Consider the following 138748-nt stretch of genomic DNA (forward strand, 5'->3'; position numbering starts at 1 on the left):
TTGCAATGTGATGTTGATGGATTTATGATATCTTGCGCTTGGCGGACATCATATGTTGTGTGGTTGAGACGCATCAAGCTGTGTTTGTACATGCGATCGGCTTTAATAAAGACATGGCCTTCTGAGTCCGAGGGTGCTGGGGTAGTTCCTGGGACAGCGGTGGAATTATCAGTATGATCTGAAAGACTATTTTCTGCAGTTAGTATCTCCTTGATTTTTGGCATGAAAAAGTGCTGAAGCTTGGGTAAAAAGTCCTGTGACTCAGAATTAGCACCATGTTGCATTCAAGCTGTCGCAACACTTTATAGTACATACTTTTACAGCAGGATCCTCTAAGTTCCTCTGAAGGAACAGCAGAATGTTTTCTGGGTAATTCTGAGATTTACTGATGTGGAAATGAGCTTCAGGCGATGTCGCAACTTCTTCCTCATTCACTACACTGTGTAATGATTCCTCGTCACAAATGTGGTGTATACGGGCCTGATGCCGTTCGATGCGAGTGATTTGTTCCACATATTCTTTCCGGTCTGTTCGATGATACCTTGCTTTTGAGGTGCGGTGCTCCAGCTCACCCTATAATCCACAAGGAGTTAAGTACAATATCGATAAGTAGGACATATTTACTCACCAGTTCAGTGCTATATGAGTCAGTTGTGCCGAAGTTGCATATTGATGTTGAATAGTCCCCAAGAGTGTGTAGCTTGTAGGTTTGCAGATTGAAAGTCTTCAGTCGCCGAGTTGTCTGATGACTTGATGTCGGTGCCTCTGCCTCACCAACATGGCTTCGTGACTGCTGGCGCTGGCGACATTCTACTTCCTGCCGTACCTCTCAAGTCTCGAAGGCCTTACAAGTGTCTTTCTGGAATTGATGAAGCTGTTTTCCAAGTTTAACAGTGATGGCATCAAGGCTGAGAAGGGTTTCGTCTGTGTGCATGCGAAGCTTTGCAAGAGTGTGCCAATGGGTGCAGGTAAAAAGTAAAGTTAAAACATCTTCATTGTATGGCTCTGGGAGGAGGCCTTCAAATGCAGGGATGGTGCACTGATGGAACAGATGTGAATCATAAAAACGGGTAAGAAGAATATGAAGTGTTACCTGAAGAAGGTCTTCAAAGTTACAAGCTGCCATATTCTTCATTTCAGAAGCATTCGAGCCAAATTTTCGGATAGTATCACGGCCAAAGGTCGGAGTGAGTCTATAGCTTGAGTATTACAACAGTCAGACAACTATACTATGATTATTAATGAAACATACCGACTATCAAGTTCATGCACCAATGTGTCACCTGTGTGAGCAGCACTGAGGATGCATATCAGGTGAGTGAACAACGCTTTCCAGACACCAAGTTCAAATTCATGCATGAGATCTACGACCAGCATGATGAATAGATTGAAACCGAGGCATCTGAGTCTCTCTGAAAACACATTCTGTGAGATCATAGTCAATATGTATGCGGGACTCAATAGCAATGTAAATGTATTATGGAGGTTGGCACCAAGGAGTGCTCCTTCAGTAAGTTTTCAACGATGTTGCTACAAACACCATGACCATGATCGTAAATGTGTGAACAGCAGATGGTGACTTTATTTTGCCACATGTTGTCATCCATACATGCAAGCGTCTGGCATTGTTTTATGTTGAGTGACATGCCCAGATTCTGAACACGAGATTTTGGGATAAGGCATTGGGGGCATGGACACCCGCCCATAGTTTGTATCATAGCTAGCAGTGCCCTTATAATGAGACAACTTAGTCAATTAACGCTCTACATTGTATTTTAACTTACTTCTCTGGATAGTCAGCAGAATAGGTGAAGATCTGGGGGTAAAAGTGGTGTTCAATCCCATCACAACAACGTATAACAATTCCATGTTTACATGCTTCTACAAACTCATCATCCAACATGATCTTCCATTGTTCATGAAACAATTCTCTGTGGCAATGTGCCATAAAGTCAGCACCAGGGCCTTTACCAAAGTGCTTTATAGCGAAATCCTTGAAGCTATCTGGAAGCTTCAAGACGATGTATACATGAGTATGACAAAGACCAGAGAGTGTATGGTACATACATGGTTGAGGTAAGCGACATGATTGCATAGATGACAAGAAGGCTTACACCTTCTATACTTCAACTCATTCCCAAAAAACATATAACAGGGCCAGAGTTTTGAATTACCAAAGGAGGTCAGATGAGTTGAGTCCGACCAAAACATGAGAGCAACAATGACCCGCTCTAGCTCACACCCAGGCTCAGGTTGGGACTCTTGGAGTTCGTGATGTACCTGAAAGGCCTCAGAGGTATACAGTTCCCCATGAATGTGGATGGGTTGATTTGAAGGTCCACCATTCCAAAGCAATTTGTATGGCTGATAGTGGAACAGTTCATCATGTTTTTGATTTTCGAGTTTTTTGTGAATGACAGAGACCAGTGATTGGTGAAAGAAATCCACGGTTAGGTAGTTGTGAATGGCAGGGTTATCTGCATGTTTATGAACAGGTATCTTGATATTAATCGGAGTTTTCTTCCACCCAGCACCCTCCAATGGCATAGCATGCCCTGCATCTTCAGCACTAGATCCAAGTTTATCATTGATTAAGTTCCACTGCGTAGCAGACACATCCTCTGACCGAAACTAAGTGTTACCAATGATCCGCAATAGTTCCCTGAAGCTTTGTTGGGACTTCTGGAGACCACTGTTCCAAAACCAGTCACCCAGGAGAAATGAAGATTCATTTGGATATGGATAGAAAGGGTTCATGTCTCCCCTACCAGTCTGCTGCATTACACGAGGATAGGTGCTGAGATCCCAACTGACTTGGTCTGACAGTGTGAGAGTGAGGTTCTCCAAAGTTGTGATCTCTTCTGGGTCATGAGTCGGCAGTTGATTGCCATAATATCGACATGAAAGTCCGAAAGCATTAGGAAGTGTGAGAAAGAAGCGAAGGGTGCATGACAGCAGTGAATGTGCATCCAAGGTGGATGTGAGATCTGTGGTGATTGACAGAGTTGACTTGGCCATGGGTGTGGGCGACAGTTGAGGAAGAATGTCTCAAAATTGTGCAGGAAGATGGCAATTGAGGCATCTGGGGCGACACTGACCAAGTGACTCTAAATTGTCAACTGCATGTGAAGATTCTGAAGGACCACACCCATCCCAAAAGACCATACTGGTACTCAAGTCAATCATAAGATTGTTAACATTCACTATGACACTCACATTGTGTTCGATAGTATCTGCAGCTGCGACTGCAACAACTGCAAGGTCTAATCTTGACCACGAATTACATTCCCAGGCCACTCCATTGACAGCAAGCTGTTCAGAACTAATGGGCAAAGTCTGACTTGGAATTGCAGTATCCAAATCATACGAGGATGGAAGGAAATTCGGAGCTAGCTCGTTATGTTCATCTTCTCTACATGGCCTTTTCCTTGCAGTCCACACCTCCTTTGCCTTTGCTAGCGCATTCGAAAGGTATTTCTTCCTCTTTTTACATGTCCGCTGATGATTTGCATATGCATTGAGGTAGGTGAAGCTTCTTCTGCACTTGCAAATGGTCGAATATTCTGCTGGGGTCGCATGGGAGGAGGATGTCAATGATTCGTCCATTTTCAGGTCCGAGTCAATGGAAACACTTAGTCCAATGGGTAGGTAGTATTAGGCTTTAGCCCGCTTGAACTTCTTGATTGGACACTTAAGCGTTTACTGGTATTAATATTGATCCAAAATATTAAGTTCACAGAACATGCACGGAATTTTGAAACAAAATGGCGCACATGTATTAAAATAGTGTTGAAAATCGAACCATGAGGATTTGGATAGCCTTGACAACGGGTGTCATTGACAAGTCGCCCAACCAGTAACCAGAACCCGCTTAGTGTTACAATAACATGTAACCGAGAACCCCTCCTACGGAGGTCATCATGACCTTAGCCCCTATCCCACCATATGCACCGTCTTGGAAGACTTACCGACTCAACGGAGACTCGTAGAGACGCCTAGAACGGCCTGGATGCCGTTAGATGACCTAGACCAGCCTAGGCTACATCTGATCGGACCTAGATGGTCCTCGACCCGGATCATGAGGAAGCTCTGCCTCATGGTCAGAAGACAAGCCGCATGCCTTAGCATGCGCAGTTAGACTCAAAGGCATGCTGCGCCTTGAGGACAGATAAGAGAGGCATGGTAAGCCTCATGCATAGATAATCGACCGCATGGCATCAGATAAGATGCCCTTGTATAGACACACTTACATCTACCTACCGAACGTAGTATTGGTCTGTGCACACGGACGACAGTATATAGAGCAGACTAGAATCATGTATATTCCCTACTTGATTCTACTAGGTTTTATCCAGAACTTCCTCTGAAAGACAGTCCCAGTCCTTCAGTCTAAGCCGCACCTTAAGGAAAGCCGACGCTACCTTAAGTGGAACCCCCGAACCTCTCATTCGAGAGAAGATCCCCGTCTCTCCAATAGCGAGCCCGCTATCAGATTAGGCAATCCGCCTAGGGAGAGCCCGAACTATCCTAGTCTGTATCAAAAGAATCAAGTCTCACATTCCCGGCCCTGCTCATCACGCACCGCCGTTGAATCGATACCGACCGCACCGCTGAGACAAGCGTAGACCTCTACTCTCGTGACCAAACCGCCGAGACCGGCGTAAAGCTATCCACAAATTGTCAAGACAGACGTACGAAGCTTTGAATCCTTAAGCCCATCACTGTCCCTTCGCACTACTCCCTCTACCATGAACGCACCGACACAGATCATGATGATCAGAAGAAATACCGACGCCGCCGCCAACCTTTCAGGAATGGAGACAAGACACCACCTGAAGCAACGACGATGCTTTTCTTGCCATCACGTTGGACACAAAGCCAACGACCACAAGTGCCCGATGAGGAGAAAGATTATCGAAGAAGAAACAGTCCACAAGACAGCGGCTGGTAAGGAGAAGACTGGACCGCTAATGATTAACAAGAATAGCGTATCCAAGAAGAAAGAACTACGGGTTGCCGCCACCCTAATGTCCATCACTAAGCCGCCCATTACGACCACCATGGTTATAGATTCGGGCGCATGCGACTCATTTATAAGCAGAGAACTCTGCAAGAGATATCGCATTAGAACGCACCTCCTTCAGAAACCAAAAAGGGTAATGAACGGAGACGGAACGAGAGGAGGCGACGTCAAAAGATTCTGCCGACTCATCGTAAAGATCGACGACCGAGTAATGCACGGACGATTCCTCGTAATGCCGCGCTTAGACGACATCTTACTCGGATTCACATGGCTGGCCGCTGTGAAGCCTTCCATAGACTGGAAGAAGGGCACGGTAACTATCCCTGCCACTGACAAGTCAAAAAGACTTGAGAGAATGATTGAGAGAGGTAGGAAGAGGAACGGGTTGAAGCCGCTCTTCCGTAAAGAAAAGAGGACGCGCAGCACGCGCCAAAGAAAGGAGGTAGGCACCCTGACGAAGAAGAAAGAAGAACTCCGAGATGAGTATAAACTAGATCTGACAGAAGCACCTGTCACGCAGAACCTCCGAAATGAGGCTAAACTACCAGAACCGGCTGATTCGCCGATGGAAGATCTCCGAAATGAGTCGAAACTAACTTCGGGAAGACGGAAATTCACTCCGACATTAACCCCGATCGAGGAACTCCACGAAATCCTTGAGTACGCACCGGCTACCAAGCCGTTGGAACCCCACGCCTCGACATCCCAGAACGTCGAGAAGAAGTCCACGAGACAGTCGGACTTAGTTGCCACCTCACCACCCGCAGATAAATATAGATTTTCTGCAGTACCTGCCCAGATCTTAGGAAAAGGCAGAGCCACTTTCGACGAGGAACCCCCTCGTGCAAAGATCCCTAGACCGGCCCCTGAACCGGAGAAAACTCAGAAGTACGTCTTTTCAGCAGAACCTGCTTCGGTTCTTGGAAAAGGTAGATCGGTAGTCACGGCAGAAGCGCCGTTACCGAAGAAACTCCGCCAAGAGTATAAACTAGCAGAAGAAGAACCGGCCGCTGATCAATGGATCAACCGGGCCGAGCCGATCGTTTCTTTCCCAGAACGATCGAGAACCGCACCAGTCACTCGCCCATTCCTCGTGCCCACACAAGCCGATAAGGAAATGATGGAAGACACTGACGATGAAGATAACGACGAGATAGTCGTTGATAACACCTCCGCGGCCCCTGCCATAGCAGAAGAACCCGCGACGACCCCGATGGAAGTAGGTCGGATGAAACAGCAGAACTACTTCCAGCGAACGATAAAACGTATCGCAAAATACTGTCCCCGCCAGGACGACCCTGTGGATGTTAGATTATTCCAGGGAGAGATTGCACCAGTCACGGATCAGTCTGATCCTGACTGCGGAAACCTTGATTTAGACTTCTAGATTTGATCGGTGATCAAACGGCCTACTTGGGGGGTGAAATTCTCATTTAAAACTCATTTTACTCTTAATTCCCCTCACCCTGGCCGCACCCTTATCTAGAAATATCGACAATCGCACGAGTCCGGCATGACTATAAACTGTACCTGAGTCCGGCATGACTATAAACTGTGCACGAGTCCGGCACGACTATAAACTGCGCAGAAGTCCGAAATGACTTGAAACTATCCTCGGTCCGGAAAGACCTTAAACTACCCCTTGTCCATCACGACTCTAAACTGAGAATAGAAGGACGAACCCGGAGATACGGACCCCTTCACCTTGAAGACAAGACTAATACACCGAGAAACTCCTGCAAGCCCCGGATGCCTTACCTTCGCCACTGTCCGGAAAGACGCTAAACTATCACGAGATGAACTCCGTGGAAACTCCTGCAAGCCCATGGAACCCTCTAGAACGCCGACCGAGAAATTCAACAAAAAGAACATCTCGAAACGACATACCCCAGATCTTGACAGAATTCGACTAAAACGAAAGATCAAGACACGCACGTCCGCAATGACGCAAAACTTCCGCTTCTGATAGTCCGGAATGACTCGAAACTATCACAGAACCGCACTGGCATGGTGACTTCCCCCTCTGCCAAGAGAACCATGAGGCACTCCACACCTTCATGATTGAACTTTGATAAAGAGATTAAAAGATAAGTTAACTGATCAAGCGGAGCTTAGAGCACTCTTGGAGGCCCATATAAACCCTCTACAATGATATACTCGCCAGAAACTCTCGCAACAATCATGCCTAACAACATCGAAGCCTCTGCCATCGTTCCCCTAAAGAACTCGGGATTTTCCAAAATCCTCGACCACCTCGAGAAAGGCGCCGTCGCCGAAACGGCCATTCTCTCCCCAGACCACTTCCTAGAGATCAGCGACATCCTAGGACAGTCAGATGTCAACATCGCCGCATCCGCATCCTTGGTGATAGACATCATCCGCACCACGCGACACCTAGAAATATCGGTGAACCGTGAAGACTTAGACCCAGCAACTAGAGCCCTCATAGTGCTGGAAGACCAGAAGAAAATCCGCGCAATGGCGCTCCACTTACTCCCCGACAACTTCAGCGACCTCGTAGACATCGCGAAGAAACGCGTTGGAGAAAAGTTAAGACCCTCGCGCCCTACCAAGAAAGCGCGAGTAGACCGCACCTGCATCTGTCGACGATGCGGAGGATACGGACACAATTTTAGAAAGTGTCCAGACGCCGTATGTTGCATCTGCAACGAGATCGGACCTGACCACCTGTCGGTCCATTGCCCTCAACTCGAAGAAGAATCACCCCTTCCAGAGTTTCGAGACGACGAGGAATACTACGAACTCCTCGTAGATTGGGAGAAGAACCACGTCGCGCTAGAAGAGTTAATCAAGCACCACCCCGCGCCGCGCTCACCCACTCCAATTGATACCCGCAGTCCCACTGCTACTCCAGACGAAGAAACCCGGGAGAGAGTTTTGTCGTAGTCGGCGACTTCGATCCAGAAACGGAGGTAATGTTACAATAACATGTAACCGAGAACCCCTCCTACGGAGGTCATCATGACCTTAGCCCCTATCCCACCATATGCACCGTCTTGGAAGACTTACCGACTCAACGGAGACTCGTAGAGACGCCTAGAACGGCCTGGATGCCGTTAGATGACCTAGACCAGCCTAGGCTACATCTGATCGGACCTAGATGGTCCTCGACCCGGATCATGAGGAAGCTCTGCCTCATGGTCAGAAGACAAGCCGCATGCCTTAGCATGCGCAGTTAGACTCAAAGGCATGCTGCGCCTTGAGGACAGATAAGAGAGGCATGGTAAGCCTCATGCATAGATAATCGACCGCATGGCATCAGATAAGATGCCCTTGTATAGACACACTTACATCTACCTACCGAACGTAGTATTGGTCTGTGCACACGGACGACAGTATATAGAGCAGACTAGAATCATGTATATTCCCTACTTGATTCTACTAGGTTTTATCCAGAACTTCCTCTGAAAGACAGTCCCAGTCCTTCAGTCTAAGCCGCACCTTAAGGAAAGCCGACGCTACCTTAAGTGGAACCCCCGAACCTCTCATTCGAGAGAAGATCCCCGTCTCTCCAATAGCGAGCCCGCTATCAGATTAGGCAATCCGCCTAGGGAGAGCCCGAACTATCCTAGTCCGTATCACTTAGAGCTTCAATTGGGAAATATGATGGTGCGCATGTGTAACTGTGCCAAAATGATGCCCTAATGGTTCACCAGATAATCCACTTCACAACTGTAGTACATAAAACTGGACCTAGTGAGCTAACAAATTAAATAGTATAAAAGATCACCAGCCTCAGGACGGTGTGAGACAAGCTTGATCAGCCCATATATGGCACCTGATGATCGTGTACAGTCCAGCATTGCAGCTGACGGACTTTGTGAGCATCAGCGAGCAAAGCTTGCCGCTCAAGTCAGCAATAGCACAAACATTGTGCTCAAACTAGGTGACAGTGAGACCAGAGAAACCCTGGTCGTATGGTATTGTGCGTTAGCTAGTAAAGGACTACATTGAATATCTCACCATTCTTTGGAACCAGGCCAGTCAATGACAATGGAGCACATGTGGTCCCTTCTGACCTTGTAGCATATCAAAAATCTCACCGATTCCGAGGACCTCACTGTCTATGTGCATTCATAGATGTCCACAATCCCAACGATCATCGTGAGGCAGCAATAGTGATGTTGAAACAGGGACCACGTACAGGAGAGTACATAGCCTGTTGTGCCTTGAGCGAGTGTGGATATATTGGTGAGTTACAGTGAAGCCTGTTTATTGATTGATTGATCACTTCCGAATGTAGTTTTCATTGAGCAAACATTCAATTCATGTGGGTTGCCTGTTAAGTGTTACTCAAGGCGAAGTAAGCTGCAGCTTCATATTCATGGTAGCTGTCAACAACACTAAATGTATCTCATCACAGGCCCTGACGAGGCCAGACCACTAGATATTGTGTTTTTTGATGGAGAAGGTATGTACAATGGAGCAACTTGCACGGTGTAACACTCGGACTAGCATTGGTCGCGTATCCTTCCTAAACCGTATGCGTCTCACACTTATATTCCCCGACCCTCCTTTTACCTTCCGAGAGTTCTGCGCACTCGTCTGAGTAATCCGAAGGTCATCCATCCCCTTCCGAGGTCTGTATACACGTCCGACCCTCCGTACTATGTTCTTTCTGTGTCTGTTTGACTTCGCTGGTGCGTTTTTACATTGGTTTATCTGTTATTAATCATAGGGGCACATACATCGAAAAGCTTGATTAGTATGTATAGCTACACACCTCGTGTGCTATTACATGCATATCTCTGTAGCGGCTCGCCTTGAGTCTTATTACATTTCGGATAGCTTATCTCGCTACTAGTTTCGCCTATGCAGATTCCGGACTTTCACGCTGTAGGATATAATCTGACTCGCCAGATACTCGCATGGCACTTCACTTTCCTGGCTACGAGTCATAGTTTGTAGAGTCACTTCGGATAGTCATACTTCGCGCAATCGATCTTTTTGTTCATTCGGAACGATTGTCTGGCCTGACCACTGCCATTTCATGTCTTGATATCTCTAGCTCTTCCGATAGACTTTGCCTAGTCGTACCTCGGTACATCTATTAAGTCTTATACTTCGACATATCTCGACACACTTCAACACATCCGCTGTATTTCTCTCTCGGAACTTTCGCTGTTCATCGGACGTCTATCGGACGCTTCGTACTGCCTCGGACCTTCTTTTCTCGACTTCGGACCATCTTCACTCGCATCGGACAAGTACTTCGGTACTTCGGACGCATCTTCGGAACTTGAGACACACTTTGGGTAACTCATCCTGTTCTTACCTTCGATCTTAACAAGATATCCCTTGCATTTATATCAAGAGATAATTCTATAGGCAGTCTCTTTGGGACGAGCATTACACTCGCACATTGAGTTCTAAGGTAATACATTTGTAGCGCCTACAACGAATCAACTCTTTACAACAGTAAGATAGATACTGACTTGTCGACGGTCCATAGACATCAAACTTGATTTCATTCAGAGACTCCAATGGAACAAAACTCACAACACACTCAACAGGCTTCTGAAATTAGATTCTTTCACCCAGCCAGGTCTCACAGAAGCTCAATTTCGCTGGTTTCTTACACAATGCAATGATTGTCAGCTTATCATGACAAGGCAGACATTTGAGCGTCACAATTGCGCAGGAGAGACTGGGCGAAGAGACCATGGAACAGAGGTCATTGATCTGACTTTAGATGATTAGTACTAGGTGGGAAATTATTTTACATGACTCAGATTGCATTTCATTTGAAAAAACAAGAGCACAAGTCCATAACAAAGACACTGGTGCAACATACACACAATACATACAATGTATGTGGTATCTATTGAAAAGAAAAATACATGCAGTATGATAGGGTCTCAGGAAGAATCCTCCACATCGTGCATTATACTTAATACATCACTATTGACATTATCAAAAGTTTTCCCTGCAGGCATCAGCCCAGACACATGAAATACACCACGTGAAACACCAACACTGGTGTCAGCTTTCCGAAGTCTGTGACTGGTGTGTAGTTCCATATGACTATAAAGTTCTTGTTCAATTAATATACGCTTCAAGCATCTCAAAATAAGTCTACTCTCTGCACGACACTCTGAACATTGAGCATTAATAAAGGCAATCATGAGATTGCTATCGCAACCTGTCTCCCAGAACGGAGGAAGACACAATATGTCCATCTTGTTGATTGTCGTTAGTCACATTATATAAAATCCACTACTAAAGCACATACAGATGATAGAGGCTGTTGTGTCACAGTTTCATGCAAGGCAGGAGGAGAAGGGTACACTGCATCAAGATCGCAGATAACATGGTCACACCATGTAGCACAGTTTAGGTAATTCAAGTTGTCAAGGACTGGCATAGTCATGGTGTATGTGATTCAACTTGAGCTTGAAGGTTAGAAGAGGTGGTGGTCAGGTTACTTCGTATATGTTAGCTTTGAAGCTCAAGTAGGTAGTAGCTCGGATTGTTCCAGGTCACTTGTCCGCACACATAGCTATCATAGTCCCTGTCTTCATCAAATCACTGCCAGTGCGCTTGTTAGATACAGCACGTCAAATAAAAAGATTTTGAGATGGACCACATTTTTGTCATCTATTTGAGTCTGCCAGAGTGCATCATTGGTGCACAAACTCATCATACCATGATCACATCAACATCATGGCCATTGGGTGATATGAGTCAGCGCAAAAACCCCACTGTTTAGTAAAGATTTGAGTTATGTATTGCCATATTACTCACTTGTTCAGTAATTGAATATGAATGACCGATTGATTCCATGTTTGCAAACCGATCTACTAACTCCAAATTCAGGAATTGATATGATTGGTTGGCTGACATATTTGCACAAATTGGATTAGCCAAGGCGCACGAATCAAGTGCACAAATTGGTTCAGATTCAGATCACTAGCTAGGGCCCAGGATGTGGCACCAAGTGTGCGAATTTGATCTAGGCCTTCAGGCAACAATTTGCCGATCAATATAGATGTGTCAACAGAATCATTGAAGCAAACCTTGATAATAATCTGCTACCCTCAGCAGGGCAGCACACCCTCAGTGCGGCAGTCCATTTGTATCCATACTATGGCACTTATTCAAGTTCAATGTTCTAGAGGCTGCTGGGCAAAATCTTAGCCTTTGAGATAACATACAACCGAACAACTTGAACATAGTTGGGTGGTTGGTTTACCTTAACACCAGCAGCGGTGCTGGCCCAGCTAGCGTGGGAATTGGTTCCGAATCACTTCTAGTATACAGAGGACCTGTCTGCGTGTCAGATCAATACCAGCATGGAAATTGGGTTCATGACTTATCTGCTGAGTCTAGCCACAGTTCTCTGGGTGCATGAATTGGATTAATACCAGTGTGCGAATTGGTTCTACTAATTTGAATCCAGTGTTTAGCGCTTAAAGTTCAATATGGATTCATGAAATTGTGTCCATGACACTGGAAGCCTCTAACACTGCCATGAGGTTAGAGTTTGCAGTTCTCTAGGTGCGTAAATTGGTTCAATACCAGCATGCAAATTGGTTTGTAGTACTAATTTGAATTCAGTGTTTTCGTGTCTGTCCCACTGGAAGCCTCAAACACTACTACCATGAGGTCAGATATTTACGCAACTCAATTGAATCTTATTATGATGAGCCCCTAATTCTCCACAGCTGGTAGCTGACTAGAACATACTCACGATTGTGTTTTGTACATCATACAACGATCACATAGTACGTCTTCTTGTTTATTGCACTTTGGTCACCCCATTTTGGACACCTCTTAGGTTGATTACTACCTATAGAGGTTTTCACCTAAGAGGTACTTTCCTGGTGGTCTACCCAATGTTCTGTGGTCTTTCCCTGTTGTTGTTAGGGACCAAAGACCATTGGGAATATGTTGTGGGAGTACCATATGATGATTTGGACCACTTGAATTCCCTATAACGTAGGGGTGTCTGGGGTCTTCAAATGACGATTTTTTGGCAAATTTCCCTACCTTTGTGGATTGCATTCGTGACCTGTGCCCTGCCTCCTAGACCCCCCCCATAAACCTAATGAATTTTTTTTATATAATTGAACAATATATCAAAATTGTATACTTTGTCCAGACAACCTACAGTCATCTCCAACACGCCAGGCACATAACCCACAACAGATTTCATTATATACCCACTGGACCCGCTCACATACTCTGGAAAACTGTCCTATGCCCAGTTCAGTTCCACCTAACACTACTGGTACATACACTTCAAACCACACACATGTTGGTTCATCACACCCACTCCTCGATGCTCACTCCGCTTGCATCTTGGTAGGGGACTCCTCCCTGTTTAACCATATTAGCTGCAGTACCTGATGGCCATTTACCTACCTTTGGACCCAGTAGCTTTACTACAACCTTTGTCTATAGTACTCCAGACTTTCACATAGAAAGATCAATAGGGACGGCATACCACAGCATTGTAAAAATGATAAGCAGGCGAGACCACAAGCTTAATGGGAAGAATCGTAGGTGTGATGTGCCTGCAATAGGGAAGACTGCAGGCTTAATGGGAAGGACCATAGGTCTAATATGCATGCTATAGGGAAGACCATAGGCTTAATGGGATGGACCATAGGTGTACTATTCATGCTATAGGGAAGACCACAGGCTCATTGGGAAGGACCATAGGTGTAAGATGCATGCTATAGGGAAGACCGCAAGCTTATTGGGACAGACCATATGTGTAATATGCATGCTATAGGGAAGACCACAGGCTCATTGGGAAGGACCATAGGTGTAAGATGCATGCTATAGGGAAGACCACAAGTGTATTGGGATGGACCATAGGTGTACTATTCATGCTATAGGGAAGACCGCAGGCTTAATGGGATGGACCATAGGTGTACTATTCATGCTATAGGGAAGACCACAGGCTCATTGGGACGGACCATAGGTGTAATATGCATGCTATAGGGAAGACCACAGGCTCATTGGGACAGACCATAGGTGTACTATTCATGCTATAGGGAAGACCACAGGCTTAATGGGATGGACCATAAGTGTACTATTCATGCAATAGGGAAGACTGCACCCTCCCCCCCTTCCCTTCAACAGACTATTCCAACTAGAATTACTCTATTTCTACTAGGAAGACACCATGTCCAATTCTTCCTGAAGAACAAGTATGTCACTCAGCTACTACCTTCATTTTCTCTCAATTAATGAATATATATGTAGATGTAGCTCAAAAGTACTCCATTGGTTGCTACTAGTGATGTCTCAGCTCCAAAATGCATTTTTCAGAAAATGAGCATAACATGCTGGATAAAATTCCTAAATGCATGAAAATATTTATGCACATAGATTGAGCCAAAATCTGGGAGGCATCTAAGGGGAATTATTACTGTTATGCATCATTGCAAGACTAATGATGCATAACAGTAATAATTCCCCTTAGATGCCTCCCAGATTTTGGCTCAATCTATGTGCATAAATATTTTCATGCATTTAGGAATTTTATCCAGCATGTTATGCTCATTTTCTGAAAAATGCAGTTTGGAGCTGAGACATCACTAATAGCTACTGTGTAATACATTATCACACATCTGTCAGCCAAAACCAAGTGACAACTACAACTTCTATATGCGCCAACATTTATTTGACAATTTAATAGGGGAGGAAGGCATAAAGTGATCATCAATGTCATCCATGTCATCCAATAACTCATTACTGTGATCATACCTGTACTCGTCCACTAGTGCAATGTCTTCAATAGCATCCATCAGTTCCTCGTCTCCGATCTCACCATATTCCAGGTCTCCCTCGCAATCACCTTCCTCCCCTTCCACACTCTTAACATCATCCTCATCATGAAAGGATGACTGCGCTTGATCACAAGCGGCCTGAAGCAATGCTTCATCAGAGCGTCCCCAGCTCTCACCAACTGGCCATGTGCAAGGAATACACTGAACCTTTTTCTTCCAGACTACACATATGTTGACGAGTTCATCCACACGAGACTGAAGGTGGAAAGATATGACTGCGTCTGTCACTGCAACGTCACTAACAACCATTGATAACATTGTAAGGACACACATACTTGCATTGTTCGAGGCACCTCTTATGGCCCCCCACTCCGCCAACATCCATTCTTGAATGACAGCCCTCTCATGCATCAGTCGAGCTTCCTCCTCCATGCACCAATCAACCTCAAGTTGCAAGCGGATACCATTTTGGACGGCATCATCTGATAGCCATGCTGGCGGCGCTATAGTGTCATCATCAAGCCCGACATCTTGCCAGATGTCGTCATCAACATCAAGCAGAAAGATGCCATCACGCGGGATGATGTGAGGCATAACAGCATAAGGAGGTGCTCAATGCTGGCGTATAAGAGATCGTAGTTGAGAACACAAACCATTGTACGTTGAAACTAATTTGAGGATGCCAGGCTCTCGCCGCTTGATTGACTGCTGAGTATTGGCATGAAGCTTGTGCTCAGCTGGAAGATTGTGAGACATGCACCAGTCCAGTCAAATCGTCAACGCACCATTGATTGTTGCTCTATACGATCTCTCAAGTCTCTCCAACTCAAACTTGCATTGACGAAGGCGGTTGCGAATACGAGTTTTGACTGCAAGGGCATTCAAGCAAACCATAAGATAAACATCCTTCTTCATCTTCTCCAGGTTGACCTTGTCCTCTGTTCCAAGCGCAGCTCGATGTCGTCGGAGAGAGTCAGCAGTTTTCACTCACTATGAGCGGATGTCTGCAAGCTGCAGGTTGAACTCAACAATGTCAGGAACGTGGCCACCATGGAGCTGCATCTTGAGCTCACGGATAGAAGCCTCCTGAGCTTCTAGGGTCTTTTCCAGTGCTAGGACGGTAGTAATCACCTCCACCACCTTGTTTCTAGATTGTCCTATGTAAGGTTCAGTTCAGGACTCTTAGAACATTTGGTTATTACAGACGTACGTGGTGCGGGTTTTGTCTGGTGATCAACCTGAGCCTTCCATTCTACACGAAGCATATGTTCGTCCACCTGTAAGTCATGTAGACTGTCCAGTGCACCGTTTTTCTTTGTTTGACAGTGGATCCAGCACTGATGGAGCCAATGTCCAAACCCTTGTAATGATTTTGAGTCCAGATGACAAATTTGTGTGTCGAGGATGAAAAGCCGCTGATTAAACTTCATAGCGAAGAGTAGGATACATAGAATGATACGAATAGATCATACATACCCCAGAAACACGCAAGGAGGGGATGAGAGGCTTGAGGAAACTCCACAGTCATTCGTATCCATCACCATCAGACAGTCCAAATCCTTCTCGCTTCCTGGGGTGGTACACGATCTGACAAGGCCACTGGTGACCATAGGCATGGAATACGGCAACAGCAAATGCAATGCGAGATAGAATAGAGTTGTCCATAAACTTCCACTTGCAACAGCTCCGTTCGAGCTGGCATCCAATGTCATATAGAAGCCCGATGGTCATCTGAGCAGGGAGATGTTTAAACAACCGGTCCAATAGAGCAAGTGCATAGTGTTGTTTTTCTCCTGCCGATGTGAGGTTCGCAACCCACAGTACACGATCGTGTCTACAAAGCAAGGCCATCAGGCCTATATCGGTAAAGAAGCGAGTACTTGCCTTCTCTCGCTTTTCGTCTGCAGCGATGAAAGAGTCTCCACACCCGTTCAAGACCGACACTGGTACACGCATGCCCTCTTCATAGCAATCTTCGTCTGGCTCTGCCCTGGAGGCCCTTGCTTGACGACTTTCTCCATGACACCTTTGAACAAAATCTTCCATTGCGTTCACATCGGCCGTCGGTAGAAAGAAAGACAATGTTGGGTTAGGAGGATCATTGCCAGTAGCACTGCGAGGATTTGTGGAACGTTTTTGTGTGAAGCCCGCGTCAATGCAAACAATAATATTTTGCCTGGAAATGGTCAACTGGTGCAGTAGAGTCATAATAAATGACGCACATGGAAGGAGAACCTCTCACTTTGTTTTGCCAATCGTTCCCTCCAAAACAGAGTGGGCACTGCAAATGAAGATACTCACTAGGCTGGTCCACACGAGAACTGTCCTTCCGGGCATCAGTAATGAGGGTAGAGATGTGATCCCGAGCCAACACAGTCAAGACCCGGTACCAGTGAAACACATTGCTGAAGCGACGCTGCAAGCTATTCTGAAAGAAGGTTAAGTATACAGGTGCACCCATGAGCAGGGAAATACTGACCTTCGATGTCAACTTGTACCTCATTCCGTCAAGAAAGGTCTCCAGAGCATTGAACCAAGCAGTTTGGTTGGGGGACTGATGAACGAAGAGGAGGCAAACAAACTCCAGAACTCGTAAGTCTACTGCCAGAGAGGGAACCATGGGTGCACATGGAAAAAGGCCATGATGAAGAAGCTGAAGCGGGGCGGGAAAACAAGGACAGGTGATGATGGTGATTTCTTCGAAAGCTGTAATGTACATCAGACCAAAGTTAGAAGACAAGAAAGACGATAACATACCGTCGAAAAGTACACATGCAACCTTGATACTACGAGTTCTGCACCCAGTCCCGCACTCTCCATCATTTGAATGGTGTTCTCCTGGTACGTTGGCATGGCGTAGCGATAAAGTCTCCTCGATATAAGATAGATAGGGCACTATCATGCGCGGAATGATGTTTTCTGACCATCTGCGCCATTGATTGGCCCTTTTCTGTGAGCTGGTGAGACGATGGGGAACAGGATGGTCAGAAAAATGCAGGGAGTCACTGAATGGAATGGTCGCTTCATCATCCTTGTGTTCTAGTTCTGTCCTAGACATGGACAATAAATGAGGTAAAATTTGCTGTGATAAATGTCGTCGTCCTGGCATAATCAAGACAGGAGGCGGGCCAGAAAGATAAAGGTTTAGCTTCTTAGTCTCGCAGGGGCATTTCCATTTCTTGACCATCCAAGGTTCACAAATAATAGTGCTCAATTGTTGTGTCGACGGAGGTGATGGTGAACTGAGGGTGGTTGCTCTACGACGTCGAGGCTTCGGACGGCAGACTGCCATGACGAAATTCCTTAAGACCCGAAGTCTTACAAGGAAGAGAAACAACAACACGAAGTCAATTGGAGAACCTCAAGTCACGGACGTGCAGTCCAGCAGAGTTCGATGGCAGTGATTAATTGTAGTGGACACTGGGTGGACCGACAGGCAGTTGAGGAGAGTTCAATGGAATAACTGGCGGTGGTGGTGGATACACTGGGAGTTGAAAGACAAAGCCTCAAGGCAAATGTCCATAATCGCATCAGAGCAAGTCCTTCGGGTCAGGAACCCTACATAGTCAGACATCTCATCATCTGCATTTCAATGTCATGATGTAATTATGTCAGTAACTGCGCTAGCCCAATAAGAGAATTTTGTTGTGCGACCGACTGAACCAGATATATGTTTTGATGGGACTTGCAAAATGAAAAAGGAGCTTGGAAACAGAGGATACATGAATGAGAGCAAACAGATGAGAGGACGAGAAGCCTACAAATGGAAGTCCATGCCATGGCCCTACAAAGTCGAGTAACGGAGTTTCCTACATTGCACAGGCACATCAAATCACACTGGAGGCAGTGTCGCTGATTATGTCACACAAATTCAACTAGCAGGGATACAGCAACATCAATCAAACATATAATGATGAGGTAACGAAACCGCAAAACATTGCTACAGGCAAAAGACAAAAACAGCGAAATTATGAGATTACGATTGCATGGGAAGCGAGTGGGGCACAATGGGAGGCCTGCCGAAATGATCAAAGAATGTTTAAACATAAAACATCGCCGCCGCGCACCTGACTTCCCAGGAGTATGTATCTGTGAAATTGTCCAAGGTCAGTGGTGTCGTAAGACAAGGCGGAACATCATCCCAATCACAAAGCAGTCTCCGGAAATTCTCAAGGTAAGGAAGACAGCCCATCAAGGTGTTGTTCCACAACCCATAGTTCTCCGACGGAAACGACTCCGACCACATCACCAAACCAGCCTCGCCCGGGAAGATGCTATGGAGGAGCTGCTTGCGACCAACGGCATCATTGTTCCAACATCCCCGTGCCAAGTAACCACCGAGATCCCTCAACTTGTACTGAAAGCCAAGTTCAAATAACTCCCAGGTGATCCTCTGGACCAGAAGCAAAGGAGGGGTGGCGAGACTAGCAATGGAGACTTGTTCACCCTGAAATTCAACAACTCCTTCTGGCGAAAATATATCACCCTGAGTTTCCAACAGGTCATCACCGAATAAGTCCCGCATTGCTTGCTTCCCCTTCTTGGTGGCTGTAAGACTCTTTCCGTCTGGCTCTTTCCCTTTGGAAGATTGTGGTTGGACAGAAGGGACACTACCGAGGAAATCGCGCCAGAGCTGAGGAGTTGGATAAGTGCGTGGAGGATCATGGTCAACTCGGCCAATCCACAGTGGACGAGCAGCGAGCCAGTTGGCAAGGTATAGTTGCAATTGTTCAGGCAACTTGGGACCGATGAGGAGAGCAGGTTCGGGGAATCTATACCCCCGATCAATAACGTAGGGTGTACGAACACGAGACTCGTCCTTAATGGCAGTTTTCATAGTGCCATCCCAATGCAGGTTCGGCAGTGGAAGGAAAGGAGTCTCGGGATCTTTCCACTTATCCCTAGATTCACCTGACTGTGTAGGGCGAGCTTCGATGAAGTCTGAAAATTGCGTGAGCATGCAACATATACAAAGGAAAAAGGGTACATACAAGGCCGGTGCCGTTGTTTGCCCTTCTGTTTAGGCGTCTTGCCAAGAGCAGATAATTTGGGACCAGAAGCAGGATTACTCGAGCTGGACAATGGTTGAGAGGATTTGTCAGACTCAGGATCTTGGTATGTTGTGCCTGCATATAGGTGGCGAATGTGTGTATGACGATTGTGACCACCTTGACCGCGGTAGATGACTTCAAATGGGCGGATTTTTCTGCCCTCTATGTACATGGCAATAATGATGTGGTCCAGGCGTGTGAGTAAGACCGGTTCAACGACCATCATTTTCGGGGGTATGTATGCGCTTGCATGGACATACCAAGCTGGGACACCAGCGCAGAATAACTTCTTGCAGATGTCGCTGCTCTGCACAACCCCCCCCATCCATCCTAAGTTGACCTCATGGCAAACACCGAAAGTGGTACGAGGTTGGGCAATGAGTACCCAGTCAATGTAAGAGTATATGTCAAGAAAGAGGCACTGAGCATCGGTGACAAAAATGAGGAGATCTCGAAAAGTAAGGGGGTGGGACTTCAACCGTGCGATGGCATGACGGAGGTACAAGAGGCGACTGTATATGATTTGACCTCTGTCCGGCTGATCCTTTCTGTAATCACGGACTCGTTGCTCAGCCAGTTTGAGAAGGGACTGCAAGCCATCGACCTTAGCAGAGCCAGCGTGCCTACAGAAAATGAATTCCCTGGAATGGACTTAAGGTCATCCCAGCTAGGGGTGAACCAGGCCCAATGTAGTGGATGTGGGAATGGAAATGCCTCCTTTCAAGGAATGCAAACAGCGTGACAAAAAGAGTCATTGTAGGACTGAGGCCACTGGAAGCAATCGATAATGCCGAAGCGACCATCTGCCCGGGCTTGTAGGTCTTCTTCTTCAAAGTGGTGAAACTCTGGAATGAAGTGCATGTTGGGCATCGTAATGACTAGATTTCCCTGCACAGCGACAGTGCAGGCATCGAAAGCTTGCAACCAACCTGTTGTAAACATAAGCATCAGTGCATGACAGAGATAAATTGACAAATACGTACTGTCTGAGAGCATTCAATTCAACTTAAACAATGTCAGAGCATTGGGCATGATGAATGCTACAAATCGTAAGTGGATGTCCGTAACAAAAGCGAAAGTTAACGTACCTTGTGTTGCGTTGTGGAATATGATTGTGAGAGTTTGTGTCACTGCTCACCATGACAGCAATGATACCATGCAAAGGACATGTGAAGGCAGATCAGCAGAAGTAGTTAAGAGAAAATATGTACGCTCACTGGTGAAAGACTGAAAGTCAAGATGTAAGAAGAGAAACACGACACACCGGGCAGAAAACGGATGCGAGGCACTCCCGCAGAAGGTCTTCAACCCTATCAGTGCAGCAACAAATGAGCAACCAGGGCGACCCTCCAGACACGCAGTCTAAGAGTGATAGATCAGCGACACAAAGTCAACTAATCAGGGTTTGAACGGCACAAAGCCAGTTCAGATGCCAAGAGAGGGCTGGGAGTCGGGAGTTGAGGCTGGAAGTTGAGGGCAACAATGATCTAGTGAGGCAGGATGAGAGAGAGAGAGAGGAAGGACGATGAGAAGAGAGAAGAGAGAAGAGGAACAATGAATGACGGTAGATAGAAATGTAAGGAATTGAATAGAAACGCAGTGGGAAAATCCCCAATGAAATTCTGACTGAATCTGGGTAGCAAGTGCAATTGTGGGAAAGTCCCAACTTTGTTCAACTCTTCATCACTGCCTCTATTGTCCTGCCTCCTCAACTTCCAGCCTCAACTCCAACTCCCGGCCCTCTCTTGCCATCTGAACTGGCTTCGTGCCATTCAAACTCTGATTAGTCGACTTTGTGTCGCTGATCTATCACTCTTAGACTGCGTTTCTGGAGGGTTGCCCTGGTTGCTCATTTGTTGCTGCACCGATAGGGTTAAAGACCTTCCGCGGGAGTGCCTCGCATCCGTTCTCTGCCTGGTGTGTTGTGCTTTTCTTCTTTCAGTTCTTCACTAGTGAGCACATTTCTTATCTACTTCTACTGATCTGCCCTCACATATCCTTTTTGTACACTCCACCGAGGATCGGAAAGAACTCAAGTCTGGATTGAGTGACTATCATCTTGCGGGTAAGTGCCATATCCTCAGAATACGGTAAAATCTTAATCATCTGTTTAAACAGGTCCTTTAACCTTGTCATTAATTTCTCGCATATTATGACGGTGCATTCAATCTGGTGTGTCATACTTCACTTCCAGTCTTTAATCGGTGAGTGTACACATTTGTCTCACATCTACTTCTAGTGATATACCCTCGCACCAAATCCTCAGAGATCATTATCGTCATCCATCCACATACCTGCATATTATGGCGGTCCATTCCATCCGCCTTTCCGTTTTTTATAGGTGAGTCTACCCTCACATGTCCCTTTCATACGCTGTCTGTTACTATTGGAAATAGCAGTCATCCCCCACAAATGGAGGTTCTACTGGCGTCTCTACTGCGTATCGAAGTCTGGATTCAGTTTCTTCACCACTTGTGCATTATATCGTACCTTCGCACTATCTTATTTACCTTCTGTTCCTGGCCTTTATACTGCCATAACTCATAACTCGATGTCTCGTACACCGCACATCGTCTCTCAACTCTATTCCAACCGTTGTTTTGGCTCTGTTATATTACTGTGACACATCCCTAAGTAAGGGCCCACATTTACTAGCTTTATTTGGGGGTGACACCCCGATACGCTAGTAAGTTCCATTCCAGATAATTATTCAATCAACGCAATAACTATTTCCATAGAGTCTGGTCGCTGTATATAATGTGATATGATATTCAGACACCATCAAAATTTCCAGCCCCTCCTATATTCACTCTAACATTCTCAACTTTTTCACGCTTTTCGTATCTTTACCTGACTTCGTGTCGGTGAAATAAAACTGTTGAGGCAACTTCATGTTCTTCAACTTATCTTCCTCATATCTTCGTGATCGTTGGAAGCAGTCTCAAATGCCTCTTGTTACCCGTTCAGGGCATCGGACTAAAGCCCCACCACCGCCTGACTATGTTCGCACTTATGCGTCCAAGGACCAAAAGGCTGCCAAATCTGATGCCGATGACAACCAGGTAATGTGTTACCTATTGTTCGCACTGCAACCACTGCTGATTGCTAAAGGCCTCTACACGTACTATGCGAAAGCAAACTCGCTCTCGTGCTGGCCCGGAGTCTGTCATGAATACCCAAACCCAAGACCGTGTAAGCTTATAGTTGTCATTTTATTATCTACTAAATCAACATCAGCTGCATCCTCGACCCAAGGCTCGCCCTCTTCCAAGGTCTGAACGTTCTGATCCCATGACATCATCTGCTGAAGAAGATATTTTCTTCTCTAACTTCAGCAAACGCTCATCACTTGGCAGGAAGAAGCGCAGTGACGTGAATGAAGGTCCCGAGGTCCAGTTGTCTGACACTGCTGACAGGTCCACAAATGGCACAGATGGCGATGTGCCATCAGGTAAGTTTTCTCTCGGTCTTTTACTCACTATCAACTCTCATTAAATTTTGTTGTCCAGCTGGTCTCGAGGAAGATGGTACTAGTAATGCTGCCAATGAGGATTCAGGTATGTGTGTTGCTCCCATGCAGGATGTATTTAAATGTTGACCTGCTGCAGCGATGAACCACAGAGAGCAGACTGCACATAAGTACTACTAAACATTCTGTAGTAAATAACTAATATGTTGCATGACAGTTCTATCCGACAGTGAATGTGGTGGTGCTACAGCAACAAATGAAGGGGAGAGATCCGATGGTGAATGCAGTGGTGCTGCAGCGACAGATGAAGGGGAGAGATCCGACGGTGAATGTGGTGGTGTTGCAGCGACAAACGAAGGGGAGAGAGATGCAGGTAAGTTTACACTCGCTCAACAACCGGAAACACGGTATGAATGGTTGCATTATCATGATTCATTAACCGTGGGTACTTTTATTACACACATTTTTCTTACTCGATTGATGATTTGAACTAGGGCGAGAAGAAACTGTTTCAAAATACTCTTCCCCTGGGTTTGATGGCCGAATTTCTTTCTACCAATTATGCCGATGCTATCCATCACAAAATTACCAGCAACCGTGTAGGCCCTCGAGTCCTCAATAGTGGACCAGGGCTCATCAATCTTAGGTACACCCTAGCATGTGCCATTGTTATAGTGTGTATAATATTTATTCTGTCGGTACTTAACTCAGGTGACCCTCAGCTGCAACATGCCTTTAGTGCAGACTGGAATTGGGCTAACATTTGAGCCTTCGATCCTTTTTACAGTTTAGATCTCACAGATGCCATGGAAACAGTGAATTTTTTCGAAGAGGTGAACTCAATGACATCCGAGCTAGTGGCTAGCTGGGATATCATTTTCCCACAAATCAGAGAGACTATAAACCTTGCAATGTAAGTCCAAATGCTGTACTGTGTTCATCGAGGTCTGATTGAAATTCTACCGCAGTTGCCATGTAGATCCTCACCTTATAATACATGTGTGATTACCATCTTTCATTCTATAGTTTAGTCACTGTGTACTAGTGAGGACAGGATGTTTGACTTGTACCTAATACTATGATTACTGATAGGTCCTATGCTTGTCTGTTTTGGACAAATCATTTGCACATTTTTTTCCTGCTCTCAACGTTTTTGTAAGGTTCATATGCCGGCTCATGCTTGTCAATAAGGTAAACTCCACTAGTAAGTAGCTTAGACTTGGATGTCTGCTCCTAAAGAGCTACTACTATAACACTCTGTCCAGCGCTACTACCCCTTTTGATGTAGCGACACATGGTGTTAGCTGACTAAAGTACAACAATGGTACCAAGTTGGCTGACTGGCACAACTTGCCTAGCTGGTTTGACAGTTGTCACCATACTACTAGTACCCTTGATGTCTCTCACTGGTCCTTTTACCAAACTCCCACAAATGTGTTCTGGGCTCCCAATGAACAAATCCAAACCTTGGATGTCGCCACCCTCCAACTTGAACTCTCTGATTACCTCCCCTCCATGTGTGCACGTCCCAAAATCAGCAAAATCCTTCAATACTTTCCTACTAGACAAAGTGCCAGACCAGAAAGTGCTTGAAGATCTTGAAGCCGTGGTAAAAGCAAGACTCAACCTCAACGATAATCAAGATGGTTTGAGCCTGGGTTAGGATTTCTCAGCTCACTTACCTATTCCATCCTGACTTCTTCCTGATCATCTCTTTTGGGGCAGTGTGCTGTCATTCTCGAGGCTCTTCAAAATCCTCAACCAAACACATTTGTAGGTTCCTTTCAACTGATAAGTGATTAATTTTGAACACCATACAAGGTAATCAATGATGTTACACCTGCAGAGTATGCTGTAACCTTAGCATTTATATTGGAAGAGCCAGATTGTGGCATCAGAGCAAAGTAAACCTTATTCGCAACTTAATCATACACACAAATCTTAATGCTGATCATATCGTTGACAGATTCAACTACTTCCAGGACATGCAAGAGCTTCAAATTATGGCCCCACTCCCTATCCACAAACAACCAACCACACATCTATTCAAGGCCATCACTAGATACACTGACACTATCCCTTACGACATACGACTCATTGATGTCACCCTTCATCTTAATCACCACATGCAAAATAAGGACTGCACAGAACAACGAGGATGATGATGAGGCCGAAATAGAGATTCCAAGGCCCATCATTAAATGGGTGGGGGAATGCAGATTGTCATCAGATGACAATAGTATGATTCGCAAGCTGAGACTGATGACTGATAGCTCTAGAGAGACTGAGTACGCATTGATGATATCATTGCGAGAACGGAGTCAGTGGCAACAGCCAAAAGACAATAGCCTTGCAAGTAAAGTCCTTCGCGCGAGTCCCACCATGGACTATGAAGACTTCATCCCTTGTCACATCAAGAGGTCATTGAGGTTTGGGCCAGTCATCATCCAGTCCCACGTCTGGATCGACATGTGCGAGGTCCGATACACTGTGTTTAAGTGTGGCGCAGACAGCCACTTCGACTTCAACAGCAAGAATGTACAGACATTCGCAGAAGGGGTACGTCCACATTTTTTCTATTTACTTTCGAAGATACTAACACTCTACAGACTATCTACCCCGAGATCAAGATGGGCGACATCGAACACATCCTAAGTGAGGCTGCCAAGAGTTTGAAAGAGTACATTATATCACTGATGGAGGGGATGGGGTTAGAGGAGCCTGCAATCCAGAGTGTGCGCGAGTCTCATCCTGTGTGAGACCCCATATGGGAGGCTGCTCTGAACCAGATCTCCACCACTGTCTATCTTACAGCCTACTGCCACTATGTGGATTGGCACCACCACAAATATGAAAAACGCAAGTTACCGGTCGCTCAGGCTACTACCAGCACTTCACTCTCATCCAACCCCACTACTTCATCCTCAACTAATCAGCCACACATGCCCTCCACCGGATTATCAATTGATGTCGAACCTGAATGTTCAGCGAAGAGAGCGAAGGTTGATGATGGGAAGGTTGACGACGGGAAGGTTGATGATGGGAAGGTTTCCAAGGCGAAGGTGAAGATGTCCAAGAAGGCGAAGGAAAGGGTGAATGATCTCTAGGCTTGAGCTGGAAGAACATGTGTCCATACATTCGAATTTCTCTGTTGACCATGCATATTTTAGCACTTCCAATGTTACCAATACCGTTCGTACAGTTTGCTTTCCGTGCATTTGTTCCATGTTCTGTGTATTTATAGGTTCTGCTGCATGGCATGTACTATCCAAAGTAACTTTAGACTTCAAGGACGTGTGACTTCGAAGACATCATATTTGGACATTTATTGTTTGCGCGATGGGCATGCTGTAGCTTCCCGCATAAGTTGAAAATTGTCATAGAAGTGAGTTAATATTGAGTCTTCGCATGCATCCTGCGTGACTTGGTACTAGAGACAACTTCAACCAAACCTGTACCAGTATTATTTATGGACAGTCTCAGACCTACACCATGAGACCTATGGTCCAGCTTTGTTTTAGAATCCAAGGCTCTATTACTGTAGCCATCATCTTAACCTTTTGCCTTGCTTTGATGGTGAAACTCTCTTGTGGCACCCAAGGGTGCCCACAGACATTGCAAGATCAGCGCGCTCTTACTTTGCACCGCAAAACTTGTGTGGAATATAAAAAATGGATAGTTGCTGCCTCTCAGAAATGGAAGGATCGTGCCCGTAATGCAATGGCCACAAAGGCAGTCAAAGACAAGGTATCTACTCTAGTAAGTTCTGTCTTGCTCAGGACTTCAGATTCAATACTCACAAAGCAATTTTGAGTGTTCCGTCACTTTGGAAGAGAGTTCTGCAAGTAATACTAAGTCGCAGGAGCAGGCATGACTTCCTGAATATCCAGCTGTTGAAGAGATCGCTCCCCTGCATTTTGCATCTGAGTCCTCTATGGATGTTGACGCAGATACTGGTACTACAGATGCCACCAATGCACCAGCAGGGAGCCATGATTTGAATATATCAACGATGATCGGTAATTCTGATAATTTCATTGATTTCTTGCACTGACCACTTTCATGCCAGATAACTCAATTTTGGGTGAATCACACGCTCTTCCCAGTGACATGAATGTGAACTTGGATTGTATTGGTGAGAAATAGATGAGAGTAGAAAGACATGCCACTGTAGTGGCAAGACCAAGCGTGCCCTTCCCGTACGTCGATGTTGTAGTCCCCTGCACATGGACAGCACCCACGGTGGCACAATGGTGCTGCACGAGCACCTGCACAATAAGGTCAGACTCGTATGGTCTCGTGTGCTTAATACCATTGTCTCTGATATCCCCGAACAAGAACGCAAGCTTGTGAAGCAACTTGATTGAAATGTTCTTGCGGTCCTCATCGGTCTTGAGGTCTTTTTGTGAGGACAGGAAGTTTGCAAGCACGACGAGGGCGGTAGAGCTGAGGCTGTTTTGCCACTCAGACAGCTGCTGGAGAGCCTAATAAAAATAAAACCATCAGATTTGAGTACTAGCGTCAGCAAGCACTTACCACAGCAATGACAGGCCCATCAGGAGTGACTGTGTGCGTGATACTTCCCTTGTAGACAACATCCCAGATTGACTGCAGAGTAGTGCAGAGGAGATCATCTTTGAGGGTCCAGACTTCATCTTGACTCCCAATGCAGTGAATGAGGGTGGGGATGACCTTTCCACTCCACTTTCCCGACACTTGACAGCCTTCAGGAAGATGTTTCATCCTGTAATTTGAGTGGGCGAGCACCACCATTGTCGATTCTGTTGCCTGGGAGGGCTTCGTGTTGGCATGAGAGGCTGTCTTTGCAGTGCTGGATTTCAGTCGCTTTGCCGCAGGGGCTTTGTGCGTGACAGCAACACCAGTCTACATGTCCCGCAATCAGTGAGATTTTGCCATCAGCAAACCAAAGCGTACCGCAGAAGTCAGCTGCACGGGCGCTGGTTGGAGTTCCTTCTTGACTACAGCCGTCAAGTCATCAGGACGCTCCACAATCTCAACATCGGATGAAAGGAAGAGCAATTCATCCGTTAGTTTCCGCTTCAGCGACTCGGCACAATAATATGGTGGAGTGCGGGATGAGGGAGGCTGGGCAAAAGGTGGAAAGTTGATGTCAGAATCATAATCAGCCACCGGGAGGACCTGTGCAGAAGGAGAAGACTCGAGATCCGAATCTGAATCATAGTTCACTAGGGGGAAGGGCTGCATAGAAGGGCGGGCCTTGACAAAATCTGTCCCATCGTCCTCGATGAAATCTGCCCCATCGTCCTTGGTAGAGTATGCTCCGTCATCCTCAATAAGATCTGCTCCATCGCCCTTGTCGAGATCTGTCTCATTGTCCTCGTCGATATCTGAATGCATGGTGATGTCCTCATTGTCATCTCAAATCGGCGCTTCGAGTTGCTTGGGTATGTTGTGATGGGCAACAATCAGTGGCACCACTACGCCAGACTCAGGAGCCTTGGCAACAATCTTGAGACACTGCGCAGTCTGCATCTCTAGTTAATATCTGGAATTGAACTATAGATATACTCACCATGGGGTCCTCTGTGTTCTTCACATGGCGAGAAAGGGCTGCTGAGCGTTCGTTCACTTCGTCGTCCGAATTGTCCTCAAACAAAGTTGAGAAACGAATTGCCGAGTCACCTCCAGCATCGGGAGTACTGATAGGTGTGAGTGGGGGTGCACTGGCATTAGCACTACTACTGATATTAGTGCTCCCTTTGGTGATAGGCCTAGAGTACTCAGAAGGTAATGCGGCAGTAGAAGGTTTTTTCTTGGGGATTGGCTTTGAACCCCAACCCGAGATACGCCCAGCAAGTTGATATTTTTCAGGAGCGAGTGAGCTGGTAGCATCCGCAAGATTGTGATAAAAGAGAGCCGTTTCAGTCAAATAGAGCTTCATCGTTAAGGTAACAAGTAAACAGACTTACACATCACCATCAGATTTCTGATGGTTCTCGACATCACGTGGCATCGTTGATTCGATAATACCAGCTCCTTCGATGATGTCTCTCACTGGTGTCTTCAATGCTTTCTTCTTCCCCTTGGCATTGGTTTTGCCCCTCCGTGATGCTGGCACCTCCAGCTCCTCATCGCTTGCAGGGTGTTCAATGTTGGCACCAGCTGCCGATTTACCTCCATGGCCGTCACCCTTGCCTTTGGCGCCAGAAGCCTTACCGGTGGTGAGTCCTGCACCTGCCTGCGCATCAGTCGTAGTTGAGGTGTCCGTGGTCTTCACAGCCTTCTTTATGGCCCGGGGTCGTGGGTGGGGACAACTCAGTTTAGGTGCATCAGCACGTGCAGCAGCTTGGTCTGTCCACATCTGTTCCTGATATGTAGCAATGCGCTGATATGATTCCTGCAAGGCTGTTTCACTTGCCTCCTTTGCCTTTTTTCACGCTGCTTGTCAGCAGCAATGTCTTTTTTGGTACGTTTCTTTGCTTGATCTCCACCAGTCAAAATGTGTCCTGGATGCTGAGTGGCATTCTTAGTACGTGTTGCCATAAGACATTATAACAATGGAGGGCTGGGGAGGCTGAAGAAAGTTGAGGGCGATGGGTGACGAGTTGAATGTGAGTTTTGTTACATTCTTGAAATTTTGCAGTCTAAGCTGACTCTGAATAATACATACATTGACCCTACTTTGTGTATTAACGTACTAGTCTTGCGACCGCAATTGACTAGTACAGCTGTCATAAATTTTGGGGGTACCAATGCTCATCAGCACCGCCGCTATTTCAGTGCAACATTCCTGTGAGATTTATCAATGTTCACCAATGCCTTCAAATTTCTGCTGGTATGAAATACTAGAATTTTACTGTGTTTGTATGTCACCCATCGAAACATTTTGTCGATAGGAGATTCACAAACATTTTTTTTATGTAGATGACATGTCACATTTGTGGTGTGATAACACAACAGCCACCAACGGTGCACATTTCTCTTCCATATTCATACAAATTCTCTGCCATATTCATACTTTCAACTTTCAACTAGTAGTGCCCAGGCTATAGTAGTACTACTACCTCAACCATGCCTGGTGCTCGCCCTGACCGCAAGCTCTTCCGGCTTCCATGCTCATATTGTGGGCACTGGTTCCAAAATCGCTCAGGCCTTACTCAACACATGGGCACAATCCATCCAAATCATAATGTTGCACCTGCTTCAGAACTGCCCACTCAGGATCATCCTCCCCCACCACACCAGCCATCATCTCCCCCTCAGATTGTCTCACCGCCCCCTCTAAGCTTTTCGCCACCCCCTCCAGATCTCTTGTTCCCGGCGCACCAATCGCCTGAGCCAATGGCTGTTGACAAGGATCCAAACAGCGCCCCAGAGGCAGAATTCACAGATGCAAGCGAGCATTACTATTGGATGTACCACTCACTCCTCAACAGTAGGCTCCTTTCAATTTGTACTCTTTACATTTTGACTCAGACTTGCTCTTAGGACGCCCATGCACAAGTGATGGTGTATTCCTGGTGCCTGGCATGCCCCCAACTCTTCTGCCACCAAAGTCTCCTAATGATTGGAGCCTGTATCGTAACGACATAGAATTTTCAATGGTGGAATTTGTATTCAAACAACGCCATACGTCCAACACGCATGCAGATTGCCTATTTGACTTGATGGCTGCAACACTGGTGAAACACAACGACACTCCTCCATTCGCTGATCACAAAGATTTGCACAAGGTCATCGACACAACGCAACTTGGTGATGTCCCCTGGCAATGTCTCTCTGTTCAATACACGGGGAATGCCCTGAGGATGATGTCCCATCATGGATGGATGACGAATATGAGGTCTGGTACAGGGACCCTCGCATAATGGCGCACAACATGCTAGCGAACCCTACCTACAAGGATGAAATTGACTATACACCATTTTGTGAGTATGATGCGTCAGATGACACACGTCGATGGAAAGACTTTATGTCTGGAGACTGGGCATGGCAACAGGCCGTATGTCTTTGATCTATTGTGATGACTCGCGGAGTGGCTAACATCACATCAGGACAAGATCTTAAAAGATCCAGACACGCACAGATCTGCGTTCGTCCCAATCATTCTTGGTAGTGACAAGACTACCGTCTCTGTGGGTACAGGTAACAACCAATACTATCCCCTGTATGCCTCGATCGGTAATGTGCACAACAACATACGCTGTGCTCACCGTGACGTTCTTGTTGTTATTGGTTTCCTTGCTATTCCCAAAAGTATGTGGGTTTATGTTTCAAATCTTATTCCTCCTTATTGACTTGTGCTACAGCTAGTAAGAACCATGCTAAAGAAGAGGCATTCCGGATGTTTCGCTGTCAGCTATTCCACCGCTCACTATCCGCAATTCTCACCAGCCTGAAGCCTGCGATGACCAAGTACGAGGTTCTGTGCTGCGGAGATGGCCATTTTCGACGTATCATATATGGCCTAGGGCCCTACATAGCAGACTATGAAGAACAAGTGGTGCTGTCCTGTATTGTTCGAAATTGGTGCCCAAAGTGAGTATTCAAACTTACAATCATTATTAACTTTTACTTACAATGCTCATACTAGATTCCTTGCAATTCGAACAAACCTCGATGCCGGTGGTATATACTGCTGTCGTGAGCATACAGATTTGATGGTACATGAAGTACATCCAGATGTATTGTGGGATGAATATGGTATTATTAGTGATCTCATTGTGAGTGGAACCAGCAGCTGTCGAATCACAAACTAAATTATTTTGTGTAGCCATTCATGAATGACTTCCCCCGGGCTGATATTCATGAATTGTTATCATTTGATCTCCTCCACCAGCTAATCAAAGGCGCTTTCAAGGACCACCTTGTGGACTGGGTGGTAAAGTACCTTAGGACTAAGCACAGGACCAAATGAGGAGACGAGATCATGAGTGACATAGATCGCAGGTATGTGACCTCACTTGTTAACTCAATGAGATCATCTAACAATAAGTCAGAATTGCTGCTGTAGCATCGTTCTCGGGCCTACGGAGATTTCCCGAAGGCTGTGGCTTCAAACAGTGGACAGGCGACGATTCTAAAGTGCTAATGAAAGTCTTTCTTCCGGCTATTGAAGGCCATGTGCCTCAAGATATGGTGCGCACATTTCGTGCACTCTTAGAATTTTGTTATCTCGTGCGGCGCAACATTATTACTGAAGACACCCTGAATCAAATTGAAGATGTGCTTGCTTGGTTTCACCGCTACCGCGAAATATTCAAAACCTCAGGCGTCGCTGATACCTTCTCGCTCCCCCGTCAGCACTCAATGGTCCATTACATAGACATGATCAGACTCTTCGGTGCCTCGAATGGATTATGTTCGTCAATCACGGAATCGAAGCACATTAAGGCGGTAAAGAATCCTTGGCGATGGTCCAGCAAGAACAATGCTCTCGGCCAGATGCTTTTGACTAATCAACGCCTCGACAAGCTTGCAGCATCTCGCGTGGACTTTGCTATGCAAGGAATGCTCGTTGGTTCTGCTTTATCAAGAGCTGTGGCTGTTCTCCATAAGCTTTTCTATATACAATTTTGTTTTCTCGCAAACTTAATGTCAATATACAGTTGCCGGGCAGGGAGATCAGGGAGGTGCCCCTGTTGTACCGCAACCAGATCAAGAGAACGACATTGAAGTTGTTGACAGTCCAACCATACTCGCTTTTGTTAAGCTCACAAAGACAACTTGTAAGTTGTACTGCCATGTTATCAATCTCGATACTCATCACAATATTATACAGAACAATCACAAGCACGGATGGTACCAGTGTTAGCAAAGGAAGTCGATGTGCCACATCTGCGATGCCTTATCCGCCACTTTCTGTTCTCTCAACTTTTCCCCAAGGATCCCCGCAACCCCGAAGACGTCCCAGCTGCTACCTGCCCTCGACATGAAGGCAAGCTTTGTGTCTTTAATTCTGCTGCCACAACATTCTATGCTCCCAGTGATCCGAGCGGCATCGGTGGCATGCGACGTGAGCATATCCGCACCTGTCCATATTGGAGGAACATTTATGCTCGCAATGATTGTGTGTTCATACACACTGATTCAGACCTTGAGGGGATGTGAGGGCTCGATGTTGGAAGAGTTGTATGTTTCTTTTCTTTCAAATTCAAAAAGAAAGTATATCCATGTGCTCTCATCCATTGGTTTGACAAGGTTAGTGACTGCACTGATGAAGACACTGGCATGTGGATGGTTCGTCCAAGTTTTCATGACGATGACTCCCAACACCTTGCTGTTATTCATATTGAGTCGATCTATCGTGCATCACACCTGATCCCTGTCTATGGTTCTGATTTCATCCCCCATTCTCTCAAGTTCTACCATTCTTATGATGATTTCCGGACATTTTATGTGAATAAATATGCTGACCATCACGCCTTCGAGATAGCATTTTGACTTATGTCTTAAGGCCATCAGGCCCTAACATGCGCCCGGAGTCTGCTCCGCCTGTTGGGCAGTATGGTACTGCACCACATGCAGCTCCTATTATACCAGTTCCACCACCGCAAGTAACCCCAGTTCCGTCCCATTCCCCTCCAAGAAGAATCATGACACCCTCACCACCAGAGTCCTCTAGCGGAGACCATTTACCCTGCGCAAATACGCACAATCTCTAGCCACTCAGCTGACATTCCCTGGGATAGTTGGATACTGCAAGCAGACCATCGTACATCCCAATCCCACCGCCACACAAACTTTATCAGCCCATGTCCTCATAAGCGCCCCCACCAAATGACACAGAGTTTCAGTTTGAAGTGCAACCCCAGTACAGTATCGACACGGTGTACAGTGGGTGTATCCTGGAGGTATACTGCCATCCGCCACTCTTGCAGCCCCCGCAGGCAGCCTGATGCCAAATGGTGTACTGATATCCATGTAAGCACATGTCAAAGTGATGCACCCACCATCCGCCATCCTGCATCTCATCAAACAGTGGCACCCTCCAGTTGTTGGGAACATTTGCATCCGCAAGTGCTCTACTGTAAGTAGACTCATCATTCATCATTCATTTTCTACAGCATTGATTTACATCACAGCACATGACACTAAAAAACAACATCTAACAAAACAACATGAACGGGTGAGTTTGCCGCTTTGCCACTCGCAAGATATCTCTCTCACCTTCCTTGAGTCTGCAACCTCTGAAGCTCTCGAGTTCAACCTGTGCCATGCACACGCTCGAGTGACTCTCGATTCCCGCAAGCAAAGAACCACCTCAACCTCTTCCAGAACCCCACCCGCACACTTCCAGCCACATCTTGCTCCACCACTACTTCGTCTATAACATCTGGCTGACTTGCCACGATTGGCCACCTTTGCCCTCACCCACAGTAAATTTGTAGCGCTTCTGGTGGCTGAAGATGGGTCAGTTTCTGCTGAACCCTTCAGCAACAATCTATGATATCCATGATGCACAGACTTACAGCATCAGTTGGGTGCATGATTGTAATTGAAAGGTTACAGATCAATAGTAAATGATATTGCAAGTACTGATGGCTGAGACTCGAGATTTGGTGTGTGCCGGCAACTGCTCTGTTTGGATAGCAACCATGCCATCAATAACGCGCACTCTCCAGCACCATACTCCCTGTTTCTCTCTGGACTGACGTGATCACACCCGACCAACATTACGCCCGACCAATGTTACACCCAACCAACGTTACACCCACAAGCTACTTGACATTTGATGTCGAGCCCCAGCCTGTCTTGCTCGACAGCGTCTCTATCAAACCGGACGACATCCTACCACTGCTCGATACTTTCTTCCATATCCTCATTTTCCATGGCAAAACCGTCACCCAACTTGAATGGAGGAAGGCAGGTTATTGGCGAGAGCAGGATGGATAGGAAAATTTCAAGGAGTTGTTGGAGAACCCTGTTATAAATGCTCAGGTGCGATAATTCCCTGTGCTTTCGACCTATTTTGACGGCTGTGTGTACAGGATTTGCTTGTTGATCACTTCCCTATACCATGATACATCGTACTATGCGACCATAAAATTTTGTACTTATTGACTTGCGAACAACTTAGCAGCAGCTTGTTACACTGTATGGTTACTTTTGTCACTTTCCCTACTTGCGTGCCTTTCTGCCCTTGCGAGTATGGTGGGCCAAATGGACAATAATTAAATCACGTGCACATGCAGTTTTCACGCGCACACAAGCAGGAAAAGATCACATGAAGGTAACATTGTATAAATTTTGACAGAGTCAAAGATAGCTAGCTAGCTATTAGTTGTATGTATACGAGTCCAGGTGAAATTGATTACGAGGTTATTGTAAACTGAGGAAAATGAATGAAAATTGACCATTGATCTATTTCCTGTCCCAAGGGTTGTGCTTTTGTTTGACGAGCATGTTAAATCCTAAACAGGACGACGAGAATCACAGGGCACTGCGAAATGCCTGTGGCAGACCTCGTGGAAGGCCGGAACCAAGATCCTTGTGTGTAGCATGAGAAATTGAGGTGGAAGCATGATTGATAGTCGAGGAAGTAGTGGCAGCAGCGGCTGGAGTGGATGCAGAGGATAGCAATTCAGTGGGAGCACCGAAGTTGCTAACATTGTATGGTTCGTAGTCATGTTCATCCAGCATGACACTGGTGCTTGCTTCTTCTGTCAGTAGCAGTGTGTTCGAAGCTGGTTCTTCAGCAGAGTGGGTGCCATCCTGTCCATTCTGCTCATTGTTGCTTGAGTTCTTCAGGGATGGTGTTAGTGCAGGAACGTCGAATCCAACTGTGACCGCTGTTGGTGTTTGCGTTAGCTTGCCACCAATGTTGCGACACAATTGATGACCTACATTCTACACCCTCTTTGCTATGACCTAAATCTAACTCAAACTTTGTTCCACTCCCTGCAGTTGCAACTTCAATGAAATTGGTGTGAAACGCAAAACAATAATATGGCTTGGCGCCAGACCATGTTCGTTTTTTGATATTGGAATCTGAGGGTAAGTCTTGAAAAAATTGTCAGTTGCTTGAACATGCAAAATCATTAACTGGTGCGAAACCTTTTCCCTTTAGGGGCAGTATCTCATCCATACCATCGCTTCCGCTGACTACATTCTCATCAATCAATTTCACTTGGACTCGTATACATACAACTAATAGCTAGCTAGCTATCTTTGACTCTGTCAAAAGTTATACAATGTTACCTTCATGTGATCTTTTCCTGCTTGCATGCGCGTGAAAACTGCGTGTGCACGTGATTTAATTATTGTCCATTTGGCCCACCATATTGCGAGAGCTTCTAAAATCACGCGCTTACTTGAGTAACTTGCTAAAACCAGGGGACAATTGAATAAGCTAAATTAAGTTTTTAATTTCGGGCACAAGTGACGGAAAAGTGAGGCAAGGAAAGTGTGAATTTACTGATGACTCGGAGCCTAGATCGATCATTATTTTCTCAAGCTATCCAAATGCATGTCTTAACAGATAGAAACATGTAATCCTCACCAAATATTTTTCATCCGTTGCCGAGATCAGCCAATGCTCTGGTTAGTGATGTGCACGGCTCGGCTTGAGGCCCTGGGCCGGCCCAAGCCGGGCCCAAATAAGCCGGGCCCAGCCCAGGCCTAAGTCACGGCCTGAGGAAGGCTTGGGCCTGGGCTTGAGTTTCGAAAAGCCTGAGCCGGCGGCCTAAGCCGTGGCTTTGGCATGTTCAGTGGCACTCACCGGAGGTACGTTTCCCGACTCTATTTTTGTCTTTCTAAGCTTCTGACTTCCATCACTTTATCAGCTTCAACTCAGATGGTCCTGCACTGTCCAACATATCCAGCAATTCACCCTCCTTCAAGGCCTTATCTCTTGTCTGTTGCTATGGAAAAGCCACGGTGAGCTGCCAGCACTATGTCCTGTGCTTTGCGAGTTTGACATAACTCACTCTACCAGGTTTCAGTTGCGCAAATCGATATTTTTAGTAAATTTAAAGCCTTTTGTGCTTCGCCTTCACAAGTGTCTGCGTGATTGCGCACCCAGTACTATCTTTCAATCGATTTATGTTGGTACGTGTCCCTCTAACATCCCTACCTGCTACCCACCCATGACAAACACAGATGCCGAGCACCGTGTTGCACGTCCCGTGCGCAAAACGAAACCTACAGCCACCCTTCTTCAGCATGCCGAGCAGGCAGCACTGCCATCCCAAACCAAGGCAATTAACGAGTTCCACGCTGCGGAGGCTGCTAAATGTGCTGCTGAACATACCTCCACTTCATCCACTACCGAAATCACGCAATCTCCACCCACCTCTCCCATACCATCAGCGCCGTCTGTGAAATGTGCGCTACGACACGATCTTCTGTTCCGGGAGCCTCAACCATCATCTCTCGTTGAGTTGGATTACCTGGACGACAATGACGAAGAAGCGGAAGCGGATGCAGAGACTGGTGATGTTGTGGATGGAGAAGAAGCTTGGGACATGATGCTTTTGGGTGATGATGCCGAGGACGTGTCGGATGTTGAGATGGACGTTTAGATACGTTGTATTCACGCTGTTGCTTGTTACTACTAGCCTACACTAATGAGCATCTGTTGGCTTCCAAAAGCCGCGGCCTGGTTGGGCCCAAGCCCCGGCTTTGGGCTGGCTTGGGCTCACGGCCTAGGCTCTGAATTTTTGTGAGCCTAAGCCCTTCGAAGCCGAGCCTAAGCCGGGCCGGAACATCTAGTGCTGCCGCGGTCCGGTTTGGTCCGGTTCATTGAGGGTTGAGCAAGAACCAAGAACCGAACCTAGGTCCGGTTCTAGTAGACTTGCCGAACCTTGGACTGGACCTTTGCGAACGGTTCAAAACGGTCAGGTTCGGTTTTTTTTCGGTCTGAACGCGAACCGAACACAAAAATTTTTACAGCTAGTGACAAAAAACATAGACAGTGTAGCTACTTGTCCAACGAAGCTGCATGGCCCTCAGCCTCTACTGCTGCAGAAAGGTGCCCATTCCTATATGCTCCCTTCAGCAATTGTAATGCAGTGAACGTGGAAGTCGCGAGTGCATTGCGTCGGATAGTCGAAGTGATGCCTCTGCTTGAGAATGCTTGTTCGGAGGGAACGGAGCTGCCTTGAATGGGTAGGTAGTCTCGCGCGATGCGCGCGAGTGTAGGGTATTGCAGTGAATGAAGCTATCAAGTAGATTTAGTAGCAAAAAAACAAGTCAAAGAGATAACTTACCCCCCACCAGGCCACAATGTCATCAGTCTCCTCTAGTGGCGAAGACAAGTACATGTCAAGCTCCTGCCGAGGATTGTGAGTAAGATGGTCTGATGTTTGACGTGTCCTAATAGCCTCGCGCATCCAATCATCACCATAGTGCTTGCGTACAGCTCTCGTCGGCGGAGCAGATTGCTCATTGGTAGCCGTTCGGCTCGGCGGTGTATAATAGTCATCAAACTACAAAATAAATGAAAGGGGGAAAACAACATAGACAAGTACTCACCACGGCCTCCAGACGAGCCCTGCCATCTGCAACATCTTCAAAATCCCACCGGCCTTCAACATACGCGAGCTTGTAGTTTGGATCAAGAACTTAAATTATATTAGATAAGAACGAGTCGTAAAAATTGATAGTACTCACCAAGGCAAATAAAATACACGTCTGATTGACTCGTTTTCTTGAAGTATTTGTCGACGTTCTTGAGTCCTGCCTTAATTGCATCAGCGATCGGAAGATATTGCGGGTCATCTGCCATGGATTTCCATCGATCAGCGAGGCACTCTAGTGTAGGGATCGTTTTCCATGCGGTCGGATGTTTTGCTGACGAGAACGATTGCTGAGCCGTGGCTGGTTCCTTGAGGACTCGGTGAATAAGCCCGAGGAGTCTCCAATCACTTCGATCGAGCTTGAAGTTGTCGTAAGTCTTGTTGCGAAGAGTTGGCACTTCATTGCTTTCGTCGGCAAGGTTGGTGAAACGATTTACAGCCTATTTAATTAAAATCAGGCCACTTTTAAACATTGAAAGAAAAACAAACACTCACTTGACGCAAGAGCAACATGCGGTCCAGGCATTTATATAGCGAGGCCCAGCGAGTCCGGATCCATTGCAACAACTCTAGTTCAGGTACGTTTTCCTCTTTGCAAGCCTTACGGAAAAATGTGCGAGCTTGAGGGGACTTTCGGATCTGGGGATCTCGATCAGCAAAAGAATCGTCTAACAAATATAGCACGTACCTGCTCGATGAGGGCAAGAGCTTTGCCGAGTGAATCCCCAGTGTCAAATAAGGTGTCGTCGTTGTCGTCGTTGCTGACATCCATGGAAGAAAGCTGTTTGTTTAAGGTGTCAAGATCAGCATCATTGCCGTTATCAAGCGCTTGACGAATTTTCTTCATCAGAGCGGCTTGAGGAGTCGGCGCGACGGCGTCAACAAAGTGGCGTGCAGCAAGGTTTAATATATGTTCCTGGCACCTGATGCGGCACGCATCAGGTGCCCACCGCGTACCCTCAGGATCGATGTCGTGTGCAACTGCTTTCATGGCGGTATCATTGTTGGTGGCATTGTCGGAGGTCATCCATCCAACCTACAACACACTGATTAGATTCAGCGCAGTAAAGTAGTAGACTAAACTTTACCTTATCTCGTAGTTCATATGTGTCAATGGTATCAATAATCAATCGAGCGGTATTCTGTCCACTATGGTTGCCCTCAATGTGTACAAAACTGAGTTGCTCGCGGCGTAACTCCCATTGCTGAGGTTTGTCATCCGGGCTCCAGATATAATGACCTGTGACGCTGAAGAAAGGGTCGCCGATGATTGAAGTCCACGAGTCAAAAGTCATGGAGACTTGACTGTCCACCTTTGCGAGACGTTCGCGAATAACATTTACTACAGCTACCGCACGGGCTTTGATGGTCTCTGTCACCTTGGTGCGGTGAGGGATGTCACTTTCAGCAAGGGCGGGGCGGACATAACGGAGCAAGTCGCGGAAGGCTGGTTTGTCGACAAGTTGCAATGCCTCGTCTTCAGTCACGATAAGCTCCATGATGTACTCGAGAAGTCCTGCCTTGGTAAACGTAGGTGCTTTGGTGACAAGAATGTTGTCAAGGGTGGATTGCCTTGAACTATCCATAAATCAGCACAACACAACACGAATCATGAAACACGATACTCACAGGCATTGACCTTCACCAATTGGAACCGCTCGAGGGTGCATGGTGATGCCCGCAGCGTGTTTTGTACAGTTGAAAATGGTTTTTGTTGCTAATATATATCAATAACAAAGACGTGAGAGACGAAAATGAGAACGTACCGACAGATATGCGTGCGGAGTGTGGATATTCCTCCCCGAAAAGTGTACTTGCTTTCGAGTGCACCAGCATCCCTATCAAACATTAGCAAGTAACCACACACGTAGTGCTAAATACGCACTTGCAAGGTTTGCATACCCATTCCTTGTCATTGCGAGTGAAGACAGTGCGAACATCAGCAGTGCGCTCACTCTTTGACAGAGTGGCTCGGATGTTTGAGTCTTGAGGTTCATCGTCAGGTTCGTCGTCAGGTTCGTCTTCAGCTGTCGGCGCATCGTCATCTTCGGGTGCGTCCTCATCTTCGACTGACTCAGAGTGGCCAGTGTGGCCAGTGCCAGGATCAGTGTCAGTATCCGTATCGGCACCAGCCGCGTGAAAGTCGTCATCATCAGATAACGGGGCTGAGAGCTGCAATGCGACCTTTTTGCTGACTAGCCGCTCGGTCGCACTAGATAATGCACGTTTGCGGGCTGTTGAGCTGTTTGAGGATGATGGGTGAGAGCAAGCGTTGTCGGCATCGCGGAGGCGAGCAGAAGGCTTGAATGTCCGAATGGAGCGACGAGCACCTGCAGTAACCGGTGCTGGTTTGCGCCCAGCCTTCAGCAGCACTGAGAAGGCGTCTGAGCCTGTGGGAGTGGTAGATAGTGTTGGCTGGGCAGAGGACGGAGTGCCAAGTGGGATAATATCATCAGGGTCATTGTAAAATACAATATCTTTGGCGTCCTTGAGGGAGCCGTCAGCATTGAGAGCACATCCGTCAGATTCGGACATGTCGAGAGGAAATGATACGACTCACCTGGTGGGGCTTGCTCCCTTTATGTGTGAAACAAGCAAACAGTAAATCTATATCAATGATATATCAATCAGTATATTGAGCTTATTGACAGTTGACATACCTCGAGCGTCTCCTGGAAACCGGGGGCAAGCAAAAAGTAGATCTATACCAATGTGATATACCAATCAATATATTGAGATTATTGACTGGCAGTTCACATACCTTGAGCATCTTCTGACAACCGGGGGTGCGGGATGCGAGCGTCCGATTCAAAGACAATGCGAATCTTGAGGATCCCCGAAGTCGACATGACCATGGGGGGAGAAGTCGAAGTCGAAGTCGAAGTCGAAGTGAGCATGGGTGTGCCTCGCCGATATCGCGAGGACAATTCAGTTCGGGGTTCAGAACGGTTCGGGAACGTCCGAACCTATGTGAGAACCGTTCAGAAAATAGTGGACCACGAACCTCATTTCGGTTCGGTCCGTCCAAAATATGGAACCATGGACCGAACCATGGACGGACCTGACCATTGGTCAGGTTCGAACCAAGGTTCGGGACCGGACCACGGCAGCACTAGGAACATCACTAGCTCTGGTCATATTACTTAATATTTCTGCTATGAGCTAGTGCGTGGTTCGATTGTGACAAAGTGACTGTCCCTTGTAAATCGTAGGTATAGAATGAGAGAAATATAGTCTAAGAGTTTGCGTTCTATAATGTAAAACATAATTTACTAAAATCGCCCTCAGCTTTACAATGGGATGTCGAGCTATGTACACCACGCCTAGATAGACGACGTTATGTAATCAACGTCAGGTCATAGCAAGCTACCTTCCATTCAGTGATGTGTGTTGGGATTTTGCGAACGCAAACCTCTTGTATCTTACTATCAAGTGTTCAGTTCTACAACGGACAGATCGAGCACACAATTGACCGTGGATTTTCGAATGAAGAATCCAAGTACAGAGCGTACGTACATGCACGTTCCGTCTCCTCCCTGTCTTTTGACTCGGTCCAGCTTCGAAAAGGTCTGTCAGGCGTTGCGGAGGAAGGCCAAGCGATATCAAGATATGAATATGGATGTTTATTTGGCCGCCAATCTAGATGCCGTGCACTGAAAGTCATCTAGCCTCGCTATGTCATGCAACCGGCTCGAATGGTGCCCCAGCGATGACAACCACACAGGCGCAGTTGGCTGAGACATCAAGGTTCTCCACAACGCTGCAGATCGCACGTCAGATGGTGCTATGGCAAGTCTCCTTTCAAGAGCGCAGTGGAGGAGCTTGATAGAGGGAACTTGTAAGTGATACTTGCTTCTGTTGGATACATTTTTCATCATCTTCTACAGGAATGTCTGCATTTCGGCAAACGGCTATCTGCGGGGCAAACCAGTCCCTTCGCAACATCTCATGCCCTGCGTCAAGGAACTCTGCCTCTTGGACAAAGAAAACCTCTCATTCTTTGCAAACTTCTGGTAACGTTGCGTCTGGCGCGCCATGAAGAACTACATCTCGCCATTTGGAATGTCCTTTTTCATCGTCAACTGCCCCAGCCTCCTATAAGACGCCTTTGTTTCTCGTCAGCTGCCAGTGACGTCGGGAGCCAGGACATCCCGGACGTTTTTTTGTACCCAACTTGAATGGCTTCTGAGTTACGTCGGTCCGTTTCTCCCTCATTATTTGTACTCCTTTCGACTCAAAACGATTGCGTTGCCCAGAAATATCAAGTCACCTAATTTCCTCGCTAGCAATAACACTGAGTGGTTTGAATAATCAACAGGCGACACTCACCAGCTCAGCGAGATGCAAATTTGCGACACATCAAAAAGACCAGACACCACATCGAGGAGTGCTGATGCTGGTGCCATCAGAGGGGTCGTGCATGACTGTTGTATCTTCACCTCTGCCGTTTATTTCACCTCTCTTCTTGTTGCCGGCCAGCGCAGAGCATATCCCCTCCCACGTCAAATTATTATCCTCATGACTGCACAGGCAAGAAATGCGTATCGACGATATCTCGTCTCAGCGGAAGCACTTGTTCTTATGCAATAGACCCCGTTATGCAAATCTGCAAAACTTTGTACAGCCACTCTTGCGATCGAAACGGGCACCAGATTTCATCACATATAGAGATCCCGAAGAGCTGAAATTTAAACGCGGACTCGTCCCAAAAGCTCACAATACCAGGAGCGTACACGAACCGGAATCGGATCGACTGAGCAAGTCGAGACTGCTGCGCAGAATGAAGACGGGTTTCTTACTAGTGACATGATACCATCGACTAGGCTTTCGCTGGAGTCGCTGCAAACATTTCATGCCATTTCGCTTCCTGCTGAAATCTGCAGGTCAATGCGGGACGGACGAAAGACGCTCAATCATAATGAAGAGCCACTAAGTTCATCTCCGTCGTCATATACCCAGAATGGTAAGTACTGCTTAGCGATTTTGTCATGCAGTACTTTCGGCACTGACAACCGACATTTCAGAAGTGGCGCCGGAACGTTAGTCATGGGAGAACCCTTTGAAACTCAGCACATACCTAGAATGGTAATCCCATGCATCATGCCATCGTCAATCAACCTAACGTACCTTGTATAAGTATATGGTCGTCAGTGGCACTGTGACTGGTAGTTGCCCCCCCACTGTTATTGCACCTACTCGCTCACTATGCAATACCCGGACGAAACTATTGATATTTCCCAATTAACGATGAAAGAATTTGTCGGTCATTCTCGACATTTGTTTACTCAGATGCAGGACGATCAGACGGAGGTTGATTTCATTCGCTTTGTGCTAGCCGCAAGGGTTGGGCCACTCGCAGATGAAGAGCTCGACCAATACCAAGTTCGTTTAAATTGCTTACAAGGCATTCCCACTCCTCCTGAGATCGATATTACTCGCGACCTCGACTCGGTCATTGGGGTATCGGACACGCTACCATATACCAGTACATTATCGATCTGGCCCCTTCCTCCATTCAGAGAAACATTGAAGAAAGACAATCATGTCAAGAGTCGTGCATATAATAGTCAGGTGAGAAACACAGTCAATGGTGGTTGTTATATATGCATTCTAACCAGAACCAGGGCGCAGAGATTGAAGTTCCGATGCACAAAATTCCCAACATGCCCTTGGGCAAAGTTCAGCAACGGCACGTTGTGAGAATTTTCTTCCCGCGGCTCTACAGTACAGAATGGCCGGTCGACCAATTGACTCAGGACAAATTAGCTCTCATATACGATCAATGCCTCCGTCCTACAATGTTGGAGGTTGTGCCCGAATCACGCGATAAATGGCCGACCACTTATGCAGCCGCATATGCACAATCCAGGAGTCGCACTGGTTCGCTCGCTTTCAGCAGTACAGACATTCCCTGGTATAGGTTAGAACAGGTTGCAACGACTCTGCTAGCCAAACTTGCGGATCTGGGACCTGGATTCAGGGACGCCTATTTTGGGCATGAGCTGAGAGGAACGAAAGGTGCTACCATCCACAACGGGAGGGATGAAGATGAGCGACGCCTGGCGATGGACGATTTATTTGAGCATGTCGATGTCGACAGCTTGGATCCTGAGCAATGGCACGTGGATGTTGCACTGACCATCGGCGTACCAGGCCACGTTGTCACATGGCGCGAATCTTCTCACCGCGAGCTCTTGAGTTATCTGATGCCTGCCGCATCCGCACAGAAGATCTCTCGCCTGATCAATAACAAGGATCGGTTTCATCTGGACCGCGCACTGCAGATCAAAGAATTTGCCGGCTTTCGTGCGACTACGACCCATTGTGCAGGCGCATCGGGTCCATCATATGTGCAGGCGTATTGCACCGAGAAGAATGTGACGTACTCCATGAATCCAGGGGTGTTCCGTCGACGTCAGGCCAAGGAGCTTCTGCAGAAGGAGACCGAAAACAAAATAATCAAAGATATGGACATCATGAGTAACATATTTTTTGAATGCGCTGGTGAAGGAGGAGTGGAAGGTCGCGATGGTTGCGCTCGCTTGGAAATTCGGGTTTCGTTGGCCAATGCCATGAACTCATTGTCCACCCTCCCCGAGGACCTCATTAAGCGCTGTGTCGTCGCTATTGAAAGAAGGGTGTGGTGGTAAGAACGCATCCGCATGGCATTAACTTGCGTCCCTCAGCTGATACGTCATTTTAGGCTTTTTGTCTATTATCGTCTGGCCGCAATTCGTCTAGTCCTCAAGAGCTTGCAAAAAGCGGATGGCAGAGTTCGTTCCATGGACTCTAATTTGGCACTAGGTGCGGTTTGCATCTACATGGCCAATGCTTGCTTCCACCGTCCTGCCGAGGGCTTTGGATGGGAAAACTTGATTGAGAATTGTTGTCAACGAGTTCTTGAGAATCCTGCTGACGACGAAGACGACGAAGACGCACCCACCGTACCCGTCCTGTATGACAACGGCGCATACTTTATGTGCGATATCGTGGTAAACAGCGATCCAACATTTCTTCGACTGCCAGTGCAACGCACCTTTGACGCAGAGTCCTTGGTTCGTATCTTTCACCAGACGTCCATGGATGAAATCCGCTCCTCGTTTGCATGGAGTGCAGTCCCACTCAGTGGGCGCCTCCCTAACCCAGAACGAACCAAAAATCGCAAACGAAAGACTCGTGATGTTGACGATGTCAGGGAACCGGATAATCAGCGCTTGCGCCTCGACACGGAGGTTCGGGGTATCCGATTCAAACGTCCTGTTCGCCTGGCTGGCAGAGACGTGGACCTGCATGTCCTAAACGGGGATGAAGTACGAGAACTCGACGGGGGAGGGAACCACGAGCAAGATGAACTCACAATCAACCAGCGCATCGCCAAAATATACGAGCAGTTCTTCCTGGATATCGTCGAGGAAGCGCCTAATCCAAAATCTGCACGAGATGGGTCATACCTCAGCATCCCCGCTCGCATGCGCAGCGAGCTAGCGCGGCCAGAGCTCCTGCAGACCGCAGACCTTCCGTTTACTAAAGCACAATACTGTGTCTGCACAGATGACCAATGGACGATGCACTTTGATCGTCTCTTTCCCGAAACTATCGAGAATGCTAAACGTCAGAACTTTGGGAGATGTACATACTACACCAAGTATGTGGCTTTTGCCAGAGTTATAACGAAGAAATCTTTGTCCAGAGCCCGACGTGTGCTCAAGGCCGAATTCGATAAGCTGGCATGGGTGCCGTACACCCGGACAGACCGTCTGTGGTCATCAGGAAAGATGCAGGGTGCCGCATGGGAGATGCTTCCTCGCGGGGCAAATAGAGGAGGGCCAGCGATTGCCATCAACCCGCTGCGCAGGAGGGAACTGGTCACCTTGCGCGTGTTTGATCAGCCCGGGAACGGCGACTCTGAGTCCGAGGGGGAGGAGTGAACTTTATCTATGGACGCTCATATTCGTTACATAGTCATACTTTTTTTTTGACTCGTATGGACCTTCATCGGTGAATCGGTGAAGATTTTAGAAGGGAACATATCACAATTCCCGCTACCGTCAGGGGGTGGGTCTCATAACTTGCTATCTTCACGTCCATATCCGGCACCGAAATACATGTTCTAAAATTCCCTTATACGGTATTTACTTGCACCTCGCCATCATTTCAGACCCACCACGTATTAAGTAATGTCCCCTCTCATGCATACTCATGTCAGAGCTTGCTTTCCCTACCACTATGCTCATTTTGGCTTGTGAGCCACTTATGAACGTAAGTGCACCAACGTATATATGCGGCACATATGTTTACTCATAACGACAGCAGAATTACATTCAGTGTTTCCCCGCTCCGAGAAGACTTACACGACGTCTGATGACGGGTGGGCACTGGCGGGTACTTACAAGGGAAAAAATGTCCATGGTGTGCAGGCGCGTGTTTCTCCCCAATGTTAAAACCTTGCCGTTGACCAAGGAGTCTTTCCATACGCCAACTACCCTGCGCGGTTTCTGCAGGTACATCCGGATCGACTTTCACTCACGCTATGGACATGCGTATTACTGTCCTGTCTCCCTTCTTAGGTTTTGACCCATCTTGAACAATGGAATTGGGACATGTGGGAAGAAGAGAATCATAAACTCGCCCGAGCTCAAGCTCAAGTATTTTCCTCCATTACGGAGCCCCTGCCCATCAGTTCTGGGGGATCTGAACTGAACAAGTTTATGGATGAGCTCGAGGCTCGGAACATACCTTCTGCATATCCTCTTGATACCCCACTTCCAACAACTCTCAGGCATTCAAGGCGGTGAACCGGACGTATAGCTCAGTCAACTCGTCTTTTCAGTCCATGGCGTCTTCACCGGCCATTGTTCTTACCGACTCTGCCATCATGCAGCAGCCTACTTCGTCCGCCAACTCGACGTCTATATTGAGTTCCGAGACGAGCGTTGCGTCTTTCGACACCGCCATATCCTCTGCAGCATCCCTCTCGCCTAATGAGAGCACGTCTACCTAATCCCCATATCTAATCTCTTCAGAACTCCCGTATACCTCTAATATCGAAGCATCTTTATCGCAATCTTCATCATTATCATCTCATCACAGCCCGTCTACGAACACGCTGGTGACAGCCTTGCCAACATTATCTATCCCTCCACCCGTCGGATCAGGTGGAGAGTCAATATACCGCACAATCATGACCCGACTAACTCTCCCAGAGGCAAATCATAGCCTGGATGCACGTTATGTGGAGGAGCAAACCTCTGGTGTGCGTGAAGTACTTAGGAGGCTCGGTGAGGATGTCGGCAGGTTGCAGAGCACCGTGAGTTACACTAGAGCTAATTTGAACGACCCATCTCATACATCTCTCAGTCGCATACAGGCACAAATGTATCAGCGCACAGCTCACGAGTGGGAAAGATAGCGACTTCGTTTCTCACGAGTAAAATGTCTTGCTGAAGAGGTTGGCTTCCATTTCCTGAAAATGATAATGATGGCTCATGATGTTTCAAGGTTACTCTTGAAAAGCGTCTTGGGATCGCACAACTCTGCCTGCTCCTGACAGTGCTTGTATTCATCGGCTTAACCAGAGGTGCACCATCCATAGAACCCCCTCAAGTCATTACTCGTTCTGCGAGAGAATGGGGCTGGCGCAACTTAAGCTTCGCTTAGCAGTAACGCTGACCGTGGCTCGAATAATATGCTGTTCCGAAATCGCAATCCTGAGATTCCTGTCGGCGAGAGGTCTGAACCTAAAAAGGGTCATCCTTTGGGGCTAGATTCTCCTGTAGACTTTCCGTCTCATCGAACACAACGGTCCTCCGATCATGTTGCTATTCCACGCCGACCTCCGCATTTTACTACCTTCGCAGATAAACGATCCACCCCGCGCGGCTCCACCGCCACAAAACGGTCCGGGCCTCCATTTACCAATTCTACACTCCGCACCCCCACCCGCCGCATACCTAATTCTATCTCCACGGAGATATCCACACTCCCCCGCGCCGCCCATATGGTGCAAGCAAACTCGCATTCATCAACAGGACTCATCATTCCCAAGTCTACCAAACGCTTGGCACGGACTGCTCACCTGTATGAAGTCAAAGGTTCGCTCAGTCGAAGGGAAACCCAGAACTCAAAGCCTGCAGAACGAGAAAATGATCTGGAAGACGTGTTCCGTGGTCCTTCTATGAAGACCCCTCTTCCCGCTTGACCTCACGGCAGCCAAAGGACTTGATATCAGAAGATACTACTGATCCTGATGCGTAGGTTGACACCGATGTTGAAGGAGGATCCAAATGTTCAGAATTTGCTGCACTCGAACTCTCACTTTGATATGGCGATTTTTTGATGGTCCTCTGAAAATTAAGACTATGTATTAACGGAAGGACTTTCAATTGCACATACCGTATATATCGTCATGCAATCGCCGCAGCTGAGCGCTGATGGCGTCACAGCCCGTACCAAGCCCGTACCGTGTGACTGTCGAACTCGTGATTTTGAATAGCCTTGTTTACGAATTGATCGAAAGTTCTTAGGCTGGGACCACCTGAGGCTCCCACGTTGTCAGGCCTGTTAGACGTACCACTGTGTCGGTGTGGCCGGTCTAAGTCGAGGCACTTTGAGTGATTCCCTGCCAGTACGAATAATTGTGAATATTTATGGCCCTTTAAGCTTACCTGGCGACAACCTGACACATCCGGACATAGTGCCGATGTTCCTGATCTATTCATAGATGCCGGCGGCTAGGAAAGTCCCGTGCTTATGTCAGATACTCCTTGCGTGTACATAGTGTACACCGTCCATTGTCAAATGCTTACATAACTACAGGGAGTGAAGTATAGAAGATGTATTAATCGTGGCCTGAGACCTCTAGGATATCCTGCAAGGTGCGAGACTCCTCTTCCGCCAATTGCTCATCATCTTCCTCCTCCTCCAGGTCTTCAAGCCCATCCTCATCCCCACTCAAAGTCCCTAAGGCCAACGACTCATCGACAGCAGCAGGACACAGTTTATGAGGCACCTGAACTGACGGAGAGGACGCGCTCTCTCCTGGACCGGTGTGCAGGGCCTGCCCAGGGAGCAGTGTCCCGGAAAACCCAGGTAGCCCCGCAATGTCTCGCAGCCGCTGGCAGTGATAATCCAGGAAGCGGCCGCGCGTGTTCCGGAGGATCTGTACTTGATGGGCCAAACCTGGGTGCAGCGTGTGCAATAGGATCTCGCATTCCTCCAGGTAATGTCTCTCGTCTTGCAGATACGTAGCCACACGCCTGATCTCTACATTCAGACGCTCGATTTCTTCCCTCGCGCGACACATCTTGAAATATAAGTCCATTGCATGGCGACCAGATGGAGTAGCCCACGGGCGTTGCGAAATATCCTCGCGTGCGTCACGGAGAAGCTCGAAATCTGCAAGGAACGCGTACTCGACAACATCTTCCCACTTCAGTGCTGGACGTGGTGAGGATAATGCATGAGCAGTGAGGTTATAGCGATCGAGAGCTGTACGGATGGCTGCAGACCGGACTTGGAGGGCCTTGCCGATGTGTTTTCGCATTTTATAGCCTAGTTACAATGCACATTGAGTATATATTTCAAACAAGAATCGACGACATACCTGTTCCTGCCCTATTCATCTTGGAGAGTTCGAAGATCCTGGCAACAATTAGTCCTTCGAGCGTGTCCAATGCCAGCTGGTACTTCCTGTTGGCGACGAGCCGTCCAGCGTTTTGCCACTCGATATCTTCGGGTTGCCAACGTTTGTCCACGCCAAGCTTCATCTCCAGGTCGTGGACGATTTTGAGGTCCTTCTCGTAATTCTCTAGTGCGTGACGGCGTGCTGTCTCGAGTCTTACTGTCATGCTAACGTCAGCCTGTCCAAAGGATGATCCTGGCGTGGTCAGAGACCATGCCGTCCCATCTAATTCCTTCCTAATACTAGAGATAAGTGTCGTTGCAGGGATCAAAGAAAATAGGTACGTACTTGCTTGCGGACAAGTTCACGAGCTTCTGCCAATATTCCATTTGAAGAGTTTCCTGCTCCGGCTCATGCGTACGACTTAGGAGATACGCACGTTCATTCTCGAGCCACGCCTCGAGTTCTGATTCGTCCGTGACACCGAGTTCCTGCATCAGGCGTGGAAGAACAGTCTGGCCATCATACAGAATGTCGAGCGCCTGTTTGTAGTTGTTGTATAGGAACGTAGCTACCAATGAACCCGTCAGACAAAACGTAATACAAGGCACCATGCAACTCACTCAAATTATGATATATTTCAAATTCGTCGTTGTGCTCGAAATAACCTAAGATTGCTTGACGACGGTGAAACACACTCGCATAACGAGTGGCAGGAGCGAGCGCGTTTGACTTTGAGAATGTCCGTTCACAACCCTCGAGGTCTTCTAAGCCGAGACCAGTGACATACGTTGTGAGGTGATCTAGTTGACATAAACGGCGGTGGGCATGACCATGAAAAGCTCCGACAAGCGATGTGTGATTCAGGGTACGAGCACGAGGACCAAGAGAGCTGCGAGAGAGTGTGGTCTTGAACCTACATCCAATGTCGTACCCCCCGCCAAGGTTGTGTCCGAATGTATCGAGTAGCCTTGAGACAACAGCGAGTGGATATTTTGCACTGGAATGTTGTTAGTCGCTAACCTTGAATACATTGCAATAAAGAATTGAACATACCGTTCACCACTCTGCACCATGTCTGCAATGATAAGTGTAAAGCCGTGTCGACACACTGCCATAAAGATCCCCGACTCATCAAAAACTCCCCACATCCGTTTCGTTTTGTCGTCCTTCATATTTTTCCATCGACCCGCACAAGGGTTATCATCCTATCAAAGCATTAGTCAGTAGAGTTGTAGTAGGTGAAGCTTACCTCGTCATCGTCGAACAAATCAACTTGAGGGTTTAATGCGTCTGCGAAAGAATCCACATACTCCCTGGTCAAGTAACGATAGTCTACGATGGCTTGAGACGTCGGGAGCTCTGATGACTGAGGATTGTTCCGTGATACTAAATCTTCGGCATGCTCCTCGTCGGGGACTCGCTTGAGGACTCGCTTGAGTGAATCGTTTCCATCCATTGCGTACAACAGACTAAATTTGAGTTGAGGTTCCGCATCCAAGGTATACAAACATGCAGGACATGCATGTTTGAGGTTCCAGTCGATAGCGCTTCGTCCTATTGCCTCCTGGACCAGTGAACGAACCTGCGTGCAAATGAGCAAGTAAAGATCCAAAGCGATCGACAATTGGCGTGACAGGTAGCTACGGAAACGTTTCTAGATAAATAATGAATCATTGTTGTATAGATAGTGTTAGATGACTCACGCCTTGCAAATCACAGAGAGTCTTCGTAAATGCTTGAATAGAGAAGTTCGGGCAGCGCTGGCGTGCGATACGATAAAACTCCAGGCAGTCAATGGTCATGCCGACTGAAGGATTAATCGGGGAACAGGGAATGACACCGTGGCGGACGAGTGCTGAAGCAAGATACATGTCGGATGAGAGAATTGAAAGGTGCACTTTCTCAGCGTCTGTAGAACTTTGTAATCGAAGCAAAGTAAATAAACATTCAATACTCACGATGTATATCAACAACTTCGATAAACACTTGGCCAGCATTGACGTCATCGGCATCAACATCTTTCTGCCTCTCAAAAAATCCCATTCCACGTTTCTCATCTCTCTCCAGACTCCATGTAAGGTACGCTGTAACTAGTGCTGGCATTTGGTAGTCAAACGCCTCGATCCGACGTTGTGTTCGATCGCGTCGTGACCGGTAGTCTTTACGACGAACTGACTGTCTACTATGGCTTCAAGGTACGCAGTGAGCCATCTTTTACCTTCAAATTGGACTTACGCATTCCAAAAATCACCAGCAATCCCACGGGTGAGTTCCTGCAGTTCTCCCCCTCCATGACTTATATCGAGTGGCTGGGTTCCATCGAGAACATCCCAGGCACCGTAGGAGTCGTCGTCGTCCACCTGGGCATTATCATCCGTGACATCGCCATGGTCACGCAGCGCCTCTAGGGCACGCCATTGATCAGCAGACATTTCTGAGGTAAGTCGTTGGAATCATATAATCATTAACGAGTAGCAATAGTCACTACGTACCTTGCAGTCGAGCCCTCCGCCGTTCTATAGCACTTGCTGCTCGTTCAGCAATTTTTCTTGGCCCGAGTACCTCCTGAGTAGGCCCAGAGCCCCGACGACGAGGATCGCGTGAGGATACAACATGTCGAATTTTTGTAGACGCTAGTCCAGTGCGATGGCGTGTGCGTGAACTACGGCTTGTCGTCATTTTCCGATGTTTTGATTCTCAATTATTCTCAATTTGTCAAGTGATTGATGCGCCATTCAACAGATTCACGTGATACGATACTGATCTCGCGTTTCTAGGCCGCCACTTACTTGTCAATTGAGCAAGTGTCATGCGTCACAGTTCGTCTGAAGATCCTGAGGCAGATGGTAAGATATATATACTGAATATTATGTATACATCTGACTGGTTGACACTGGCAGCGCCTCTCACACATTCCCACAAAGTCACGTCACTCGAAGTGCGTGAAACAAAGACTACCGTGACCACCGAGACTTCGGCACCTGGTGCTGCCAAGACACGGACAAGAACCAGCACCACGAAAATATCGAGGACTCGCACCACAGAAGTCAATCAAACATTCGCTTCCCCCTCCCAAAATACTCCCAGCTCTATTCGATCTCGAGTGGCACCATCTGCATGGTCCCGCACCCAAACCTCACCGTCATCCACTCGAACAACCATTTTGGCGGCCCCACACGCACCACTTTATGGCCCATCAATTCCCCACCCAAGCGCATTCAATTCGCCTCCAGAAGGGCATAACAGCAAGTTCTATGTCATTACTGTGGGGCAACAAGTCGGACTTTTCTTTCACTGGTATGTAGTTCATCAAAACGCATTTGCTCATATCTAATCTTGCGTTATCGTGCTTTCAGGAATGATGTCGCACAGCGGGTGAATCGTGTCAGTGGTAATATCCACTATAAATGTGATACGTTCCAGGAAGCCCTCGCGCAGTACACTCGCGCCTATGAAAATGGCGAGCTTCGTGCGATTCCGATGCCTGGTTCCCCATTCTGGCCCACCGAATCACAGACTATGTCCTCGGATGAAGAAGACATTTGGTCTCATATTGAGGATCTCTCAGAGCAGATGAGCAACGCGCATATTTGATACATTGTCCTGTCCTACATAGAATAACAGTGCTACTTAGTACCATGTATGTCGTATTAGGAGTTAGTATTAGTGGAAATATCAATAGGTTACTGGTTATTGATGATAACTAAGATGTATTGTGCGACGTGAAGATGTGTTGTGCGACGTCTGAATTAGGCATTACTACTAACCTTGCGGTGTTTCGGATTTACTCAAGATTTGCTCCAGTCACATTAACAAATGAATGAAATACCTTTTTCTTTCTTTCGGGCCTTGAAGTACATGATTCAGACCTTAGAAATGACTAGTTACTTGTGTGAACGAAGTAACATGAATTGAGTTTAAGTACACCAAATCATAAATCTCCTTTGAATTATAGATCAGTACTACATGTGACTTGCTGAAGTACCAGTACTGTAGTACATCATTGTCCGACTCGCTTGACATTTCTTTCTGCGCTACATTAATTATGGCGTAACTTCTTATCAAAATTACAGATCAAAGCAAGCTGATGGCCAGCCTACATTTACTATCACCGGCACCAAGGACAGATACAATATAAAATGTCTACTCGAAGCAGTCCCGGGCCACATCGTCATATACTATATCCGAGTGTGACTTCTCTGCAGCTTAACACGAACCTGACACAAGAGCCTCGTAAGGAAGTCACCTTCGATTTCGATGTATTTGGAGACCAGTAGCTTCCAGGCAATTGGGAGGGGACGTCGTATAGAATGAGGTTTCATTGTTGTCGTCAACTTATAAGATCGTCTATGCTAAGCCACATTATGCCAGTACTATTACAAATGAGATGTAGGTGTGCGCCTTATTCCCGAAGTGATATAAAAAAAAACGCTCCAGGACAGCTTGAATTAGCTGTATGTTTCATATGGTATACCTTACATATCCATTAGTTAAGGTAGCATTGCGGACGAGTGATAAACTCACCTGAAAAGCGGACTGGCATCGCCTATGTCCTTGAATTCGTATCTTCTATTGTCGCCAATGTTTTCTGCCAGACACCGCACTTCTTTCTTTCTGTTCAGCTGGTTGTAGTTCCACATAGCGAAGATACTCATTATGATTCTGTTAGAAGATCGTATTATTATGTTGCAGTTCGGAAGACTGATGAGACATACGAAAGTGAAATAAATCCCATGTTGGTGCCCTGTTCAATGTGGAAGCGTGGCGGGTCAACATAGATGAAGGAGGAACAGACACTGAGACAAGCATGAGCAGGCAAATAGTTTGTATTTATGTTAATACGACGTACCCTCCAAGGTTACTGATACCAATGGCCATTGCTAGTACAACTCCACGCTTTAAGTCGCCTCTCGCATTCGAGCCTGCCCACGCCAGAACAACTGCGAGGGTCAGATAATTCCCCGCAGCAGCAAGACAAACTCCAACGTATGACAGACCTGCTTGTACGGAGTTGACTATACACATCAGCTGGGACTCGCTTCAAGTCCGTGGAAGGGTACTCACTGAATAGCCTTGTTTCTAAGAAAGCCCCGGCAAACTATTAAGAGCAGCAGCGATGCTGAATACAAGCGAGGAGAACCAGAATGCAGATACAGCTGAGCGAGGAGAACCAGAATGCCGAAACATCCAGAATATTTGTACATGTTGATCCATATTGATTCATACCAGATTTGGTAGTCTTTGACCACTCGTCAACGTCCTTGATTGACACTTCACTTCTATGAATTGGTGGTTTGATATTGGTAAGCGTGATCATAATTAATGCGTGGTTTGTCCTTGATTGACGCTGCTAGGTCATTGATGATCTGGGAGATTCGTGCTTTCTGGTATAGGTAAGTGTTATTTACTTCTAATTAATGCGTGGTTTGTCCTTGATTGACGCTGCTACTAGGTCATTGATGATCTGGGAGATTCGTGCTTTGATTCGGGTCTGGTATAGGTAAGTGTCTACTTATAATTAATGCGTGGTTTGTCCTTGATTGACGCTTCTAGGTCATTGATGATCTGGGAGATTCGTGCTTTGATTCGGGTCTGGTATAGGTAAGTGTTTACTTCTAATTAATGCGTGGTTTGTCCTTGATTGACGCTGCTACTAGGTTATTGATGATCTGGGAGATTCGTGTTTTGATTCGGGTCTGGTATAGGTAAGTGTTTACTTCTAATTAATGCGTGGTTTGTCCTTGATTGACGCTGCTACTAGGTCATTGATGATCTGGGAGATCCGTGCTTTGATTCGGGTCTGGTATTGGTAAGCGTGATCATAATTAATGCATGGTTTGTCCTTGATCGACGCTTCTAGGTCATTGATGATCCGGGAGGTTTGTGCTTTGATATCGGTAAGTGTCATCATAATTGAATGCGTGGTTTGTCCTCGATTGACACTTCTAGATCATTGATGATCTGGGAGATTCGTGCTTTGACTCGAATATCCTGGTCTGGTGTAGGTATAGGTCCCAGGCGCCAGGTACATGTTGATGCAAACTCGAGTTCGCCACCTAAAAGCTACGAAACAGTCTCAATACACCGATCGCTGGAGTAGAGCTTCACTCTCCAGCTTATGCGCACATGCTTACATCTGACTCTTTAGGTTGAAACACGCTATGCACTTGATCGCGATGTGCACGCCACTGGTAAGTAGGTCTATTATCCATTTCGTATAATCAAAACTCAATGGTGAAATTGAAGGACACGTGACTAAGGCATCAGATGTCAAAATTTTTAACTTACATCATTTTATCAGCCGCGGGTCGCAATCCAGGTAAGCGCGTGTTGTTTTATTGTGTTTGGTTCATGTTAACATATTCTAGTGCCTTTGATAGGTCCAATCAATTCAAGCGACTCGCGTTATTTTACGGTATTTGGTTCACAACACGTCGCGTTGATTTAGTAGATTGTGCCATCACTTTCTGACTGGGAGTTAGAGAAGGAATCAGTGTTGGCTCCAGTCAGCACTGAAAAACTTCCACCTCCAGACCCACGCCTTCATCACCAACTATCTCACCACCGCAATTCTCCCGTGCATATACACAAACTACTTCAGGACAACAAAGATGATCCAGCATTTAAGGTGCGTGTTTGTATGGGCCTGCATACATCAACTAATCAGCTACTCTTACAAGCAATTCATCCCCAAACTCAAGGATCACGTATTGTGTTGCTTATGGGTGCAAGATAGTGATGGCCCCACTGAATTTTCTAGTGATGACAGAAACAACATTGTCATATGCAACAGTATTTTGTTCTCCGTCAATATGCTACGCATCAACTACACCTCGTACAATCTACAATGCGAGCAAGATCTGATTAACCCCCACAACCACACTGATATCATGCTATTGTCGGGTGATTCCAGATCCTGTTCGACCCATCCCTACTGGTATGCTCGAGTGCGGCACATATTCCATGTCAATGTACTTGACCTATGATCAGGTGGAGCGAACACACAGAAAACTCAAATGGAGATCTTATTTGTCAGATGGTTTGATCCAGTTCAACACCACCATTCTGGGATTAAAGCAGCTCGTCTCCCCAAAGTTGCCTTTGTACCTGAGATCAATGACTCTGCATTCAGCTTTGTTGATCCTGCCTCAGTAGTTTGTGGGGTACACCTGATCCTAGCATTTGCAGATGGAAGGGTCCAGTCTACACTGCAGCAAAAGTCTGTGGGATGCATACGGAGAGAGGATGACGAATGGACCTCATATTATGTTAACATGTAAGTCCTCATCCGAAATTCGATTTGCAATCTTGATTTTGTTCATAGTTTTGTTGATTGCGATATGTTCATTCGTTTTACTAGCACTGGTGTCTAGGGAATAGCATGGGTATCCTCAACCCACGTGGGTCGTGGGTGTGGGTACCTCTGGGGTGTGGGTGGGGGTCTGTACTTTGGGCACCCATACCCCTACCCACACCCTGGTGGTAGGTATGTAAGCAAACATGACTTATTTTGAAACTTAGTAACACACATTAGACATGAACCTTAAACTCTAAAACTAAGCTAATATTGGACATGAACCTTAAACTCTAAACCTAAACACAGCGCCCTTACAATCATCACAGCATGGATCCCACATTTTTCTCAGGCGCTGCCAAGCGTATTAAAAAACTCACGGACAAAGCTAAAGCTGTGCTAGACGAGAAGCAGGAAGGCTCAAACAAACGAAAGAATAATGAAAGTGCTGCTACTAGTACACATCCCAAGAAGGCCAAGTCAAACCAGGCAGTAGTTCATAATGAGGAAGAAGAAAGTGTGTTACATCATGATGCTATTGTCATCAGCGATGACGAGGGAGCGGGTATGAATACTGACGAGGACAAGGATGAAGTGAGTGCGGATGAGGAAGAGTGTGCGGAGGATGAACTCAGTAAGGCCGATTTCACTAGTCCAAGTAATACAAGCTCATATTAGCTAAAGAACAGTTAATGAAGGAATGGATCTCACCGATCTATGCTTTTTTTGACCCTACACCTGCTATAGAGTCTATTGATGGCCGTCGTGCACATTCCTTCAAATGTATGGGCAAGGGATGCAAGGTTACGATTCGACGCTTCCTCGACAAAAAAGATGCACGATCCACGGGAAATATGCGGAAACACGTCAAGTCCTGCTGGGGCGATGATGTATTGCAAGCTGCTGATGAAGCCAGGAATGCAGATGAAGTTCGGACCAAGATCGTCGCAGGATATCTGAAAGATGGATCAATTACAACCGCATTCGAACGTAAAGGCAAGGGGAAGGTCACTTACTCGCATCGTCAGCATACCCGGACCGAGACAAGGTAGGATCACAATGAGACGGAGAATTCTTGCGGCTGATATAGTTGCATTCAGAGCCGAACTTGTTCGTTGGGTTGCGGAAAGCCTACGGCCATTTGACATTGTCAAAGACAGGGGATTTCAGTCACTTATGAAGACAGGGAGACCGGAATACTACATACCATCTCCATCGACTGTCTCGTGCGATGTTAGATTGGTCTTTGCGAAGACAAGACAACGAATTGCTAAAATGATAAATGTATGTAGATCAGTTGGATGCAAGAGGAAGACTAATGAATCTTACCAGGAATACGAGGGCAAACTCAATTTTACGACGGACGGATGGTCGTCTCCAAACCACCGTGCCCTTGTAGCATTCTCGTCACATCTTGAACACAAAGGTGTGCCTCTAAGTTTACCGTTAGACATTATTGAGGTGCCGAAAGTAAGTACTCGACTCACTGAGTTAGAGAAGAACATCGTGCTAAGACACTATCAGTCCCACACGGGGGAGGAGCTTGCAGCGGCCTTCGAACAAGTGCTGAAAGATTATGGAGTAACAAGAAAGGTCAGCACACAATCCCTGCGTATACTCACAGGACTCACCAAATGATAGATCCTCGTCGTCACATGCGATAACGCGGCCAATAATACTGCCATGCTCGAAGAGATGGCAGTCATACTCCCTGACTTCGGTGGTACAGCAGCCCACACGAGGTGCTTCCTGCATATGGTCAATTTGGTAGCAAAATCTCTCCTTCGACAGTTTGATGAACCGAAGAGCCGTGATGACGACCACGAGAAGAGCGATGATGATGAGCCGAATGTTGACGGCCACAGTGAGAACGAGCAAATGGATTCTGACGTACTGCCTGGTGATGACGTTGATGGGTTTGTTGACGAAACTGAATTCTTGACGCATGACGCGCGCAAGAGCCTGCAACAGAATATTCGTCCAGTTAAGCTGGTACTTGTTAAGGTCTGTACATTAGAATAAATCGAAAACATACCTTAATAAACATATCACACAGCTTCGGAAGCTCACATTCAAGGTCATTCACTCCATGACAAAACTCCTGCCCGCATGGCACAACATCCTTCGAGAACAGGGAAGGCCAGTCACCAACATCCCACGCGATGTGGCTACACGCTGGAATTCCACGTTTGACATGCTTGCATATGTCTTGAAACACCGAAGAGCAGTTGATGCGATGACACAGCAAAGGGACTTGGGTTTGAGAGATCTCGAGTTGTCGGATCATGAATGGTTAATTGTAGACCAGCTGCGAAATGTTCTGAAGGTGCGTGGTGTTGGTGTGTAGTTGTTGTTCATTGTTTACTAATGCACCAAAATGGAATTCTAACTAGATTCTCAAAGACGCAACTATGTTTTTCTCGCGGTCAACACCCAATCTCCCTACCGTCATTCCAGCAATGGATTTAATTGACGAAAAACTCACACTGTATTCTAATAACGCCGACTATCAGCCCTCAATTCGTGCTGCCGTTGGACTTGCTAAAAAAACCTTGGATCGCTACTATCAACTCACGGACCATTCTGAAGTGTACCGCATTGCTATGGGTAAGTGCTCTGTTGCAGTTCAAGTAGTCTTGCTCACTATCATTCAGTGCTTCACCCCCGTCATAAACTCGCGTATTTCAAGAATGTGGGGTGGGAGGACGACTGGATTCAAACTGCCGAGACACTTGTGAGAGATGAGTTCAGGCGCTCGTACTTAGTCACGCCAGATGCCGACTCTGACGGTGACGATACGGACTTGATTGAATCTTCTCAACAAAGCGCCATGGTGAGTTATTTTGTGTAAGTTAACTTGTATACTAACTATAACAATAGGACAATATATTCGACAACATACCTGCACTCGCACCTCCAAAACCGACCGACCTTGGTGACGAACTCGACCGCTATCTGAATGCCGATGTGGAACATGTTGATGATCCCCTCATGTGGTGGCATGAGCACCACGCAACCTTTCCTCGACTCTCCCGCATGGCATTAGATTATCTGACTATTCCTGGTACGTGCCAACCTTTTTTTCAGTTAAATTGATATCTAAATTTTGACTAAAGCTACCTCGGTCGACGTTGAGCGGCTTTTCAGCCGTGGACGGCTCATTCTCTCCCATATCCGTTCCCGCTTGAATGTGCAATCGACTCGCGCGCTCTTATGTCTTGGCTATTGGAGCCACTTAAACCTTGTCAAGACCGAGGACGTAATGTCTGTAAGCATGCTCGCTGATGTGGAGGGTGAGGAGCTGGAGCTGGAGGATGGGTGGGATCGCATTATCATCAAGTAGCTACTACATTTGTGTGTATCTCGTAGTTTTTTGACAATTGACAGTACCCACCCATGGGTATACCCTCAGTGGGTGATACCCTGGGTGGGTTTGGCCTCATACCCACCAAAAAACCCACACCCACGACGTGGGTGTGGGTATATCGCGGGGTACGGGTGGGGGTTGCGCCACTCGTACCCTGGGGTTCACCCGTGCTATTCCCTACTGGTGTCGGTCATGGACCTTGGAGGGTCGAGCAGGATGAGATAGTTAGCAGGGAAGATGAGGAGAACAAAGTGAGAGAGGATGGTGGTGATGCGGGTGAGGAGAGTAATGACGAGGAGGAGACTGATGAGGAGGAGGAGACTGACGAGGGGGAGGAGACTGATGAGGGGGAGGAGACTGATGAGGGGGAGGAGACTGAAAAGGAGGAGGAGACTGATGAGGAGGAGGATAGCGAGGAGGATAGCGAGGAGGAGGAGGATCATATGGAGGGTCTTACTGACAAGGATACTGATGAGAATGTGAATTTTTGAGTCCTGACCGCGCAAATCTCAATGTTGATATCTTCCTTCTTTTCATTAGCACACTGATAAGCTATTTTCAAGTCATAGAGACAATATAATACCATTATTCTTATTGTTCAATGTTGCCACAGCACTGGGGCTCCCATCTGCTCGTGTTACAAGTATGACAAAATGATTTGCCTTTACAATCCTTAGATATGAAATGAGATAAGTCCAGTCTGGCAGTCTATGTTCTACAGTGTAAGAAGAAATTTGCTTGTATGTTTCCGGTGCACTGGAATGCTCACTAAATATTTTCATCTGTTGCTGAGACCAGCCAATGCTCTGGTCATATTATTTAATGTTCATGCTATTAGCTAGTGCGTGGTTCGATCATGACAAAATGACTGTCCCTTGCAAGTCATGGATATAGAATGAGAGAAGTGTAGTCTATGAGTTTGTGTTCTATAATGTAAAACATAATTTACTGGATGTGCTCTTAGCTTTACAATGCTATGTACACCTATGCCTTGATGACGACATTATGTAATCAACCTCAGGTCATAGCGAGCTACCCTCTATTCAGTGATGAAGGTAGTTAGGTGAAGGTAACGTGATGTCAAGGTGAATAACGATGCTCGGCATACTGTATTGAGTTCGGGGTTTGAAATGGGACAGATCTGCCAAAATGCCAACTACATAAGAAACTTGTCAGGTTTACAGATTTCACCCTGCCCCTCTCGTCAGAGGGCTTAGTAATCACTATCATAGCTTGAATATTGAATTGAATTTATATTTGGCCATCTACGCTCTGTGACAGTGTGACATAAGCTCAGGTAACTAGGTTCTTCGATGTCAACTACTAACAATGAAACGAAACGCAAACGTCCCGAATCAAGTTAGACGTCCGAACCTTGACCAATGACCACCCTTGTTCGGGTTTTGAGTCATCACCATCTAGACCAGCGGGAGAACCGAGATAACGAATGACAAATAAACATCATGATACCTGTACTATACTCTTCAGCGTAAAGGTTCAAATACGTGAACAAGATTGTCACGGTGCCAGTGGTAAGTGCAACAACTCCTGCTATTAGCGCAAGGAAACCAAATGCATAGTAGGCGCGAGATGCAAAGAGGCTAGACATGACGAAGTAAAGTTCCACGAACGCAGCCCCTACAGCTGAAACCAAGTGGATTTCAATTGCATCAAACACGTAATGCACGCACTCCTTGCCTTGACCCGATGTATGACCCGATCGAGGATAGCAGAGCAGAAATCCCAAATCAAAGGACGACGATCAAGAGCGTAGTGGCTGGGGTAGGTGAAAACTGGGTGAACTCCAAGGTCACCGACACACTTACAGAATGGAACGGCCCCTGGAGAACCGGCAATGAGAAGGAAAAAGTCCAACAAAAAGATCACTATGAATACCAGCCTAGTGAACGAGATCAGCCAATGGATAATCAGGACAATGCTGCAGACAAGGGGGCTCACATCGGGAGAATGGTGGCTGTAAGAAATGTATTCTTTCTTTTATCAACGCCACCAAGTGATGCATATTTCTACCCTCCGATCCTGATATCTCTCCACAAGCAACTGAGCGCTTCGGTATGAAGAGACAACTTACCCTCCAAAAAAGGTCCAGCATACCACCATCATGACCGTTGCAAGAGAACCCCGGTTTGAAAGTGAGAGGAAACCCAGCAATGCGAAGACTATTAAAAATTGTTTTTAGACAGTTAACGGAGGGATCCAAGATTTAAGGAGCTACCAAGGGTAACAGCGCACATGGCGCACAACTGAGCGCCATTTCCTACCATAACGGAGAACACCATTGGGTATCTGGGTGCACGGAAAACTTCTCGATGCACGAGTTTCCAACCCCAGTCTTCTTGAACATCCTCCTGCATTTCGTTTGCCGTCAGAACAACTACGTATAAAGTGTTAATCACTCACACTAAGATCAATGGCATTGTATCGTGAAATCTGCATGGACGTCAGCCTGGATTATGATAGTGAAGCTAACAATAATCACGTCTCTGGAAACAGTGCGCCATAGAATCATAGCTACAATGACGCAAAGTTAGTCAGATACTCGCCGGGACCAGCTCCTTCAAAACAAACTTACATTCCAAGTTATTCGGTAGGTATACCGTATGTTGTTGGTTTCGGCCCATTCTCGGATAGACCCAACTTTGGAACTTCAACATCACAGTCCAGCGCACTTTCATCTTCTTGAGACCCGCCGCGGCTGCAACAAAGATGTAAGCAAAAATAAATGATGCACGAAATTTTTTGCGCACCTAGATGGCCATACCAGAACTCCAACGACGCGGTAAATTCCAGGTGATGGCTCGTGATATCTGAGTGATGCATTGAGTTTGATGAACTTCAGTACAGATAGCTAGGCACGCCGCATACCTCAGAACAATCTCATAATGACTCGGATTGTTTAGGTAGGGTGCGAATATTCGAGAGACAGTGAGAAGAAGGAGGGAGCGAACATGCAAATGAGACAGAAGGTAGTCACGGTGAACCCCGGGCCCACGAGAGACCGTGCCATGTGACCGGGCCCACACTGACAAGTAACCAGCAAGTAACACAGGAAGCAGCGACTGAGTTCAGTGGCAATAGTCACGATCACTGTGACTAATCAGCGAGGAAATGATCAGTGCATAAAGATCATCTAGGACCAGATACTAGTAAGTGGTTTGAGTGTGAGCGTGAACGGTTCTTCTATTTAGACTCGTGACCAGTCCTAACCTATGAGGCAAGCCACCGATAGACGTGGCTTGCCTCATAGGTTAGGACTGGTCACGAGTCTATCTTCTATTATGTAGGGAGAATTAGTGAAACTTTGTGTGGCAGGCTCATCGCATCTTTACTAATGGATATTTAAGGCTTCGAATTCCAAGTGTCCGGCGTTCTACCTTCTAGCAGTGCAGATATTATCATAGGAGACTTTCAGTAGTAACATTGCGACGGACTCGTAATGTAACTGTACAAAAGATGTATCTGGTACTACAAGTAACCGACATATCCGCATAAATGAAACACTGTTTGAAGACTCGTTGATAAATTCTGGATACGCGTAATAAGTGACTAGCCTGAACAATATTTTACATAGCACATACTAGTGATCCATAAACCGCATCCGCTCGACAGCAGTAGCACGATCTTTCATAATAGCAAGTTGAGCGTCAGTCCGACATAGAGATCTCCTGTCAATGTCACGGACTGCAGTGACATCGGTGACACTATCATAAGGCGATGATGACAAACGTTGACTAAAGATATCCAGGAGGCATCGTGAGTCTCGTTCTGCCTTCATGTAGTCTACCTTTGATTCTTCACGCATAGAAACAGCGAGAGCTTCCCGCCTTTCAATTTCCGCAACCTCCCAACATGATGCGAAGTAGCACATTCGTTTGCGTTCACGAACCGCTTCCAGGTAGTGAAGAATATAGCGGCAAGTGTTCGCGCTGAGATTCTCTGTAAGGCTAGCATACCCATCCCTAGCCTAGAAATATAGCACATGTTATGATAACCATAATGTATGTAAAATATGGACTACCTTCTGGTCGATGGTTTCCGATGAATCTTGGTCGTTGACGGATCTACCTATCAACCCGTCAAGAAGAAGTCGGTCTTCAAAAGCGGGAGCCGGACGTGTGAAATCAGAAGTGTTCCTGTGTTCCTTCGCAGAGAGACGGCGGCTTGAAAATGGGGATCCAGCCCCGGTATAGGCGTTAGCAACATTGTATGCTCTGCCTGAACGCTTGGAATTGGGTGTCAAAGGGAAGGCGTCCTCATCTGCATCTGAGATAGTGCTGGCCACTGTAATAAGATGATCTATCTGAGTCTGGTTGATAGTGACATATCATGAAATCAATACCTGATCCTGTCATAAATGGGGGGGGAGAGCTTGGAGGAGAACTCGAATGGTGGCTGGGAGTGCAGGGCTCAGGATTGTAAGGATAGTAGGGGTGTTGAGGAGGTGTGGATGGTGGTACATGATTGCACGGAACTTCAGGTTCATCGTTGCAGGATAATATAGGGGTGAATTCGCTTGAATTCATCGTCAAACTTGAGCTCGAACTTTCAAAGGTGAAGGTGGCTGCTAGGGTAGATACGGTTTAAATGATAAGCGGTAAATAACCATCGGAGTTTGAAAGTAACCTTCGCTGACGGTGAGTATTTCTCCTTGAACACAGTAGCCTAGTGTGTTGAAGCTGAGCCTGAGTGTTCACATGTGCACACGTCAGAGCTCAGGCCAGTTGCCTGACTTGGATGAGGGAATAGATATTTCTGTGTGACACGTTGTCCGCAAGAAGGCACGTTGTAGTCATCGAAGAATCCATTGAAACCCAGCACATACCTAGATTGGTAAGTCCTGGTATGATCGATGCCGCATCAATTATAACTTCCTACATAGGTAATACGATCTTGTCTGCTAGTCACATGATAGTAGGGACTTGACACATCGAGGAACCTACTAGTTACTACCTGAGCTTATTATGTGAGCGTAGATGGCCAAATATAAAAAACATTGGGCTACAATTACTATACCGGCTATTTTTACCGATGCCACTATGCAATACCCGGATGAAACTATTGATATTTCCCAATTAACGATGAAAGAATTTGTCGGTCATTCTCGACATTTGTTTACTCAGATGCAGGACGATCAGACAGAGGTTGATTTCATTTGCTTTGTGCTAGCCGCAAGGGTTGGGCCACTCGCAGGTGAAGAGCTCGACCAATACCAAGTTCGTTTAAATTGCTTACAAGACATTCCCACTCCTCCTGAGTGATATTACTCGCGACCTCGACTTGGTCATTGGGGTATCGGACACGCGACCATATACCAGCACACTATCGATCTGGCCCCTTCCTCCATTCAAAGATACATTGAAGAAAAGACAATAATGTCAAGAGTCGTGCATATAATAGTCAGGTGAGAAACACAGTCAATGGTGGTTGTTACATGTGCATCCTAACCAGAACCAGGGCGCAGAGGTTGAAGTTCCGACGCATAAAATGCCCAACATGCCCTTGGGCAAAGTTCAACGTTCAACAACGGCACGTTGTGAGAATTGTCTTCCCGCGGCTCTTCAGTACAGAATGGCCGATCTGTCGCTGAGCTGTGTCTGCTACAGCAATGGGCTCGCCCCGCTGGAACCGATGGGAATTGTGTGGCTGAATGCATAGCCTATATGCCTGTGCGCAGCACTGATATAGCAATGGTAAGAACTCGAGGTGACGAACTGGGCGTACTGATGCGAAGAAAATTACGGCCGTGTCGCCGGTAGACAGAGGCAGTCAACAGGTTGAAAGGCCTTGAAACGATTCAAGCTGGCCAAAGAAAAGTATTCGGTCCATATGGTTATGAGACAGAGAGCATACCGACCTGACGCGTACCTAGTGCTACATCCTTCGACAAAACGGGATGCTCTATCTTGCCCATAGCTCGATTTTCGACACCGTGCGAGTTCAGGCTGCTTCAAGTTTACCATCTGGCGCGGCAGGCAAATGATATCATATAAAGCGAAGTTCGTCAAGAATTCACAAGCGCAGCTGATTATGTCAGTATTTCATAATATTAACTCAGCTAGTACCATCCACTGTTCAGTACTCAGTTCTATAACGGACAGATCGAGCGCACAATTGACCGTGGATTTGCCAATGAAGAGTCCAAGTACAGAGCGTACGTGCATCCGTGTTTCGTCTCCTCCCTGTCTTTCGACTCGTTTCAGCTTCGAAAAGGTCTGTCAGGCGTTGCGGAGGGAGGCCAAGCGATATCAAGATATGACCATGAATGTTTATTTGGCGCCGATCTGGATGCCGTCTGCAGATCGCACATCGTTGCTATGGAAAGTCTCGCTTTCAAGAGCGCAGTGGAGGAGCTTGATAGAGAGAACTCGTAAGTGATACTTGCTTCTGTTGAATTCATTTATTTATCGTCTTCTGTACGACAGTCCTCATCGTATGACCATCATGGAACCAACTCGGGAAGATGAGCGTGCATATCACCAAACGGCTGTTTGTGAGGCGAACTAATACCTTCACTTCATCTCATGCCCTGCGCTAAGCAACCCGCCTTTTGAAAGAAGAAAACCTCTCATTCTCAGCGAACTTCCGGCAACGTTTTGTTGGTGCGCCGTCAAGAACTACATCTCGTCCCTTGGATTGTCCTTCCTCATCGCCAATGTCGACACCTGGCACATCGTCAACTGCCCCAGCTTCCTATAAGACGCCTCTATTTTTCCTCGGGTGCCGGTGACATCCGGAGGTCGGAGATCCCAGACGCTTCTTGTACCCAACTTGAATGGCTTCTGAGTTGTGTTGGTTCGTTTCTCCCCCATTACTTGCGCTGCTTCTGACTTCCAAAAACGATTGCGTTGCCTAGCAATCCCAAGCCACGTGCTATCTTCGTTGGCGATAGCAATGAGTGGACTGAATGGACTGTCTATCAACAGGCGAATCTCACCAGGTCAGCGAGATTCACATTTCCGGCGCATCGGGAAGAACAGACACTGCGTGGAGGAGTGCTAATGCTGCTGTTCATCAGAGGGATCGTGAATGGCTGTCGTATCTTCATTCCTGCCGTTTCTTTTCCTTCTCCTTTTGGTCCCCGCTAGCGTGGTGCGCATATACTCTCACGTTAAATCATCATCTTCATAACTGCACAGGCAAGAAATGCCCATTCGCCTCAATAGAAGCGCTCATTCTTATGCAACAGACCCCATCTATTCTCGCAAATCCGATGCAAAATGGGCCCATTGCATTTCAGCACGCATGGAGATCCTGGAGCGCTCAGATATACACGCGGACTTGTGCTCGCCTCAGTAGCTTACAAAACTTGGAGCGTACACGTGCAGGATCTGGTAAGTATATCCCGTGGTCTTTCGCTTCCTGCTGAAATCCGTAGGTCAATGCGGAACAGGCGTGAAAGATGCTCAATCGTGATGAACCACTAGGTTCATTCCATCGTGAAGTCCCAACTTTTGTCAAAGCGAGATCGAAATAGGCGTACATTCAGGCTGGCGTAGTACTCCGACGTGTGTATTTCCAGAAAATCACAAGCGCCTGTGGGACCGTGCTTCTCTCGGGAAAATGAAAGAACCCTTTGAAACTAAACACATACCCAGAATGGTAGCTACTGTTTAAGCGGGTTTTCATGCAGTACTCTCGGTGCTGACGAACGACATTTTAGAATTGACTAGGCCGGAACGGTTCCGAATGTTAGAGTGATCGAAGAACCTTTGAAACTCAGCACATACCTAGAATGGTAACTACTGGTATGACGGGTGCATCCTGGCAGCTGCAAGGAAGTGCGCCCGAACAGTGGCCGAGGATGTAATATAAAGGTGGGCAGCATAAGAGAGCTTTGTGATATGTTGATCCAACACGCCCAAAATGCCCACCATTCCATACCCTCTTGCTCTCATTCAACTCTCGATTGCCGATTCGACGCTGCCATGGTCCAATCCAGTATGGCAGTCTCTCACGAACGTTCTTGGCGACCCGTGGACTTACAACCATGGTGGGGATAAGTCTGCTGCAGCAACTCATGTCCCTGAATGGACGGTGGGCAAGGCACAGGCAGTCGAAGCCTTCATAAACAATTGTAAATCGGCGCAGGATCCTGCTCTCCACTACGCCATCAAACGCAAAGATAATGATCACGAGGGTCGTTCTTCTTGGAATATCTGGGTGAAGACATCATGGGCTAAATGGAAAATCAACACATTGGTCGACAACATCTTGCAAGAAAACGGTTGCGAACCCCACGATGTTATGGCTCGACTGAACTGCAAGAGTGCAGATGATGTAAGTTATCTGCCAATCTATTCATCTCATAATATGATATAGTTATGTAGTTTCCGACGATGGAAGCTGCACAGATAAAGCACGTTGTTTCCATTAAATTGGCTGATGCTTTGTTCGGCGATGATGCTTTCACCGATGGATCTTTCCTTGTGGCGCCCATCATGACATTTGTCACCACATTGTTGGCATCGACGTGGAGTCGGTACAGGAAGGTTCTTAAAAGGCAGGCAACAAGTATCGATAAGAAGACCAGGGAAGTGGAAGAGGAATGGCGAGGTAAGCTGCGCAGGGTTAGTTGATTAGGGCGGGGGCTAATCGCAGCACAGTCATGACGGCCACGAATGCAAAACCGACGATAGCCAGCATCCGCACATACCTGAAGAAAGTGGAATCTTTGGTTACACTTCTTAGCCTGTTCAAGGACCAGGAGACGGTCGAGAACCTCGGTTCCCATCGTGAACAGGTCAATACAATGCTGGCCGCTGCCAAGAAAGATCCCACTAAAGCAGAATCGGTGGCACGTGAGTGGGCCAGTATCTGACTGACATGTGTGAAATGGCTCAAGGTGGTTTTTAGAGCTGCCAAAATCTCTTCGGGATGCGCTTGACAGGTTGGCCACCGAAGACGAAGTAAAGGAGCTCGAACTTTTCATTGAGACCACGTTAGCTGCGATGGTGCCGCTCGAAGGTGACAAGGTGGTGATAGACTTTGCAGAGAATATGGATGTTGGCGACTGGAAGAGTGGTGTAGAGGAATACGACAAGCATAGCGAGGATCAGCTTTGGGAGGACCTGGGCCTGCCCGAGAAGAGACTCCCTTTTTTCCAGACGAGATTGGATCCCGACGCCGTCATTGATCCGTGGAGCCAAGAAGGCCAGCAATGGCTCGATAATCCGGCAAATCCGGCCCAGAACCTGGTGCCTCGGTGGCATCAACTGGTTGGCATTCTGAGGCTGGTCGACAGGGCGTTGGATGATGAACCAGTGATGCTGATGGATGGCGTTGGGGTTGGGAAAACCATGCAGGCAGTTGGCTTAATCGCATGTCTTGCTCACTACAGAGAACATTACAGGAAGCACGGCAAGTTCCCTGGAAAATTTGGTATGTAATACGGTAGTCGGGACAGCTGTATGCACTGACGGTTACCCACAGCACAGCGATTCTGCAAGAAGACCGGCGGCAATATTCCAGACTTGCCCACCGTGATAATGAGTCCACCTAATTTACACCACCAATGGATGAGTGAAATACAACGGTATCTAAGGCGGGCGACGTTTGATGTTATTCCCTACACGGGAAAATATATGGCACGATCACAGTGGTGGACGGTGGCTTGGACTAAATGCCAGCAGCCTCCAATACGACGCATCATCTTGGTCACGACAAATGTAAGTGACTGTTGCGGGTGATTAACAGAATCCAAATTGACTACGACGTGGGGCAGGCAGCGCAAGACGATGCAGCGACAGTTTTCATTCAAGGCGACAGGGACAGCTACGGGCAGCCGATACATAGTCCTCGCTTTGAACGCACTAGCCCTAGTACCCTTTTCGGCCACGAATATATCACAAGTATCATCGACGAAGGCCACCTCTTACGTAACATCAACCTGGCACATACTGCAGCTCGAGCACTTCAAGGGAAATCACACTCAACTGTGATGATGACTGCAACGCCGGTCACCACAAAACCTGCGGTAAGCTGGCTTCGAACCTAACTCGACGCCATCGATCAACTGATGTTGCCTTTGATGGACACTAGGACCTTTGGAATATGGGCCTGCTGCTTAGCATTGAGCAATTCAAGGATACAACGCAGCTCAAGACCATGAACCGAGAGTTGACAGCTGCTCAGCGGAGGGATCGCAAGGCACAGAGGGAGGCGGGAGTTGAGGGATCAATCCTACGAGCTGTTTTTGTGGGCAATCACAACCCAGAGGCTGCCCAAGAAGAATACTTGCCTGTGATGAGAAAATGGATGGGGCGGATGCGGGAATGGTTCTCCCCTGCTGTCATTCTTCGCACCATAGACTCCACCGACAATGCAGGGAATAAGATCCTGGGCCTCCCTCCGTATCGCGACCACACCTTGAAGATCAAGCTACTCGACTGGGAGATGGAGAATCTGCGGAATATTGCACGCGGATACCTGGATGACTGTCCCATCGTAGGAATGAGCAAGGTGAAGCTAATTATTCCTGCCGCGCCATTAGGACGTCATCTAAACCGTGAACTCCATGTGCAGAACTTCTATGTTGAATTTAGGCGGTCCATCCTTCACCCGCATATGAACCCAACTGAGGAGCTGTTGTGGACAAAACCGAAATCCCTGGAGGAATGGGACATCAGCCCTAACACCAAAAGTATGAAGTTGGACGTGTTAGCTATGCTGATTAAGTACCATCTGGAGTCTGATGGTAGCCGGCCATTGATGATGGACGAAAGCGGTCGCCACCTGGTTCCTAATCCAGACTTTGCAGCTGGTAATATCAACCCAAACGAGCCAGACCGAATCATAGTATTTTCGGCTTTCGTCACCTCCAACCAGGCCATTGTAGATGTAAGTTCCATGGTCGACCACAGTAGCGTATTGACTCAATCCCCCCTTCCAGATCTTGGACCTTCATGGCATACATGCGCTGGAGCTTAATGGCCAGACCCCCATGAGGAAGCGCAAGGGCATTCTGGATAAGTTTCGGTCATCTGCGCGGCCTGACGGTGCACGGGTCATGATTTTGTCAGGCGTAGGCATGGTGGGGTTAAATCTGGCCTGCGCTAACATCATGGTAGTCATGGTGAGTGTGTTTTCATGGGTGCTTGTGTTTCAGATGTAACTGATCGTTATAACAGGATACCCTTTGGTCAGAGCAGGACGATCGCCAGTTGCGTGGGCGGATCTACCGTCACCCTCAGGCTAAAGAGGTGCACGTTTACCGAGCCATTGCTTTAAAGACTGCGGATGTCTTTTTAAATAATATTTCGTTCTCGAAGGGCGCAATGCACGAGGCATTTATTGGCGCTGACAAGGAATTCCGTAAGGCTTTACTATGACTACCTACTGAGCCTTGGCTGACGAGCATTTCCATTTCTGCAGGGTGCATGTTTGACGATGACGGCAGCGCCATGGGAGATTTGATCTCCGTTGGTGCATCAACGCCAAAGTTAGATGACTCCACTGACGGTGACGATGCTATGAATGTCAACCCCAAAACCACCGGAAGGAACAAAGCTGGCAAAAATAGGGCCCGTGCCAAACCCACCCCCAAGAACCCAGTATCTCCTACTAGACCAGCCACGCAGCGTAAGGGTAAGGGGAGCAAGGTAAAATCCATAGTAGTCGACGCTGGTGATGGGTTTGGGGGGACCTCACACAAGTGTCACAAGAACGTGGAGCTGCCGCCGCAACCCGTCACTACAAGCAAGGAGGCACCCTGTGCAACTAGCCAAGCCGTGGCGCCGCCCCAGTCGCAGTGTGGGACTCGATCATCGCACCTGTTGTCCGCATCCGAGGACAGCTCAGCAGTTTTGAAATTCGGGGACGATCGCGATGATTTATTATTCTCTAGTCCACCTCCTCAGTCCACCCAACCCTCCTCTCCCCCTACAGCTCCAGCTCACACTCCTACTGTTGCTTTTAGCACTGTGCCTCAGTCAGATCAACCTGCAAGCCGCCTACATTGTGTTGTTGAGAAGGACTTAGCCGATTGTAGCCATGAGATGGACTGGAATGATAGCGGCAGCTATAGCTGGATTGACAGTGGCGAGCACGGCAGCCGCTTAACTGTAGAGCACGATGAACAGCCGCCACGGCAAGATCACCGTCCCTGTACATCAGTTGATGACGTCTTCAACGAGAAGCATCCGGCACTGTACTCTGGGACTCCTGTGATGGCATCGGCTGTGAGGTCACCTTCCGCATTGGCGGAAGACAGCAGGAACCTGGGTGAGTCTGTGGACAATCAGCGCCCCCGCCCTCGCATACCAAAACCCGGCCCTTCATCAGGGAAGTGGAGCAGCGCTCATGTTGACGGACCCCAGCCGACTCGGGCCGGTCATTCTCGTGCACCACGCCAGACCTTCAACCCAGTTCAATTGAGCCCAGGTCCTGCCCACGCTGCCAGGTTTTCCTCCAACGACCGCGTGCAAGAACAGCGATCTCGCAGATAGATTATGTTGAAACGCCTGACCCACCCTTCCCGTCGCGCCATGTGTTGATATCGCGTCTATAATTGTCCGTTCTCTCAAATGATCATACCTTTACTATATGATACTTGAATACTGCCGACATTTGATCCCTCACCCATTGTCAAGTCCTTTAGTGTTGGTGCTCTCCATCAGGAAATCTATATCACGATACATTTACCTATTTTGCATATGCATTCACCTTATCTTATGTATTTAATCCGTGTTCACGTTTTGTTCTCCGTTTCAACGATTAACCAGTGCGACTCCTGGATTGTACATTATGCGGCTGCATAAGTGGTCGGCCATTTATCACGTGATTCAGGCACAACCTCGAGGTTTGGTTTGATTATTGGATTCGAAGGGCGTTTTTATTTCATTGGTAGTTGAGCCATCGAGGAACCTAGTTACCTGAGCTTATGTGAGCGTAGATGGCCAAATATAAAAATTCATATTCATATCCAATATTGTAGGACGCAGGCATCTTGTGCATCGGAACTTCAATATCTGCGCCCTGGTTTTGGTTAGGATGCATATATAACAACCACCATTGACTGTGTTTCTCACCTGACTATTATATGCACGACTCTTGACATGATTGTCTTTCTTCAATGTTTCTTTGAATGGAGGAAGGGGCCAGATCGATAATATGCTGGTATATGGTAGCGTGTCCGATACCCCAATGACCGAGTCGAGGTCGCGAGTAATATCGGTCTCAGGAAGAGTGGGAATGCCTTGTAAGCAATTTAGACGACTTTGGCACTGGTAGAGCTCTTCAAATCTGCGAGTGGCCCAACCCTTGCTGCTAGCACAAAGCGAATAAAATCAACCTGAGGCCGTCTGATCGTCCTGCATCTGAGTAAACAAATGTCGAGAATGACCGACGAATTCTTCCATCGTCAATTGGGAAATATCAATAGTTTCGTCCGGGTATTGCATAGTGAGCGAGTAAGTGCAATAACAGTGGGGGACAACTACCAGTCACAGTGCCACTGACGGGCCCATATACTTATACAACATTGAGTTGAAACAAATTTGGTTATTTCCGAACCGAATCGAGTTCACATCGAGTTTAACTCGCCTCGACGGCATGTTGAGTCTTGACACACTATGTAGTACTCGATTATTTGCTGACTATCGGCAATTCCCGAACACTGCCACATCTTTACTATTGGCTTTGCAATTCGACTCTAACAGTTCACATACGTAATATACATCCACATCTGGTAAGAAGTAAAATATATTATACCCCTGATTGATTATTTAACGCGTGCTGCAGATGAGTTCTGACGTATTCAGCTCTGGCGCTTCCATGGGTACGATGCCAAAACAAACCGTTGTAAGTACTTGATACGATAAATGAACTCTAACTAAGCTGAAAAATTCAACAGACTCAAGCGGATTATTATTGGGCACAGGTAAGTACTCTCATAGTAATGTTCATTATCTACTAATCTTGTAGTCTAATTCCGCGGCCACCGCGGCCACCACCCTCAGCGCTACCAATAGATGGCAGATCATGCCGCTTGTAAGGAGGGCAGCGCAAGGCATGTTAGCTGCTATGAAAAATATCTGGGCAGCAGCTGCAAGCTTGGTAGCGATGTTTAGAGTGGCCGCGGCCACCACCCTCAGCGCTACCAATAGATGGCAGATCATGCCGCTTGTAAGGAGGGCAGCGCAAGGCATGTTAGCTGCTATGATAAATATCTGGGCAGCAGCTGCAAGCTTGGTAACGATGTTTAGAGTGGCCGCGGCCGCCACCCTCAGCGCTACCAATAGATGGCAGATCATGCCGCTTGTAAGGAGGGCAGCGCAAGGCATGTTAGCTGCTGTGAGAAATATCTGGGCAGCAGCTGCAAACTTGGTAGCGATGTTTAGAAGGGTCAGTTGTGCTCTTTTTAAAACTTTTGTCTCAAACACTAAGCTTAGTATTATCTAGAGATGAGCGCTTGAGCGCTAAGATTTGATCTAACCGTTCTCAAATTCCGTTTACTCTTCATATACACAACCCATCTCATTTTCATTGCTCATCTCGCATTCGTTATATTATACCGATATAGGATTGGATGGATACATGATACAAGGATGCCCCCTCAGTCGACTCTTAGACGACAATTTGTGCTTACAGTAGCAACTCGGGAAGTACAATATTGGCACAGTCTTGTCCTTCGTTCGTCTATGCAAATAGATGGAGTCTCTCTTTCGCGTTCTTACTCTCGACCACGCGGTGTACAATTGACTGTGAGTAAAAGGGACACCTTCGAGGGTCGAGTACGGTCCATGCTGACGTCAATCCTGTGGAAGTATCAAAACCAACCCACGACGGGATTGTCTGAGGGTCATCATTGTGTAGGAACTGGTCAAGATTGGGAAAATGATATTGTGGCAGCGAAGCAGCAGCAGGGTAGTTTGATATTTACCCGATCTGCGGTCACTGCGGCAACCCAAAGCTTGGATATCCTGTGAAAGATACAAATCAAGGACTCTGCATCAAGGTGCGCTGCACTGGTAGTCGAAGAAAGGTTGGATGACTGTTAAGCACAATATCGCAGGTGAAGTATGTGCCGTCGTCATACAGGATGGGTACGGCGAGAATTGGTAGTGCTGAATCGATACATCACTAGTCAAGCACCCAACAACGATGACAGAGTAGTGAAAAAGTTTGTATACACACAACGAATGTTAGTCTTCAGTAATATAAGAGTACGATACTACCCCTGCTCTTAAACCATGCCAAGCCAATGGGCCTAAGATGCCCATCACAATGAGGAGGCAGCAAGCGCAAGTAATCAGGGCGGGTGTGGAGTGCGCAGTATCTATGAAGGCACTGGCAAGAAATCCAACACTGGACCATGTGATGCTTAAGTAAATCGTTTGAGTAAAAGTGAGGAATTGTAATTCAAAAGTTTACTCGCCTCATGATACAAAAAAATCTAGGTGCGCTGAACACCCCAATGACAACTGTTATCCCCTGATCCAGATAATATGCCTGGTTAAATGATAACGTCAGATATATAGCTGCAAAACACAGAACACAAAAACAAACTAACCGCAAATCTCAAAGTTTTCAATTTCTCTCCAAAGTGTTGCGCAAACATCCCTGAGAACATGCAGCCGACACAGAATATAATGGATCCCTTCAAAATAGACTCTGCTACCATTCCTGTACCTACACCTTGGACAGCAAGGAAACCGGCGTCAATGGCCATGATAACCCCTGCCTGTCACAGGTACATGAGTTCTCCCTCTATACCCTACCCTAGCAATATATGACTTACCAGAGTTATCTGTGCTGTATTCTGGGTGCTGAAGTCGTCAACAAAGTTCTTGATATCGAGGGAATTGATAAGGCCGTCAACATAGATTTGGTTGAGGCGTTCTCGAACCAACATAGGAAGGCATAACATAGCTAGTGTAGCTATGAGGCGAAAGGGCTCCCTCTTTATACGTCTGAGGCCCGTTGAATGGGACCGTAAGAGACGTGCTTCAGGTTGTCCATAATAGTTAAGATATTGGTGGTGACCTGTATCGTCTAATTAGCAACAATACCTGGTGAGAGGGATGACTAACATACGTAGCATGTGGTATAGTCTACCTGTTGGTAACGATATAAGTCTCCATGCCATCTTATTTTCAAAAGAAATTACTCGCCGAATAATGCGACAACTGGCTCTGTTATATTTTCATCAGAACCTGTAAGATCATCTGACTTCCGTCACGAGGACGCTATGAAGGGGCGACGTAAGACATACCTAGACTTGCCAGTCTGGTGATGATTTTCTCTGTTGCTTCCCTGTTAGAGAATATGGTAGCCGAAGTGGAATTTTCTAAAGTCATTGCATCTGCACTTCACTTAGATCATTCTATTCAACGCCAGAATGTAATACGATATACCTCCATGAAACCAATCTAGTTCAGCTCGCAGCTTTCTTACAAAGAAGCGATCCAGCTTGAAGTTGTGGGGAAAGAATTCTACATGCTTCCTGTCGAGCAGTTCGTTTGAATCAGTCCTTTATGTCAATATCAACAATCACTCACCAAAACTGGGCCTCGAGTTCAAGTCCTGAATAACAATGTAGTCAATGGATCATGACACTAAAATATAAGCGCACTTTTATGGTTCCATTCCCTAGCGAAATCACATTCTCTAAAAAGATGGGTGCCATCAAAAGGCTCTAGCCAGCCAATGATGCGTGCATCTGGCACCACCAGGTAGTACAGATAGACATCACCAGCTACATTCTGCGTCCTGGCCGGCTCAGCAACTATGATGTGATCACCCTTTACCTTACCTCTCGTTGACCTCACCCACGCCTCAAAGTTCTCCAACCGAACTTTTGGATAATCTCTTACATTCAACCCCGTGTATGTTTTCTATTGCGGTGAAATGAGGGTACTGGTATATTACCCTAATCGCCACTCACCCATGTCTGATTGTAATAATAAGTAGCTCCAGATGGGTGAATGTGCTCCTCCCATTCCCCATAGGAATTGTTCCTGTTAACGTTGGTTAGTGTGATTGTGATAGCCAGCGAGGAAGTGTATTGACCGATAGTCGTCAAATTGCATTTCCTGTACCAGGAAGTTGGGGGCTGGAGGTGACGCCCTGGTGAAATTAGCTGGTATTTAAAGTGAATGGTGATAGGTACACACCGTCTTTCCTTTTGGGCGTACCGTCCTAGCTGTGTCGGCCACGCAGGGGTACTGCGGTCAAAGGGAACCATGTTCTGCTCGAGTCGAATATGCATCAGTTGTAGTCTGAGAGTGCAAGTCATTCAACTTATCAAAACTGACATTGTTTTCAGGTGAGAAGAAATAATAGAATGATGAATTGGGATGAGTGTCAAGATAAAATCTTAGTACTTAGCAGTGAGGCAAGATTGCGTCTCCATTGCTTACCTAATATAATCCAGGAACGATGATCAGAGCGATTGGAAAGCATTTGGTGCAACTCTAAATCGAGAACATAGTACTATTACCATGACACGTATGAAGGAGACAAGCTTTAATACATAGTTGCTAATCTTGCCATGGTGCAAGCCTTGAATTCCGACCATTTGATAGCGTGAAGTGCCAGTTTTCGTGTGGTCCAAACATTAGTCGGAGTTTAAAAACATGCCGTTTGCGGCCAAGGACACTAACTCACATCTCAGTATTCGAGTTGAAACTGAGATGCTTGGATTCATCATGTGCGCCTAAGTCCGACAGGGGGAACAAGGGATTGCCGTACAATTTAGTTTGCCATTCCCACCCAGTATGGCAAGGTAGTTAGGTGAAGGTACGTGATGTCGAGGTGGAGGCACAGGGCTAAAAGCCAAATTAGGAATTTATGTTAAGCGCCCGCGCCTCGTTCGGAATTATGTAGCGTTCATTACTAGACACTTCCTATCACAGAAATCTGACGAATTGGCCTAGATGCGTCAAATAAAACAAGGTTACTTACGCTACTATGATACTAATCTACCGTGACTGACGACGGACGACGCTTTGACTCAATGCACTCTCAGGCTGACAACTCACAGCCCATCATCAGACTCGGATTCCCTGATTATGTCGCTCCCTTGAACCAGGATCACCGTGACGGTCACCCCGGGCTAGCTAGTAGCTCTGATGACCTATTTCCAGTGCCCTTTCCCAACATTCTCGATGCGTATGCGGATCATCGCGATCGTGATAGTCAACCGCCAGTGTCATCTTCCAGTGGCCTGTTTTCAGATATAACTGCTGCTGATGTCCAGCAGTCAGCGCCAGTTTTCAGTCACCCGCTTGCAGACAACTTCCTTCACTTGGGTGCTGACGATGATCGTCGTACTCCCATTTTGACTGGTGTTGGCGGGCCTTCGTCAGCGCCATTTTCCAACGACAACTTCTTTTACACGGCGGCCTTCGATCAACAGGCGGGTCATGGTGATGCCGACTACACTGGCAGCGGCTCACGGGCCCAGCCTTTCTATCTTCCTAGTGATCAACCAAGCGTGATCATGCCTCACACGGCCTTTGAGTTATCGCACCATCGTCCACCGCCTCTAGCTCATTTTCACAGACTTTCTGCGCCTATCCTGTCCACCGATGGATATTCTACGTTGCCTTCTGGCTCATATGATGTACAGTCCCTTGGAGAGCCGTTGTTATTCACGGACCCGTCATGGTCGCTTCCACCTCTCAACCAGCCTCCGCCTTTCAACCAACCACCGCCTCTCAACCAGCCTCCACCTCTCAACCAGCCTCCGCCTTTCAACCAACCACCGCCTCTCAACCAGCCTCCACCTCTCAACCAGCCTCCACCTCTCAACCAGCCTCCGCCTCTCAACCAGCCTCCGCCTCTCAACCAGCCTCCACCGGCTCGTCGCCTTGGAAAACCACGTGAGGCAAAATTCGTTCCATACCAGCTGCGGCCAAAACTCAAAGGTCAGGCGATAGCTGAGGTGAGCGCTCTTTTTTTCATAGACTGTCCATCACTAACGGACCACAGGGTATTACTTATACTAAGCTGTCCATGGCGCCCTCTCAGCACCCCGTCACCGAGTCCGGCCAATCCGCATCTGGGGTATCTAGCCCAGGACCGTGGTCATATGACGAAGAACATCCGATTCATAAGAAAATTGTAAAGCTCGCCAACGAAACGGTCATTAGATCCGCACTCAACACATGTTCGTTGTTGGAAGAGTCGGAAAGAAGAAAGGAACTTCAAGATGCATTATCGGCAGCCGCGGCTCGCTACTCAGACGAAGGTAATGCAGCCGCACCCACTTCCAAAAACCAAGACTGACATTTAAACTGTGCGTCAACAGCGTCAGGGATTACGTGGGCAGCGCTAAACAAGGGGACGCTGTACAAGGCATTCCCGCCGCCGTCCGGAAAGATCGCGGCCACGTGTAAGAGGATCGCCCGTACCAAGGTTCAAAGCGGGTATGATCTACGACCTCCGATTTGGTCGGATGACCTCGAACCTGAACACCAGAGGAGGATGGCGAGAGACCTCATCAGCCAGGATCCGTTTCCTCCGAAATGTATTTTCGGGAAGGATGAAAGGCTCAAATTGTGGTTTGCGTTCGAAAACAAGGTAGTTCTGGATGTCGTTCTGGACGCGATGCTGGAACTCGGCTGGCTGGCATACCTCGAAGACCTAGATAACTTGTTCTGCACGGCTGCCTGCGCTGTTTACTGCGCCTTGCAGGAGCGATCGAACGGGAGATTAGATCACATTGAATTTTCGGCTTCTGGTTTTAAATCTATGCACGACAAGCTGAGGCAGTACATCAAAGAGCACATCCTCTCCAACGCAGAGTTGTCGACGAGGTGGGCGACATTTAAGAAACGCACCTTTGATAGATTAACTAGCATCTACTTAGCATCTCATCGCTGATTTCCACGCTTCACTCAGAGCTTTCTATCTACGTTACTATTACCAGTAGTACGGTAATGTTTTATATATCTGAGTCCCAGCCACCTGAGGCTCCCTCGTTGTCAGGCCTGTTAGACGTACCACTGTGTCGGTGTGGCCGGTCTAAGTCGAGGCACTTTGAGTGATTCCCTGCCAGTACGAATAATTGTGAATATTTATGGCCCTTTAAGCTTACCTGGCGACAACCTGACACATCCGGACATAGTGCCGATGTTCCTGATCTATTCATAGATGCCGGCGGCTAGGAAAGTCCCGTGCTTATGTCAGATACTCCTGGGAGGGGCTTAGCGCTAATAGCTTGTAGTCCGTTGCTTACATAACAAGGCAGGGAAGACGAGGACAGACGAGGCAGGAAAGACGAGGACAGACAAGTCAGATGCAATGTATTAGATAAACATAGACTTTGAATAAACTACAACTAATCATCCTCCTCTAATGAGTCCTCATCATCCTCTGTACTGTCAATATATTCGGCACTTTTGGGAGCCGGCCTTCTGTTAGACACTGCTGACCGCACCCTCTTGGATGGTGGCGCCTTCTCTTTCGCAGAACGGCGTTTACGGGATACTCCAGCATCAGAGCGTTTCTTTCTGGGAGCTCTCACTGTCTCTCCAGCCTTACGGCGAGCGTCTAGATGCTGGGTGTGCTCCTGACGCTGGCGAGGAGTGAGCTTGACCCAGTGGCATGTGCCGTTTCGTAGGGCATCACGGAGCGATCGAATCTCGTCCACAGTACCGATTTTGTATGGGCTCGTGAAGGGCACACTCTCAGGCCAGCCTTTGATGTCGATACCGTGCTTCTCCTTGATAGATGTCTCGAAGTTCGTATACACCATACGTATATTATGGCCCTTCGTGATCGCATCTAACACACCGTTCCTCAGCCATCAAAAGACTCGGTTTAAATCATTATGAAACACTCACTGAAGCCTGACTCAAGCAAACGTTTAGACTGCCTCTGCATATTCTCCACCGAATCACGCTCATCGATGTCTAAAAGAGATGTCAGACCACCAGGACATGAAAAAGATTAAAAAATACTTTTGTTTTGATTGCACCCCCACAATTCCAGCTGCTTGGTGATGTAGTCAGGTTGCAGTGAGAGAACGTCCTCCCAGAAGTCCATCACATTGTCGGTTCCAAACCACGTGGCTTGGTTTGTGTCATAGACATGACCGCGTGTCGCAAACAAACACGCATACATTCCAGTGCGGAGGGCCAAAGCCTCAAGCTAATGCATGATCAGTAGGAGAAACGACACAAATAAACTGAGACTACCTCCTTGAAAACTTTGTCCAGGGTTACCTGCGCATCTTTTGAAGCAGCCGAGTTGGTAGCACGCACACTCAGGCGTTGTTGCGTGCGGTGTTCCTTGAGTTTCAAAATGTAATCTTTTTTCTCCTGTCGGGAGAGGTGCTTGATTGACGGATCGTCCTCGATAATGTTGCGTATATCCGCTAGTGTGTATTTTGCTCCCATCGGACGCCCTGCAGAGGAAGCGCTGAGGCAATGTTATCAATTGAAAAAGGAAACACACCTTCGTTCAACTCAAGAGCCTTCACATGGACAATTGCGTTGTGCAAGGTAGGCCCCCGCTTGTTCTTGTAGAGTGTCTCGCAACCCAGGAGTAGCTTTACCTTCTCTGTAGTGACACTATGCTCGTCCGCTAGCTTCTCGATCATCTCTGCATATGTTGTGGCAAGAGACTTCACAGCGTCATTCAATGCAGCTTCCTTCGATCGTCGTTGCTCCTGAGCAATTCTTCGTGACGCCTTCTGTGCCTCTGTGAGTTTGACACCCTGGCGAGTTGTGAGTACAGGTCGTCCGGGGTTCCGTGCAGCCCATGAGGAATTGTTGCCGGTGGCGACTGCTTCTGTTGTGATGCTATCAGTGTTCGAATCAAGCACTTGCCTCTGGGTCTGACCAACGTCAGATGGTCAAGAATCTGCGGATGATTCGGAATTGAATGTGGAGTTGTCGGGTGTCAGTACTTGCGTGTTAGGAGTTGGTGGTAGCTCCTCTCTACTATGGGCACTAGGGAGTTGCGGAAAACCGTCGGGTACCTGCCATGTAGATGTATCTTCGTACATGAGCTCAGAGAAAGGCGGGAGGTTGGCGTATAGAGCAGGATCCTCCCAGTCGATGTTCGCGTCCGAGTTCAAGAGGTCAGACAAACGTGTGATTGGTCGTGCTGAGTCGAAGGGAATAAGATTTTGATACGAGGAGCTGTGTTCCAAAGTCGAAGGTCCGTGATTTGGAGGATATAGGGTGTCCGTAAAAGCTGTTAAAAAAGGAGATTAAGTTCTTGTCACTACCGAAAAATCAGAGAACTTACCGGTTTGTTGAGCTCCAGAAAATGATCCATGGTCTGCAACGCGTTCAGAACAGCCGGTAGCAAAATAGTCAGGGTGGTAGCCATCAACGGAGGCGTCAGAGTGTTCGTTGCCAATGAAGTCGAACATGTGTGATGCTGGGATTTTTTTGGAAACTCAGTAGGATTTGAGAGGGTAGAAGTCATGTAAAAAATTAACTCATGGTGTAGCCTACCTAGGCATAGTTGAAAAGAGATATGTGTGCTGTGTGCAATGTGCACATGAGCATCTGAAAGAAAGGTTCAGCATAGCTTTCAGTGTCAGGGTCATTGTAAACAGCGACAATGCCAGTGAGTACTAGTTCACAAGAAATGGAACTTGGACAATTTGTGCAAGTCATGGGGCACAACCTCATGATGTGAGAACAAGACCCATAGAGCAGGTAAGAAAGTGAATTTATGGTTCAAGTTGACCACATTCTGCTTATGTAATCGGTGTCACTCTGTTATGCTGCCTCACCCAATGATTGATTTTTTGAGGCTCCATTTGACTTGCCTGGCTGTGAATAGAACTTGATACATAGGTTATTGACCAATCTGAATGTGATAGCAATGCTTATTTTGTCAGAAAAAATCATTATTCAGAGGCATGGTACCCCTTCCCCCCACCTACTCCACCAAGAGGCATGATTTTATGTCATTACTGATGTACAAAAGGATGTACCTAGTGTTTATTGATCATAAAAATGTATTGGAGATGGTTTGAGAGTGTTCTAAATCAATGTGGAATTTGATGTGTGTGTTGGCCTGATGCCCCCCCTCAAAGATTGATTTTTCTAGGCTTCATATGACAAGCCAAGACTTCAGGAATATTTTTCCTGGGGGCTCCTGATGCTTCTGAACACGATGGTGAAGCCCATTTGTTTAGGAAAAATCAGGTTGTGGAGATACAGATGGTTCTCCTTCCCCCTGTTACCTTATATATCTTGCTATGCGGAATTATGACCCAATACCAATACAAAAAATGATGGCCCAAGTGTTTTTAAGGCCTATAAATCGATTGGTGATGGTCCTGAGCTCTCTGGAATGCAGGGATCATGAGATATGCCAAATGTGCAAAAAAGTCAGTATTTTGACATTATCTCCACATCCGAACCACCATTTTCTTTAATTCCTGGCTCATATTGATCCTTGAATATCCCTCCAACATATGTACCAGCCCAAGAAGAGAAAAAAGTTTGAACTTTGAAACCTATTTCTGTTTTGACCATATAAATGTTCTATTACGTAATCAGTCTAGACCTTCGTCTATTCTAGGATCCTATTTATACCTTACTTCTTTCTCGAAATAGTTTGTTTACGCCTGTGTACCAAATTATAGAGTTTGACACCTGTGAGAGATTTTTAATGGGGGCTTTCGGCCCCCTGCTGCGGCACTAAAAATACTTTTAAGCATATTTAATGTTGATAACATTTTTAGACATGATACGATATATCTTATCTTCGATAAACCTTCGTACTCAGACACAATCTCCTCTCGATTTTGTGTGTCCTCCTCTATTTAACCAGCTAGAAAACTGATGAGAGTACATCACTCGAAATACCACCTCAGACTACCTAGTAGCCGGGGGTATTTTTTCTAGTTAATCTTTCTCAGTTACTTGTGCGCCCATACACGTCTTTACCCACTAACCTAACCTAATCCAAATACATGCCAGCTCTCAATTGATGACAATGTGCAGTGGAAACTCTTGATACAAATGCACCAGCTCTCAATTAATGAAAACACACAGTGCGCAAGCCGCGGAACGTGCAAATCATATTAGTGCAGATATAACGCCATATATATTTACACCAGTACTAGATGACATATGGACTGATATTGTGTACGTTTATATCATTGCGTATCTGTATATAATAGACACTGCAGGCAGTGAAATGTATAATATTAGGCATATATGATATTGTTTACACTCAGGGAGCAAGTCGGTGCAGTGCAATCGTCTGACTATGTTTTTGAATCAAAGTCACAGAAGTCATAGAAGTCGTAGAAGTCCAAACATGGACAAACAGTGACTGACTTACCATTCTTGGAATATTAGTGTCAACTTTTGACTATGTAGACATCAGACTAGTCATCCCCAGGACCACAAAGATTCCACCTGGTCGATCTAATACCATGGAACAAGCAGGTATGCTCCAATTCTTTGTCATCCTTGGAATGAAATTCATCTTTTTCAGATACATCATGCAATGTACTTCTCGACACTTCAGAACAAATTGCAATGCGAGACACTTTCCAGGAACCCGTCAAGCTTTCTAAGTTTCAGATTCATAGGAGAAAATGAGAAGAGAGGAGAGAAAGGCAACGTAAATTGTGTCTGGCAGAACAAAGGGCTATCTGTACATCCCACCAGCACATTTCATTCTATCTAACGTCCTCGATGGTGTTTGCTAAGTACCAGATGGGCACAAAAAATGGAATAAGCAGAGAACAGACCGAGATGCTCTTTTTGTTGTAGAACAACAGGAAACTGGTATGTCATATAGGCATATTTTATTCCGTCGGCTGCTGATACGATCATTTCAAAGGGTCTTTGAGGTCCGATATTCACAAAAAAAATACGAAAAGAGAAGAAAGCGAAAAGGAAAGCATTGGTCGCGAAAGAACAAGAAGCTAGTGTGTGTTATGAATTATTATATTCACTAGTTATAAGTAATGTATATAGAGACAATAGCAACACAAATGTTAGCACGCACGCACGCAAGCGCTGCTAGTAGAGAAAGAGGCCGCACTGCTTGAAATGCAAGATGCAGCGCACAGAGACGCGTTAATCACAGCAGAGAAGATTGCATTTTTGGAAGAGAGAATGGAAGATCTGCTTACAGTGCTGAAAGAATCACCTGGGGGATTGTGATGATGGTCTTGACAGCCAAAGATCTTCGCAGTACCGCAGCAGTGGATGATCTAAGTGGTGAACCAAAGAAGGTAGAGGGTGTCCTCCATGATCTGTAGTATACTTACTAGGAATATCATGATTTATCATCCCTAGTACGGTCAGCTCCTGAAGTGCTGGGAGGTCAGTAGCAAACAGCTGAGGGCATCTACCCTGGAAGGAATCAATAGAGACTCAAAGAAATTTTATACGACTCATATGAGGCTGAAGAAGGCTTCATAGCTTGGTCGAGTAGTGGTACCCAAGTTCTAACGAGAGCGGACATCCTCATGAACACTTGAGCCACAAGTCATAGCAGAAAGCTGCCTGCTTCCAGCCTCTGTTGTCGGCTTGCACATACATCCTGCACCATAAATCAGGTGTACCCACAGCAACCTCCCTCCATCGTTGGCATATCCGTGTTAACAGCATGGGGGCTCTGAGGTTTGATGGGGGCCACAATTTAGTTTCGGGGAGACAGTGGTTAAATATTTGGGATAGGACTTCTGTTGGCAGGCGCCAGAGAACCGATAGGAGTCCCTTGTGCAAATTCATCGACTGCATAATTTTCTCCTTCTTTTTGACGACTTGCTGATAGAGATGTTTGACGCTATCCATCACAGCCTCCAGATCTGAGATCTCGTCCAGAACTGCATCCAATTGCTGCCGGTGCTCAGCAATGATGCTGACAATGCTATCTATCACGGCCTCCAGGGCCGAGAGCTCGTATAGAACTGTATCCAATTGCTACTGGAGCTGAGCGATGATGTTGACAATGCTCTGGTGTTCGAGCTTGACAGTAGAGTGGTCTGTATTGGGGAATCTTGAGTATGGAGTTTCAAGGACTGGAATCTAGCTATCATCAGTAACATGACATGTGATATGTAGTGATGGACAGGTCCGGTTCGGTCCGGTTCTCTAGGAAATTCAGAGAACCGTGGACCGGACCATCGGTTCAGTTCTCTCAGTAAGCAGAACTGTGGACCGGACCATCGGTTCGGTCCAATAATGGTCCGGTTCCGGTTCAGCAAGGGTTTGAACCGAGAACCGGACCCAAAAAATGTCAAACTTCATATACATATCTTAAGTACAAACATTCCGTCCCATAGTCTTGTATGTAAGTTGATTTCTGTCTCGACTCGATGTTTCATATAACTCATGCATGTTTAGGGCCATTTGGCTCGCGTTCTCGGCCACTATTGCTATGTCCATTCGACTCTCGACAGCACCTCGAAAACTTGCTCTGAATAATCAGCCCGATTGTTTTTGCATTGCTATACTAGGTCTTGTACTGCTACGAGCATTGAGTAAATCTTCAACCCCCGCGAGCTTCCTAACATCTGCTTGTTCAAGTCAAGGAATTCGGGGAAGTATTTGTTTGAAATGTCTATTAAGGTGCGTGGTCTACTTAGCATCATCTATTCACTGCAAATGACATGTTTTAGTGCTGATGTCAGTGCCCAGTCAGGTCCGCATCCACTATGTAGGGAGTAGGTGAGGTTGACCTAGAGGTGGTGAGTCTTTCTACCCTTTTTGTCTCATTTGCTAACCCACTGAACGTTAGTATATCTAGTACGAATGCTGTCATTATACACCACAATTCCGCACTCGCTCACCCATCCCTCGAACATGACCTTCGCCTCCAATGATCCCAGTTACTGGCTGTATATCGATTTGGATATTTTTGTCAGCTATTTGACAGGTTTGTCCCATCAAGAGGTCTGGATCCAACATTGACTTGCCGTTTCGCAGTTGCCGCCAGCGTTGTGGTGGTATACAATTGGGGTGAGCAGGACAGTGTTCGAAAATTGCTGATTTTCTTGTCATCATCATCGACGATGAGCACAGCCGTGTTACATAATATGCACTCTGCACTGCGCCTGGCCCATGTAAGTCTGGAGATCGAAATTTTTGTACCATCCCTTATTACTTGACAATCGGTTCAAACCTGTTCGGACCTGTTCGAACCAGGTTCGAGAATTCTGCAAGTCCTCAAACCGTGGACTGGACCGACGGTTCGGTTCCCCCTATTGCCCGAACTTTGAACCAGACTTTGGTCAGGTTCGAAATGGTTCGGGTTCGAACCGTGGTTCAGGACCGGACCTGGCCATCACTAGTGATATGTTGAAATAGACCAAGGAGCAGACGTACAATCACTTGCGAGTGTCCGAGCTGGAATGGATGATTGTTATTCTTGGCTGACATGAATTCTAATCCAAGAAACTTGGCACTTACATTGGTTTGTAGTGCACCGATGATATCTGAAACAGAGCCAGAGATATTGAATTCTGAGTGGGGTGTCTGTATGTTGTTCGCAAAGGCGATAAGCAAAGCTGTAATAGGCTATAATATGAGGGAACCCAGCAAGTGAAACAAATGCTATAAGATTGAGTGGTACCTCCAACGCGAGCAGATTAGGAGAGGGCCATCAGTACAAGCGAGTACTATGAGATGTTGAATTTACTATATTACGTAATAATAACGAGACACGAGCGGAGGAATAAGTATTAGAGTTACGATATTTTTGTGCAATTCTTGTACTTAGGTCAAAATCATGGCCACTACGCCATTGCTTGCCTTCGCCACATGAGCTAAACCACAACTAGATGAGGAACTATCATGCATTGAAGGCCCGCTCTTTTTATCACAGGATCACACAGTACGTGTCCTTTGAAAGTTTGACTGTTCGTCAATCGGGATGTCAAAGGACTCGCAGAGCGTTTTGGTAGCGGGCGCAGTGGGAGTTTTCTGTAAACCTCATCAAGTCTTTGTTGCGGACCATTTCATCTCGTAAGTTCTGCCGTCTTTCTTATTCATGGCATATTTATCTTGTATAATGTGTCTTATGTCAATATCTACATACAGCGCTCGCTCTTGCTACGAAGACCTCTGCAATTTCGTCTGGTACAATCGTTGCATCAAAATCATCAACCCAAGTGTTGGAGCAATGCGCTATTGGGTTCCAGGCGAGGTTCGAGAAGCTCAGCCCAGACGCATAATGCCACCATCACTCAGACATCTTAAATTTCTTCTCCATTGCAGGCTCTGCCTTGTGGTCGGGTTATTTATGTAAGTATATCTGTCTATCTTTCCCTTCACCATCTTGTCTATCTGTCTTCTGTGATTAAAATTCATCTACATTAATATTGCTCGAGCAGCACGAAAATTCGTTCAAAAATAACTGTACTGATTGACTGTATTACTGCAGACTGGATATTGCACCATCAATCATGATATTAAAGCGAAAGCAGAAAGATGACTCACTGACATGACATCCCGCTCGGGCTACCGACTCAATTTTCACTCTGCCAGTCCTGACGTGCATCTATGCTAAGGCGAGCAGGTGAGTGATTGGATCCTGGTTGCACGCGACCTGCTCATACTCACCCCAGCAGCATCACAATACAAGAACTCGCAGCAATCTGATGTTCGTTCGCAATGGTAAAACTCTTTCGTACATGCACTAACAAACATAGATGTTGTCAAAGAGACAACAACAGCAAGGAGGGAGAGATACATTTATGTGTGAGATGATATGGAATATCTCAAATGACGTTTCTGAGGATGCGGAAACACTGAGTCTGTAGGACGACAGCCAGCTTTTATATCCTGCACACACTGTGACTTATGGGGACGATTCTCGATTTGGCAGAGTTGTGTGAGCTCTGCCGCATGAATTAAACCGTTTCTCGGTGAATCTCTTCGCAGCGCTTCACTCTTTGCAATTCGGATATTAAAATTTCTCTATTTGCTGCTGGACTATTTTATTCTGTGACCTGGCATCTACTACATACACAACGCATGTAACCTTCGTAACACCAGACAGCTCACTAATAACCAACCACTCGGTTCTTGTTCTTGATGATCAGGTATTCAATTAGTATCCACACACCTCAACAAACGGGTATAGAATCATAAATAGGCGTACACGTCTGCTATTTGAGACGCTCAAGGTAAACTGTCCCAGCAATCTACGGGACGATCCTTAATACTCACACTTCCCTGTTGTATGTACAAATCGTAGAAGGAAAAACTAAATTAAAAGAGGCATTGTTGACTAGAATCCTGATGAAGCTTTCACAGCGTTAGTAAATGAGAGAAAGTATGGGATTGACGTACAATCGGATACGAACTAGACAGCTGCAGCGTCTGCCTCTGAGTCCGACGTAAGGTAACCTGCACAGACGCAAGTACCTGCAGATATGTCTGGGTTGGGTTCGTCGCTAATGCCAGTAAGTCGCATGACTGTTGTTGCTAGAATACTACTCACTAAGTGACGAGATGAAGGCCTGGTAGTTACTATTTGGTCAGAATAATACGAGCGAATTGTTGATTACTACGCACAGAGGACATGGCTCCAAGAAACTCTCCACCCCTTATGAAAACGCCCCCGCTACCTTGGAAGTCACTACAGCTTGCAAATAATACCTGATATCTGATCGTCAAACAGACTTCGAGTTGAGGAGCGTATTTCACTTACCACATGAGCTTGGGGGTACTTTATGAGAGCTCGAGAGTTCGTAGCATGCTGTTTTAGGTGATCACTGGGTTGATACCGAGCAAATGATTAGACAGTCGCGAATGCATCAACCATCTTTGGACTGACGATGTATGGCAAATCTGTGCACGAGACAGATCAACAAAGAAACACAACATCGCAATATAACAGCTTCATACCGAGGACGGATCCAGAATAACATGACTAGTATTCATGATACAATCTGTTCACTTGAAATTGGCAACTAAAACTTACATCAAACGACGCCTGTCGATAAAAAAAAATTGAAGTTGGTTGACACATAAAGCCGCCCGCAAACTCACATTAAGGCAGCAGCCAGCGGGTGGGGGTTTGACCTGTGTAAAAGTTAGTATCAACCTCACAGTTCGCGTTCCCAGTACTTGCCATCACGTCGTATAAGTCCTGTTTGAGAATGAACATATATATAACCAAAGCAAACAAGTATACAGACGCACCTCGCTCACAATCTCACCAGCGCGTTCCCAGTCAATTGGATGGATAGCTTGTTTGCGGATCAGCACTTTTCAAAGTTGGAACTATCGTGATTGTTACCCTTCTCAAATCCATCTACACGGTGACCATCCACACGGCGATCATCCAAGTCGACGATTCGTCCTCCATGTCCAGAGTCTGGATACATCATCAATCGCTTGTTCAAATTACGGATGCGTGACTCACAGTGAAAGAATAAGCAATCTCCAGGCTGGGCGTCTTTCACTAACCATCGCAACGCGCTCAGGATGTTCCGTCTCGTTGGCATGTACTTCAGATTGTATAGCTCATCTGTGAGCACCATGATGTCCTCTTTCGCGTAATTCCAGAAGGCTGTTACATGGTCGTGTTGCTCAATACTGAGCGAATAAGATAAAATGGAAATGGACAGACATTTTAGAAATTCTGCAATGTTCCAAGCATCATTTACGCAGCCACGAAGCTCTCTATCCTGGCTTTGGTAGTTTATGCCGATCTACCCGAAGATAAGCTATGCAAAGACAAACTTGAAAGGACTCACGCATGATGCCTTCTTCTTCCTCGCACGTGGAGGCAACACTTTGATTGTCTGTGGAATCTCCATTTCAAGTTGATCACACAGGTCGTCGCGCAGCACTATACGGTGAGTGTATATGGTGTTTCGATAGCTCTGTACTCTCTTCTGACTGTTGCTGAAGAGATTGAGTCGATTGCGTCCGTGAGCGGTGAAGTCGCGAGGTCACAGGACCATGTTGTACTGGCCGAGCATCTGGCGTAGTCCTCCCGTTGTACTTAGAACCATAGGGAGGTACAGATGGAGGAAGGGCTGCATCTGTACTGGAGGACGTCGGGGAAGGATATTGGCGTACTAGCGCTCGACGCGTTTTGATAGCCGCTGGTCTGGTAACCGATGTGAACTTAAGACGACTTGATCACGTGAAGTTGAATGAGCTTACTTCGGAGATGGCGGTCGCCTCACAGAAACGACTGCAGGGATGGACGAAGTGTATGAACTCCTTGATCTGTCTAGCCTTTCGAAGCGAGTCAATACTAGGTAGGCACATCATGCATTGACGGTCACATTACTCCTTGTTTCGGCGACTGTTCAAGTCATTGGATTACGTTAGCGAGGACATAACGATCAGGAGGTAGCAAACATACGAAGTCAGCTTGGAAGGAGGGACAGACATACGCGCTTATCGACGAGGGTAATTTATGACTACTATTTACGCTTCAGAATGCGTGGGCAAGTAGCTAGTGAAACCCTTGAGAATCTACCCATGCGTTTTATTAGGGTAAGGATTATCAAGCTCCCGCCCTCATAGCGCTAGATGATTCTGTCAAATTGACTACAACACACTATCACTAGGTGATATATACCAGTCTCGGCAAGCTTCGTTTGACAGGTGCATCGCAAAAAAGACGGATAGGAGGAAGGCGAAGCGCTGACTTTGCAAAACGGTACGGAGGTTATACTATGGGGCTTGCGATGAAATAATCACTCTCGCGACCGAAGAGGCGCGATAAGATACAGAAGTAGCGTGACTTGTGCCAATCTGGCCAATCATCGCTGTGTAAATGTTAGATGAAGGACATGTGAACCGCATCCAGGCTTCGGGGAGACCAACCCCGGGTTCTTTGTTGATCGATGAGCACTGTCCTCAGCAATTGCCCAATCATTTCGTACTTACGAGCGGCTCATAACGGAGCGGTGTCAACAAGATCAAATACGCACGATCATGTTAACATATAAGGAGTGATTACAACCCAATCCAATTTCCGAGCGTTCAGATATAGAAAGGCAACGTTATATCCTGTGCAATATCAGTGGCTATAGTCTGGATAAGAATACGTCGACAAACGAGAGGATTCGAGCAGGAAAACTGAGGATGTTGTCGGGCGTCCGGTAAGATCTCACGGACGAACGCGCGTATTTGTTCGAATCTGTTTTGGAAAGTGAGAGCCTGCGTGCAAGCTGAACAAAGTTCAAATATTAGCTAGTTGGGCGAGCAATGGAAGTTTGACACGGACAGAAAACATGTACGAAAGCCTTCAAGGGAAGGTTAGAAGGAACTGATGTTTTGGTAGTGTTACGCACAAAGGTCATGAGTCCACCAATAGGTCGACCAGGCATTGCGATGCTTTCACTCTCTTCGAAATCCTCACAACCCGAGAAACAAACCTGTCCGATGTTGGCTCAGAAGCATGATCAACTCGCAGAAACCGATGCTCACAACTTGTGCCTGGGAGTGCTTCCTAATGCGAGCACCTGGCGTAACGCCATTGACGAACGTGCATTGTCTAGAGTCATACTATGGAGACGATCAGAAAAAATTACAGAGGAAACTGCTTCTCTCACAAGATAAGGCAAATCTTAACTATCATTCAGAATTTGGCAGCGATGAGTTGATCTAGAGCTCACCAAGCACCGTGCCGGAATGGCACGACTGGAGTCATTCAGTACTTGGAGTTACGGTATCAAGGATTCTGCTTACGTCGAAAAGCGCCTGTAAAGCTGAGTTATTTAGTGATTTCGCGTCATCGATCACTCTCCGTACCGTCAACCGTGAGCCAGCTGCCAGTGGCTTTACCTGCGTGCGTTCTATCAGCGACTTATTTGAAATACCATGTGAAATATGAGGTGTTCTTTGCGTCATGATACTGACCATGATTTCATGTATTTCCTAAAGAGCTAATCAGCGTTATCCTTTGATTAAGAGGGTAAACATCTGACATCGTCGTTAATCACACCCGACTCTTGATAGTCGACTGGACATACGACTTTGCGAACGTCAACCTAATCAGGCTTGGATCCTACATTCATCATAACCATCAACCTCGTCGCCATCTAGGTCGCGGACTTGGCCTCCATGCCCCGAAACTGTGTAAGCAACCGCGTGATTCAGAAGACCAACAACGCCATCAAATACAGTACGTACAATAAAAGAACATGGAATCACCGGCCCTTGAATAGGATGCCAGGCGGTGCATTTCAAGTAAGATATTTTGCCTAGTTGGTGGGGGGCGATAACCGTCATCAATTAATTGTACAATGTCTCTGGGATCGTATCCCCATTGATCTGAAAGGGAGTCGTAGAGTCATCGTTGAATTACCAACGACTGCACGTACTAATAAGGCATGGTAAGATATTATGGATGTCGTTGTTGCACCCTCTTAGTTCACAGCGTTGACCTTTGTAATTAATTCCAATCTTATACAGTTTCAGAGATATCGTTGATTTGCAAATCTACTATGTATCACTCACCAATGATGCACGCTTTCTCCCGGGCGATGGTGGACTAGGTTGTGTGTACATCGGGATATAAAAAGAAGCTTCCGACATGTGTTGGTTCAAATACGGTGCTCCAGAAGATCGAGGGCACCTCGAGAGCTGGCCCTCCAATGTGTTTTCTTCTTGTTGAATCCTCGGCAGCTCGCATGAAACAGACATCCATCGACGTTTGCATGTAATTATGTGGTCGCGGTGATCCTGACGAAGGTCACGCACAGCAGGGAAAGAATGAAGAACGGTTTCAACGATCTTGAGTAACACATGGCGGAATTGGAGCGAATCAAAAGAGTAACTGGACGATGCAGGATCAGTGATGGCTTCATTGCGAGCTTTATAACTTGATGCAAGCGCTCTATTTTGCTCTCACATCAAGATCGATAGATACGGAGCGTCGCACTCGTACGAGTTGGCTAACGGCGATGTGGGCGAAGAGCCTGTCGTTGCAAACAATACCAAGTACAAGGTGCGCGACTAGAACGATTGCTGCCATCATATTTGCGCGAGGGTCAGTGGTCCCCATAGTTAGGGTCCAGGGACTTGAAACGGACGCTTGTCGAATACTAAAGCCTTTGACAATGGTGGCATAACAGTGTGTCACACTCTCCTGTGAGGAATCTGAACCTCGATGAATCTGCGATGAAGAGTGCTGATGCAGACCGGACTTTCGAGAGCATGATGCCCGCTGAGACACTCGAAGCGCTGTTTGCAACAGAAAACGAAGAGGAAAAGACAACGGAGAACGTAGTGTACAGGCCCATCTCTTATTGTAATTCACGGTAAAAAAAAAAAAAAGTCCAAAGATGAACGGGCCGCTTGTACACAAATAGTAACCGTCACGAAGACAGTGAGATGTAAAAAAATTGGACGATTTCATGAATCGCCAACCCACTGCAGCCCTGTAAAGGAGGCTGCAACCCACTTTCGAAGCCAAAGGCTTTCCCCGCTATGGACCAATCCCAAGTGCGCTCCGCGCAACAAGGGTGGCATACGTGCGTTCGCCTCGCCACCGCTCCATCGAACTATCATCGTTGTTCCACAATTCCGACTATCCTCATCGTTCCACAACTTTGACTATCCTCGTCGTTTGCACAACTCGGACCATCATCATCGTTCATACGACTCGGACCATCTCCATCGTTCACAACTCAGACCATCCATCCACACGCGCACGATGTTCATCACTCCCATGACACGACATCAAAGTCACCTTCAGTAACCCTTGGGGCCTGTTACCGCCCTGCCATTGCTCGTAGTCTGGAACGCACTGGCTAGCAACTTTCCAATCGCCTACTTGTTCGTGTACTGGTCACGGTAAACCAAGGCAGCCACAGCTTCCACGAGCCCTTCACCCGTCATGAACATGACACTTCTAGATCTACCCGTCCAGTGCGTTGATCCTGTCGCCTGAAGAGTGGACATGACGCCGCGGCTATCCCATCACCACTGACCTCGAGACAAATCTCTATCGCCCCTCCCGTGGGAGAGGTGATGCAGCGGGCTGACAGTAATAAACTCAGCGAGGAGCCAAACCCATGACTAAAGGACAAAATAAGATGGGATCGACCAGCCGAATCTGCCAGTAGGGATCCTGAGTATTTCATGGTGCGGCGACCGGACATGGCTACGAGGGACAGACCAGTAGATTGGAGGACGAGTGAAAAAGCAGCAGCGCATTCGACAGATCTAGTCTTGGCCGGCTTCGAGCAAATAGCCTCCAATGTGAACCGAGGGCAGTCAGCCTGATCGCAGGAGATTCCAACAAGCGTACGAGCATGGGACTAGGCTTATCGCACGCAGGAACTCCTTAGCATGTCTCTGACATGTAGGGTAGGGGAGTCGATACTGCAGGGACTGTAGATACAACCGGATCCGTAACGCTCTAACCAAAGCAGTCGTTAGTAGCACTTTCCTGTACGTACCACATTCACAACCAAGTATAATCCAAACCATATTCCATATCGCAGATCGCCGCGAAGCCAGGCCGTTTGCTGCGCTGGTTGGCGCTTTTGAGCCTATGGTCATTTTCTCAATCCCAAGGACAAGAAAACAACACTGCTCTCGGCGGGCAAAACATGCGAAAAGACGCCGAGGTGAGAGTCAAAGACTCTGACCGCTGGAGGGAAACGTGCGTTGACTTGCCGAAGAATGTGAACCACGAGAGGCCAAGGTCAAGATGTAAGACGGGATTGTGGTTATTTCCAGAGCGACACTGGGTAGATCAATCTCTAGTGACAGAGATCTGTGCGTGACCCAGAGTGCACGCCGAGGCGCACATGGAAGACCACCGTCGAAAACCGGCCCAACCCCACTAACTAAAACACCGTCGCTGCTCAGTGTTTGTGGCCCACGCAAGTAGAAGTGTGTTCTCCCCCGCAGGTGGAACGATTAGGATTAAGGTCTATTCAAGAATAGACGTTGTGGCTGGAAGCGGCGAAGAGCTCAACGGTAGCATGGAGAACACAATGGTGTGAATGGACACCCGAAGCGGCTCAGGTGGTTGAAAAGCAGACAGCAGACGCAGGTATTGTCAAGCTTGGATGGGAGATTCGGACACGCCAGTGTTTTATTTATGTCTTTCATTTTATTTGGTTCCTAACAAATAAACAAATAAAAATTTTAGACTGCGGCGCACTAGTACTCAAGGAGACTAGTAGGTTTCGATCTTCGAATAAGATATGAAATCCACATGTCACAAATATGATTACACACCAATCAATCGGATCATGATGTTTCTTGTTGGGGAGTGTCGCCGGTAGACAGAGGCGGTCAATAGGTTGAAAGGCGTTGAAACGATTCAAGCTGGCCCAAGAAAAGTATTCGGTCCATATGGTTATGAGACAGAGCATACCGACCTGACGCGTACCTAGTGCTATATCCTTCGACACAACGGGATGCTCTATCTTGCCCACAGCTCGATTTTCGACACCGTGCGAGTTCAGGCTGCTTCGAGTTTACCATCTGGCGCGGCAGGCAAATGATATCATATAAAGCTTGAAGCTTTGAAGTTTGTCAAGAATTAACAAGCGCAGCTGATTATGTCAGTATTTCATGAAATTAACTCAGCTACCATCAACTGTTCAGTTCCACAACGGACAGATCGAGCACACAATTGACCGTGGATTTGCCAATGAAGAGTCCAAGTACAGAGCGTACGTTCATCATCTTCTACAGGAATGTCCGCATTTCGGCAAACGGCTATCTGCGGGGCAAACCAGTCCCTTCGCAACATCTCATGCCCTGCGTCAAGGAACTCTGCCTCTTAGACAAAGAAAACCTGTCATTTTTTGCAAACTTCTGGTAACGTTGCGTCTGGCGCGCCATAAAGAACTACATCTCGCCATTTGGAATGTCCTTTTTCATCGTCAAATGCCCCAGCCTCCTATAAGACGCCTTTGTTTCTCGTCAGCTGCCAGTGACGTCGGGAGCCAGGACATCCCGGACGTTTTTTTGTACCCAACTTGAATGGCTTCTGAGTTACGTCGGTCCGTTTCTCCTTCATTATTTGTACTCCTTTCGACTCAAAACGATTGTGTTGCCCAGAAATACCAAGTCACCTAATTTCCCCGCTAGCAATAACACTGAGTGGTTTGAATAATCAACAGGCGACACTCACCAGCCCAGCGAGATGCAAATTTGCGACACATCAAAAAGACCAGACACCACATCGAGGAGTGCTGATGCTGGTGCCATCAGAGGGGTCGCGCATGACTTCATTTCTCTTTTTGTTGCCGGCCAGCGCAGAGCATATCCACTCCCACGTCAAATTATTATCCTCATGACTGTACAGGCAAGAGATGCATATCGACGATATCTCGTCTCAGCGGAAGCACTCGTTCTTACGCAATAGACCCCCCCGTCATGCAAATCCGCAAAATTTTGTACAGACACTCTTGCGATCGAAACGGGCACCAGATTTCATTACATATAGAGATCCCGAAGAGCTGAAATTTAAACGCGGACTCGTCCTTGCCTACATCAACAGCTCACAATACCAGGAACGTACACGAACCGGAATCGGATCGACTGAGCAAGTCGAGACTGCTGCGCAGAATGAAGACGGGTCCCTTACTAGTGACATGATACCATCGACTAGGCTTTCGCTGGAGTCGCTGCAAACATTTCATTTCATGCTATTTCGCTTCCTGCTGAAATCTGCAGGTCAATGCGGGACGGACGTCGTAAAGACGCTCAATCGCAATGAAGAGCCACTAAGTTCATCTCCGTCGTCATATACCCAGGATGGTAAGTACTGCTTAAGCGATTTTGTCATGCAGTACTTTCGGCACTGACAACCGACATTTCAGACGTGGCGCCGGAATGTTAGTCACTTTGAAACTCAGCACATACCTAGAATGGTAATTCCATGCATCATGCCCATCAATCAACCTAACGTACCTTGTATAAGTATATGGGCGTCAGTGGCACTGTGACTGGTAGTTGTCCCCCCACTGTCATTGCACTTACTCGCTCACTATGCAATACCCAGATGAAATTATCGATATTTCCCAATTAACGATGAAAGAATTTGTCGGTCATTCTGGACATCAGATGCAGGACGATCAGACGGAGGTTGATTTCATTCGCTTTGTGCTAGCCGCAAGGGTTGGGCCACTCGCAGATGAAGAGCTCGACCAATACCAAGTTCGTCTAAATTGCTTACAAGGCATTCCCACTCCTCCTGAGATCGATATTACTCGCGACCTCGACTCGGTCATTGGGGTATCGGACACGCTACCATATACCAGCACACTATCGATCTGGCCCCTTCCTCCATTCAAAGAAACATTGAAGAAAGACAATCATGTCAAGAGTCGTGCGTATAATAGTCAGGTGAGAAACACAGTCAATGGTGGTTGTTATATATGCATCCTAACCAGAACCAGGGCGCAGAGATTGAAGTTCTGATGCACACAATTCCCAACATGCCCTTGGGCAACGTTCAGCAACGGCACGTTGTGAGAATTTTTTTCCCGCGGCTCTACAGTACAGAATGGCCGGTCGACCAATTGACCCAGGACAAATTAGCTCTCATATACGATCAATGCCTCCGTCCTACAATGTTGGAGGTTGTGCCCGAATCACGCGATAAATGGCCGACCACTTATGCACAATCCAGGAGTCGCACTGGTTCGCTCGCTTTCAGTAGTACAGACATTCCCTGGTATAGGTTAGAACAGGTTGCAACGACTCTGCTAGCCAAACTTGCGGATCTGGGACCTGGATTCAGGGACGCCTATTTTGGGCTGAGAGGAACGAAAGGTGCTACCATCCACAACGGGAGGGATGAAGATGAGCGACACCTGGCGATGGACGATTTATTTGAGCATGTCGATGTCGACAGCTTAGATCCTGAGCAATGGCACGTGGATGTTGCACTGACCATCGGCGTACCAGGGCACGTTGTCACATGGCGCGAATCTTCTCACCGCGAGCTCTTGAGCTATCTGATGTCTGCCACATCCACACAGCAGATCTCTCGCCTGATCAATAACAAGAACCGGTTTCATCTGGACCGCGCACTGCAGATCAAAGAATTTGCCGGCTTTCGTGCCACTACGACCCATTGTGCAGGTGCATTGGGTCCATCGTATGTGCAGGCGTATTGCACCGAGAAGAATGTGACGTACTCTATGAATCCAGGGGTGTTCCGTCGACATCAGGCCAAGGAGCTTCTGCAGGAGACCGAAAACAATATAATCAAAGATATGGACATCATGAGTAACATATTTTTTGAATGCGCTGGTGAAGGAGGAGTGGAAGGTCGCGATGGTTGCGCTCGCTTGGAAATTCGGGTTTCGTTGGCCAATGCCATGAACTCATTGTCCACCCTCCCCGAGGAGCTCATTAAGCGCTGTGTCGTCGCTATTGAAAGAAGAGTGTCGTGGTAAGAACGCATCCGCATGGCATTAACTTGCGTCCCTCAGCTGATACGTCATTTTAGGCTTTTTGTCTATTATCGTCTGGCCGCAATTCGTCTAGTCCTCAAGAGCTTGCAAAAAGCGGATGGCAGAGTTCGTTCCATGGACTCTAATTTGGCACTAGGTGCGGTTTGCATCTACATGGCCAATGCTTGCTTCCAACGTCCTGCCGAGGGCTTTGGATGGGAAAACTTGTTTGAGAATTGTTGTCAACGAGTTCTTGAAGATCCTGCTGACGACGAAGACGCACCTTGGTAAACAGTGATACTTCAGAATGAATTGGAGTTTTCTTACAATCTTTTGACATCAGATGCCATTATGCTGATGCATTGGAAATGCATTGTAACTCTGGGTTAACGACTAGTTATCATTGCAAATAGCCACCATGAAGTTGAGCTCAGACAGCGGACGACCACTATTTTGGAGGGATGCGGGACTTTGTTCAATGGTTTATCTACTAAGTAGCACAGTTGCGAGACATACACATGTTCTTCAGAGTTGAAACTTTTTGACATTAGATGCTATTATGCTGATGCTTGTATAATACTTTATCAACCTACGTAAATTTTGCCAAAAATAAGGGAGAAGGAAAAGAAACGACAGGAATGAAGATACGACAGCCATTCACGACCCCTCTGATGGCAGCAGCCTGATCAGCACTCCTCAACGCAGTATCTGTTCTTCCCAATGCGCCGGAAATGTGAATCTCGCTGACCTGGTGAGATTCGCATGTTGATCGACAGTCCATTCAGTCCACTCATTGCTATCGCCGACGAAGATAGCACGGGGCTTGGGATTGCTAGGCAACGCAATCGTTTTTGGAAGTCAGAAGCAGTGCAAGTAATGGGGGAGAAACGAACCAACACAACTCAGAAGCCATTCAAGTTGGGTACAAGAAGCGTCTGGGATCTCCGATCTCCCGACGTCACTGGCAGCCGAGGAAAAATAGAGGCGTCTTATAGGAGGCTGGGGCAGTTGACGATGTGCCAGGTGTCGACATTGACGATGGGGAAGGACAATCCAAGGGACGAGATGTAGTTCTTGAGCCGCACAACGTGGCCTGAGGTGGTCCCAGTCGTTTCAGAACTCGGGAAAAAAGATGCTGATAGCCCCAACGAGGCTTGAGGATTTTGATGGTACGATGATGTGCCCCTTTGCTTCGCTGGCTTAGCATGGTCCTTTGAATTCAAACGTCCTCTCGAATGGCCCTCGGTATACTTTTCAACCCATTCATGATTCCACCGTAAAACGTCTTCTTCCCCTGAGGCTTCCTTTCATGTCCCGAATGTTGCCAGTGAGGGGTTCGAGGGGTTTGGGTTGCAGGGTACTGGGACGGCTGAGAGGCCGAAATCCAAGTAATATCTCGCACACGCGATGCATGGCTTGCCCTGGAATATCTGTCCCTGGGCATTGCCTCCCCAAGGAAATCCCGAGTAGTACTGGGGGAACGTAAGAAGCTTGTGTCAATACGAATATCTCCCGGTCGAGGTCGCCCATAGTCGAGTTCAGACATTGCAATAGACAGCCGGGGTAAATGGCGCAACTAGCGGAAATGGAATATGAAGAAGCGCATAGAAGGCGACATAAGTTTTTATATAAGTGTGGTCGGCGTAGAACTGTACTAGGAGTGAACGTCGCGTTGTGACACGAGGCTCCTGCTAGAAAACAGACCGTGCCGCTCAGAGCACTAAAATGCATGCTCAGTCTTGCCGTCCATCACAGTCCGAGCACGCATTTCTCGCATGGTATTAGACTGATGGCAAGAGGAACGACTGTGACGAAAGTAGTCAGAAGACAGCAAAATTCACTTTTTAGCATTTGTATTTCAGTCATGCAGGCTGCAGCTTACGGTATTCGACAGGGGCTTTTCTTGTATCATGCTGACACCACTGGGGCCGGTGGAAAGCGACGATTAACAAGGCAATGATATAACCGGCGGGGGCAATGCATTGAGGTGCATTGAGGTGCCTCTCCCCACGAATCAGTTTGACGATAGCATAGCCGACAGCGGTGTAGGACAGCCGTAATAATCAGAGCATTCTGCCCATTAAATCCGGGATGGAGAACATGCATGCCGCGAATAGCTGTGGGCGTGACTGACGAGTCGGAGCCTGAGGACTTGGCAAAGCCTGCACAAGTCCCGTGAACTTGCGGCTTCAGCACCAAAATTGCCAAGCAGGAGCTGGCGGGTCGCCGACCTCGTGTATCCCCAGTGCACTAGGTAGAACCTTGGCACAAGTTTACGAGTAACTGCGATGCACTTGAAGCGCTTCAACTCTTGTCAGTCAACGGTAGGGAATGTGATCACGTGCACACCTGACGGAGCTTGAACGCTCAGCCCGAATCGAAACTTCAAGTTATGATAAGAGGAGTAACGACTCTAGAACTCGAGACGTTGGACCAGGGGTCCCAAGGCATAGACCAAGAGAAGAGACATAGACAAGAGGCAGTTGGTCCTTCGGCGATAGCCATAGCTTAGTCAGCGACACGCGCACATAGCCAAACTCTGTTCATAGTGTAGCACAACATCACGCATCATAGAGTCCTCCCCTCACTGCCTTCGTCCTAGTCCAACGTCTATGTTTCTAGAGACCGCCCCAAATTCTGACACTCTCGAAGATAAAATGACAAACTCGTGCATTCTCATCTTCTGAACACCGGTCAGGCAAGAGTCCATGGTTGATGGTAGACTCTACCGTGATCCGTCACTCATCTTGTAACCATAAATCGGCCAGCTCCCCGAACGCAATACAGAATGTAGTACTACCTGCTGTAGTGCGCCTCCTAACGAAAGCTCCTACTACCCAAAGACAGCCTAAAAGCTTCCAAGTAGTCAGACGAACGACGTGGTCGAACGACTTAGGGTCAGTCAACTGGCGGTCGATAGCGGCAAGCTTGTTACTGACGCTCGAGGAAAACACGGTTCTAACAGACCTAGATAGACTAGACGTCAAGCATCCAGCAATCCTGGGGCAGGCATTTCAAGAGCGAATCCGTCTACTGCCCTTCAAGCAGTCATCCGGCGAACAATCGCGTTCTTACAGGACTTCTTGCAGATTTGTTCGTGCTTTTGGCGTGCTCCTTTTCGTTGTGCGTTCGTGCTCTATTCTGCCTCGGATTCCCCTTCGCCTCACGCTTTGTCAGTGTCACTGATACGCCGCTTGGACTGTCATACTTATCATATCTTGACATGCTTGTAATCTAGTCGTCTGGTTCCAATGCAGTGACTTGGCATTACTTGCCTGCTGGTACTCAGTGTAAGGCTTCATAAGTGAGTCGTGGTTGAATAAAAATAGTAAACATGTGTAATCAAAGCATTTAGGCAGGGCTGCTAGTGCCCGGTTGCTTGCCCGGACTAGTTGTGATCTCCACCGGATTTTCACACCTACTCCATGGAGCCCACTATATTTATTTTCATCTAGATGCACCTTGTGGCCAAGTTAAGAACGCCCTTGTTTTATGACTCTTATCCGAGCATTTGCTGATTGAATTAAGAGCACGCGCTGCATAACCATGATGGAGCACATATACCCGATACGTCCGATTGTGTGTTTACCAATCTGGGGAAGGCCCCCCATATGTATAGGCACATTTGACCTTAAGGACGATCAACCTGAAGAAACAATTCCGAGCTAAGTTCTAGTGTCTCTATTTTAGCACTAACATACCTCGGCTTGTCTAGGTCTCGAACAGCCTTGAAAGCTTGACTAGTTGCGAAGTTGGCGGAACTTCAACCCACTAGACGCGGCAGCCGTGCTCTCGCCGGAAACCCCATCCTTGATTCCAATACTACGTTTCAAAACCAAGTAATATGACGAGTTACATATTTCGTGCAGGTCCTATTATGCCTACTAACAATACTTGGTCTTATCTCCTAAGAATTCTGATTCTACCAGCACAGATACGAACACGGACTCCCGGTGGACTAATTTGAGGTTCGACTCGTACTAGTAGGTGTGTGTGTGCCTAATAATCTGAACGGCCCCCCCCAGGGTGGGGGGGGGCAAAGCTCCTGCCAAATTAGGAAGGTTCGAAAGCGCCAGAAAGCGCCACCCCTGAAAGCTCCTTCCCAACTTGGAAGGTTCAGAAAGCATGCACGAAAGCTCCTTCCCAACTTGGAAGGTTCAGAAAGCATGCACGAAAGCTCCTTCCCAACTTGGAAGGTTCAGAAAGCATGCGTGAAAGCTCCTTCCCAACTTGGAAGGTTCAGAAAGCATGCACGAAAGCTCCTTCCAACATTTTATCAGGCCAGAAAGCACCGTGAAAGCACCATAAAAGCACCATCCTAAATTTTATCAGGCCAGAAAGCATGCGTAAAAGCTCCTTCCAAAATTTTATCAGGCCAGAAAGCACTGTAAAAGCACCATCCAAAATTTTATCAGGCCAGAAAGCACCTTGACTGTGGGAATAATTTCTGATGAAAATCAAAGTTCTAGCCATTATCAAGGACAGTCTATCCATGGTCTTATGACATCAATAGGTTAAGATCCTAGTGAGTTATAAGGAAAATACTCAAAAGTGGATGGTTCAAGAAAGCATCTTGACCGTGGGAACATTTTCCGATGAAAATCAAAGTTCTAGCCCTTGTCAAAGTTGCCATAGAGCTCTTTGTAGAGTGTTATACAGTTCCTAAACAGTGTTAAAGTCAGGTCATTTTCGACCCTATCTATAAAGCTCTCCAGTGCAAAACAGTTTTTCCTCATGATTCAGTGCTGAGATGCGAATGTGGAAGACATGAGACCTCACCCTTGCATAACTGCACATTGTATATATCCAGTGCTGAAGGATCATTCATCTGAGTGACTTGGGCTTCTCGCTCCTGTGTCTCCCACTGCTGTAGTAATGAGGGATTATTTAGATGCGCAGTCTTTCAAAGACTTGTGGCTATGTCTCTCTGGTACGGTATGATATGTGTGTCTGTTGTGAGTAGAGGTCTGAAGCGCATACTCGACTGCCGGGGCAGTCAGTACATGAAGCTATAATAGAAAAGTGGTAGTGGTTAGGAAGGGCGCGTTGATGTGGGAGTTGAGTCTCTAGTTCTTTCTTGATCTATGCAGATGGGGCAATTGGGGGTTTTGCTGCATTTGATACGATGGAGGTGGAGGTTTAGGGCGATGTGGCAGGTGCGGAAGTTGTTAAGACCGTGCACAAAGGGTAGGACTGATTCCAAGGGGCTTGGCTTCAGCTCGTGCGCTGCGCCCCTTACCCGAGTATGTGCCCTTAACTTCAGAATGAAGTCCGGAGAAAGTCCAGTGAAGTCCGAAGGACTTCCGGAGGAGCGTGGGAAACTTCGGAAGGACTTTCCGGACGAGTGCGAGAAACTTCCGGATGAGTGCGGGAAAGTTCCGGAGGAACTTCCGGAAATTACGATGGAGTTTCGTCCTGACAGGGATATGTGTAATGGCTACTCAGGACAAGTCCTGAGTAGAAGCAAACAGAGGAAAGGCTGCAAGGACAAAGTCCAAAGCAGAATAGGTCCGGAGGACCGCGGGAAAGTTTCGGAGGAACTTCCGGAAACTCGGAGGAATGGATGAGCAGAGGAGCGGAGGAGCGGAGCTCCGGCCTAGGGAATTCCTCCCTAGGCCTGAGATGGATAATGACTAAGTCGGAGGACTAGAACTGTTACGAGGACTTAGGGTGAAGGCTAGTGCGAGGACTAATATGTGTATGATATTCAGACTGAGGAAATACAGGAGTATCTACTGGGGTTTATATACTAGAGGCAAGTCTGTGCAGATCAGTAAGCAGAGGGGTAAGGCTATGTACGAGCATGTGGAAATGTATTAGAAAATAAGACGGATCATAGGAAATGAACTCGGAGATGAAATGAGGTACGGAAAATGAGGAAGTCTAACTCAAGAAGGAACATACAAAGGGATAAGGCACGGAAGATAGATGCGAGTCGGATCCGGATGTCCGGAGATGAATGTGTGATAGGTCCGGGTCCGGAACGCAAGGAAGATAGACGTGGGTCGGATCCGGATGTTCGGAAGTCCGGAGACAGGTGATTACCATAAGGGGATGGGCGCTGATTTAAGGTTTGGGTTCGGACATGACAGATAGGTCGGATCCGGAGATCCGGAGATGTGGATATCAGATCTGGCGTCCGGATATCAGATGCAGGAGTACAGGGATCCGGACGGATAGAGGATTGGGTCTGGAGACATGGACAGGAGGTCCGGAGGTCCGGATGAGGCGTGGGAACGTCGTCAGATGTTGGTCCGGAATGTGGGATATGACAGAAGTACATGAACAAGCTGATGAGTCATTTAGGGAGGTCTGCAACGAGTTTAAGGAAGGAGCGAGATAGGATGTTGGGGTTGAGAGCTGTGGTTTGTGCTTATCTTGGTGACTTTGACCATAGGCGTTCCCATCTAAGTTTGGTGTTCTTCGTGTGAGCTTGTTTGATGGCGGAAATACTGTCTGGGAGTTGGCCTGAGGTTAGATACTGGGGTAGGTCTTTGATGTTGCTGCTATTCTGTGGACCTTTTGCTGCTCTCTTGGCTTCCTCATCTGCTAACTCATTTCCCGCTACCTTGCTGTGTGCCACAATCCAGTGAATGGTCACTAGGACATGGCGGCCGCAATTGGCCTTCTTCTTGATGGAGTCCACTATTTTGTTAAAGTGCTTGATCAAATAATGGCCTGCTTTGGGAGTCGTACTCTCACTGAATCTTAGTACTGCCTGATTGTCTGCTGAGATAGACATTGGGAAGGTCACCTGTTATTCCGTGGCAAGCAGATGTGCTGCTAACGTGAGTCCCACCGCTTCAGCTTCATATACTGTGTGTTCCTCATCTGTTCCTAGATAGAATTGTAGTGTGCGTGGAGCCTTGCCAGTCCAAGGATCTTCAGGATCATAGACATACCCAGCATAAAGAAACATCGGCCACTGATCACCACGAACTGCAGTTTCACCGCTTTTGAGGCTCTGCTTGGTTCTGGGCAAGTGATTTGATGAGTAGGTAATTGAATGGTAAAAACACTTACTCTGCATTCGACCAGTCAAGGCCTGCCGGGCAGAGCAACACGCCAGTTGCTTCATGATTGAAGCCACGGTCAGATTTAATATTTCGGGCGAGAAGCGGAATAAGTGGCTGTCCTCTAGGAACAAGCCATTCGAGGATGGCAGATTTAAGAGTCTTGGTGTCGTCGCCTCGCGCACCAGACGCTCCTTTACCCATCTGCCAGAAGGTGATTGTGATGATGACATTACAGTATCAAAAACTTACCAGTTCTCCCACGTGAATGATGTCCTCTTCTTCGTCATTCGTCAGACGATCTAAAAGACCAGGGTAGGAATCTATTAATTCCACGAATACCCTGTGTTCCCAGCGAACACTAAAATTGAAAGAGATGTAAGGGGGTACTGACATTGAAACGTCAAAATTACACTCACTCTGCAGGATAATCTTCGATCGAAGAGTCTCGTAGTTCTTCGAGTCGGAGTATACCTGCGGTCAGAAGGGCAGGATAGTTGCACATTGCAAACACAGTACGGCCAAAATGTCGACCATGCAGAACAAGGGGGTTCAATGATGTCCTTGTTGAAGGAGAGTTAGAATGGTAGGATTATAATATGTCGAACACAACCTACACCTTTTTACGCGGGCCCGAATGGAGTGCCGAACCACTACGCTTGCGCAAAGGTTCAACAGACGGATGATTTTCATCATCACTCATACTCAAGTTTAGGAATCGGGAGGCTGAAATATCAGTGGCTACATGAGACGGTTTATATGCGATAGGATAGGAAGTAGCAGAAAATTTACCTTCCGTCCGCTGCAGATATCATAACGGCATTGAAAGCGCAGTTAGATCGTTATTCATTTCGGAACTAAAAAAAACCCGCTATCCTGGCACCGACGGTGGACGGGTGTGTTGCCTCAGATGACAGCATCGTACATTTATACATAAGTCAGGTTGGCACTGTTGCCACAATTATCAGCATCATGCATAGCAGCCCACCGACGCCGGACTCACCCTCTCGAAAAGGTTTGCAACAATGCTTCCATGTCGAAAAAAATGTCACGTTCAGGTGACTTCTTTAATGTGACATGCACTACCAAAAATTTGAACAGATGAATCTTGCAGGATTCAACTGTCCTCATCAAGTGAGCTGAGAGGCATCAACGACGCAAAAGACATACAAGTCGGCATCGATTGCAAGTGAGTGAGTTGATACAGATCAACTCAAAAAGATTTAGCATACAGGCAAATTTATCAGAACAGAAATCTGATCGATATGGGGACACAGACTACGGGTGAGATTTAATATTCTGATGGAGGAAATTTGTATTGAAAGGCACCTAGTCTCCAATGAACAAGGCATAAGTGAAGAATCTGAACTACGACTCGTCAAGGAACACTTAATGAACGCAGAAAACAATGCTGCTTACCTTTCAGATAGGGTGTAAATGTACAGAGATAGATGGCTGGAAGAATACTACCGGGCCAACAACCTCGAATACCACATGCCCTCTAACATCCATGTGACTCACCCCCCTCAAATTCCGTATGGTGCTCCCTCCCCCACCTTCTTTTCTAGCTGTGTGGACGGTGATGACGAGTATTAGAACTGGAAGAGAATGATGGCTTTGAGTTGAGCAGATATCATGTCCGAGTTTGAACCATCAAGTAAGAATTTAGGATAAGGGAACGTACCTATTTTATAACAAACGAGAATGTAAGGCTTGTCCGTATATCATGTAGTTGATTGGTTTCAAGTTAGATGTCCAAACATTAAGGTTGAAGACATTCTCGAAATTGAATCCCGTGAGTAGTATGCGGCATTAATCGTAACCTGATAGGAAGGTCAGGTGAAGGCTTAACGAAGGCGTATACTAATGATTTACCTGGTCACCGTTGGGCCCCAAGCATCGAAAGATCCATCCTGGAACTCTGGAAAATACCAAGGTTGTCCAGGTCAACAGCTGAATGCTGACTCGCACGTCAGAAGTAAGAGCTACCAATATAAATCACATACACCCATGATGGCTAACTATAATGGTTTGTGACAACCGGGCTCCAGACATCTGGGTTGGAACAGTCAAACCCTTGTGGATATAGGAACCTATACTTGAGAACAATAATTGTGTCACTGACAAGAGACCAAGTGTCTCATGAATGGACTTGCCCGTAGATATTCGCGGCACCCTACTACACGTCATAGAACTCAATATAACGGTCATCCGTAAATTATTCGACTTACCATTGATTAATGCCCATTCTTCTCCTGGGTCGTTAGCGTTCAAGCGACAACAATACTGGAGTTTAGCTCATGAAAGTATTATGCTTGCGTGGCTGGTTCCTGGGAGTATTCATTGTCTTTACATCACAATTGAGCTCAATTCAATCTAATGGGCGTACTAAATGTGAGGGCCACTTACCGATTTGGAGGCCACAACCTATCACATGCAAAGCTGCTATGATACAATGTAGTGTCCGCTGTGCTATGCCGCGAGGTTACGGGAGAATGTTACAGCCCGGATGAACTGAATTCCAGAGGTGCAGGAAGTTTGTGAGTTCATCATTGCGAGCCACTTCGAGGCCATCGTAAGGATCAGTCTGTGAGGCTTCATTGGCGTCAGGCTTTACATGACCAAGTTTATCACCTAACCTGGCAGGAGTGACACGGAGTCCGCGCAACGCAACCGCTCCGACGTTCCCATGTAAGGAACAACTCCTGAGTCGGGGAAAATCATTATTATGTTCTCAAGTCCTCCGCTTTATTAAAGACTTACAAAAATTTTAAACTCATAACCAGTCATTAAAGAACAGTTATCTCGATGCAGCTGTACTAGTAACTTCAACTAATGATAACTAACTATACGTCCAATGCTTCAGATGAAAAAGCTTCTCTCTATGCTTGAGACTCAAGAATTGGTATTTCAATAAATAATCGAACACAGAAAATAAGAAGTAACATGAAATGATTGTAATAATCAAGTATGTAGTAACGGTAACATATCGGTAATGTGAGATGGAGGTTGGAAAGAAATCCTCTGAAAGAAATGACGCAGATGATATAGTGAATGACAATTCAAACTCAACCGGAACTCAGCTCACTTAGTAATCGGGCATTTCCGGGCTGGGTCTGAATACGTAGTCATTCAATATATCAACTGTGCGGTGCTTGCCGTGGATGTCTCTTTTTCGACTTCGATCACAATGATGATCATATGGTTTCGTGTGACTATGTGTAGAGAGGTGTAGAGTAGTAGTACATACTATTAGTTCAATTTGAGACTTTGCCGGCTGCATCTATACCTAGTAGTACTACTATGTAGCAGTATGTGGGCAGTGCGAGGCTGCAGGACTTGGCAAATTTTAATGTACATATTGTCCAAAATCGTGGTGGGCGGGCGGGACGTGACAATTTATTTACCCGCGCCATCGGTCCACAATGCCCACAAAAGTTCATTGTGTGGGCCGTGCTAGTGCCATGCCAGTGCACGGTCCACAACACTTCACACCGTCAGAAAGTAGTATGTCCACAATTAGTCATTCACTATAAATTCTGATTATGCATATTCATAGGTCTTCTTTCTACTCTCTCTATCTACATCGATACTAGTATACAACATAGGATAGACCTTTGAATAGACTAAGTTCAAGTTATCGTCAGTATGCTATGTTTTGGCTTCCTTACAGGGCATTAATGCTTTAGAGTACAGGCAGGATCGTAACAATCATGATGTCTACTACTGCTACTAGTAGTAGTGCTAAACGTGCCGCACCAAGTGATAATGCACTTGAACCTGCTTCGAAGCGCATGTGAAGCAGAAATTATGAAGGTAAGCCATGACTCGTCATATAACCCAGGCCATCGTTCTTGTCATAGCTAAATAGGAACATCATTGTACAGGGACTTCTAATGCAGCGCCATCACCGCTGGTGGATCGAGGCACATGGCACATTCTAGCTCAATTCCTTGAAACCGAAATGAGTTACAGTGAAATGGAAGAGAAACTTTCATCTTACCTCGGCGATCAATACTCTGCGGACGATTGGAAGGATGCCAAAACCACACTTTTCTCTGGTGAAGACGATGTCAGAGCATGTTTGAGAAATCTTGAGCTCTTAAGGAAGAGGTACATACCCCGTCGACCCCGCCCTGTAAGTGATTTTTTTTCACATCTACTGAATGCATACCAAAGAATTGTAGCGGAAGAATATGTATCTCAACATCGAAGCAAACGAGGGAGACAGCAAAGAGGAGGAAGAGGAAGATGGTGACTATGACACGCAGGATCAGGTTGGCTCTTCTGCTCAATCGCTGAAGGTTACGTCCATTCCAGGACCGTCAGCCAAGGATACATTATCCAAAAAGATCGATGAGATCTACAACAACGCGACAAAGGTCTCCAGCTCCTCAAGAAGCCGCATCTCTCACAGAGCTGCCTGGTCCCCCGCCACGCTCGAGAGTCGAATGTATCTTCTGCATGTCCATAGTATGTCTATTGGTTCATCGTGTACTATGTTCCTCATCACTTCCTAGGAACTGCTACGGTTTATATTGCTGAATATCTTCATGGTAAAGGATTCCCCGTGACCATGTCGCCTTGGTTGCCGGGGCAGCTCTACGTGGTCTCAGATAGCCCTAGAACGATTGCATCCTCCCTTCCGGCTTCACATAAGTTCTCAGTAAAAGACTACTATCGCATCTCGGATGAAGAACACGTCATGGTGGAACACTCAAACATCAAATTTCCCAACCCCTCGTGGGTAAGAGTCAAATCTGGCATGTACAAGGGCGTCATAGGCTATGTCTTCGGCCCAGACCAGTCGGACCTTTTTGTCGATGTCTTAGTCGTCGCTCGAGAGTTTCCCTATCCAAGGCCTTCGGGATGTGAAGCTCTGCTCGACCGTTCTCACCTTCCGAAGGACAAGGAAGTTACAGATATCATTCACAATGGCAAAATTATAGGATGCTCATACAAAGGACAGCGATACTACAGGGGACTGCTCCTTAAGAAATTCCACCGCTATCAACTAGAAGTTGTTGCTTGCCCCCACGCTGATGACATTAGACTGCATCTGCAGTCGGGGTTTGACACACCCTTTGTCAACAAATCCATCGTGGCGTTCTCCAAGCAGTTTCTGCGTGTGGGAGATGTGGTTAGGATCATCACGGGAGTAGTTCCATCAAAGATTGGCACGGTCGTGTCGATAGACCATAGGTTTGGTGGCTCCGCATGCATCGAATCAACCCTCGACAGACATCGGGAATAGCTGGAAGCTCGACTTGAGGACATGGAGCGCGTTTTTTGGGTCGGGGACACGGTTCGGGTCATAGCAGGTTCATACCTGGGTTTAGAAGGCCATGTCATTCAAATGGACAATTATTTGTTTCGCCTTTGCCAAGGGGTCTCCATGGAGGAGGTAATTCTTTTGCGCGAATAGAAAATCTACAACTAACGCTTGGTGCATAGGTGCAAGTTTCAAGATATTACTTGGATCATTGTCACCAGACTTGCACGACGCAGTCACATCTACCATTGTATCAACATTTTGAACCTCCCCCTGAGTCTCAATCGGAGATTATATAGAAGTTCTTGTGGGAGAACACATGGGGAAGCGGGGTGTCATGACCTGGTCTCCTCAGGCTATTGGAGGAACCCAGCTGTGGTTCCAGGATAAGTCTCCTCAGACGTCAACTTTGCATTATACAGAGTACTATTCAGGACCTCCAAGTATTCAAATTCCTGTGGCATTTGTCCAGCAGACGCGCCTACCCCAGACAGTTAAATTTACCAAGGAAAAGGGTTATGACCTCAAGCCTGGAGATGTTGTAAGGGTCGCGCGTGGGCCGGAGTACCAGACGAAAGGGATCGTGCAGAGCGTCGACTTCCCGAAGGCTCGCCTAACGCTACTTTCTGAGAGTGATCACTCGCTTGTGAGTGAAATTCAACTCGACACAGGCATATCTGACTCGGAACAGATCGACGTCCCAATTGGATTTGTGACGAAAATACTTAACGTGTCCTTGGATTCTTTTAACAACATCATTGGCCAAGAAGTGTTCATGGTTAAAGGTGACAGAAAGGGTTTCCGAGCCACGTTGTATGGAATTGGCGGTGAGAATTGCACTGTTGCTATCAATGGACAGGCGCGCACCACACTCAAATGCCAAGACATTGTAACCAGGTGAGCAGCGCACATACTGTCGTCGTCATTTAGTAATTTTTCATTGCTGTTCAGGTACGGAATGAGATTAAATGGTCTCATGCTAGGAGAATCAGACTTAATAGCATTCTGCGACATGCGAAAGAGATCTTACTTGGTGTTACAACCACGAAGATGCATCACGCCCCCTCCTATCCTGCTGGCAGTTCCCTCCAAATCGTCTAATTCTATTAGTGCAGCTTACAACCCATCATCATCCAATTGGACTGCCTGGAATCTCACACAGGATATCGATGGTGCGAACTTGAATGATCCGTCATCGGGTGTCGATCTCAGCTCATCGACATCTGACCCATGGACTGTTGATGCACAGGACATTCAGGATGGCATAGATGCTAGAGCAGAGCAGCTCAAAGAAATTGGTAAGTCCACCCCGGAGGTATCGCAACAACTTTTGCTCATTTTATTATAGGCCCTCTACCTTGGTTCATGAGCAAGGAGATTTCTTCGCTATTCCTTACATATCACGCGATATTCACAGTTTTACCGAGCTTTGATCACACCAAGTTTCACAAACGATTCGTATCATCAGCCTGTCCTGATCCATTCTGCGGTGTGAACGGACCTGCACCCGAAGGTTGCGTTGCAGTATCTTGTACCTCCAGTCATGCAGGTGCTGCGCTTGAACATTACCATATCCCCGCCAAGGAACTGAGCCCAGCTCCTCCACGAAAAAGAAAACAAGAATGTCTCATTCTAGACAGCGATTATTATGGTCAGATTCTGACTATTTCACAGTGTAGCATTGGTAAAAAAACTGCTCAGTTTACGATTAATAGTTCCATTACTATTACCTTATGTTTTGATCAGATATGTCTTGTGCAACGTGCACAAAACACCATGTAATGGACCATGTACCCGTAGTACTATACATCAATTCAATTTTTGGACACTGCGATGATTCTCACCTGTGTGGCAGTTTCCTGATACGGCTTTAGTCAAAGCGGTGAATTATGATGGCACCTTCCACCGGTCATTCTCAGGCTCTTCTCTAGATGCCAATGTTGTGCTTGGCGCCAAAGATCATACTCTGTTCCATATCCACTCATGGACGCTCAAAATGACATCGGGCTGGTTCCGATCCCTCTTTTCCATGCCTCAACAAAACCCTCTTCCTAATCACCCCGAGTTCATCAATCTAGATGAGGACTCGCACACACTAGAGAGTCTCCTGCTTATGCTCTGTGGTCTGCCAGTCAATCCACTCACATCGTATGACGAGGTTGATGCATTGTTATTCGCTGCAGAAAAATACGAAATGCCAGGGCCTATCTCCCTCATACGCGTGCTCATCATGACACCCCCGCTCCTAGACCAGCCTCTGCATCTGTATGCAGCCGCAACCCGTTGTGGATGGAAAGAAGAGGCCAGACATGCATCCGTGCAGTTGCTTGCTCTCAACATCTACACACAGGAACATCAACCTATCCTCAGAAAGCTGCACATGGGCGCTGTGCTTGACCTGATGAACTTGCATCACAATCGACGCGAGGGCATTCGCCAACGACTCAATGAGCGGCCGTTCGTGACAAGAAGCACGACAGCATCTTGCCCGAGGTGCAGATGGAAGGTTGATCATCGTACGTGGAGAGAGCTCAAGTATAGAGTCGTGATGGAGATGGATGTACGACAGCTAGGAGACATGGTCGTCGATGTGGGATTGACCGGTTGGCCTGAGGCGATTGCTAAATCCGAGGAACAACATCAGCACGCTCCAGGCCTTACCTCACCCTCGAATGCAAGTGCAAACGCAAACACAAATCCACTGCTACAACCAGTGTCTATGCACCCTGAATTCCAACACCTGACTTACCCATACCTCATTGCGCACCTCATGCGCTCTTTCCGTGATAAATACTGTGATCCCCACCTCGCTCTCTCCATCTTCAACTACGCCCAGCACTTAAGTATCCCAAGCTACGTATTCGGATGCACCACTCCCGCATACAACGAGCTGATAGAAACCCGCTGGTCATGCTTCCACGACCTCAGAGGCGTGCATGACGCCCTCGAAGAGATGCGCTTCAATGGCGTCGAGCCGGATGGCAGAACCAAGAAACTCGCCGAAAAACTAAGGCGCAAAGTAGGCGCGCGCACGATTTGGGAAGAGGAGTCTGTGTTTGGGAGTGGAGAAGTCGTCGGGATGTTGTCTAAGATTGAGCAGCTTACTATTAAGGAGCCGAGAAGGAAACAGGAGAAAAGGCCGGGTAAGAAATTGCCGGCTTTGGATGCATGGAAGGATGATGCACTCAAGGAGGACGTGGAGGACAGGTATGAGTTCGGCCAGCGGGGTTCTGCCAAGTCGCAGCCAAAACGTTGGAAACAAGACTCTGAACGGACAGCTGCCATGATTTGCTGGATGCCAAGATGCTGGGCGAAGACTGGCTGGAATTCAAGTAGCCTATTAACCTATACATTTTTGTCGTAATTAACAAGGAGAGGTGGGGGTGTGTGCTACTCTGATGAATGGCAGTAGAGTTGGAAGATGATGAATGATGGGAAGTACACTTGCAAGGACTGAAGAAGATATCTCTATGTACATGGATGCAATTTCAAGCTGGTGGGTGATGTGCATATAGGGTACAGAAAAGATAATGGATACTAAGTACACGGTATCATGTCCGAGTCAGGCATGTTTCACTTTCTGTTGCAAGATTTAGAAATGCGAGGTTGTGGGGGCGATAGCAGACTGGCACCAAGGCCATGGACGGGAACACAATCCGCATCAATTTGATCGCACTTATCCATCAAAAGATTATAGGCGAACACTTGTGTGTACCTGCAAAGGCATCAACATGGATCGACAAGAACATCATCGGAATGCGCACTGAACATTTGCCAGTGTAAACACGACAGTCATAGATTCTGGATTGCACCTCAGTAAGTTCGGTGCCATCACCAGCACCAGATTCGCTCAGGCCGTAGGTTCGTGAGAATGCGCAATGTTGTCGTTGTACATCTCTTCAGGCATCAATATGTCCCATAGCTCACACAACCAGAGCTTGAGTAAGGAAGCTAGAACATGCGGATCATCTACACTGTCAAGCGTATAATAGTGCCTGTCAATATTAATGTCTCCCCTGTCTCCCTCTGTACGGAGGAAAACTGCACAAACACAAGTCTCGAGAACATATTTGGAATTGAGAGATCACACACACAAACATACCAGCTGGTGGATCCCAGCTCCGAGTCACTTGTTCAGTCGCAGGACGCGTGAAGAATACAATGCTAGTTTTGTATAAGTGCATTCGAATTGAAGTATATACAGCATCTTTTGTATATGTTTACCATAGCCAGGTATTCATTCGGTCGCTGCCGGCGGAGTTTAATTTATATAGTCAGTCAATATATAAACCACTTCTCCTCAAACTTGCAAAGTTTTCCGACCTAACAACTTCCCAGCTGAGTATGCAGGCAATAGCTGTAATGTAGTTGACTATGTAGTGTTTTACGTGTACATGTTTGCCTCATAGACTTGTGAGTCCAGTGAAGGCGTTATCTACTGCGGACGCGCCTCAGTAACGTTGGACAGTCAAAACTTGATTCTGCAAACTTGAAATGATGAACAAGTACTATGATATACCAGCTACGATGACAACAATAGTAAGGTACTTTGTTCCAGTGATCAACAATTTCACAAAATATTCAGGCTGATGAAAGATGAGCAGCGCAGAAATTTTCTGCACCCTGTGCCCATACCCTAACTCATGTTACGCGAAGCGACGGGCTGTGTCGTGATGTCTGGTGCTGTTAAGACCATGCACAAAGGGTAGGACTGATTCTGAGGGGCTTGGCTTCAGCTCGTGCGCTGTGCCCCTTACCCGAGTATGTGCCCTTAATTTCAGAATGATGTCTGAAGGACGTCCGAAGCGCAGGAAAGTTCGGAAGGACTTTCCGGACGAGTGCAAGTAACTTCCGGACGAGTGCGGGAAAGTTCCGGAGGAACTTCCGGAAATTACGATGAGGTTTCGTCCTGATACGGATACGTGTAATGGCTACTTAGGACAAGTCCTAAGTAGAAGCAAACAGAGGAAAGGCTGCAAGGACAAAGTCCGAAGCAGAATAGGTCCGGAGGACCGCGGGAAAGTTTCGGATGAATGTCCGGAAACTTCGGAGGATCGGATGAGCGGATAAGCGGAGCTCTGGCCTAGGGAATTTCTCCCTAGGCCCGAGATGGATATTGACTAAGTTGATAGACTAGAACTGATATGAGGACTTAGAGTGAGATCTAGTGCGAGGACTAATATGATATTCAGACTGAGGAACTACAGGACATATACAAGAGTTTATATACTAAGGAAATAACGGAAAGATCAGTAAGCAAGCGTCCGAGGCTATGTATGAAGCATAAGCAAAGTTATCAAGCGCGAGTCAGAAATGAAGCATAGGTTAACGGATCAGTAAGCATACCGGTAGTAAGTATAACCGAGATACCAAGGACTAGGAATACCAAATAGAGGAATAGGCTGTGTTAACGTTATATGCACAGGAATTGAATTAGGAAGCTTATCGTATATCGGATCGGATCGGATCGGATCGGATCGGACCGGACATCCGGATGAGACACGTGGATATATGGGATATGACATTAGGGTGATGGGACAGAGGATGACTGATGCAGGCTAGCTGAGGTATGGAGGTAAAGGGATGTGGATGTGGATGTGGATGTGCAGAGGTGCAGGGATCCGGATGGATAGAGGACTGGAGACATGGATAGGGCGTCCGAAGGTCCGGATGAGGCGTGGGAATATTGTCGGATGTAAGTCCGGAATACAGGATATGACAGGTGCCTCGAATTGGAAAAGCCGAGGGCGTAGGGCGGTATGTGAAACACCTGGACTCGCAGAGGGAGTTTGAGTCCGAGAAGTTGTCTCGGAGGGAGTGACTGGAGTGTTAGAAGCGCTGGCATGTCGCGACAAGATCTTTTCGAATTGTACTCGACATATCTTGTGGTTGGAAGTCATGACCCAATGCTGATGGTGCGAGTTAAATTTCGAAATCAGGATTAGATATTGATATGTGCGCTATAGTTACGTCAATCAGTCTATTGGTAGATGGCCTACACCTCTCCGAGGATAATACATAGCCGGTACACAGGCTCTCCCAAAGAATTTTTCTATATTCACTGTATTAAATATCAGATCTGCGATTCTGCATATTGAAATCAGCAACTTGCACAAGTAGCCACAAGTACTGGTCGCACATTCAGCAACATACTGCCCTAGATTTGGTCCTCTAGTTCGCAGAAGTATTGCAGTCTCGACATAGCTACCACCCCTGGCGCAAAGGCAACAAGGGTAGCGAAATGCATGCTTCCGGCGATAAGCATCGAATTGTGATGGGTGTATTTTTTGCCCTTGGTGATCAGTCAGCCTTTCAGTGAGTACGTCAGCGTGGGCACCTTCTCATGAAATCAACTTACCATTGATACGTCACCAGTTCTTCAGTTTGGCCGTGATAATGCAATATACCGTGACAACAAGTCAAAATCTGGACCAGCTGCCTGACTACCTTGGGGTCAGCTATGAATTCCATTGGTTCAAGCTCTGAGCATGTCGAGGATGGAGAGGAAGGTACGGTCATTTTACGGCTTGCAGATGTAGATGCCTTGAACTTACAGAGTCTTTATACAGTTCTGCAGTTCTTTCGATGGACAGCTATTGCGCGATCGCTATTTGGAGTTACCCGGTCAGCAATTTCAGCGGCTCGGCTAGTGCAACCGTTGTCTGTCCAGCTACTCGGTTACAATTACGCGATCATATTGGCTGGGTGTTATAATTTGTCAATCACAGATCCTGCAGTCTTTCCTTAATGTCAGTTTCTCGTTACACTTGCGTTTGCAAGGACACTTTTACAGAGCAACATTATTTTAGCCAACATCAGCGCTCATGCTCTCAAGCGAGAAAGCGTCTTTCATCGGCGATGTCCTCTGTCAAGGAACTTCTAAGCCATAGGAAAAAGCCGCGCATCTCACAAGATGAGATTGGGCCTGCGAGACTCGTTGAATCGAACGATACATCATCCACTGGCCATTTTACCTCCGGTGAAGTCCAGGCTTTCACAGCATCACAACATCCCAAAGTTCCAGTCGTTCCTCTACCCCTCCCATCGCTCATTGTTACAGGAAGCGATGTGACCCCTGACTGTGAAGGAGAGCAGATAGATAAAGAAGATGACATGAGTTTGGCACAGCGCTGCCCTAGGCGCCAGAATTGCCAGTTGCCCATGTGGTTCAGGGACGTGCTCCCTCAGCCTCCACCAACTGTACCTTTGGAAGTTCGTGAACGGCTGCCAGAATCTGTGGGGTCTCCCGTTGTTCCAGAACGACCTGCTTCACTAGTTAGCGCTGTATTTCGGACCCCCCCCCCAATATTTTTGGGCTAGTATGGCAATACTTCTCCTCGAAGGTACCATCCCATGATCCAGAGGAGTACGTCACTATAACAGACCTCTCGTTTATACCGGGCAGCCCTGAAGCCATCGAAGGACCACATGCACCTGCCGCTTGTACCAACAACTCTCAATATCACCCCTATCCCAATCGCTCGTCTTTCAAGCTCGGTGATTGGTACTGGAATCATGGTTTGCAAAAGTCCCAAGGGGACTATGAAAAACTGTTGCAGATCTTGGGCGGCAGTACTTTCAATGCTGCCGACGTAAGTTCCACTGGTTGGAAAAAAATCAATTCTCAACTGGGAACCAATGAGTATGACGAGGAAGATGGAGAAGAATGGGAGGACAAAGATGCGGGATGGAAAAGGACAGCCATCACTATCCAGGTGCCATTTTCACGTACCACTGAAATACCAGGCCCACGGCTTTATGAAGCTGCACATTCATATCATCGCTCTCTTGTCGCTGTCTTGCGGGAAAAGCTTGCTAAGGCCCGAGACGACATGCTATTTCATTACGAGCCATATCAACTGCGCTGGGCTCCTCCCCATCTGGATGTTGAAGTCTCCATCTATGGGGATCTGTACACATCCGCAGCCTTTCATGAAGCTCACCACAACTTGCAAGAATCACCCGGGGAACCTGAATGTGACTTACCCCGGGTTATAGCTGGCCTTATGTTTTGGTCGGATGCGACGCAACTCACTTCCTTTGGGAATGCTAAACTATGGCCTACCTATATGTACTTCGGTAATGAGTCGAAGTATCGCCGCTGCAAGCCCTCATGCAATTTGAGCAATCACGTTGCTTACTTCGAAATGGTATGTGTTCATACAGAGTTTGATATAAGGTATACTTAAATATGTTACCAGCTTCCTGATTCATTCAAAGATTTTGCAGGCACTAATGGAATCAATACCGAGTGCGCAACACATTGTCACAGAGAGTTCTTCCACGAGCAGTGGAAAATCTTGTTAGACGACGAATTTTTGGAGGCATACGAGCATGGGATCGTTGTTCTTTGTTGCGACGGTATTCAGCGCAGATTCTACCCCAGGATCTTCACTTATTCAGCGGATTATCCTGAGAAGTAACTAAACTAAACTATCACATTGAATTATACTGAATTTTGTTTGCCTAGAGTACTTGTAGCAACGGTTCGAAATCTAGGAGGTTGTCCGTGTCCCCGTTGCCTGATCCCCAAGGAACAGATACAAAACATGGGTATGCCCCGGGATAAAACACAGCGCGTCACCCTGGGACACGATGATGAAAGAAGAAGAAAGATGGTTAGCGAGGCGCGCTCGCTGATTTATGAGCAGAACTATGCGGTTGGTAGCGCACCTGTAGAACACATTCTTAAGCCACAGTCGTGGGTTCCCACCTCCGTAAGTCTTAAATTTCTATCACTGACAATGACTAACAATCTGTTAGAATGTATTTTCAGACCGCCTGAGTTGTTTGGGTTTCAATATTTTTCATGCGCTTGTGGTAGATCTATTACATGAGTTTGAGATTGGCGTTTGGAAGATGCTCTTTAAGCACTTGTTGCATATCATATCGGCGCATGGCAAGAGCCTTATACATACATTAGACCAGAGGTAAGGTCCATCATCTTGCATTGTTCATCTCACATTGACCACCTCCACCAGATATAGGCAAATTCCGACGTTTGGCCCAGCTACCATCCGAAAGTTTTCCACGAACTCTTCCAAGATGAAACAAATGGCAGCTCGGAATTTCAAAGACCTCCTCCAGGTATGAGTTAATCATCAATGAAGTTCGTGGCCTGATGTCACTTGAATAAAGTGCTCAATCCCTGTATTTGACCGCCTTCTTCCAGAACCACACAACAGCACTGTCCTTTGGTTGTTATATACCATGGCTCATTGGCACGGGTTGGCTAAGCTCTGTTTGCACTCTGAGCCAACCTTAGAAATAATGGATGAAGTAACTACAGTGGTTGGCTATCAGTTTCATCATTTCAAGGCCACCGTTTGTTCCGCCTACGAAACCCACAAACTTCCTCAGGAGGTCAAGGCTCGTACCCGATGCGACGCAAAGCAGGCGACCAAGCAACAGGGAGGACAGAAAGGGAAGCAAAGAGCGCCCCTTGTGGAGCCAGAATCCGGAAAATCAGGCAAGAATACGAAACAACTCAAGGTCCTTAACTTTCAAACGTACAAGTTTCATGCCTTGGGAGACTATGTATCTACAATCCGCCAGTATGGCACGTCTGATTCGTACAGTACCGAGCCAGTCAGTCCCATATGTTCGACTCCGGATTTGACTCACCAACTTTATCTAGGGTGAACTTGAACACCGTTCTCCCAAGACCAGATACTGTCGTACCGATCGCAATACATTCGTCAAACAACTCACTCGGATAGAACGTCGCCAGACTCGTATTCGTCGTATCGGGGACAGAATTGTTTCTCGCCCTCACCTCGAAATCACAGAGATAGCGAGAAGCCCGCATGTCCATCACCACATCGGTCTCAGGCAAAAATTCCCTGTACATATAGGATCGTACTTGCGTGACCATGCAGGTGATCCAGCAATCACCGTAAGTGCAATCATATATTTTTAAGCGATTTCTAATATCCCTGCAGAATTTTGTGCCGAAACTGAAGGATCATATATTGCACCGATTCAACCAATCCAGAGACCTTCCAGGTACTGGAGAAGAGACCAACATCAATTCCATTATTTTGAAGGACGATCACATGTATCACCACAACACCGCTAGGTTCAATTATACCACGTACAATGTTTGCAGATCTCAAGATGTTGTTAACCCCAGAACTCCCCATTGCAATATCATGGTTCTTCGTGCTGACGACGATGTTGGGTGCCAAGGTCACAGATATATTTATGGAAAGGTACTTGGTATATACCACGTGAACGTGATCTTCATAGGAAACAGTATAGTCGACTACACTCCTCTCCGAACAGTGTTTTTATGGGTACGCTGGTACACTCCCATTGATGATCTTGCCACCTGGAAAACCTTGAGGCTAGATCGTCTCCGCTTTCCACGCATGGCGGATGACTTCTCATTCGACTTTCTTGATCCAGTGGATGTACTTCAGGGCTGTCATATTATACCATCATTTGCCGATGGTAAGAAACATCCCAATGGTTTGGGAGTTTCAGCATGTGCGGGCGACAAGGATGATTGGTGCCAATACTATGTGAATCGGTAAGTTAGGGGCACCACTTCACAAACACCGAGCTCATTATTATTATTTCAGGTTTGTCGACCGGGACATGCTCATGCGCTTCCACTTTGGTCTTGGAGTGGGTCATGTATACTCTCACCATCGCCCCACGCAGCCAGAGGGTGCAGCACATGCATCTTTTACCCATGATGTTGAAGATTTCGAGCAAATAGATGAAATTGAGGATCAAGAGGACAGTGAAGATGATGAAGTAGATGACAGTACTGAGGGTGGATCGGATGCTGAGCAATGGTTCAGTTCCAGCAATGAATCGTTGTTAGATCAGTTCGACGAGATGTACAACAGAGAGGTAGCCTTTGATTATGAGAACTAGGTCACTTGAGCAAAGTCGACCAATAGCGCAAAGTCGATCGATAGCGCCCACTACTAGACCATTGGCGTAACCTTGTGGCGCGAGCAGAGCTTATCGCTGCCTTGCATGTTATACATAAGAATGTATGGCATTATAACAGCAGTCAATCGTTCTAGGCGAGACACGACATCTTACATGTAATAACCATTGCACTGCAATGCATTTTTATTAAAATTTTATATTATGCTTAATCACATTTAAAGTGCCTGTTTTCTCTCTTGGAATCAACTCTGACGATGATATGGCAGCTCCAATTTTCCATTCGTATTTTTTCCCGGACGATCTGTCTAGCCTTCAGCCTGTTTCAGTGTGTTTTTTGTGGCTTCTAATCTCAATGTTACTAACTCAGTTCTTTCAGGGCAACCTCACTCTCTTACAGAAGCCTTTCTGTTTTACAGGATATCTAGCGATTGGGCCTCAACCAGTCCTCTATGCACTCTATGTAAGTATTATTTGTATTCCTTCAGAGTTTTTAGTGTCTCATCGTGGGCTGCAGTGTTCAGCTACGCGCCTCGAGGCTGTAGGTGGTTCATTTTGTGGGCGTCGTATACTGATTTTTTTTATAGCTCAAGTCGCATGTCAAAGTCATAGCTTATGTGTTGCCGATCAATTCTCACAATTCACTATGGGAACCGTGCATGGAGGTACCTATATTCATCAAGGTATTCAGTTGCTCTGGACTGCACTCCGCCCTCCCACTGATATGTCTTGTAGAATCTTTATTCGCCCGACGACCCGCCCATGAACTTGGACTTGAACGCCCTCTGGTCAAGGCTGAGCGACGATGGTACCCTTCTACATGTGTATACATGGGTGAGCTCACTTTGCAATCTTAAAGTTATCTCGTTTAACAACGTCAAAGCCTTTGTTGGGCAATGGGCATAACACTGTTATCGTTGAAGCTCTATTTCCGTTTGGACACCAACCCCACTCTGAAGCTTATCCCGAGTTTGATAGTGATGCTCTCGCAGAAATGTCGAACCTGCTGGAGTCGTATCACGCAGGTTCAGTTGTCCCTGATTCTTCTGGGGCCTCATCAATTGTTCCAGACTCTTCCGTGGCCTCATCGGTTGTGCCAGAGTCTTCCAGGCTCTCACTTATCACATGCAGTCGCGATGATACCCAACCAGAGGACACACAAACCCATCCTGACACGAACAGCTTGCAGGATATCCAGCTCAGGTATCCACAATGGAAAACTGTTCTGGTTCGTGTGCAGATTCTCATCAGAGTTGCTATATCGTGCGGGGAGTACAGGAACCCGTTCTTACTCACTCAAACAGCTAGTGAGAAAGTTATTTTCATCGCCGACCTTTTCAATCAAAGTCTGGCTGAAGTCGGAGAAACTCGCACAACCCTGTGCACTGGTCAGTAACTCATTGATCTACTATGTTCCGTAGATACTGACTCTTCTCTAGTGAGGTCGGCTGATGATGAGTTCGAAGTGACAGAAGAAGCTATATTGGCGATGGTATGTTTTCTCCGTCATCTCTATTTACTTGTCTGACCTTGAGTAGGCCGGTAAATGGGTGTCGATGTTGATTTCTGAGATCAAACGATTAGCGAAAATTGCAATCTCAGATCCTCGACCATTCCTGGGCTTTGCCCTCGCAGAACTGTGCCCCCAGGCACTACTCATTGAGAGATGCGTGGCCCTGCTGCAACACTTCCTGCTTCCAGATTCGGCTCGTTTGCCAATTGCGGTCAGTCTTTTGAGTTAGCTTTGGTTGTCAGGATCTTATTGCTTTACCATGCAGGACAATGGCTTTGCGTGGTTTATCAGAAAGGAGATCTCGAAATCCCTCGTTTTTCATCTTGTATTCCGGCGTAGCGTATCAGCCCATACACCAATAATAATGGCTGACTTTGCGCCGGATATCTTCAGGAACGTTCCACACCCACCCGCAGAGATGTTAGCATTTGTGGGGGCCTCCGTAAGTTCTACTCTACGAGCTTTTGTTCATCTAATCAATCCTGTTGTATTAGTGTTATAGCGCCATCATCCAATGGTTGACGGATATTTTGAAGAAGATGTCAAAAGAGGTGGAGTCCTCAACTATCAACCTATCACTATATCCGCCGGTCAGTGAGATATATGACAAACTCCTTCGGGTGGTTGTTCTCCTATTGGCACAGGAAGACGACCCAGAACACCTGGCATTCGTGAGCTGCATAGCAAGCTTTTGTAACATCATGTGAGTTTACATAAGTTCGTCTCTATACTAGTAGCTAATGGGGAATGCCTCCCGCAGTGACACTGACATTTATCGGATTACTCGTAAATAACCCTTCCAAGGAAAATTGCCTTCCATATTTTGTCCGCTGGTCTGTTTGCAAATGTACAGCGCTTTGTTGTGTTGTTAACTTCCTGCGATATCTTAAGAATAAGATCCCAAAGCCCAGCACCATCACACGACTAAGTCAGACCAAGGAACATAGTACGCACTATATGTATCAAAATCTCTCGTAACATATTGAGTCGCTTACGAACGTTGCACAGGCTTTTTCTGACTTCTAAACAAGGAATTATGCTGTATGATGGCATTGTTCATCGGCGCATATGATTTTCATCTCCAAATAGTTTTTTTATAGACCGCTACAATTGCACAGCCACCACTGAGCAAAGCTGTTGATCGGCTTGCAGACCGCTATCCCATAGCCGCTGCCAAACCTTCTTGTATGTAAGCCCTCAACAATTGTATGGACCTCCCTTTAACCCTTTCTTACCACTCCCCTTCAGCATGTTAAATAGTAGTTCATCGTGTCTTCCTACCCTCATCACTCCTTTGACAAAGCACATTCTTGAGATCAAACAGACCAAGAATGCCCTCAAGTCTTGGCTCCAGAAACAGGGATGTGAAATTGTCAGTGGGTTTCCATATTTCCGTGATGGTATCCTACGACATCAACTTCAGCTTCCAGATTCCCTCTTCATCACGGTTTCCGTGCTATTTGCATGGGTCGACCCCCTTGACCTCATAGCTGTCCTACAAGTGAGCCTCAGAGTGGTTGCAATGGAAGAGCTCTTCCAGCAAGAAGAGCTCACTTGTGTTTCATTCCTTCTGCAAGGAGGGCGATGCTACATGGAGGAGAGGATGTATTGTGCTCAGATGGAAGTCACTTTATTCAATAAAGCCATTGCGAACTTGTGCGAAGAGTTTAATGTGAAATGTCGCCCATGTAAGCCATACTGCTTAAGAAATGACGCTTGATTTTGAATTTCCTCCTAGCTCCAGCACCCCTGCCAAAGTACACTGGCACCATAAGTGCATGCCAAACACCCCGCTCGGACGAATTTGAAGGCTTTCGGCTTCCAACTGCTGTGCATCTCAAATGCCAGCAATGGCTTTCCTCGTCATCGGAATTCCTAGTAGATTTCCCGCAAATTCAAGAAATTCCTCAGCTTTACGAAAGCCTCTTAAGGGTAAGCGCTATTCATGCTACCAGAGACTCTGTATTCTAATGATATGCAGCCCAATGATCGGCTTCTTTCGCTTCCTTTCTTGATGAAGTCTTGGGTTGATAGCGTCACATATCGCGCCTACATCAGCACATCATCTGCCAACTGTGCAGACACCAAGCTCCTAGGTATTGGCATTGGCGATAGCTTTAAAGCAAAACATGAGAAAACCCCAGACGTTCTGAAATCTGATTTCCACATTTTAGAGTTGAAGAAACATTGCGCACAAGCCGAAGTGGAGATGTTTTCTGAAGTGATATCACGCACTATGGGGTTCCGGTTGACTGAGGATGGTGAGCTTGCAACTTTCCTTGAAGTTTCATGCTAAGATAAATGTAGGCACGTGCTCATCTCATGGCTCTGATGGGACATATAAATCATGTCTACCTGACAACTCTTTTGAGGATTGATTTGATGGTTTTTCAACATCATCTGGATCCTCCAATGCCTCTGCGCTCTATTGAAACTCTCCTGTAGTTGCACATTGCCCACTTGAGGTGGATTGTTGTAATGGTATTTGTACATGAACTTGATCTACGCTATCTGTACCACCTTTGCCGCCATTTTTATCTACTCAATTACTGATTAGCATGTGTCTAGTGTCCGTGCTTCTGACAAGTTTTTGTATCATTCCGAAACATAATGTTATGATGGTCCTGGAGCGGGGTTCTTGCATGTCGAGGCGCAAATGTTGGGCCCGTTGCATCTGTCTACGCCTACGTCTATATACTCTACCTCTGAATAGCATCGCTCTATTTTGGATACCAAGCTACCCCCCTATTTCAATACCAGAATCCATTCCCCGGTATAGAAAGCAGCTCCTCGACGTCATTTGTGCTCGCGCACAATATGAAGCTAAGTCTATCCGTACTCTCTGCCTTCAATCCTTCTGATGCAGTTACTCTGGTTGGGATTGTAATTTAGATACTCTCCGACCCCTTGTGGATTCCATCAAAAACAAGCCAATTTTCGGTCTTGCCAATGGCCATCTCAATTTGGAGGTAAGCCCGGGATTGCACTTCTTCCGTGACTGTTTATCTAATTGTACAGTATAGCGGCACTTGGTTGCGGACTCTCTCCCCGACATGAAATGTGCCATCTGACTGTCTTCCAAGGCTACTGGATAGAGATTCTGAAGATGGTACTAGTGTCGTCATCATATCATATTTTTCAACTGTAAGTCCCTCATAGCTCTTTTTGTCAAGATCTTCTTTCTTATGAAATAAAAAGTGCGTTCATTGCCCCAACAATAACTCCTGTTGCACAGCAAATCGACTCGTGCCACCGCACGTGCGCAATCGGAACATACTGGTACAATCTTCGAGCATATAGGACAGTCTGTATTAGATCTTCATGTTCAAGCAGCTGACCAAGGTTTCTTTCAGTGGGACTGCAACTTCTCGAGTGTTTTGTCAAGTAAGGTGAGGATCATGTTGATGCCTTGATCACACTGACGAATCCAATATCTGAAACTTATCCTGTGCAGGTCGAGGGTCATTCCTTGGAAGACGTGTTTTAATATTGCCATCTACGGAGTGTTCTTCTGCGCCATCATTGAACCTACTTGCAGTCACTGCCTGTATGCTCGCATGATTTCTTTGTTCGAATAACTAACTTATCATCACCTGCAGAGTATATGTGAATGACATTGTCAATAGTCGCTTGAAAGCACATTTCCTTCCCCAGCTTATTGAAGGTGATGCAATACATTGAAAGTTGTATCTACATTAAAACTATAACAGTATTTGAGGCCAGTATGCGTGTGGATGTGTCTTCGATGTAAGTATATATCTTTGTTAACTTCTCAATACTTTGTCGTATGCTTTCCTAGATTGTTACATGATATTTCCCGTGGGGAACCACTTTCTGTCGGATGTACAAGGTTCATCACTCTTATAGGGTTTATTTCACACCGCTCGCACCACCATTGCCCTGTTTTTGCAAGTAACTGTTTTGATGGATGCGGTATTGCACAAACCTAGCCTTCTTGGCTGGATTTCTGGCCCGCTTCAAAATATGGCCCAAGACAGTCGGGGCATCAAGAAGTTTAACTTCAAGCCCAAACACGTTCGTCCTCTCACTCTTTGCAAACGAGCAAAGTTAATTTTCTCTTAGGCTATTCAACTCTTGGGGGAGACATAACTCATTCCAAGCTCGTGGCCTCGTGATATCACAGTTCTCACTGACCACTGATGGCCTCAGCAAAAGTATGATTGGCGAGTACCTTGCTGAAGGGTGAGTGCTTTCAATATGTTATCATCCATAACGGTTTTCACTGTACTGCAGAGATGAACACAATGTTGCTATCATGCATGCTTTTGTCAACTTTCTGGATTTCAGGAACTTCTTCCTGGACGCTGTTTGTATGTTTTTGCAGGCATTCCGCCTTCCTGGAGAAGCTCAGATGATCGATCGCTTCATGCTCAAGTGCGCGGAATGATACATCGCCGGAAACGCTTACAGGTTTGTGGACATCTGCCTAATTTGTTGGGATTACTTAGCTGCCTTTGAATAGATGCTGCCTATATTCTCGCGTATTCTATCGTCATGCTCAATACCGATGCTCACAGTCTCAAATTAAAAATCGCATGACTAAGGCTGAATTCATCAAGAATAACCGTGCTATCAACGATGGAGTCTTCCGGATAAATTATCCCCACATCTAGGGCAACGGATTAGAATGAAAGACGAAGTTCATGTCACAATCAACTTGCCCTCGACAGGTCCTGGTCTTACTAATGCATTGACGAATGTGGGGAGGGACCAAGCATGCATGATGCAGTTTGATGACATGGCCAACAAGACTAAAGCAAGTTGCTAGTCTTCCAATTGAACACTGATTAATATCTTGTAGTCACTATTTAGAACGCTCATGCGTCCTCGAGGATCTCGTACTGGAGACCAATACTTGAGCACATCACACTTCATCCATGTTAGGCCGATGTTTGAGATGGCATGGATACCCTTCTTGGCTGAATTGTTCAGCCCACTTCAAACTACGGATGGCCTTGAGATAGCTTATCTCTGCTTGTATGAATTCAAGAATGCCATCCGCATAGTTTACTCCTTCGATGTGGACCTCGAACGCAATGCGCATGTTAGTACCCTTGTGAAGCTCACACTGTTTGTTGAACCCATTTACCTCAGGGACGTGTTCTTGTGGGAGCTCATTTCAAACGCCAATGATACACTCGACAAGCGTTGGTTCACCGCGGTCACAGAGAAGAGCATGTGGGATGGTGTCTCCCCTTTGAACCTTACTATCAAAAACAGAGAAGGCATGAGTGGCAACGCAGGGCGGCTTGATCGCCTTTGAGTGGCAATCTTGTAATGATATCTCTGCATCTTGGGGTGATCGCCAGCTCCCTTAAAGATCGTGTGAAGCTTCGCATCGTCTTTGACACAAAGTTGGAGTTGTGTATTCTGCAGGAGCTCAGGAATCCTCAGATGTCCGGAAAAAAACATAAAGTTGTTTGTCGAATTCTCCGTCTCCATCCGACCATTCCTCTAAGAGGCGAACACGAGGTAGTTCCCTTCTCGTGCTATCCAGTTCACCGGCGACCGGGATTTCTAAATACTTGCAAAGTACATTACTCAACGATGCCTAGCTTTGCGTTCAATCTTTCATGTCTCTTCAGGTCGCCATTTCCAAAAACTGCTAGTTCGAAGGAAGTCCCTGTTGCTCCCACCAAAGCTCCCAATTCTCCCATTCTGTATATCGAGCCCGAACCTTGTGACAATGCTGGCCTGGGACAGGCAGACTTCAAGGACCCTGAAGGATTTCTTGAAGCCCTCGGATGCTCGCAATAGCCTGTCATTCCTGGTTCCAGTTGCCCCTTGAATGAACTCGATGATGTCAGCGACACTTGGACCATGAGCAGGGCAGACCAGCAAATCTTACATGATTTCTCGGTTGAAAATATGCACGCAGAGTTGTCTGAGACACAGACAGGCGAGTTTGAGCGCCTTTGCGAACTTTACGAGGGTGTACTGTGAGAATGTAACGAAGGCAAAGAAGAGGTACGTGGCTGTTTCACTTTAGCTATCAGCTGGTTTGAATAGTTGTTCAGGTTCGTCGAAATTGACTGTGGAACATCGATATCATTGGTTACACCACGACCGGTGCGTGTGTTTTCTGTGTTCAGCCGAATATCTCCACTTATAACGTGATGCTCAATGGGCACAGCAAAGTTCGCCACACTCTTTAAGGTCAGCGCATGAAATTGACGTCGTGTCCATCTGATCTGAGCTCTCACAGGGTCTGAATCCTCGAGTTTTGCAGAAGCGGGTCAGGTTCTGGAAGCTCCCGTCCTCAGAAGTTTGGTGCCCTCGAATGAGCGCCTGATTGTGACCCCTTACAACTCCGGCCGACACTCAACAACTTCTGTGAGTACTTCATGATGGACATGATATATATTCTCTGACATCCCACTAACGTCGTTCATGGATAGCCAGAGAGGGCGAGATATCTATAAGTTTGACATGTCCCTGATGGAACGTTTTTTGAGCTCCGCACTTGCAATGTCTTGGATTGATGTAGAACGCTGAATATGGCCTGCAATTTCGAGTTTGATTAGGTGCGTCTCTTCTTACATATCAGGCGCATACTGATTCCCTATCAGGAACACGCTCTACCCCAGTCTTGAAGATGACGAACTTGTCTGCCACTATCCCTCTGTCTGCGGCATTACTGAAAATCTGTTCCTCGTAAATCACAACTGTAGAGAAAATGAAGGTGAAGAAGACTCTGCCACCAGGTACAATTTATATGAGGCAAGGGTCTTTATCACCTTGGTGACTTAGCTATTCGCTGATCCGTAACAGTGGAAATTATTTGCAAACTAGTGTTGTATCTATTGAGGTCTGAGCACACCAAGCTCTTCCTAGTTCAAGTATCATTCAGGCAAGGCTGAAAGGTGATGTCGTAGTTCTTTGTGCCTACCTTGGCCAGCTTGCCAAGTTGCGAGATGCCCTCGCTAATGAGGTGGTGATTGTGATTGACGAGCGCGACCAAGCTGCTCTAAACATGTAAAAGTCACGAGAAGGGTATACCTTGTTGTGTTGATGCTGTCTCTTTGCATGCTCAATCGTTTTCTAGGTTCGATTGCGTACCGTTGACAACTATGAAGGCAAACAGGGCAGAGTATGTGTAAGTGTGTATCTACATCAGTCTTATTCATTTCCTGCATGTTTTCTCCTAGATCGTGACCTTGTCATTTGTTTGAAGTTTCAGAGAACTTGGACGATGAAATGGCTTTGCTTGGGTTCATGCACGGAACCAGACCCAGCATCGGTTTTCTAAAGGAAAGACTTCGAGGTGCATTCTACAATCTGATTTCATGCACAGTCTGAAAACCGCACGAATGATAAGCTGTTGAGTGGTAATGGTATAGCACGCTGATCATCGTGTCCCAGTGCCTTGTCCCATTCATGTGAAGGTCTTTCCAATTTTGGAAATACTGCCAACCAGTCTTCCAGAGTCGAATGTGGTGGCATATCCTTGAGGAACTGCAAAGTAACGAAGCCCTTGATCCAGCACTTCCTATTGCTTGTCATCGGCACTCAGAGACACTCCAGTATTCTGCAAACCAAGTCAACTACCCCAAATTGCCCCTGATGGTGTGTACGATCCCTCCTTGAACTCGAGCAATGCACTGCACTACATTTTCAGGAGGATGCATACGACCCTACGACTTGCATATGAACTGCGATCCTATTCAAGGTAACGTTCTTGCGTTCAGTGTGGCATATGAGATAAACAATCCTTTTAGTGTCCCAGCGATGATCAGAAACATGCCTCCGTAACATGCATGTACAAGGCTTTGCACAAGAGGCCACCCATGCACCAAGCAATGCACTTCCACATGTGGTGATTGTCTCTTCCCAGAAGCTAATGTTGAACTTCCGTGCGGATGCTTGAAGGCCTCTGTTCCATGGTGTGTCTTGACCACCTCCAACCGAAAACTTGATATGAATGCTTTATTTCTAGCTACGAGGTCAGCACATTTGAAATGTCTGCTGCAATTTCACGGTTGACAAGGAACTGCTTCCTTGCGAGCAATACTTTCGTGCCAAGAGTCATGTACATGTGACGATGACCCTATCGTAAACCACGACCTTTCGTTCGAAGAGGGACGGAGTCCTGAGGTGTGTGTACCATTTCCAAGTGAGGTCTTCTACTTAATGTGATCTACCGTCCCGTCTCTTAAGAATCAACCAACTCTTTGTCCGCGCCTGTTGATATTCGACCAGAAGTGTATGCCTTCGTTGGCGCATTGATATCCTATCGCCTGAGCTGCATCGGAGCAGCAAACTTCGGGACACTCACAAAAACGAGCCAAGCTGATACAACTACCGATCCTTCATTTGATACGACCTGGTGAGTGTGATTGTAACAGCTATTTGTCATACGAACTGATACTTTGCAGGCAAGGAAGGGTAGTTTGCGAGACACAAGATCCGATTCCTCAAAGCGAATATCATGCTTGTCTTGAAGGCGATTTGGAATGTACAGACCCAAATATTAGATACTGGTCAGATTATAGTCACATTTTCTTCGATCGGAAATCCATACAGGCCATCCCTGATGCACTGGAAAGTATTGAGGCTGAGTGGAGTGTCAGTCAAGATCTCTCCCAACGATACAACGAGGTACTTTCTTTTTCTCCCTGTTTTGTGGTATTTATAACACCTTTCTAGGATACAGAGCTCATGGAAGGGGTGTTTCGTCTGCTCGTCGAGAACTGCGATAACTTCCAGGTAGGCTCCTTTTCATGCCATTTCCAGCCCTCCGCTAAGTCAACCTCCCATTGCAGGGCTTGCAAATGATGCACGATACACCCTCTTTCGGGGGGGTTTTCTCATGCTTTCCTGACTTCCTTCCGTGACGAGTTTCTCAAGGCTTCTACGCTAAAATTTAGTTTCCTTTTGGGCACAGACCCAAATCATGCTGGCATCAATAATGTGAGTGAATGCGCTTCCACGTAGATGGCACACAAACATTTGAAAGTAGTTTCTCGACACAAAGATAATTATAAATGACACATTGTGCTTGCAAAGCCTCCATCAGCTTTCGGATATCACTTTCCCAATACTAAATCTGTCCTGATGGTTTACTTTGGAAAGTAATCTATCGCAGGGACTTGCATATATGTTCGTCCCCTGCAAAACTCTACATATACTTTCCTGATGGAACGTTCCAGAAAAACAGCTTGTATCATACGTCTGGAGTCATCTCATCGCCGGTAGAGACTGCAACAGTGCCACCGAGGCATGCTATTCTCATTGACAGGCAATGAACATATCATCAACTAATTCCTTACAGACTTAGAGGCAGTCAGGAGAACATCGCAATGATCGCTGACCACTTGAACTGGCGAAAAGGTTCTTGATTGGGACAACTGGGTGGCATAGTCTCCCTACCTTTTTCTGCGACAGAGGGAACGTTCGCTGATCTGTCCTGCAACTTCTCGACTAGTTTGTCAAATAAGGTAAGAATCATATTGACACTTTGATTGCACGAACCATGATGAATCAATAAGTAATTATAGGACGAGCATGCAGTTTTTGCGAGGCGAAACATAACTTGAGGGTTGCAGGATCAAGACCTGGCAGCATTCGATGCATGATGTAACTTGTCATCGCTACAGGAACCCCTGGATTCCAGGTATGGCTCAATAGTATGGCATGCATGCAAACTAATTCATGTCATGGGGTCAGCATTCATGTACCTGCTTATCCTGTGCCGACATCCTTTCTGTCCATATTCCGGCACACTGGACCAACATCAATTAGGATGGCTTCATCGCTTGTCGCAGCACCTTCTACATTGATCCCGCTTATGGGGTATGCTAGGTTTGTGGAACAGACTGCAAGGATGAGAAGGAGTGATGGTGTACTTAGGAGCACGGGCTTGGAGAGCGACAACGTGAAAGAGCTTGCTAGTGCGTTATTGGAGTTGTTGATGGGCACAGGAATGACAGGTGGATGAAGGGAATGACCGAGTTAGATATCTACATACTCGCAAGATCATCAACTCACGTCGTCTTTGGGGTAACATGGAAGACAATTTGAAAGTAATGATTCTCGTTGACGGTTAGCGTTTATCCTAGCGGGACCTGCTTCAATGTAGAACCAATACGATATTGACCAATTTAGGAACTTCCAAGTGCCACACAACTATATCCAGCGGATCCTGGTTTCTGGTTTCTCCCGCCTCATCATACTGATGCAACATCTTCTCTCCATCGCTCAATTGCCCTCCTCGGGCTCATTCAGATTGGTTCTACCATGCTTTCCTCGAGCGATCTCGCCTGCCGCTTCCTCACTTATGAAAAATATCTTTACGACTACTTACCGGAGTTCTCGAAATGCTGCGTGCCCCAAGACATGACCATCACCTTCAGGATCTAAATATCACAAGACGTCCCCTCTCGGTCCTCCTCCTGTAACCCGCTGCACTCCTTATTCTATGAAGGCAGTGCTATTCCAGCAGCGACAACGAAGATGTACTAACCATGACTCAGATGTGTCTCCTAGCGGTACGTTTACATACTTCTTTGATTAGGCTCGCATCTCATAGCATTATGCTGTAGAAAAGCTTCCCTTCCTCACACAAGACCATGCGACAGTGTCATCCGTCGCGGCCATCAGTTTCCTTGTTTCCTCGCTAGCAAAGTCTACCTCAATAGGTGCATGGGATTTCGACGCATCTCTAAGTGTACTACACAGAACAAAGAGAACGGTCTGGTACTCGCAGAATATTGGGGACTTCCAGGTAAGTACATACTATACTATGACATACTATGCAGGCAGTTCAATGGTTGACAATCCAATAGACATATTCGCTCTATTCTTTGGACGACGACAACAAAATTCACACCATGCTTCGAATTCCGCAGCACTACTATGTCCCTGCACGTATATGCGAGATATATCGACCACGCTCCTTCGGGAAACGACCAAAGAAAGACAACCCTAAAAACAAGTATGTGCTTACTTTTAAACAGGACAATGTAAAATTCTCTTCGTCTGCTTAAACGGACCTGGTGTTTACTACTGTCTTACAGGTATTTCTGCAAGCGAGAGTATCTCTTGCCACTCTTTATGTGAAGTTACTGAATGTGCAGAAGTTTTTCTTTGGTGAGCGGTAAGCAAGACCAGCATGAGCATTTTGCCTTTGCGTTATCTGAGCTCGTTATTAGGCCCATGACTCTCAACATTCACATAGCTTCGCATGTTCTCCTGTTGCTTAATTTGCCTTTCCCGGATCAATTCATACGAAGTATTCTCAGGCCAATACGATCCCTGAGCAACCCTCCCAAACCGATGAAGAGCCAAATGGATGAAGCTGACCTTCGGTTTCGGCGATGTATATGGTTCAAGTTTGCGCTTGCTTTTGGTGGTGTGGCGTGCTGCATCGCTCAACTCTGTATCAAGGGACCAGGCGACCATCGTGTCTTAACATATCTCCACATTATTCGCATTAAGGACTCTATGCAAGAACATCTCATTTATTGTCACTTGCGTCTCAATGGCTCATCCAAGCTAGAATATCGACGGGATATGGTGATGGATTGGCAGACACGATCAGTGTTTAACTTAGATCGTATATCCTCGACTCTGATCAATGTTCTATAGCCTGGCCATCTTCATATTTATTTTAAGTACGTGTGCGGGTGGTGTACTACTCGGAATCAACCAGACCGTAGGAGGAACTTTTATTTTCTACTATCACAATCGGAACTCGTCAAACAATGCGCAGGCCACATACTATCAGAGTCGCGCTCGTCATCTTGGTCAGACGCGCCAAGTGACTGTCTATCGGCATTTGATCATGAAGTGCACCATCGACGAACGTATAATTCAGTTAGCTCGTGTCAAGAAAGATGTAGGATATTTTTATTCCTGAAGTGCAGGATGTTCGACTGATGTTCTTCCAGGTGATAGTTCGAACACTTCTGGCTCCTCTTCATAGCAAACAGGAAAGCATGCTGTAGGAGTTTCGGGGGGCCCCTGTGATGATTGTAGAAAGATGGATGCTGGAGCAGGGGATATAGTAACCCCTGCTGTACTAGACGCTGAGTGATTTCAGTCTTCGTTGCTTTTACCTTTTCTTTGCTCCGAGTCACGCACATTACCAACTTCTTTAGATTGATCCAAGCTCGTATATCCATGTAGGTCTGGCATTTGGTAGTAGCTACCTATTGCATACTACACGGCAAACCCAACTTTTTGTAAATTTTATTTAACACGAAAACCATCCATGTGACATCCCAGCCAATACATAAGGATTATATCATGGATGTCACGATATTGTATAGACATAATGGACATGTGGCTGTGTTGCAGAAACAAATAGAACAATAAAAGAAAAAATACGTGCTCACAGAATCAAACCCACAACGTCCACAACATTTGACAAGGCAAATATTCCAACAATACCGCAACACTATTAGGCTGTTGGGTGATAACATCCTACATACAGTGATCCCACGGTCCTTTGTACAGGACCGCTCTATTGTACAATTCAATTTCCTTGACGAGTTCCTCATCAACTCCTTGTAAATCTTGTATCATCATGTTCAGAATATATCCTGCTATTTGATAGTACCAAAAAATACAGTACTCAAATTTAGAAAATCATCAGAATCTGCAAAATATCACTCTGGAGCAATATGTTTGAATTTCTCGAGCATCGAAACCTCATCATTGCATGTAGTTTCACTCCTTCCAATTCATCTGCAAACAATTAGAAGTAGTGGAGATGATTTTAGTTAAAGTTTCATTGGTGCAACACGTTGTGATCCACGAGTGATGGTCCAATTTTGTTAACCAGACTAAGCATGGACATGAGGTGTCCTCAGTTTGACTCAGTCTCGCTCAACATCTCCTTTTCACTGCCAGTATTCAATATACCTTCAAATCACACATATATTCTTCCAACATGGTTGGGAGGCCAAAATCATTGATGAAGAAGGCACAGGTCACACGTGAGGAGAAAGACAAAGTCATGGCTCATGCTGTGGCTAAGTACCAAGCTGAACTTGCAAAACTGAGCTCAGAGAAGAAACAAGGCCTTCATAAAGTGTGTATGGATGTTCAGAAGGAGTACCTCAAGGAGACAGGACGCGTTATCAGTTTAAATCATAATACTTTGGCCAATCTTGCCAAGGGAGGAGTTCGGCTTAGTGAATTCAATAGCTCGACGAAAAGTTGGCTCACACTTGCAGAAACAGACAAAGTTCTCGAGTATGTTGTGGAAATGGCTAGACGAGGCTTTCCCCTCAGCCACAAGCGGCTCAAGGAGCATGTTGATGAAGTATGTCAAGCTCAACTTGGAGATTCATTCCTGGAGTCTGGAGTGGGAAAAAACTGGACTCAGTGTTTCGTTGAGAAGCACTCTGATCATCTACGAGCTTACCGAGCACATTCACTTGATGGTGCTCGTGGCCATGCTGTGAACCCAACAACCAACAAGGCATGGTTCGAAATGTTGAAGGATGTCCTGGAGAGTGGAGATGACGACAAACCTATGGCACCAGAGTGTATTTTGGGTGTTGACGAGACTGGAATTCAACCAGGAGGAGGGAGCTCACAAGAACGAGCACTTGGTGGAGCTGGAACACAGGTTCAATATCAGCAGCGAAATGGAAATCGTGAAAACATTACTGTTTTGGTCACAATCTGCGCAGA

General features: G+C 46.7%; 35 protein-coding genes across 35 annotated transcripts; 23 read left to right on the forward strand and 12 right to left on the reverse strand.

The window, feature by feature from the left end:
- Window positions 1–7204: 7204 nt before the first annotated feature.
- On the forward strand, window positions 7205–7930 carry HD556DRAFT_1443743 (uncharacterized protein; the record flags this gene model as incomplete). The annotated part of the gene is made up of 1 exon (XM_041306665.1): window positions 7205–7930. The coding sequence occupies one exon, from the start codon at window positions 7205–7207 to the stop codon at window positions 7928–7930; it is 726 nt and encodes a 241-aa protein (XP_041159769.1).
- A 7622-nt stretch (window positions 7931–15552) lies between these two features.
- HD556DRAFT_1432309 (uncharacterized protein) lies at window positions 15553–16830 on the reverse strand (the record flags this gene model as incomplete). The annotated part of the gene is made up of 6 exons (XM_041305108.1): window positions 15553–15770; window positions 15834–15941; window positions 15995–16208; window positions 16261–16300; window positions 16334–16577; window positions 16665–16830. 6 exons carry the CDS (start codon window positions 16828–16830, stop codon window positions 15553–15555), a joined length of 990 nt encoding a protein of 329 aa, XP_041159770.1.
- A 1930-nt stretch (window positions 16831–18760) lies between these two features.
- On the reverse strand, window positions 18761–20831 carry HD556DRAFT_1443746 (uncharacterized protein; the record flags this gene model as incomplete). The annotated part of the gene is made up of 5 exons (XM_041306666.1): window positions 18761–18800; window positions 18852–19725; window positions 19776–20458; window positions 20608–20764; window positions 20819–20831. The coding sequence occupies 5 exons, from the start codon at window positions 20829–20831 to the stop codon at window positions 18761–18763; spliced, it is 1767 nt and encodes a 588-aa protein (XP_041159771.1).
- Window positions 20832–22780: 1949 nt separating this feature from the next.
- HD556DRAFT_1308745 (uncharacterized protein) lies at window positions 22781–26063 on the forward strand (the record flags this gene model as incomplete). Its single annotated transcript, XM_041300188.1, has 11 exons — window positions 22781–22897; window positions 22947–23027; window positions 23073–23286; window positions 23345–23392; window positions 23522–23677; window positions 24870–24913; window positions 25030–25077; window positions 25126–25208; window positions 25271–25406; window positions 25453–25863; window positions 25914–26063. 11 exons carry the CDS (start codon window positions 22781–22783, stop codon window positions 26061–26063), a joined length of 1488 nt encoding a protein of 495 aa, XP_041159772.1.
- Window positions 26064–26694: 631 nt separating this feature from the next.
- On the reverse strand, window positions 26695–29829 carry HD556DRAFT_1308746 (uncharacterized protein; the record flags this gene model as incomplete). The annotated part of the gene is made up of 7 exons (XM_041300189.1): window positions 26695–26756; window positions 27467–27788; window positions 27841–28188; window positions 28240–28673; window positions 28855–29168; window positions 29256–29647; window positions 29701–29829. 7 exons carry the CDS (start codon window positions 29827–29829, stop codon window positions 26695–26697), a joined length of 2001 nt encoding a protein of 666 aa, XP_041159773.1.
- A 750-nt stretch (window positions 29830–30579) lies between these two features.
- On the forward strand, window positions 30580–30908 carry HD556DRAFT_1208062 (uncharacterized protein; the record flags this gene model as incomplete). Its single annotated transcript, XM_041296510.1, has 2 exons — window positions 30580–30721; window positions 30775–30908. Coding segments are annotated over 2 exons (276 nt in total), but the record flags the coding sequence as incomplete, so codon positions are not given.
- A 45-nt stretch (window positions 30909–30953) lies between these two features.
- HD556DRAFT_1432311 (uncharacterized protein) lies at window positions 30954–33729 on the forward strand (the record flags this gene model as incomplete). Its single annotated transcript, XM_041305109.1, has 10 exons — window positions 30954–31067; window positions 31094–31288; window positions 31341–31542; window positions 31596–31824; window positions 31880–32009; window positions 32060–32172; window positions 32286–32806; window positions 33080–33392; window positions 33414–33684; window positions 33718–33729. 10 exons carry the CDS (start codon window positions 30954–30956, stop codon window positions 33727–33729), a joined length of 2100 nt encoding a protein of 699 aa, XP_041159775.1.
- A 3100-nt stretch (window positions 33730–36829) lies between these two features.
- Window positions 36830–37990, forward strand: HD556DRAFT_1527589 (uncharacterized protein). The gene is made up of 3 exons (XM_041309349.1): window positions 36830–37164; window positions 37223–37335; window positions 37387–37990. The coding sequence occupies exons 1-3, from the start codon at window positions 36989–36991 to the stop codon at window positions 37806–37808; spliced, it is 711 nt and encodes a 236-aa protein (XP_041159776.1). The 5' UTR covers window positions 36830–36988; the 3' UTR covers window positions 37809–37990.
- Window positions 37991–44009: 6019 nt separating this feature from the next.
- On the forward strand, window positions 44010–46732 carry HD556DRAFT_1238042 (uncharacterized protein; the record flags this gene model as incomplete). Its single annotated transcript, XM_041297946.1, has 3 exons — window positions 44010–44375; window positions 44429–44962; window positions 46286–46732. 3 exons carry the CDS (start codon window positions 44010–44012, stop codon window positions 46730–46732), a joined length of 1347 nt encoding a protein of 448 aa, XP_041159777.1.
- Window positions 46733–47003: 271 nt separating this feature from the next.
- Window positions 47004–47805, forward strand: HD556DRAFT_1443756 (uncharacterized protein; the record flags this gene model as incomplete). Its single annotated transcript, XM_041306667.1, has 2 exons — window positions 47004–47063; window positions 47584–47805. 2 exons carry the CDS (start codon window positions 47004–47006, stop codon window positions 47803–47805), a joined length of 282 nt encoding a protein of 93 aa, XP_041159778.1.
- A 96-nt stretch (window positions 47806–47901) lies between these two features.
- HD556DRAFT_1192434 (uncharacterized protein) lies at window positions 47902–48105 on the forward strand (the record flags this gene model as incomplete). Its single annotated transcript, XM_041296205.1, has 1 exon — window positions 47902–48105. A coding segment is annotated over one exon (204 nt), but the record flags the coding sequence as incomplete, so codon positions are not given.
- A 1230-nt stretch (window positions 48106–49335) lies between these two features.
- Window positions 49336–52859, reverse strand: HD556DRAFT_1479424 (uncharacterized protein; the record flags this gene model as incomplete). Its single annotated transcript, XM_041308591.1, has 9 exons — window positions 49336–50354; window positions 50407–50720; window positions 50773–50995; window positions 51048–51424; window positions 51481–51632; window positions 51677–52081; window positions 52131–52336; window positions 52386–52606; window positions 52663–52859. The coding sequence occupies 9 exons, from the start codon at window positions 52857–52859 to the stop codon at window positions 49642–49644; spliced, it is 2808 nt and encodes a 935-aa protein (XP_041159780.1). The 3' UTR covers window positions 49336–49641.
- Window positions 52860–53611: 752 nt separating this feature from the next.
- On the forward strand, window positions 53612–53994 carry HD556DRAFT_1212269 (uncharacterized protein; the record flags this gene model as incomplete). The annotated part of the gene is made up of 2 exons (XM_041296586.1): window positions 53612–53724; window positions 53784–53994. Coding segments are annotated over 2 exons (324 nt in total), but the record flags the coding sequence as incomplete, so codon positions are not given.
- A 953-nt stretch (window positions 53995–54947) lies between these two features.
- Window positions 54948–55641, reverse strand: HD556DRAFT_1443761 (uncharacterized protein; the record flags this gene model as incomplete). The annotated part of the gene is made up of 4 exons (XM_041306668.1): window positions 54948–55089; window positions 55143–55223; window positions 55277–55442; window positions 55527–55641. The coding sequence occupies 4 exons, from the start codon at window positions 55639–55641 to the stop codon at window positions 54948–54950; spliced, it is 504 nt and encodes a 167-aa protein (XP_041159782.1).
- A 94-nt stretch (window positions 55642–55735) lies between these two features.
- On the forward strand, window positions 55736–57800 carry HD556DRAFT_1479428 (uncharacterized protein; the record flags this gene model as incomplete). The annotated part of the gene is made up of 14 exons (XM_041308592.1): window positions 55736–55820; window positions 55880–55927; window positions 55981–56028; window positions 56085–56132; window positions 56189–56236; window positions 56288–56324; window positions 56576–56618; window positions 56674–56746; window positions 56796–56842; window positions 56910–57055; window positions 57108–57219; window positions 57341–57364; window positions 57418–57703; window positions 57752–57800. The coding sequence occupies exons 1-14, from the start codon at window positions 55750–55752 to the stop codon at window positions 57798–57800; spliced, it is 1080 nt and encodes a 359-aa protein (XP_041159783.1). The 5' UTR covers window positions 55736–55749.
- Window positions 57801–61117: 3317 nt separating this feature from the next.
- Window positions 61118–61579, forward strand: HD556DRAFT_1443764 (uncharacterized protein; the record flags this gene model as incomplete). The annotated part of the gene is made up of 1 exon (XM_041306669.1): window positions 61118–61579. The coding sequence occupies one exon, from the start codon at window positions 61118–61120 to the stop codon at window positions 61577–61579; it is 462 nt and encodes a 153-aa protein (XP_041159784.1).
- A 1244-nt stretch (window positions 61580–62823) lies between these two features.
- Window positions 62824–63618, reverse strand: HD556DRAFT_1479430 (uncharacterized protein; the record flags this gene model as incomplete). The annotated part of the gene is made up of 6 exons (XM_041308593.1): window positions 62824–62865; window positions 62915–62988; window positions 63048–63115; window positions 63204–63268; window positions 63325–63457; window positions 63589–63618. The coding sequence occupies 6 exons, from the start codon at window positions 63616–63618 to the stop codon at window positions 62837–62839; spliced, it is 399 nt and encodes a 132-aa protein (XP_041159785.1). The 3' UTR covers window positions 62824–62836.
- A 2527-nt stretch (window positions 63619–66145) lies between these two features.
- HD556DRAFT_1308756 (uncharacterized protein) lies at window positions 66146–67613 on the forward strand (the record flags this gene model as incomplete). Its single annotated transcript, XM_041300190.1, has 7 exons — window positions 66146–66322; window positions 66558–66642; window positions 66672–66799; window positions 67023–67138; window positions 67186–67260; window positions 67408–67476; window positions 67532–67613. 7 exons carry the CDS (start codon window positions 66146–66148, stop codon window positions 67611–67613), a joined length of 732 nt encoding a protein of 243 aa, XP_041159786.1.
- Window positions 67614–68972: 1359 nt separating this feature from the next.
- HD556DRAFT_1238010 (P-loop containing nucleoside triphosphate hydrolase protein) lies at window positions 68973–72436 on the forward strand (the record flags this gene model as incomplete). Its single annotated transcript, XM_041297942.1, has 10 exons — window positions 68973–69386; window positions 69437–69535; window positions 69682–69907; window positions 69963–70487; window positions 70539–70774; window positions 70831–71082; window positions 71268–71567; window positions 71721–71945; window positions 71998–72138; window positions 72236–72436. The coding sequence occupies 10 exons, from the start codon at window positions 68973–68975 to the stop codon at window positions 72434–72436; spliced, it is 2619 nt and encodes an 872-aa protein (XP_041159787.1).
- A 1998-nt stretch (window positions 72437–74434) lies between these two features.
- On the forward strand, window positions 74435–75645 carry HD556DRAFT_1308759 (uncharacterized protein; the record flags this gene model as incomplete). Its single annotated transcript, XM_041300191.1, has 5 exons — window positions 74435–74515; window positions 74847–74906; window positions 74959–74985; window positions 75030–75449; window positions 75628–75645. The coding sequence occupies 5 exons, from the start codon at window positions 74435–74437 to the stop codon at window positions 75643–75645; spliced, it is 606 nt and encodes a 201-aa protein (XP_041159788.1).
- An 855-nt stretch (window positions 75646–76500) lies between these two features.
- On the reverse strand, window positions 76501–78291 carry HD556DRAFT_1443768 (uncharacterized protein; the record flags this gene model as incomplete). Its single annotated transcript, XM_041306670.1, has 12 exons — window positions 76501–76556; window positions 76614–76788; window positions 76846–77090; window positions 77142–77158; window positions 77215–77260; window positions 77320–77409; window positions 77462–77550; window positions 77606–77630; window positions 77680–77941; window positions 77992–78064; window positions 78117–78173; window positions 78242–78291. The coding sequence occupies 12 exons, from the start codon at window positions 78289–78291 to the stop codon at window positions 76501–76503; spliced, it is 1185 nt and encodes a 394-aa protein (XP_041159789.1).
- A 771-nt stretch (window positions 78292–79062) lies between these two features.
- On the forward strand, window positions 79063–80933 carry HD556DRAFT_1308761 (uncharacterized protein; the record flags this gene model as incomplete). The annotated part of the gene is made up of 3 exons (XM_041300192.1): window positions 79063–79992; window positions 80040–80298; window positions 80359–80933. 3 exons carry the CDS (start codon window positions 79063–79065, stop codon window positions 80931–80933), a joined length of 1764 nt encoding a protein of 587 aa, XP_041159790.1.
- A 457-nt stretch (window positions 80934–81390) lies between these two features.
- HD556DRAFT_1238136 (uncharacterized protein) lies at window positions 81391–82821 on the reverse strand (the record flags this gene model as incomplete). The annotated part of the gene is made up of 5 exons (XM_041297956.1): window positions 81391–81836; window positions 81896–81964; window positions 82013–82202; window positions 82250–82443; window positions 82509–82821. Coding segments are annotated over 5 exons (1212 nt in total), but the record flags the coding sequence as incomplete, so codon positions are not given.
- A 3685-nt stretch (window positions 82822–86506) lies between these two features.
- Window positions 86507–86905, reverse strand: HD556DRAFT_1238134 (uncharacterized protein; the record flags this gene model as incomplete). Its single annotated transcript, XM_041297955.1, has 1 exon — window positions 86507–86905. A coding segment is annotated over one exon (399 nt), but the record flags the coding sequence as incomplete, so codon positions are not given.
- Window positions 86906–90256: 3351 nt separating this feature from the next.
- Window positions 90257–92398, reverse strand: HD556DRAFT_1443771 (caspase domain-containing protein; the record flags this gene model as incomplete). Its single annotated transcript, XM_041306671.1, has 19 exons — window positions 90257–90292; window positions 90338–90441; window positions 90489–90507; window positions 90563–90646; window positions 90699–90746; window positions 90825–90838; window positions 90896–90920; window positions 90972–90983; window positions 91040–91072; window positions 91128–91139; window positions 91193–91239; window positions 91290–91367; window positions 91416–91562; window positions 91623–91704; window positions 91750–91844; window positions 91885–92108; window positions 92165–92239; window positions 92295–92309; window positions 92370–92398. The coding sequence occupies 19 exons, from the start codon at window positions 92396–92398 to the stop codon at window positions 90257–90259; spliced, it is 1179 nt and encodes a 392-aa protein (XP_041159793.1).
- A 597-nt stretch (window positions 92399–92995) lies between these two features.
- HD556DRAFT_1443772 (peptidase C14, caspase domain-containing protein) lies at window positions 92996–94552 on the reverse strand (the record flags this gene model as incomplete). The annotated part of the gene is made up of 13 exons (XM_041306672.1): window positions 92996–93022; window positions 93071–93183; window positions 93240–93390; window positions 93443–93520; window positions 93568–93581; window positions 93631–93655; window positions 93704–93820; window positions 93875–93892; window positions 93943–93989; window positions 94027–94089; window positions 94148–94288; window positions 94339–94420; window positions 94475–94552. 13 exons carry the CDS (start codon window positions 94550–94552, stop codon window positions 92996–92998), a joined length of 954 nt encoding a protein of 317 aa, XP_041159794.1.
- Window positions 94553–99405: 4853 nt separating this feature from the next.
- On the forward strand, window positions 99406–100389 carry HD556DRAFT_1238091 (uncharacterized protein; the record flags this gene model as incomplete). Its single annotated transcript, XM_041297951.1, has 1 exon — window positions 99406–100389. One exon carries the CDS (start codon window positions 99406–99408, stop codon window positions 100387–100389), a length of 984 nt encoding a protein of 327 aa, XP_041159795.1.
- A 6865-nt stretch (window positions 100390–107254) lies between these two features.
- Window positions 107255–107964, reverse strand: HD556DRAFT_1190199 (uncharacterized protein; the record flags this gene model as incomplete). The annotated part of the gene is made up of 4 exons (XM_041296151.1): window positions 107255–107360; window positions 107410–107603; window positions 107652–107760; window positions 107819–107964. Coding segments are annotated over 4 exons (555 nt in total), but the record flags the coding sequence as incomplete, so codon positions are not given.
- A 3399-nt stretch (window positions 107965–111363) lies between these two features.
- HD556DRAFT_1443775 (uncharacterized protein) lies at window positions 111364–112653 on the forward strand (the record flags this gene model as incomplete). Its single annotated transcript, XM_041306673.1, has 3 exons — window positions 111364–111537; window positions 111587–111872; window positions 111920–112653. The coding sequence occupies 3 exons, from the start codon at window positions 111364–111366 to the stop codon at window positions 112651–112653; spliced, it is 1194 nt and encodes a 397-aa protein (XP_041159797.1).
- Window positions 112654–114568: 1915 nt separating this feature from the next.
- Window positions 114569–115294, forward strand: HD556DRAFT_1479438 (uncharacterized protein; the record flags this gene model as incomplete). The annotated part of the gene is made up of 1 exon (XM_041308594.1): window positions 114569–115294. A coding segment is annotated over one exon (726 nt), but the record flags the coding sequence as incomplete, so codon positions are not given.
- Window positions 115295–115399: 105 nt separating this feature from the next.
- HD556DRAFT_1191699 (uncharacterized protein) lies at window positions 115400–115894 on the forward strand (the record flags this gene model as incomplete). The annotated part of the gene is made up of 1 exon (XM_041296184.1): window positions 115400–115894. A coding segment is annotated over one exon (495 nt), but the record flags the coding sequence as incomplete, so codon positions are not given.
- Window positions 115895–123835: 7941 nt separating this feature from the next.
- Window positions 123836–127464, forward strand: HD556DRAFT_1443778 (uncharacterized protein; the record flags this gene model as incomplete). The annotated part of the gene is made up of 16 exons (XM_041306674.1): window positions 123836–123901; window positions 123953–124036; window positions 124091–124114; window positions 124161–124256; window positions 124309–124407; window positions 124457–124961; window positions 125013–125065; window positions 125112–125297; window positions 125352–125528; window positions 125581–125676; window positions 125731–125757; window positions 126187–126275; window positions 126335–126774; window positions 126825–127018; window positions 127068–127347; window positions 127394–127464. 16 exons carry the CDS (start codon window positions 123836–123838, stop codon window positions 127462–127464), a joined length of 2487 nt encoding a protein of 828 aa, XP_041159800.1.
- A 1799-nt stretch (window positions 127465–129263) lies between these two features.
- Window positions 129264–129494, forward strand: HD556DRAFT_1443779 (uncharacterized protein; the record flags this gene model as incomplete). The annotated part of the gene is made up of 2 exons (XM_041306675.1): window positions 129264–129289; window positions 129341–129494. The coding sequence occupies 2 exons, from the start codon at window positions 129264–129266 to the stop codon at window positions 129492–129494; spliced, it is 180 nt and encodes a 59-aa protein (XP_041159801.1).
- A 432-nt stretch (window positions 129495–129926) lies between these two features.
- HD556DRAFT_1443780 (uncharacterized protein) lies at window positions 129927–130370 on the forward strand (the record flags this gene model as incomplete). The annotated part of the gene is made up of 1 exon (XM_041306676.1): window positions 129927–130370. The coding sequence occupies one exon, from the start codon at window positions 129927–129929 to the stop codon at window positions 130368–130370; it is 444 nt and encodes a 147-aa protein (XP_041159802.1).
- Window positions 130371–135653: 5283 nt separating this feature from the next.
- HD556DRAFT_1205975 (uncharacterized protein) lies at window positions 135654–136348 on the forward strand (the record flags this gene model as incomplete). The annotated part of the gene is made up of 4 exons (XM_041296472.1): window positions 135654–135830; window positions 135892–136068; window positions 136123–136202; window positions 136258–136348. Coding segments are annotated over 4 exons (525 nt in total), but the record flags the coding sequence as incomplete, so codon positions are not given.
- Window positions 136349–138748: the final 2400 nt, after the last annotated feature.

This window comes from Suillus plorans (genome assembly GCF_016647745.1).
Source record: "Suillus plorans strain S12 chromosome Unknown HD556scaffold_31, whole genome shotgun sequence".
Classification (NCBI taxonomy): Eukaryota; Fungi; Basidiomycota; class Agaricomycetes; order Boletales; family Suillaceae; genus Suillus; species Suillus plorans.

Coding starts and splice junctions, on each gene's coding strand:
- HD556DRAFT_1527589 (XM_041309349.1), top strand. CDS start 36,989: ATGTTCAGTGGCACTCACCGGAGGTACGTTTCCCGACTCTATTTTTGT. Junction 37,165..37,222: donor GTTGCTATGGAAAAGCCACG/GTGAGCTGCCAG, acceptor TCACTCTACCAG/GTTTCAGTTGCGCAAATCGA. Junction 37,336..37,386: donor CTTTCAATCGATTTATGTTG/GTACGTGTCCCT, acceptor TGACAAACACAG/ATGCCGAGCACCGTGTTGCA.